At 35.4% G+C, this 144,179-nt stretch overlaps 8 protein-coding genes, 1 long non-coding RNA gene and 1 pseudogene across 19 annotated transcripts; 8 read left to right on the top strand and 2 right to left on the bottom strand.

Annotated features, from left to right (window-relative positions):
• The first annotated feature begins 9,581 nt into the window (after positions 1 to 9,581).
• PHP (PLANT HOMOLOGOUS TO PARAFIBROMIN) lies at positions 9,582 to 11,292 on the top strand. The gene is made up of 3 exons (XM_079005266.1): positions 9,582 to 10,661; positions 10,743 to 10,825; positions 10,906 to 11,292. Exons 1-3 carry the CDS (start codon positions 9,638 to 9,640, stop codon positions 10,996 to 10,998), a joined length of 1,200 nt encoding a protein of 399 aa, XP_078861392.1. The 5' UTR covers positions 9,582 to 9,637; the 3' UTR covers positions 10,999 to 11,292.
• A 1,473-nt stretch (positions 11,293 to 12,765) lies between these two features.
• LOC145057421 (uncharacterized protein At4g14342-like) lies at positions 12,766 to 14,426 on the top strand. Of its 3 annotated transcripts, none has more exons than XM_079005263.1 (5): positions 12,766 to 12,904; positions 13,548 to 13,581; positions 13,663 to 13,748; positions 13,858 to 13,981; positions 14,163 to 14,426. In XM_079005263.1, exons 2-5 carry the CDS (start codon positions 13,576 to 13,578, stop codon positions 14,208 to 14,210), a joined length of 264 nt encoding a protein of 87 aa, XP_078861389.1. In that variant the 5' UTR covers positions 12,766 to 12,904; positions 13,548 to 13,575; the 3' UTR covers positions 14,211 to 14,426. The 3 variants fall into 3 exon arrangements, with proteins under 3 accessions (XP_078861389.1, XP_078861390.1, XP_078861391.1); XM_079005264.1 differs by having other exon boundaries at positions 12,786 to 12,919; XM_079005265.1 differs by lacking the exon at positions 12,766 to 12,904 and adding an exon at positions 13,321 to 13,447.
• Positions 14,427 to 15,739: 1,313 nt separating this feature from the next.
• LOC145059140 (peptidase) lies at positions 15,740 to 16,466 on the top strand. The gene is made up of 2 exons (XM_079006999.1): positions 15,740 to 16,081; positions 16,315 to 16,466. The coding sequence occupies exons 1-2, from the start codon at positions 15,834 to 15,836 to the stop codon at positions 16,403 to 16,405; spliced, it is 339 nt and encodes a 112-aa protein (XP_078863125.1). The 5' UTR covers positions 15,740 to 15,833; the 3' UTR covers positions 16,406 to 16,466.
• A 5,057-nt stretch (positions 16,467 to 21,523) lies between these two features.
• On the bottom strand, positions 21,524 to 24,570 carry LOC145057420 (uncharacterized). Of its 2 annotated transcripts, XM_079005261.1 has the most exons (8): positions 24,057 to 24,570; positions 23,425 to 23,565; positions 23,113 to 23,340; positions 22,815 to 23,022; positions 22,608 to 22,744; positions 22,396 to 22,476; positions 22,249 to 22,315; positions 21,524 to 21,993 (listed from the first exon to the last, which is right to left on the bottom strand). In XM_079005261.1, the coding sequence occupies exons 1-8, from the start codon at positions 24,359 to 24,361 to the stop codon at positions 21,673 to 21,675; spliced, it is 1,488 nt and encodes a 495-aa protein (XP_078861387.1). In that variant the 5' UTR covers positions 24,362 to 24,570; the 3' UTR covers positions 21,524 to 21,672. The 2 variants fall into 2 exon arrangements, with proteins under 2 accessions (XP_078861387.1, XP_078861388.1); XM_079005262.1 differs by lacking the exon at positions 24,057 to 24,570 and having other exon boundaries at positions 23,113 to 23,335; positions 23,425 to 23,563.
• Positions 24,571 to 54,452: 29,882 nt separating this feature from the next.
• Positions 54,453 to 57,474, top strand: LOC145057419 (serine/arginine-rich splicing factor SC35-like). Of its 6 annotated transcripts, none has more exons than XR_013686071.1 (10): positions 54,453 to 54,639; positions 54,726 to 54,804; positions 55,569 to 55,648; positions 55,737 to 55,803; positions 55,919 to 55,990; positions 56,056 to 56,253; positions 56,463 to 56,586; positions 56,674 to 56,748; positions 56,937 to 57,018; positions 57,140 to 57,474. XR_013686071.1 is itself a non-coding variant. In XM_079005259.1 (8 exons), the coding sequence occupies exons 1-8, from the start codon at positions 54,564 to 54,566 to the stop codon at positions 56,677 to 56,679; spliced, it is 696 nt and encodes a 231-aa protein (XP_078861385.1). In that variant the 5' UTR covers positions 54,453 to 54,563; the 3' UTR covers positions 56,680 to 56,936. The 6 variants fall into 6 exon arrangements, 4 of the variants coding, with proteins under 4 accessions (XP_078861385.1, XP_078861386.1, XP_078861383.1 ...); XR_013686070.1 differs by having other exon boundaries at positions 56,925 to 57,018; XM_079005259.1 differs by lacking the exons at positions 56,937 to 57,018; positions 57,140 to 57,474 and having other exon boundaries at positions 56,469 to 56,586; positions 56,674 to 56,936.
• A 6,246-nt stretch (positions 57,475 to 63,720) lies between these two features.
• Positions 63,721 to 65,943, top strand: LOC145059139 (annexin Gh1-like; annotated as a pseudogene). Its single transcript, XR_013686659.1, has 5 exons — positions 63,721 to 63,913; positions 64,596 to 64,741; positions 64,831 to 65,049; positions 65,141 to 65,353; positions 65,448 to 65,943. The product of XR_013686659.1 is annotated as an annexin Gh1-like (transcript).
• A 6,535-nt stretch (positions 65,944 to 72,478) lies between these two features.
• Positions 72,479 to 81,370, top strand: HAF01 (HAC13 protein (HAC13)). 2 transcript variants are annotated; one of them, XM_079005256.1, is made up of 21 exons: positions 72,479 to 72,680; positions 73,381 to 73,456; positions 73,938 to 74,044; positions 74,157 to 74,219; positions 74,383 to 74,428; positions 74,545 to 74,900; positions 74,986 to 75,154; positions 75,287 to 76,283; positions 76,417 to 76,619; positions 76,712 to 76,949; positions 77,018 to 77,354; positions 77,439 to 77,648; positions 77,740 to 77,817; positions 77,890 to 78,093; positions 78,175 to 78,718; positions 78,788 to 78,886; positions 78,971 to 79,158; positions 79,239 to 79,370; positions 79,478 to 79,534; positions 79,649 to 80,719; positions 80,811 to 81,370. In XM_079005256.1, the coding sequence occupies exons 2-21, from the start codon at positions 73,396 to 73,398 to the stop codon at positions 81,159 to 81,161; spliced, it is 5,511 nt and encodes a 1,836-aa protein (XP_078861382.1). In that variant the 5' UTR covers positions 72,479 to 72,680; positions 73,381 to 73,395; the 3' UTR covers positions 81,162 to 81,370. The 2 variants fall into 2 exon arrangements, with proteins under 2 accessions (XP_078861382.1, XP_078861381.1); XM_079005255.1 differs by having other exon boundaries at positions 78,175 to 78,886.
• A 3,662-nt stretch (positions 81,371 to 85,032) lies between these two features.
• Positions 85,033 to 105,212, top strand: LOC145059138 (uncharacterized). The gene is made up of 6 exons (XM_079006998.1): positions 85,033 to 85,147; positions 85,222 to 85,378; positions 85,814 to 86,302; positions 86,873 to 86,995; positions 103,518 to 104,005; positions 104,400 to 105,212. The coding sequence occupies exons 2-6, from the start codon at positions 85,237 to 85,239 to the stop codon at positions 105,009 to 105,011; spliced, it is 1,854 nt and encodes a 617-aa protein (XP_078863124.1). The 5' UTR covers positions 85,033 to 85,147; positions 85,222 to 85,236; the 3' UTR covers positions 105,012 to 105,212.
• A 14,642-nt stretch (positions 105,213 to 119,854) lies between these two features.
• LOC145057417 (uncharacterized) lies at positions 119,855 to 121,760 on the bottom strand. The gene is made up of 5 exons (XM_079005254.1): positions 121,502 to 121,760; positions 121,323 to 121,396; positions 120,679 to 120,814; positions 120,308 to 120,583; positions 119,855 to 120,202 (listed from the first exon to the last, which is right to left on the bottom strand). The coding sequence occupies exons 1-5, from the start codon at positions 121,628 to 121,630 to the stop codon at positions 119,954 to 119,956; spliced, it is 864 nt and encodes a 287-aa protein (XP_078861380.1). The 5' UTR covers positions 121,631 to 121,760; the 3' UTR covers positions 119,855 to 119,953.
• Positions 121,761 to 139,362: 17,602 nt separating this feature from the next.
• On the top strand, positions 139,363 to 139,782 carry LOC145059200 (uncharacterized). Its single transcript, XR_013686676.1, has 2 exons — positions 139,363 to 139,506; positions 139,594 to 139,782. It is a non-coding gene; the product is annotated as an uncharacterized LOC145059200 (long non-coding RNA).
• The last annotated feature ends 4,397 nt before the right edge of the window (positions 139,783 to 144,179 follow it).

The following is a 144,179-nucleotide window of genomic DNA, read 5'->3' as shown; positions in this document are numbered from 1 at the left end:
AGTTGATAGGGACTAAAAGAGCAGTTCACATCCTAGTTTAGAGACCCATAAAGTCGGACAAAAACTTTAGGGACTCAACGGGTAAACCCTAGAAAGTTCATGTAATATCCGGATTCTCAGATACATTATTTATTCATTTTGGAGATTTTGGGAGGGACTCGGCGAGTTGATGCTTAGACTCATCGAGTAGTGTCGCGATTTTCCATCCGGGTTAATGACCGGACTCGGCGAATCTACTAGTGGACTCGGCGAGTCCACGATGTTTAATGAAACCCTAATTTCCGGGGTTTGAGACCTATTTAAAGGCCCTTATGACCTTTATTTGCGGCTACCAGTTGATAGAGAGAGACCCCAGAGTGTGTGAGCGTTTTGAGAGAGAAAGGAAGCCATTTTTGATCATTGTGTGGGTGATTTTGCAAGAAGAAGGTGACCAAGGCAAGAGGAAACTGAAGAGGGTACTAATCTGTGGATTTCAGAGCTTAGGGACTTCATCTTGAGGTATATATTCGATCCACTTTCAGTTTTGGTGTAAGTTTTGAGAGTTAGGGTTTCTAGCCCCTTTTTGAGTAAGATTTGTGAAGCAATTGGTCCCTTCTTGTGTTGAGGATTCGAATCTGGATCCAAAGAGGTCTAGAGACCTTAACTTCTTGATCTTTATGGGTGTCATGGAGAGTTATGAACTTAGGGTGGCATATTAAGGCCATTTCTCCAAATAGAGCCATTGGGTCGTTGCATGGGCATCAAGATCCAAACTTTGCGTGTTTATATTGCTTAAGGAGGCCAGATCTATGAGTTAGAGGAACGGATTTGACCTCAAGAGCTTATTTGAGCTCGAGCATGACATGAACTCGCCGAGTACCAAGAGCAGACTCAGCGAGTAGGGTTAGGGTTTCCCCATAGTTCACTCAGTGAGTGCTAGCCGAGTTGGGAGAATGACTCAGTGAGTCAGAAGAATTAGAGGACTGGAGTTCAAGGCGGAACTCGCCGAGTTCATAATGGGACTCGGCGAGTTGAGTCGGGGTGGCCCCGTGACTCACGCCCGGCGGGACCCGTCGAGCAGGGGAAAGACTCGATGTGTCATGCGGGACCAGAGGGATAGTGGACACGCGTAGACTCGCCGAGTTACCTAAGTGCACTCGGCGAGTCGGGTCAGAATCTGACCATTGACTTTGTTGACTTTGAGGATTGGTCAACAATGGAGTCTTCGTGTCAAGAGAGGGTTGAGTCTAGTCTCTAGAGTGGTATTTATGAGAGTATTTTACTTTATGTGATTAGGCGGAGGCTAGACCGTATTGCTACAAAGTTAGAGATTTACCGAGACATCTGAGGTGAGTCTTCTCACTATACTTTACCTTGAGTGGTAAGTAGGGTTATGTGACAGAGTATCTTGTATGTTATGTTTGTGATGTGTTGCACTGCATTATTTCTATGTGATTTATGCTGTGTGTATTCTAGAGTTCACAGAGTTAGGACCAGAGGGTCCACAGAGTTAGGGCCAGTGGGCCCACAGAGTTATAGCCTCGAGTGACTAATATGTGTTATATGTGGTATTTTGGGGAACTCACTAAGCTTTATGCTTACAGTGTTATGTGTTTCAGGTACCAGTGATGATCGCGGGAAGGCGCCGACATGATTCGTATACACGCATGGGATTTTATGTATTTTGATCTTGGGAAATGTTTTGTGAATCAAAGATATGATACAATGAGATTTTGTTAATAAATGTGTTTGGAAAATGTGTTTTGAAAATTAAAAATAGTTTTAATTTTTGCGGTGTTACAGTTCATAGGGATTTGTGTCATTTTCCCTTTAAAAAAATAGATCGTAACTATCAAAATGACCAAAATATGAACAACAAAGGACTAAAAACACAAAATGGAAATAGTCCCTAGGGTACTCAAAAACTTACAACTTACAATTTAAGTGCAAAATTTAAACTTTCGGCGTAGGCAGTCACCATGGTTTTATTTTTCTTGCATGGTTGATCATCGGTGGATCGTTAAATCTATCATTCAAATGTTAAGTTTTCAAATATAACAATTTCACACTTAAACTAAATTAGTAAGAACTCTAAACTAACAACTAAAACCCCTAATTAATCATTCCCTTATATCGTATTTAGGACCTTTAACATCCAAATTTGTCATCACTCACTGTTGCTCATCACATCTGCCACCATCTTTACCACCTCTTATTTGTCATAACCGTATCCATCTCCTTCTCACCCAATACCTTTTTATCAGTATCTTCTCATCATCGCTAAACATGCACCAATGATCACCTCCCTCATCGTATTCATGCACCTAGCTCCTCCTCCTACACTACCTTTGTGTAGGGCTTTCTTGTGAATATAACTCCTATATTGAAGAATGATTTTGTAAATCTAGATTTACATGTGGGTTTTTATTTATTTATTTATTATTTTGTGATTTCTACCCCTTCTTGTAGATTTATCTATCTAGGTTTGTATGGGGTTTCATATGTTCGAAAGTGAGAGTTTGTCTATAAATGACTTATAAGCCCAATGAAGTTTTCAAACCACTCAAAAAACCCAATTATGTTTTTTATGTTCAAGAAACCCAACGAACTCAACCTTTTGTGTAATAAAGCCCAACTAACTTACACTTTCGTTCACTTCTCATTTAGGGTCAACCGACTAATGAAAGTCAACGATTGACATGACTTATGACGTATTAAATATCAGAATATGACTTGTAAGACCAACGAAGTTTCAAAATTGTTCAAAAAACCCCAATCATGTTTTGTTTGTTGAAAAAAAACCCAACGAACTTACGATTTTGTTCAATTCTCATTAGAGGCAATCAGATTCATTACGTATACAACTAGTTGGCAAATGACATGCCATTATATTTAATAACATGGAATAAACATATTAGAATTGCCTAGGGCTTGGATAAGAGAAAAACGAACGACGTCTGTGTTCGATCTCTTGTAGTAGCTACTTCTTATTCTTCCTCTCAATCGTTGATGTCCAACTCAAAATCTACAAAGAAGATAATTGATGATGAAAACCCTTGTGGATGTGGACACCCTTCTTGGATTTAGACATCTAGAACGGAGGATCATCCGGAGAAAAAAGTTCATGGATTATTCAAAAAGATGGGTAAGTGTAATTGAAAGCGTTATCATGTCCATATTTTATCAATTTGTTTGTTTTCTTTCAAAACTAAAAACTTATTCAAATGGACATGATAAAGGTGTCAATTACACTTACCAATCTGTTCGAACAGCCCTAAACATTATCTCTGGATGATCATCCATTTTAGATGTTAAAATCCGAGAAGGGCGTCTACATCCACAAGAGTTTGCATCATCAAATATCTTCTTTGTAGATCTTGAGTTGAACATCAACGCTTGAGGGGAAGAAGAATAAGAAGTAGTAGCTATTACAAGAGATCGAACACAAACATTGTTCGTGTTTCTCTCCAACTCCTAAATCGATATATAAAGGGCAAATTCTAATCTGTTTATTCCATGTCATTAAATATAATGTCATATCATTTGCCAACTAGTTGTATATCTAATGAATTTGGTTGCATCTAATGAGAATTGAACAAAAGTGTAAGTTTGTTGGGTTTTTTCAACAAACAAAACATGATTTGGGGTTTTTTCGAACAGTTTTGAAACTTTGATGGTTTTACAAATCATTTTCCAATATTTAATTACACATCATAAGCTATATCATTCGTTGACTTTCATTAGTTGGTTGACCCTAAATGAAAAGTGTAAGTTAGTTGGGCTTTTTTAGACAAAAAATTAAGTTCGTTGGTTTTTCTTGAACAGACAAAACATAACTGAGGTTTTTTGAACGGTTTGGAGACTTTGTTAGGCTTATAATTCATTTTCTCTGTGTTTGTGGGGTTTTTGTGTCCGAACGTGCAATTGTGTATGTAATTTGTTTGTGGGCTTTTATATTTGAAAGTGCATGTTAATGTCTATGTATGTACTTATTTATAGGCTTCAGGTGTTTGAAAATACATGTTTTTGCTTGTGTATTTGTTTGTTCGTTTGTTTTAGATTCTATAGATCTAGGTTTGTGTGTGTTTGTTTTATGGGTTTCATGCGACTATTGTTTATTTTTTCTAGATATGGGTTTGTTTCTAGATTTCAAATAATATGAGTAAATGGATGAACAAAGATGGGTAGAAATGGCTAAAGACGAGGGTTGGGTTAAACTAGATGGTGTAGTGGTGGTGGTGGTGGGGCCTCAATTAAATAATTGTAGTAAATAATAAAACAATAGAAAACAAAGAATATAAAAAAAAAACATATAACATTAAATAGTTTATTTTAGGGTGTTGATATTACCGGTTGGTATTTCTATTTAATAAATTGATTCATCCGCATAAGATACAATATTATTCAACAATCATACAAATCCGTAAAACATATCTACCTCTTTTAATAAAAGAATCCTAAACATTCTACATGACATTTTTCTACAACTCCAATTTGCCAAATGGCTTATTCTGCTAAAGGATTTCCTCTATTTCCCATCTATACCATTCATCATTAAGGCGTTCTTATACCTCGATGATATCTTTTCCATGCTTTAAATTGAAATTGATAATGTTAGTAATTTGTGCCTAGGAAATAATGGATGTAATCAAATGAATTATGTGAAGTTTCCAAGATTCTAAAAAAAAGTTAATTGCATCCCATAAAATCATCAATAATTTCTTAACAAATCAACAAGCTATTCCCAAGAAATCATTCTTAGGCCATTTGGTATATTAAGGACAAACCCCTTTGTGGTCTACGTAGCCACTAACCACGAATGTGAACACCATCCTGGGTGTTTGTGGTGGTTAGTGGTCGTGGTCATTTGCGGTGGGGAGCACGGACCACCACACCCAATCAACTATTTTCTCTCTCTATTTCTTTGTATCTCTCTCTACCCTTTTCCATCTCTCTCTACATTTTAATTATATATATATATATATATATATATATATATATTATTTTAATAAAAAAAAGAGGAATATCTTGGTGGGTATCCCAAACTTATAGTGGTTGAATGTGGTGATGAATTGGCACCCACCACTATAGTGGTTAGTGGTGGGTATAACGGATAGTTTTAACAAATCAACAAGCTATTCCCAAGAAATAAGGAGGCGATTCATCTTTAAATTTGAATCAGATTGACTACTCCTCATATCAGCTTCATATTATATATACCTCAAACATACTTAAAAATTATCTGCAATCAAGCTAATCAACACCCTCATCTTCGACTTTCTCATGTTAGGTAAGAACCGTAAGAGTCACCTTCAGTTCTTTTGTTTTAGTATTTTTTTTTCTTGTCACCATCATCGACACTACATTTGTCTATTTTGCCGTAATTTTACTCCTTGAGTCTCTTTTCTTGATCAGACATTCATTCCTATCAATAAGCTTTTTCTCTGAGATTTTGTGTTTTTGGCAGATCGTGGTGTGTCTCTAGATGAAAGTTGAAAAAACGTGAGGAAGCTTTACATGGATTGAGGAAGTTATGTTGGGTGGTTAAGAATTGGAAACGAGAGTTAAAGGTCAAGCCAAAGAACTCATCATAGGATACAACAATAATGATGAGAGGCAAAATAAACTCAAAAGCTTCTACAGACTATTGGTAAACCTAATTTGATATAAGATATGGAAAGTATTATATTAAAAGTAATTAAAAAGATGATACAACCACAAGTTTTATACATAGAAGTCATCAATTGCACAAAGCATTTCTTGAAGGTGACGCCAATGAAGGAGAGAATAGAGATACATACTAAATTGGTTTCTTATAAAAAATGCAAATTAATGTGAAATTATCTAATTGTACAATTGCTACACCAAAACAACTTTGGAACTTTTCTTTCAAGTAAAGTTGTAGACAAAGAGTCTCAATAACTTTTTAGGTTTGATGAAATAAACTTAGAAATTCATTTACTATTCCGGTTGAATTAAGTCATTGACATTGTTGCAACTTGTAAAGGTCGATACAACACTTGACTATTGGGTTGCTAATTTCCAAATGCTTCTTAATATTATGACTAATCCAGAAAAAGGTGCACGTTTTTTTATATAGTATAAAGGGGGTATTTTGGTCTTTTTTAAAGAAATGAAGAATATAATTGAATTCCTTCCATGAGTTCCATTCACCCTAGGAATTGTGAAATCCATAAAACATGGAATTTGATGGAATCATATAATTTTGAATTTCATACATCTGCCAAAGAAACACACCATGGAATGAAATCAAGAATTCCAATTCCAATTTGTCTTATTTAAGAGGATCTATATGTTTATTTGTAATGGTTTAACTTTTTTGGTAGTAATGTAGTATAATTTCAGTGGATCTATATGTTAATTTGTAATTCTTAACTATGTGATAATTTTAAAATAGTTGCTCCATATTTGTTTTTTTATCTTACATTTTAGCTTTTTTGAAAACAAGTGATATGTTGGGTTTTAGGTGAATATGGAACAGCAAATGGTATATATTGTAACAGCCCAAAAATCCGAGGTAAAAATTTCATTTTTATTATAATCAAAACACTATTGTAACTTTGTTCAAAACATTGAAAAACATTTCAAATAATACAATTATCAGAGTCCAATCCCAAAGATCACATATTGCGGAAAACACAGGTGTAGGCGTTGTGATCATCCCGAGCTCTTTCATTTGAAAACTGGAATACCTGAAACATAAACTGAAAACCGTAAGCACAAAGCTTAGTGAGTCCACCTAAAACCCATCACATTGAAGCTTTCACTAATACCATTCTCAAAAGCCTCACATGCTATATGTTAAAAAATAAACATATCTGATTTTCATATTTATGTTTTTCAGATTTCAAAATTCTGTTTTCAGATTTCAGATTTTCAGATTGCTGTTTTTAGATTTTTAGATTGCTGTTTTCAGATTTTCATATTGATGTTTTCAGATTTATATTTCAGAATTATGTTTTTCAGATTTATGATTTTCAAATTTCTAATTTTCAGATTTTTGTTTTTAGAATTATGTTTTCAACTTTACTTAAATCACAACAACCTTATCCACTTTGATTTACAAATTCTTCCACTTTGGTTGCACTGGAATTGCTCATTCCTTTGTTTAATCTAGCACATCAACAAGGGCAAAAACGTCCAAACCACAAATGTTAAGTGCTATATTAAAGTATAAAGAACAAATTTAAGTAAAAAGGAAAATGTTATACTTACCTTGACAAAAGTAAGCACGGCTCCATGAGATCGGGTTATGGGACATTAAGTATTCATATGCACCCATATCTATAGCCTTCAATCTCTCCATCACAGATATGAATTCAGGTTCGATAGTGCAACCAGCAGCAACCCAAAACATATATGTGTACTCTTCTCCTTTATATGACTTCTTAAAGTTTGCGTATATATGGCGAGCACATTGTCTATGCTCCGTATTTGGCAAGACCTCCTTTACTGCTTCGAGTAGCCCCTAAAAGAATAACAATGTTATTTGACACCTTTTTTTTATGAAAAAATGGACAAGAAAAACTTTGAAATTTATGAAATAAGGGACAAGAATAGCAATATATCTTATGTTGGTCTGATATAACTGTAAGACCTCCACCTTCTTGTACTCCAACATCCTCACTAAGGGGGTGTTTGACTTAGCTTTTTAGAAGCCAAAAGATATTTTTGGAAAAGTTACAAAAAGTCAGGTTTTCCTGACTTTTCCAAAAAGTTGATTTTCCTTCTTTGCAAAATCCAAAAGTAGCTTTTAGAAGTCTTTTGCCAAACATCTTTTGCCTATGATCTTTTTCTAAAAGGACTTTTGGCCATTCAAAAGCTAAGCCAAATACCCCCTAAGAAGCTCCAAGAACCGTTTCCAGTTTTGCTTGTTCTCAATGTCTACCACAGCCCAACATATAGGATATACTTGGTTATTGGCATCCCTTCCTATAACTGTTAGGAGTTGACCCTTTACTCGCCCTTTCAAAAAGCACCCATCTAATCTTATCACTCTTCTACATCCAACAATCCATCTTGTTTTCAATGCATGAAAGCATACATAGAATCTATGGAAGTAATGTTTTCCATCAGGATTAAGGTTTACACCCACTTGCACAATACTACAAGGGTTGGATCTTTGTATTTCTGCAGTATAGTCCTAAATTGTAGCATAATGATCACCAGTCTTCCCTTTAATCATCACCATTGCCTTATGTTTAGCCCTGTTACGTTTACTGATGGATAGGGTGATCTTGAATTTTGTCCTAATAAGTTCCCTTAATTCTTTAAGTTTAATAGATGAGTTAAAAACAATCTCCTTCACAAGATGAGAAGCAATCCACTAAGGGGATAAAAGTAAACTTTCTTGAACGTGCGTGCTTCTTTTTCATTGACTTTACTTGGACTGTTCTTTCTGTGCTCATCCATTATGCATAGAAACCAAAATCACATTTTTTTTGTCTGTATCTCTACCACATCTAGCTACTAACCTAGTACTTTCAAGTTTCTCAAATCGTAGGGGTACCCATGGGCCACAACATAGTTAATAAGATAATTTTTCAATTGAGAAATTTTTTTATATTTCTCTCCAACCTTTGGTTCCATGAGATTCCATTCTATGGTGGGATCATGGACATAATTGGAACCACCAATGTCATTCTCGTCATCTTCTAGATGAACTAAATCATCTACATATTCATCTTTTTCACCAAAATACTCAGATTCATCTTTAGAAAGTTTGGTAAGAAAAGGATTGTTAACAATTTGGAATGAAACAACTATTACATTTTCCCTTTCATAGTCCATGGGCACGTCTGACACGAGAATTTCATCTTCGGGATCTTCATAATCAGCGTATTTTTTCTGGTGTTTCTTAGTTTTCTTCTTGGCATCGTTGTTGGATGTCATGGCTTTCTTGTTGTGCGATTTCAGAAAAAGCCCTAGCTTTGCATATCGACAAGTGTAGAAGAAAAGAAACGTAACGACAAGTGTAGAAGAAAAGAAACACAGGTATAATGGAAGGATACGTTCGTATACCGACTATTGACTTAGTCAACTGATTATCCCTTCTAAATAACAAGGATTCTCAAAAAATGTGGTCTTTTTAGGAAAAATGTAAAATTTTTGGTTTAAATAGAAAAAACTGTAAATATAAGGTCTATTTTGGAAAAAATCATTTTTAAAATATTTATTTAAAGTATTATTTCTGTAATTTACTATAACCAAAGAAAAAGGATGTCACCGGCGACTTTATATGGGTGTTTGACAAAACTTTTCAAAACAATTTATTTGCTTTTTAACTTTTCAAAAAGCTGATAAGTTAAAAAAGTGTTTGTGTATTTAAAAAAACATTTTTTAAACAACTTTTTGAATATGCAAAAATAAAGCTTTCAAAAAACTGAAAAATTCTAGCTTTTTAGCTTTTTAATTATTTTACTCTTAAAAAACAGTTTTTCCTATCTAAACACTTTTTAAAACCGTTTTTCCTAAAAATCATAAACAAATAACCAATTCTTTTAAAAATGTTTTACCACTAAAAGAAAAAAAAAAAAAAAAAAAAAAAAAAAAAAAAGCTAACCCAGATATCATTCAAACAAGAACACAAAACCGAATACTCAAAACACACAGCACAGAGCACATCAGCACACTGCAAATGGATCCTCTAACGGCTCTCCGGGAGATGACGATGAGAAACGAGCTCGACAAAATCGTCCGATTCGACAACGAGTACCGATTCGGCTCTTCCTACTCGTTCCCCTGCACAATCGAAACGGCCTACAGATCAAAACAAGGTAATCTCTACACTCTCGAAACCCTAGTTTACTTCATTAAGAATGTCAACATCAAGCACCACGATTACATCCGTTACGCCGGCACACAGAAGATCCCTGCAGTCACTCTCCTCGATCGCAAACCCTTAATTGAGTACCTGCAAGGTAGGATTTCATCCACTGACGCTATCGAGTTCCTCCCGCCTCCACCTCAACATCAAAACTTTGAGAATCATGATTACCGTATTGGCGATTACCCTAATTTAAACGTGGTACCTGGTGACGAATTGGATGTTGATAATCAGGAACCTAGGGTTGCGGCTATCGAAAACCCTATGGACATGCTTAGAGCAATCGAAAGACCATTAAAGGATCGTGAAACGATATTGGAGTGTAGACATAGGGATTTCTACAGCGTGCTTACAGCTGCAACAAAGAGAGACGAGGAAAGACAGAGATTAGAATCGCAACAGAGGAAAGATGGTTTGGTAGCTAAGAACAGGATCGATAGAGGGTTTGGAGAGGATTTAGGGTTAGGGTTAGATGGGACTCCGAGGCCAAAAATGAAGGGGAGCAAGATTGGTGATGGGGTCCCGATTATATTGGTTCCAAGTGCTTCACAGACACTGATCACAATCTATAATGTGAAAGAATTTTTAGAAGATGGAGTGTTTATACCTACTGATGTGAAGATGAAGCAGATGAAGGGTCCAAAACCAGAATGTGTAACAGTTTTGAAGAAGTTTAGTAGTAGGGATAGAGTGGTGACAGCTTATGAGGTGAGAGATAAACCTTCTGCATTGAAGGCTGAAGAATGGGGCCGAGTAGTGGCTGTTTTCGTGTTAGGGAAAGAGTGGCAGTTTAAAGATTGGCCATTTAAAGATCATGTTGAGATCTTCATCAAAAGTAAGTAAACTAACTTATCATTTCATTTTGATGTGAATTTGTGATCTATATGATTGATTGAATAAACATGATTTGGTGTAGTTCTTGGATTTTACATGCGTTTTGAGGATGATAGTGTTGAGTCTGCAAAGATTGTAAAGCAATGGAATGTGAAAATTATATCGGTGAGATTAGGTTTAAATAAACTTTGAGTTGTTGATTTACTTATTTATGTGTAATTAAAGTAGATGATGATGTTTTATAGATAAGCAAGAACAAGAGGCATCAGGATAGAGCTGCTGCACTTGATGTTTGGGACAGATTAGAAGAATTTGTGCGCTCAAGATCGCGTTCTTGAGGAGTATGATTATTGATGAATGATAAGATATTACCCATTAGCTATTTGAATTTAGAAAGATGGTGTCTCTATTACTTGTCTCACGCCTGTAGACGTTAAAAAACAAAAAAAAAAAAAACTTATCTTCTTCTGCAGATGTGGTTTGTAGACTGCATTTGTTTTTCCTCTTAAAAAACATACAATTATTTGTCCGACTGCAATGGTCTTGTTCAGTGCACTATCAAAAGATATAGACACTTCATTATTTGCCTAGTATCCACAATTTTAATTTTGAAGTGGACTCGTTTATTTTTATTTTTTTGAACAAAAATTCTATTAAAATACACTTCTAAGAATGAGTTAACAAAGAGTTAGAAGAAAGTTATAGAGATGTTTTTTTACCATTCAATCCAAATTACATTTTTAGAAAATCTATGCTTAAACCAAGAAAATGAGATTAGAACAATATTATCAAAAAAATGTGTTTTTCCATACTTTGCAAGAATCAAACACAACATTATTTCCACTCATTACCCGAACATCATCTAGCCAAAAGAGTCATTCCTGGATGTTAAACACGATGGGAAATTGAATATCGCACTTTAGTTGCACACTTCCCCAAATCACAGAAGCCACCCCATATGTAAATAAAATATGGTCTTCAGATTTCCACATCAGAGTTAGATTTTCAATCAGAGTTACAAAACGATATGAACTCAACATGACACAATAAATGCCAAAGATTTACCCAATGAACTGAGCGACAACACAAATGTATGAATTTGATGAACCATATGGAATTATCCAAACACCGCAAGTTAAAATTATTTTGGATTTTAATTTTTCACGACCTCTACTCATTTCATTTTTAACAATCTTCCACTTATTAATTCAGTTATGTAGCTTGCATAACAATAACATAATTGAGGAGCATCTTAAATGTGTTTCGTCTGTTGTCTGAATACAAATTTTTTCTTTAATAACAAACTTTACCACCCTTCCCCAAACCAAACTTTGATTGTAAAAACAATGATGCCTAGATTCAACATAGTTGTTTGATCATTGATATAAACCAAATTTCACCACTTTATAATATAAATATGGGTTTTCAAAGTCATGTTTTAATATTCCTTAAAGAAGAGACCACATTTATCACATAGAGCTTTAGACAGCCCAAAATTTGGTAGAAGTTGTCATGTTGCCAAATCCTCACGTTTCTTTTTTGTAGGGTTGACTGTAACAATTGTTAACAGTGATTGACCATATTCAGATGTCGTTACTTGCAATGATAAGTAAAGAAAGCTAGTGAGTAGTGAGCAAGATTGCACTTTAAGATATTAAAGAACGTTTTCGAACGACGCAATTAAACAAGCATTAATCATACTTATTTATGTCAGCAAATAAGGGGCAAAACGGTCATTGAGGCATAGAAAAAATCAGCTGCATCTTTTACCGTTTCCATAGAAAAAGCTCTTAAGTTTTTTTTAATTGACCGTAAGAAATTAATTTTTTTTTTAATTATCGAAAGATATTTTTACTTCTGGAACTATTAAGGGGTGTTTGGTTGGCTAATCGAAGAAAATTTGAATATAATTCCACCATATTTTAACAGTTAATTCAACTTTTTGAGATGAAATTAAATTAGTTAGTTCAATTTTTTGAGATGAAATTAAAATTTTAAATGAAATATTTTTTTTACCAAAATGAATGAAAATGAATTCATTCAAAAATTGGATTGACTATTTTAATTACATTCTTTTTCCTCAACAAAATTGAAAGGTTACCATTATTGCCCCTTTTACTTTTCACAAAACCTATCTAAAAACCAAACCTTCATATATCGTTCTCTATAATTTTTGCTGCTTACTTCGTATTCTCCATATCGATCTCACGACTGCTGCGTCTTCTCCATCTCTTGCGCCTATAAGTGAGTCTCTCTCTGGTATGTAGAATCGATTGCGTATTTACCATCGATTGAGCTGTCGTCTTTCATGAACCGATTTCCTGTGAGAATCGATTGATTCCTGAAAATCGATGTTCATTACAATCGATATTGTAATTGCTTGCTAAGTAAACGGAATCTATTGTAATTGGCATTGGTTGTTGAAAATCGAATTTCTGCTGAAAATCGATGCTTGCTAAGTTGCTATGTAGAACAGGAAATTGATTGCTTGCTATGTACGGATGTACCACGTTACAATTGCTTGCTGAAATTCGTTTTTCATACTTGCTATGCTCTATTGAAATTACATTACTTGCTGAAAAAACAGACTTGCTTCCTATGCACCACTTTATAATTGTTTACACTCTCAATCTCAATGTGATATGAATTTGTATGAACAGGAAAATGTCCCAGACTTAGTTTAACAACACAAAATCATAGATTGATGCAAACTTCATTGATTTTGCCATGGTGGAACGTGGTTTTGCACATTGTTGTAGTCCTTTTGCTAACGATGGAACCTCTACTGTAGCTTTCTCTAAATTCAATATTATATAACAAGTTAACAACTTATTTGATTATTTGATTTGATACTAATCCTACAAATCTGTTACAAATGACATTGCAGCATCTGAACTTATATCAACACAGGCAATATGCAGGTACATATAATTTCATTTGTTTTGATAATTTGTTTAAAATATATTTTTTCAAAATAACATTGTTTTTTGAGTGGTTTTTAGGCTAGTGACAGGTTTAATATCAATTCCCAACTTGAGCATCTGCAAGCTAAGTATGTGGGAACAGGGCATGCAGACATGAACAGATTGTGAGTGCTTTTTTTTTTGACACTATTTTACAAAATAACACTTAGAGTTGATATTAGTTTTGTTGAAAATCATTAAATTGTTTATGTATTTTTGTTTTTTTGGTTGAAGTGAATGGGCTGTTAATATCCAAAGAGACAGCTATGCATCATATGTAGGGCATTATCCAATGCTTGGATACTTTGCAATAGCAGAAAATGAATCAATTGGAAGAGAACGCTACAATTTTATGCAGGTATGCTATTATTCTTCATATAATCATAATATATCAAGTTTATAAAAAAGATAGGAGTTAAATGGAAGAAATATTATATAGTTGGGTAGATTTTTCAAAGTACAATGTTGTAATAACTAATAAGGAAGAAGTTAAAGAAGGTAGTAAGTAATTCCTCTTTTTTTTTTTCTTCATTTTGTAGAAAATGTTGTTGCCATGTGGTCTTCCACCAGAAAGAGAAGATGAATAAGTGCATCAAGTTCTTCATGGGAGATTTATAGTTGTTTATGAAAAACTTGTGTAGTATCTATCAACTATCAACTTGATGTATGTTCTATATGATTTAAGTCATGTATTTAGTGATGAACATTAATCTTTGTTTTTTTTAGTGTTTTATGTTGGGAATAAGCTGTAATTTTTCGTCTTATTCAAAAAGGTGGGACAATGATTTTTTGTTTGTGCAAAAGACTTGATTTATCTTCTTTATTCTTGTTGAAAAAGCCTACAGTGTTTCCAATCACGTCTTAATTTCTTGCACTCGTAAGGTATTTGACCTCCAAACCCTCTGGCTTAATGTACATTCTCTATTAAGGGGATGTTTGGATAGGAAAATAAGAGGTGCTTATTGCTTATTCTCACAATGAGTTAATTTTGAGTGTTTGGATAAAATTCAGCTTATTAAGCTATTAAGCATCTCTCCCCATGCTTATTGCTTATTGCTTATTGCTTATTCCCATTACAAATAAGCAATAAGCTAATAAGCTAATCCAAACACCCCCTAAGGGTGGATGTAATTGAGCAAATAGTAAATAGGGGCAATGCAAAAAGAACTAAATAAAGAATAACATTATTGAGGTTAACCTTTAAAAAAGTTATATTGTTATTGTTAGTCAACAATTCAATAGGATGCCACTACTACCAAGTTTAAAAAAAAAAAAATTTAAAAAAATCAACAATTCACCCGCCTTCCACTTAGTAGATCCTACAATCCCAAAAACAACCCTCCAATTCATATTACTCAACCTACCGGATATCCCAAAATCCTCCATATCGACCACAAACTCAACAACCTTTGATGCTTACCAATTTCTCTCAAACTGAAGCATTGAAGGTTGAGAAAACTGAAAATTTTCCCACCGCATAAGATGGGGGAGAAAATAGCATCATTTGTCATAAGTGCTACAAGGAAAATCATTTTGCTAGAGACAAAAGCTATTTGAGATATATATATATATATATATATATATATATATATATATATATATATATATATATATATATATATATATATATATATAATCTCATAATGGCTAAAGAGGTTGATGATATGGAAAAAGAAAAAAAAAAACATTTGTTGCTCATGTTAGGAGAGACCATTAGGTTTTGTCTTTTTGTGATGAGGATGAGGAAATGGATAATAAGAAAAAGCGAGAGAAATTATGTCCGATTGTTAGGATGGGAACCAGATGAAAAATGACAACATTAGGTTTGGTATTTTGTGTCCTGTTTTAATCTACTCGTTTTCGTATTAACAAAAATGATAAGGTGTCGTAGTATCTAAAATCTTGTCATGTCATATCGTGTATTGTCAAACAAAAACATGGTATGATTGTCTGATTTGACACCCTTAATATAAACTTATAATTTCCTTAATATAAATTTATAATTCTTGAACTTATATTTTGAAAATCTTTTTAAATAAAAATAAAAAATGTTTTCCATTAAATGATGGAAGTACAAGAATGCATTTATGGCACCAGCCAACTACTTCACATTCTCTCCCTCTTCCCTTCCCCATGGCCTCATCATCTCAATTCTCAATGTGACAATCACAATCTTGGCGTAAACCCTAAAACTTGAGAAACATCTATTGATGGCGGATGATGCAACTCTGCGAAGATCTCTGATATGTTTAGCTGCAATCATGGCGGTGATAGGACTGTACACGCATTCCTTGAAGAAGGTGATGGCGACGTATCTGTTCGGAATGTTAGCGATCGGAGGCGTCGTTCTTCCTGATTGGGAGTTTTTCGATCGTCCTGTTTCTCAATGGAATTCTCCATTGTCTGTTCCTCACTTGCCTCCTCTTCATCCCCCTCACTCACCTCCAACTCCCTCCAGGTCCATTTCTATTCCTTTTGTCGCACTTTTCATGGATTTTTTTTTTCAAATTCATAATTTTACTTGTGGTGTATGATTTATGATTAGATAAATATGATATAAATAACATTGGTACTAAATTAACCATTTATATTAATGTGTTTTATTAAAATTGTATAAAAACATTGTAGCCGATTAGAATCTATATATTAATGCGTTTTGTTATATTTGTGTATTTTTTTTTGTTTTGGCAGGTTTAGGTTCTACCCTATAAGAACAATGATTTACGCAATGGTTTATGGGTATGCATTCTATAAATGGTGGATGTACATATCATCAACCTAAGTTATGTATAGTTGACTTGAAACTGCCTACCACATATATATATATATATATATATATATATATATATATATATATATATATATATATATATATTCCTATTTTAAAACTTGTCTAATAAAATTTAGATAATATATTTATTAAATTGATATTATTCTATGTTTTTATTGGGTTTAATACTTGTCAAAAAGCTTTTGAATGAAACTGTTGTTTGAATTTTATTTTGTGTTAGCACTTGAGTATGTATTGAAATTGTGAATATCATCTGATCTCCTTCTCATTTACATAACTCATATATATACATACAAGATGCCGTACAAAAGCCAAACAAGATAATGCTTATCAAAAACTAATGACCAGCTACCCCAAAACAACCACACGATAAATACAAAGTGGATAAATACAAATTGAATAATTAATATGTGCTAACAGCCCCCCGCAGTTGGATTGTCCGTGCGAGACCGGACATTCTGGTCCTAAAGTCGAGAAATAAAATGGAGGGCAAACCTTTGGTGAAAATACCGGCATACTGAGAAGACGAAGGCACATGAAACACTTTGACCTGACCCATAGCAACTAGATCACGAACGAACTGGATGTCAATCTCGATATGTTTCGTGCGTTGATGTTGAACCGGATTACTGGTAAGGTAGACGGCACTTACATTATCACAATACACTAGTGTCGCTCGATCAGGTGGTCGATGAAGCTCTCGGAGTAGATTACGCAACCAACATGTCTCAACAATGACATTAGCAACACCGCGATATTCAGCCTCTGCACTGGACCGAGAAATAGTAACCTGTCGTTTAGAAGACCACGAAATGAGATTGTGTCCAAGAAAGACACAATAACCAGAAGTCGAACGTCTGGTGGTGGGACAACCAGCCCAATCGGCGTCTGAGTAAGCAGTAAGACTGGTGGAAGGCGAAGCAAACAATTGAAGCCCGAAGGAAACAGTGCCTCGAACATATCGTAAAACTCTCTTAAGAGCAGGTTTGACGACAGGGCTAAACGTCGATCACAATCAATACCAGGCCGTTGAGTTCTACCGTTTGCAACAAGTCGAGCCTTGTATCGAGAAAGAGAGCCATCTGCATTGTATTTCTTCTTGAACAACCAAATACAATTCACCACATTTGCATCCGGTGGTCGAGGGACAAGGGTCCATGTGTCGTTGGCAATAAGTGCATTGAACTCTTCTCGCATTGCATTAGACCAATTGGGGTCTGTAAAAGCCTGTGAGTATGAACGGGGAACCGGAGAGGTAGTATCGACATGGAGATTAAGCTTGTGTGTTGGTTTAAAAATGCCATGTCTTGAGCGGGTGACCATGTGATGTGTAGTAGTTACCGGTGTGGGAGAGCTGACCGGTGAAGTAGTCGGTGAACCCGTCGTTGATGATGGTTTTGGAGAGACAGTATTGATGTCAGCAGTGGTTGATGAGCTCGAGGCAGTGGCATATCCATTGCTATTATCAGCAGCGGATGAAGTGACCGGTGATGGTATATGAGGGGGATTGGAGGATTGTAGTAGTTGGGCTGAGTATGTATTTGGACCATCTAGAGAACTGTCAAGAAAGCATCGAACGAGAGCCATTTCTTCCTCCACGTCCGTTTCGACTACCACGACCTCCACCCCGATTATTGCGATGGTAATTTTGTGACTGAGAATTATCCGAAACGAGAGCGGTCTGTGATGAAGAGTGATCCGAATGCATCGACTGAACTTGGCGGTTTTGAACCTGATTCATCCGTTGTTCCTCGAGAAGAAGCATCGAACGGGTTTCCAAAAACGAAGGTAAAGGAGAACGATGACGAATCAAACTAGCAATGTAATCAAACTTTGGAGACAAACCGTTTATGGTGTAAGCAACAAGATTTTTCTCTGGAACGGTGGCATCGATGTTGTCAAGAAGATCGGCAATCGTTTTGATACGGGTACAGTAATCCGACATGTCACCGATGGTAAAGTTTCGCAGCTCGTTGTCCAACTGGATTGCCTTGGCATCTTTATTGTCACGAAACAATGTCTCAAGAGTCGTCCAAACTTGATGAGCCGTCGGGTTCTTCTTCAAGATCATCGTCAAAAGTGGTTGAGAGATCGTCCCGTAGATCCACATTTTGACAATGTTATCGAGTCGATCCCATTCTTTTCTATCGGAGGTTTCTGCAGCTTTCTCGTTCGTCGGGGCTTTCTCGTTTGGAGGCTCGAGATGATCAGCAACTCCGAACCCTAGACAATGGGTCAAAAAGAGTTCACGCCATGCATCATAATTCATACGATCGAGGTCAAGAATCAAAGGGATGTACGCTTTGATGTTGGTGATCCCGTAAGGTTTTTCAAATGCCATTGATGAAGGTAAGAGATGAAGAAAGAAGATAAAGGAGAGGCTGCCGGTAATGGAAGAACGACAGCAAGAAGAGAAGAATGAGACAGAATTGGGGTAGGTTTAGTTTGGCTCTGATACCATGAAATTGTGAATATCATCTGATCTCCTTCTCATTTACATAACTCATATATATACATACAAGATGTCGTACAAAAGCCAAACAAGATAATGCTTATCAAAAACTAATGACCAGCTACCCCAAAACAACCACACGATAAATACAAAGTGGATAAATACAAATTGAATAATTAATATGTGCTAACATGTATAATCATTTTTAATTATCATATGTTTGTATTCATTCAAGTTGCTACATCTTGTCAATAGCATCGATTAGCATTCAACATGTTCGAAATTTGAACGAACTCCCTTGAACGGTTTTTAAGAAATTCTATCTTATGTGAAACATTCAAAGCTCCCTTCTTAGTTTTATAAGGAAAGAAAATGAGGGGAAAGAAAGAGAATGAAATAGAAGTTTCATTTCTCTCCCTTTCCCTTCTTTTTTCTTCCTCTCATTTCCCAGCCAGCCACCCAAAAGTGGGAGGAAAGATTTGATGAAAAATAACAAGACAAAATTGCAAAAATGGTCCCTGTGGTATATATATATATTTTTTGGTTTTAGTCCAAACCTCGATTTTTTTGGATTTGTGGTCCTTATGAGGTAGTTTCGTTGTATTTTGGTCCCTTGGTAAATTGAAATGACTTTAATGCCCTTCTGATGTTTTTTTTATGTTTTTTCTATTTAATTTAAACGAAAAAGAAAATAAATAATTAAATTGGACCTACATTCTCTCTCTCTCTCTCTCTCTCTCTCTCTCTCTCTCTCTCTCTCTCTCTCTCTCTCTCCCCACAACCTTCCCCACAATTGGGAATCGAGCTCACCGGATCGATTTTGATCCCTAAATCGCCCTCGTTCATCTCCTTACTATCGACGTCAAATTTAATCTCATTTCGTTATATGATTCAAAAAAACTGAGGATGAAGAGGGTACGGCCAAAAACCCATTAAAGGATCTCTACATCCTAGGTAAAATTACTCTCTTAATTCACCCTTTTCACACTTAAAATTCATTACCCATCAAAAAGTTTGAATTGGAATCCGCCATTAATTCATCTCTAATTTCTTCTATTTCTTCCCCAAAATCCACAAAGGATACTACACGTGTAGTAGTATTAGTATGAGAGGATGCCCAACTTGAAAACATATCAAGAGAGCATTGGATGAACCAAGCATGTTGATTGTTACTTACGAAGGGGATCACAATCATGCTCTTTTTGTAGCAAAAACTTTTGGGTTGATCTTAGAATCATCTTAATTTCATCAAAATCGATCTCTTTTCTCAATTTTTTTCTCTTTATTTTTTGAGATGCCATGTTTTGATGATGATGATGAGAATTTGACTTAGTGAATAGACCAAACTGAAATGACTAGTGTTTCGATTGAAAGATTTTCAGATCGGAGGGTTCATAATTCCACCTCTATCGCTATAGATATGTTCTAGTGGATGGAGGAGGAGATTTCATATGCTGGAAAACACATTTGATTACCTATATGATTTCTTCCATCTTGATCAATCAGTCCATATTGATTTGAAATAGAAGTTTATATGTCGAAAAACACATTTGTTTACCGGAGGACCTCAGTAAAATGCAGGTACTTGTCTCCCTTCCCTTGCTCACCTCCTGCCCTCCGCTAGTGACCCATAAGAGATCGACAACTTGGGGAAATCCTTTAGCTTCGAATCTACACAGTGTTCTAGGAAAAAAGCCATTAAAGATTCATTGGGAAGGGGAAGAAGCCATTAAAGATTCATTGTGAAGGACTGAAAAAAGAAAAGGCTTTTACGAGAGAGAGAGAGAGAGAGAGAGAGAGAGAGAGAGATCCAATTAAATTATTTATTTTCTTTTTCATTACAGTCATTTTAGTTTACCGAGGGATCAAAAACGCAACGAAAATACCTCAAAATGACCACAAATCCAAAAAAGTCGAGGTTTTGACTAAAACCCCAAAAAAATACATACGACAGACCATTTTTGCAATTTTGTCAAATAACAATTTTCTTTCTCTCTCAATTCTTTCATTTACTTTTCTTTCCTTTAAATGAAACTCCATAATACATTTCCTTTCTATCCCTTCCCATTCTTATTAAAAAAAAAAAAAAAAAAAAAACACATACACACACTCCATATCAACCGTATCCTCCACATTTCCTTCCTTTCATCATTCTTCAACAAAAAAAAAAACAAAACAAAAAAAAGACCTCCATAACAACCTTATCATAGCATTTCCTTCCTTTCATCTTTCTTAAAAAATATTGCATAACACCCTTATCCTAGCATTTCTTTCCTTTCATATCTTTAAAAAAACTCAAACACCACATATTTTCTTCAATTTCCTCCCATTTCTTTCACTAAAAAAACTCAAGAACCAGGTGTAAAGAGTTTGTTTGATAATTGTTACTTGAATGTAAAGAGTTGTTTGATAGTTGTTACTTGAGTGGTCTGATTGAGTAAAGTCATACTCAACCTTTTATAAGACCAAATAACAAGTTTGATAATTACCAACTGAATCAGACTCAACCTGTTATCACCTAGTAAGAGGCATATCAGAAGCTATATGACTGAATTTGAGGCTTCCAATTATGATATCAAACCAATTACCCTCTTATCTGACCGAGTAAAAGGTATAGCAAACAACCTCAAATGGTTTAGTTTTATCAAACAACCACATAGTCATAAAACCTTTTAAACTTTCTATAACATGTTATAATGGTAACATTAAAAAAATAATTGAAGTTTATATTCTATTGAACACAACTAGAGCAAATACAAAAATGTGAAATAGTGTCATTAACCTTAACCCAAACATGTTCTTCAATTCACTCCATCTCCATGGTTTGATTCTTGTTTTTTCGTGGGGTGGTGTCATATGGAGGAAGAGGAACACCAAACACCCAATCAAGCACATTCAAGTACTTTGAGCGAAAAACATCTCTTTCAATCGCGTAACAATGCATTATGATTGATGTTGATAAGCTAAAAATCAACACATCAACTCTTTTTAAATTCTTTAAATGTGGCATGTATCCGATTTCAGACATTGTTGTGAAAAAACTCTCAATGGCTCGTGCTAGACAGTAGAGTGAGATTTCTATTCTTCTGCTCTTCTTCTCAATTGCCAATCCTAAACCCGTTGGGAACTATCCATTGTCCAATAACAAAATCTTTACTTTCACACATAAACCGATTTTTTACTTTTTACATAAAATACATAATTGTAATTACGTTCCATTTTAGAACCAAATGATGCAACATTTAATTAAGGTTTGCATAAAATGGTATAAATATCAAACATTGTTGTCAAAATTGGTGAAAAAAATTGTTCCATAAATTGGTAAAAAGGTGAAACATTGTTGGATAAATTAGTAAAAATTCAACGGGTGTTAGAATAATACCGTGCCCAATGCCAACATGGTGACATTACATCTCTTGAAAAGTCTGAAGAGGAAGCATGTCCAAACCCTAATAAAATCCAACCAAATTAATTAATTATTAATCAGAACCAAAAAAAAAACTGTTACTGTGACTGATGTGAAGCTTACCATGCTGAAGTACAGTATGTGGAGAGAAACAGGCTGGATCTTGCAGTACCAAAAAGACCTTTAGCCAATATTGTGAAAGGCCTGCATAAGTTTAAATGAAAACATTTTTTTTTATAGCAAACCTTTAATCATGACATAAACAAAAAAAGAAAGAAAAATATTAAATTAAGAACATGGGAATTAAAATATAATAATATATACATACAACATACCGATTTGCAAGTCCTTGACGATGTACTATAAGTGCAGGAATCAAATAAACTGGAAGATAAACAGGTATTGCTCTTTTATATGCTTGAATAAAGAACGAAATCGCATGCCAACTACACGATTGATTTTCATGTATAATCTGAAAAAAAAAATATTAAAGGAGCAAATTCAGATTTAAAAAATTAAATAAATTAAAAAGGGATACATACCGAACAAGGAACTTTCATTTGGGGATCAAGCACTACATCAACACCTGTGCTCTTGTAGTACTTCTGTATTTGATCTAGATTAGTAAAGGGCATACCACAAGCAATATCTCTAATACCCTGAAGGATAATTGGGTCTTTTCCACCATGTTTATTGAGAAAAGATTTGTATGATTGAGGTAAACTGTCTTGCTTTAAGATGTATGCACACCTGAGGAATTAGGAAAGGAAACCCAGGATCATTCATTCCCCCTTATTTGAGAAAAGAAAAAAATTGTGAGATTTTGAAGAAGATGCATACAGAATTTGGGTAGATGAGAGACACATTAGGAAAAGGTCTCCGTGGGCCCACGTGAGAGGTTTACAAATTCGCCCAAATCGTTTGCTTTTTATTCCACAACGTGAAGCAAGAACAGCTGCACGCATGAGAATATAAACAGCTAAACTTGTGTGTTGTGTGTTGAATCCTGTAAGGAGCATTGAAGGTCCAGCTATTGCTCCTGCTAATAAAGCCCTCCATCTTGCTGTTCTGAAGCATTATTATTGAAGAAAATTAGAAATGAAAAATGAACATTCAAAATATAAGAATAGAGAAAGGGGAAAATGGAAATGCCTTCGGTGTCCTCCTAAAGCAGCTATAAGTTCATCAACAGACACAAATGTCCCAGCAAAAGTGCCAAGGAAGAGACCATATCTCAGTGTTTCTTTTACTGCTAAAATTAAATCTTCACCACCTGAAGCCATGTGCACCTTCCTGGATCAAAAACATCAAACATCTAAAACTTGTATAAACAATCAAAATCCCCTAATCAATTTCGAAAAATATAACTAATCCACAAGAAAAAGGTTGTTAAAATACTGCTGTAGCTTTGATTAGACATATCATAAATCCTCAAAAATATTGAGGTTCAGATGTAGATGTTTGATCTACCAAGTCGTAGTATAGCTCTATTGACTTATTCATAAATCATAATGGACTTTCCATATGATGATATGAACAGTAAATTGTCACGCCAAAAATTACAAAAAAAATCATAATGAATATAATTCTATCAGTAGTATTCGTGATCGGATTCAAAATATTTGAGAGAGCTCATCGAAAAACTTGTATAAAATTTCAAAGTTCAAATTATTCCGATTGATAACTTACATCTAGTTTTCCAAAGGTTGTACGTAAGTAGAAATTGAAGAGATCCAATGATATATACACCGATAAAACTCAAAAGTGGAGTTCAAATCACTTACTTAGCAGAAGATAACGATCGTCGACGCCGCAATCGAGCAAGAATTGCGAAGAGCGATAAGCCGCCTTTAATACCAGCTCCAATGGCAAATCCTTTCACAGAGGCAGTGAAGATCCTCCACCGCTTATCATAATCTTCAACCGGAAACGAATCGAAGCTAAGCAAAGCATATGATGACGAAGACGATGTAAGACCACTCTTCTTTGACTTCCGTTCGCATTGTTGACACTTTTTCCGTCCATCGCCGCCGTCTTCGCACAAACAACCGTCGCCGGCAACAGTAGAATCGTCGCCGGACGGCGACATGGTAAATTTTACGGGGACTGAAGCTGTTGACGTGTATTCACGCAGTAGGTGTGGGTTTCTGGGGATTATCGACACAGAGATTCACGTTTTTGGTGTAAACGAGTAGCTATTCTTTTGGCTTCTTTGCTTCAGTTGTCACTCTGAGGGGAACTCCTTGACTGCATTTATTGTTTGTACAGTTTGGTACAACCAATGACCATATCATATTTTATTATTTTTCAATGTAATTTATAGAATTTTTTTTTTCAATATTTTAGCCCTAAACTCATTTTTTTCAATTTTATCGTTATATTCGCCTTTTATACCTTGTTCGAGTTGATATGCCTTTTATTTTTAAAACTTTTTTTTTTGTTTGCACTCTGTTTAATATATTTTTAATCAAATAGTGTAATATACTGATATCAACATAGTTAGTAGGAAAATATATGATGATTTTCCACTTTTAATATTTTTGTGATTACCTTTGGAATTAATATACAGCTTTAAGTACATGAGATATAAATTGATGATAACTGTTTTATTGGACCGCAAAGAGTTATAAATGGACCCGGTTTATCTATAGAAGTAAGTAGTTGGTGTGGTTCTCTCTATGATAAATTGATAATAGACATTCCTACAAATGGAAGCTTTAACAAAATATGTCGTTATCAAACTGAAAGCTATATATGTTGTGTTTGATCAAAGTTGATAAGGTTATGGACCACAAAATATTATGTCGTTTACAAAAATACTAATGATCATGAATTATTCATATAACACGATAAATGATGAAAACAATTTCAAAGGTAGTTAAGAGGTTTGCGTGGTCAAACCGTTAGAGTGTGTGAATGGTTTTCATATTTGATTGAAAGACATGTGTAGAAGTTGGAGATAATCAAAGGCCATATACTCGTTAATCATTATCGAGGTTAGATGTTACGGTTAGGGCTTAGGAACAAGTTTGGCCATGAGGTTTGGATCTATTCAAACTTATGTAATATGCGTATCACCATTTCAAGAGAGTTTCATATTGTAGTATAGTATCTAGAGCATGACCATACCAACAAAATTACGATCGTTGGAGCATGGCCTATGCCACAAAACCATGTTTGTAGGAGACAAAAGACAAACCTCATGCATATTATCCCATCATCTTTGGATATAGCCTAACATTCCATAAGGACAAATCTCATGCATCTTTTGTACGCGATCATTGATTGTGGATGAACTCCACCTTCTTGTCGTCTACCGACGACTGTAAATACTTATGAATGTTATGCATAAGGTATACAACAAGTTTCCTATACTCACCACTCTTAAGTCTTAACCACACTAAAACCCTTACCGACTTAGGCATTAGAGAATACTCCCAAAATACTCCCGCCCATTATTTTTAGGTGAAGTTCATGTTTCACCATCTATACTCAAGATTGGTCATGCCAAGCAAGAATATCCAACCCCCAAATAATTCAATGTATCATAAGTGATGCCATCTTTGGGGCCTTCAACACAAAGGCCCAACAATTCACAACTTGGGGCAAAACAATCACATTGATAAAACCTCATCATTATGAAGGTGGCATACTCCGGTCTACCTTTCAGGAAGGGATGAGTGGTTTTGACCAAGGGATCTCGAGAGGGAAAAAAGTAGGTATGGGGAGAATAGGGCGACGACATCAGGGACTTTTTGCTAAATATGGAGAAAAACACATAAAAATAGAAATGTGAGGGAGGAAGATCGAGGTAAGCGAGCATACAGTGTGATTTTGTCTTTCCCTTCCCATTTCCTTTTAAGAAGCATATTGTATGCACTAACTAAAATATAATGATTACATTTTAATAAATAATAAGTATGTGTAAAAGTATGTAAGTACTTTAATAATATAAGTAAAATTAATTCAAGATACATAGTTGTAACGACCAAAAATTTCAACCAATTTTAAACATTTTATTTCATTCAAAAACCATTACGTTCATACATCTTGTTTTCAAAATAGTTTAAACATCAGAGTATCCCCCAGAACCATATCACATAAAATCATAAAACATGAGGAGCGGTACGATCACGTCTTCGTCTTGCCATGATCTCCTGAAGCACCTGAAACAATAAGCCACAACTGTAAGCCCGAAAGCTTAGTGAGTTCCCCCATAGTACCCATACACACATAAACATACGCATACAACAAAGAACAACATACTACGGGTCCAATCAACCTTCCGGTTGGAACACCCTTGGCCCTCAACCATCGGGTTGGAATGCCTACATACTACGAGCCCAATCATCCTATCTTGATGGGATACTCTCGGCCCACAACCATCGGGTTGGTATGCCCATACACCTATACATACAACAATAACTATTATGGGTCCAATCATCCCTCAAGATGGAATACCCCAGGCCCCTCAACCATCGGGTTGGAATGCCAACATACTATGAGTCCAATCATCCTACTGGGATGGAATACTCCTAGCCCACAACCATCGGGTTGGAATGCCCCACCTCCTATACATACGGTAACTACTACTGCTATTATGGCTCCAATCATCCCTCGGGATGGAATACCCCGGGCCCCTCAACCATCGGGTTGGAATGCCGACATGCTATGAGTCCAATCATCCTATCTAGATGGAATACTCCTGGCCCACAACCACCGGGTTGGAATGCCAATTTATACTAGCAAACATGCACACATAACATGCAACCAAATAATACTTTACATAACCAACATACTAGGTCCCTATCATCCTACCGGGATGGAATACCCTTTGCTACTGCTCAACATATATAACCCGCAGGTAACCTCCTACTAGCATACATAAGGCAAGACCAACTACCGGTCTATAAATAACCACTACCCAACTACCATGGCGCTGATCCAACAGAACTAGCCATCATACAACTATCCATTTCTCTAGGATACTAAGCTAACAAGGCATATCCTCATGTCATTATCCTATATACTAGGATACTAGCAAGCATTTCATCACACAACATAATAAGCTCTAAACAACACATCAAAGGGCTGACCTTGGTGCCTTAGACCCTTGAGTACAGTGAGGATAACTCACCTTGCAACTGTCGAAATCCTGCAAATCTCTGACTGCTGACTCACCGGAAATCCCAACTATCACATGCAAATCATCACATTAGAATCCTTCATGACTTTCTAGGTCAAGGGCCCACAACAATCATTAAGTCCATTATCCTCTTATTGGGCCAAGACCCAAAACCAAATCCTCATGCAAAGCCCATTATTGGCCCAATTTACTAAATTGGGCCCACCTTTCCAAACGGGCCTAAATCCAAGGTCCATAATAATTATTGGGTCCAATTTACTCCATCCATACTGTTCAGTCACGGCCCAAACCTAGCTAGCCCATAAATAACCCAATTACTCAAGGCCCAAAATTGAAAACCCAACAGAGGGTGTACGCTGGGCGTACTCCTCTGGTACGCGGGGCGTACGCTCGTCTGTACCAAAGATCCTTCCAAGTGCTTAATGGCTTAAGCACTTAAGCCCATATGCTAGATCCAGTGACAAAAAGGGCCTAGGACTCATAAAGTCTCAATCTTTATCCTTTTGGACGTCCATAAAGGTCTTAACTCAAGGTCTTAACCCATTAAGACCTTCCTACTTCTCACATGGGACAACCAAAGCCATTGGGACCTCATTTTTCTCACTCAAGACCTCTCCAATGGTCTGAAAGGACAACTCGTCTTAACCAAAACACATCATGCATCAAGATGGGGCTTTTAGGACAAGAAATGGTGTCAAAACTCCATCACACTTAGATCTACCCAAAATAGATGTCAAGCAAGAAGCTTTATACCTTCAAGTGGTTGCAAAGGGTGATGTTATCACGAATCTACAAGCTCCAGCCACCAAGTTCCTTCTTTCCCAACCTCTTCTTTCTCATTCTAAGCTTTTCTTTGCCAAACTAAGCTTCACAAGGCCAATACACCCAACAATGGAGATGGAATGGCTATCTACGGTTTTCTGAGGATAAGGGAACAGATATGGAGGCTAGGGTTGATCCCTTATGTTCTTTAAATAGTGGTTGGCCCCAAAATTAGGGTTTTAAGACTCTGAGCGTACGTTGGGCATAACTCTAGTACGTTGGGCGTACGCGTCCTTGCACCCTTGGTCATTCCTTCTACTATGCTGGGCGTAACCCAGCCTACGATGGGCGTACCCACGCGTGTCCCAAACGCATGCATAGCCCTTCCTTGACAACTTCTTCCATTAAGTGCCATAAATGCCAATATCTTCAAAGTGTCATAACTCCTTTATTCTAAGGCCGTTTCTGACGAACTTTATATCCACGAAAAGGTGGCAAGAAGCCCTACGCTTCTAGCAACACACCCTGATCTGAAACCTTCTCGAATAAAACTCATTGCTCATAAAAGACCGAAACGCCCTTACTCCTGATCTCGGGGATCCATAAATAATTACTCTTAGAAAGGGGCGTTACAATAGTAATATTTAAGAAAAAGATAACTCCGTTGTCTGAATCGATAAAATATAGAATATACTTCGGTGTGTCCTTTAGAATATCATCCTCACTAATTTTAAAGAATTTTTCTTTTTGAATGACTAAATAATGGTTAGAAATTAGTATCACCAAATTAGTAAAATTTGCAAATGTCCATAAAGATCTCAAAAGGCAAAACGCACTAGGCGGGCTAGTCCCATATTAAGCTAAGTGATTAACAACTAAACAAATCATAAGTAAGGTAAGTAAAAAAGGTAACTAATCAATCTAATGTGTTCTGGGTAGTTATTAATCGGCTCTACCTTTCTCTTTTATTATGGAAGGGGTCTAAAATGGGAAAGAAACTTGGTAAAAAACTATAAATTGAAGACAAACATAATGCAAAACATGAACATACCCCACACCCCATATATTTCTTGTCGTTATTCACAATCTTGGGATGTACCCTAGGGATGGGCAAATTCAACAAACTAAATAGTAATAAGACCAAATCAAATTATAATATGTTAAATATGGTACAATTTTTGTCTACAGAATTTTTCACTTTAAGATTTTCAAGATTCAATACCAATTCGATTTTGATCGAGTTTCAAAGCATATGATGTTGATATAATCATGTACTATTTCACTTGTCAAAACAAGCATATGTATGTATTTGGTCGAGTTTCAAAGCCGATGGCGTTGATATAATTATATATTTCACTTACCAAAACAAACATATGTATTTATTTGATTCACAATCCACTTCTAAACTAAAACTAAGTTGATCATAAATTTTTTTCTAAACGACTCACTCATAGGTTATTTAATCTAATCTTAAAGTTTCAAACAAAACATGAACTTTCAAACTATTGGTAAACACATTTCCAACAAATTGTGCCATTGTCCCTATCTACACCAAAATCGGTCTAATTTTATTTTATTATTTATGTATTTTTATCAAAACCACCCATATCCCTTAGTGTTTATAGATTTTGTAACGCTTTATATTATATTTTTAGGGCCTTGTATAGGTGGTAACTTATTGCAACAAAAATGAGTGCCTTCAATTAAATGAAACTTCCGTCCTAAAAAAATAAAAAATAAAGGAAATCTAGAACTTTCAAAAAATCTCTCACAAACAGACAAACTTATCAAACTTATAGTCAATATGTATTTTGGGGCGTGTGTGAACGATTTGGTTATGTTATTAGACAAACTCAAGCCATATCCATTACAATTACATAATACATTTTGATGGTCATTAAGTTTGATTAGTATTAGTTATGGTTAACGGTTTTTGTCGGTCAATTATTTTGGTTAACGGTTAGTATTATTAACCATAATGTTTAATGTTTAAAAATGATATAAAAAACAAAAACACAATGATATAAAAAATGGTGTATATATATATATATATATGGAAAAGTGTATATATATAAGCTTAGGTACCCAAACCCACCATAATACGTCGTTTTCTTTGATATATTCATTATAGTGTTCTTAAACTTCAACCCCTAACTTGATTTACTTTCAACCTCTTCAAAATTTCACTATTATCTTCCTATTACACCACATCTTTTTGTCGAACACCTACTAGGCTATATATATGATAGTTGGAAATGAAAATCATGTAAGAGGCAGATGAATGTGAAATTTATAAAAATTTTGGAAGTAAATCAAGTTAGAGTTGAATTATAAGAACATTTGACAATTACAATGTATATATGATAACAAAACGACGTAATATATATATATATATATATATATATATATATATATATATATATATATATATATATATATAATTATTAGTCCACCGGTGTTTGTAAGATTTTGAAGTCTTAAATGGCTATCTTTGATTGTCTTGAAAAATAGGTTGTTATCTTAAAATAGGGAAAATGCGATGGTAGAACAACTAAGTTTGGTTATGTAAAATCCATTTTTTTTCCACAAAATTTTTCATTTTTAATATAGAAAAACCCTGAGTGTTATAAAAACCAAGACAATAAAATCTCAGGTATATCAAGTGCAATCATCCCAAATCAGAGTATCAAAACGTGAAATCATAAAATCTGCAAGCCGAAGTGTACAGTTAAGTTTTTGTCTTTCTGCGATCATGTAACTCCCAGTTTCTAGTATGTATTTTAAATTAAAAATATTCATTTTTGCAAAGGGACTCGACGAGTTGGAGGCCCCAGACTCGTCGAGTAGGAACAAATGATTGGACGCGGGACTTGAAGTTTACTCGACGATTCGAGAGCCTCGACTTGACGAGTAGGGCTGCAAGAGTGAAACCCTAATTTTCAGGGTTTGCACCCTATTTAAACACTTTATTTGGCCTCAACTTCAGCCTCCATCACATCCAAACCTCAGTCACAAAACCCTAGCCCATTCTGAGTGTTCTTAAGCCATTGTTGTGTGTTTTTAAAGCTTGAGAAGAAAGAGGAAGCTTGGGAGATCAAGAGGAAGCAAGTAGATCCAAAGTTTGTGCTCCATTTCCAATTCATCCGAGGTATAAAGTCTATACCTTGTCCATTCATTTACTAGATCCCTTCATGGTGTAGTTTAGGGCTTTTTGGAGCATAATATGGGACCATTCATGGATGCAAGCATGTTTGGGGTTAAGACTTTAGATATGTAATCTTTGAGGGACTCCAAGGCATAAAGGTGCCAACTTTATGGCCATGGGAGTCCCATTCAACTTGTGAACCTCATTTTAAGGTCTTTGGAGCTAGAAAGCACATGCATGAATGTAAAGTTTGTAACTTTACGTGTTATATCGACCCTAGGAGGCCAGATCTATGTTTTGGATGCATTAAGCCCAACTAAAAGCGTCTGGATAGACTTGGGTTTTGAGGGACTCGACGAGTCGTTCATATGAATCAGCAAGTTGGGTCGTGAATCCCCCAACCTTTTCTGTTACTGAACAAACTTGTTGATTCTAGAAGAGGACTCGAATATTTAGACGTGTTTATGGACTTAAAGACCAAGGAACTCGACGAGTCCAAGGATGAACTCGATGAGTAGAAAGCAAAAGTCTCGACTGTTATGAAGATGAACTCGACGAGTTCAATGGTGAACTCGGCGAGTTGGGAGTGAAATGTCCTGACACTGGATGAAGGAGAACTTGATGAGTCCAAGGAAGGACTCGACGAGTTCAAACGAAAAGTCTCGACTCTGTCATAAGGAAGAACTCGGCGAGTTAGAGGGTAACTCAACGAGTCAGATCGCGAATTCGAGATTCTATGAATCAGGGAACTCGGCGAGTTGAGTCAACCAGGATGTTGACTTTGACCAGAAGGGTGACTTTGACCAGAGTGTTGACCTTTGACTTTGACCATTGACCAAAGTTGACCCTTAAAGGGGTTATGAGTATGAAAGAGTAATTAAAACAGATTGTTATGTGTAGGAGTTTGAGAGAAGTCACTACTAGAAAAACAGCCTTTTACGACGCTCATTGCGCGTCGTAAAAGGCTCAGACGACGCGCAAATACGCGTCAAGGAAGGCCCTGTCATAAAGAGAGACGACGCGCATTTACTACGCTCATTTATGACGCGCAATTACGACACGCGTGTACGACACGCAATGCGTATCAAGGAAGGCCCTGTCATAAAGGAAGACGACATGCATTCGCGTGTCGTAACCTTACGACACGCATGTTAATGACACGCAATGCGTATCAAGAAAGCCCCTGTCAAGAAAGGCCATGTCATAAAAGAAGATGACACACATTTTTGCGTATCATAATTTTAAATGTTTAAAAAAAATATTATTTATAGATTTACTTATTTTCAAATTAAATTTGTATTTAATGTTTCATAATAGAAAATAAAATATCATATACAAAAAATAGAATCCATTGCATAAATTTAATGTCATACAAATAATCGTTCCATGGAATGATAAAACAAATCAATAAAAGTTGTAACAAAAATTTACAAACTAACTAGATACAAGAAATATAAAAAATATACCCTCAAATGTTTTTCAAAGTCTAATATCCATGTCAGCTCTTCAACTCACTTCTGCAACCATTGGTGGTTGTTGAGTTCACCCGACATCCTTGTTGGAAAAATCAGGGTTTCCTTCAACTTCTCTCAATTTGTCCACACCCTCAAGCCTCTTTACTGCAGCCTCATGAAACCTTAATCTCAATTCCAATCCCTGTATCTCATCTTCCCTTTGTTTTGCCCACAAATACCCCAAAATAAAGTAACAAACCTTCTAACTAAATCATAAAAATATACATTTTCTTGTAATAAAAGGATTAGAACCAACTATGTTAAGTTACATACCAATTTCATGGCAGCCTGGCTTTCAGTGGTTACTACCTGTAACTTCAGGTCTTTATCTTTTTCCCTCCTAAAAAATGAAAGTAGCATTTAGCCCAAAATATACATCAACAAATTACAAGATACACCTACCAGTGTGTTGCATGTAAACACAACATAGTCCTCTTCTTCTATAGTAGTGTTTAATAGTTGAAAACATTAAAAAAATGACTATTACTAATGTATCAGGATTCTATAATCTATAGTGGTGTTTAATAGCAATAAAGATACATTATCAAAATTAATTACCTGATGGAGACATACACTTGAGTTTGGACTTCAGCAGAGTTTGGACTTCAGCAACAGTTGCCTAAGAAAATAAAGAGAAATCAATAAAAAAAAAGATGTTTTTTAATATTATGTGAATAAATGAAATAAGGTGAATAACCAAATTTGTCCTTCTGGTGGCAACTGTTGAAGCAGTTAGCGAAAGCTCCAACATATTTTACATGAAAGACTTCACTTGCATTCAATAAAGTTATTTCAAACCTTCAAACATCAAGTTGACAAATCAAATATCTATATGATTGTTCACCATATCCACTATTATCACAATATATATCAAGAAGTTCTTTTCTTCGAAAAGAAGCCAAGAAAAGAAAAATACAATCCAAAATGTTGGAATCGTTCTTAGAAGAGTTAGGGAAGGAAAAAAAAAGCCTCATTCTGATACGATATAGCTGCCCTTGTACCTAAAATAACATCAAAATAAAAAGTTAGCGGGAGATGGTGGTGGAGGTATGATTACGGGTATGTTGAGAAACTTCTTCACTGAGGGTTTCTTTATTACTGAAATAAGAATAACATTAAAAAATCAGAAGTTAATTCAAACAACATGATCTAAGTTGGATGATTGGTGTAAATGTAACGATGTGCATATGGAAGGTCCCACGTTATTAATGAAGCTTTGAAACTACTGTCTGTTGGGCCATAGTATATTGCTTCACGTGTCACAACATGTAAAACCTGAGTGTGTGTGTGTGTGAGAGAGAGAGAGAGAGAGAGAAAGAGAAAGAGATTCCAGTATGTGTATGAGAGAGAAAGAGAGTAAGATGTACCTCAGAAAGCAAAGGGATTCCGGAATTCTGAAGTAAGACAGAAATCTTATCCCAAAGGATTTGTTTTTCTTCAAGATTAAGATCCCCAAAACATAGAAAATCAACATTGTTCAAGTTCTTGAATTCTTTTTTCAGATGTTCATCATCACACCGACATAAAAGACCAAAGGATTCATGTAAAGAAATCCATTTATCTTGTACAGTTGGAAGTATTGTCGTTTTCTTTTTGTGTATGCTCTTCTTCAAGTAGCCAATATCTTCAGAACTCAGAATCCCAGATTGCATTCCGTCATTCCACTGTTCAAAAACATCGAAAACCTAACAACACATGAAACAAAAAATGTTATTGCATTAAATGGACAAAATTAAAAAAATTCCAATTTGTGACACTCACTGTTTTAGCTGCTTGTGATGGCAAAATTGTGGATGATAATTGTAGCAAAGATTGAAGGTAGCCAAGGAGAGGAGGATTTTCAGCTACTCCAAATTCAGTAAAAAAGAAATAATAAAGGCCAGGGTAAACATTGCATAACATCTTGCTGAGAGGACTATTAGTCAAAGGTTGGTCAACTGTTGACTTTAATTGTTCCACTGACCCGATGGAATCATGCCAAAATACTTCTATTAACTTACTTAATCCATATACTAGGGAGAACAAGTTGGAGGTGATCCAATAATAGAAGAGGGCCTTCATGAAAGTGAAAATGGTATTTGAATTTGAGGGATGGGTAGTTTAGTAATTAAGAAAGAGAAACTGCAGTGAACTAGCCTTTGGGAAACTTGTAGTGAGGGGGACTATAAAACTATCTCAAATTACATGGATAACATGCTTGATGGATCCCACTTCTAACTATTTATTCATGTATATGTTTTCTCATATCTATATATGTATATGCATGTACACATCTATATTCACATGTATGCACATATATGTATCTGTATACTACTTTGTTTTGACCAAGAAGAATACGAAACAATTCTAAACAATTCATAGTTATACAGATAGATCACATATGATATAGTAGCCTGAATGGAAGGTACAGTACGTGGTTTCACGAGCAACTAAAGATATGCCAGGCATTCTTGTTAGACAATCCTGAATTGCAACCCCATACTTATCTGCACCTCTGTGGAGAAAGTCAGATTAAGCCTTTGCACACTTGCATTGAATATCCTAGTGAATTACTCATGTTTCAAGTGAATAATTGAATGGAATAAACGATCATTACATAATCTCTGCATGTGTTTCTTGTTGTTTGATATCACCAATTGTTTTGATGGCATAAAACAAAGTCACACGGTGTACCTGAAAGAAATTTAGTTCTAGTAAATTACTGAAGGTTTAGAAACAGAGCCTTCTTCTTCATGTACACTTGAACGTGCACTTTTTTTGTCATCTTCTACAAGGGAAAGTGCACTTCTCTCATCTTCTTCAACAAGGGAAAACGCAATAGCTCTGTCAATTTCTTCCTGATCAAAGTCTGACAATGCATCCTAAATTTAGGACAAAAAAGTACAGAAATTTAGTACAATTTTAGACCACATACATTAATATAGGTATATAGAGATAGATGTTATTTAACATGTAAGAAAAGTTTAACTACCTCTGTAGAAGGAGGCTCCTCCCAAATTTCTTCGTTTTCATATCTGTCATGATATCGACCTTCTGAGATTCTATGGTTGGAGCTGGACCCTTTTAAAATTTTAGTTAGCCAACCCATACCCCTAATCATATCAATCGATTAACGCTTTTTGTTAGAACAATTGCGAACCTGTATGTTGAGAAAAAAGGGCGATCTTTAGGATTGGTAATTTTATAATTGATCTCAACTTCCAACAACCCAATCAAATACTGAAAGGGTTCAACCACTAAAGTATCTAAAAAGTGAAATAAACGAGGAATCTTCCAGATAGACTTTGTTAATTTTGACGTCAGAGTGTAATAGACTATAGATAATGTTTCTGGGTGTGGAAGTCTGACCTTACGCAATTCAAAGAATCCGCAGAAACCAATGAAGCTGATGAATCCACAGAGAATCAAAGGAACCCAGCTCACTAGTGAGCATAATCATCAAAAGAGAATCGAAGTCCATGGTGACGATTGTATGCGAGTCGCCAATAAGAACCCCCAAACTGCATATGTTTACAATTTATGCGAGTGATGGGCCTATGTATAAGTGAAGACACAGGTGAGGGGTAGAGAAGCTGAAGGACAACCACCAGCAGCGCCACCACCTCTATAAGCGGAGCAAGAGCTTGATGGTGGAGTAGAAGTAACTGGCGAGGGCTCGTTCAGATGCTGGTGGAGGCTGTTTAGGGCTTAGGGCTTGAAAGAGAACGGAGAGAGAGAGGGGGGGAGACGAGCTGCTACAGACTATAATCGTGAAGAGGCGTGGCTGAAGCTGAAGGACAACCACCAGCAGCGCTACCGCCTCCATAGGCGGAGCAAGAGCTTGATGCTGGAGTAGAGGTAACTGGCGAGGGCTCGTTCAAATCTGGTGGAGGCTGTTTAGGGCTTAGGACTTGAGAGAGAGAGAGAGAGGGGGGGGGGGAGACGAGCTGTTTAAAGGATTATTAGGGTTTTTTGGTAGAGGATTTTAGAAGGAGATAATTTAGGCGGGCGTTTAATTTTTTGGGATTTCATTTCCCCCCACCCCTAAGAACGCGCGCCTTCCTAAAAAAATATAAAGCGACAAGATTAGACGACACGCTTTTTATGCTGAGTACCCTCCGTGTTTTTTTCTTTTTTGTTCTAACACTAATTTCAAGGGCACATAAAAATGCGCGTTCTAAATCCTTCAAATTTTAGAAGAGATGACATTATTTTTAGGGCACACGCTTTTGCGTATCGTAAATCACTGCGTGTCATGGTTTGTGCGTCATTAAAGGCTTATATTCTAGTAGTGAGTCGATCCCGGTACCAAGGACAGTTCAGCTGCTTTACGACATTGAGGTGAGTTACCTTCCACTAGGAGTGGGTCTAAGGCACCAATGTCAGCCCACTAGTATGTGATTTTATATGAGATGATTGTCTTTGTGATAATTGTCTGGTATGCCATTATCTGATATGCTTTCTATGCCGGTATGATATGTTATTATGTGGTAGAGGTAGGGGTGAAATAGTCTCGATTACCAGTTGAAAGAGATCGAAGGGGAGGCCAACACCCAGATATGCTAGGGAGTTACCGGTTGAAAGAGACCGAAGGGGAGGCCATCACCCAGATATGCTAGGCAATTACCAGTTGAAAGAGACTGAAGGGGAGGCCAACACCCAAATATGCTAGGCATTATGTGATTATATGGTATGTGGTATGATGGGGGAACTCACTAAGCTATGTGCTTATGATTTTTGGTTTTTGTTTCAGGTCCTTCTTCATCAAAGGGTAGGGAGCCGGCACGGTAGCAGTGCATCACACACATGATTTTCCACACACGGGATTCTTGGGATTTGTACTCTGACATTTTTACTATTTTATGATATGGTTTTGAGACATGTGATCTTTGGTTTTAATGAAATGAATTAACTTGATGATGTTTTCTTATAAATTGTTTTATGAATCGTTATATCAAAAATGAAATTGTTGATCTTAAATTTTAGGATGTTACAGATTATCAAAAGTACCTGAAACATATTCAATCTACAATTATAAACAATAAAGCTTAGTGAGTCATTCCCAAAATATTCATACAACACATCATAATAAACAACTATGGGTTATCAACAACCTTGAGGATTATCAACAATCTTAGTGGGTTAACAACACACCCTGTGGATTAACAACACATTTTAGGGGTAATCAACAGCCCTGAGGATTCTCAACAATCCCAAAGTTATCAATAATTCAATTAAAATATAACAATCAACAATTAAGACCTAGCTGGTCACATACATAAATACCACACATGTAAATGTAGTGAGAAGACTCACCTTACAGACAACAATTAAACACAACAAATCCCACATAATAGACAGGTACACCAAGTCACCTAACAGTAATAAAGAAAATACATCTTTTAGTCTATAATCTAAAACCTAATTTTGACAAAAATTTAACCAATGTCAAAGTCAATGAGTAACCCTCTCACGCCCTGCGTACAAGCAGTTATATGCATAACGTAGAGCTCTAGATTGAAACGGGCCAAAACCAAGCTACCCCTAACGTAGAGGAATTTACACCCCGCTTAGTCGACTGGTTGTCAAAATTTCCATTAAGCTCTTAATATATAAAGTTAGCTCCTCAAAACTTCTAGATATAAACCAAAGGAATATCCTAATGGATAAAGTCTATGACTTTATCCATTTGCATTCCATCAATGAGCAATAAAACCAAACCCTAATTCCATTAAGTACTCTAATGCTCAATATCTCATGCATGTGGTAGATGATAGTGATCAAGCTCTTATTTTTATGATTCAACAACCCTAAGAACATCAGGAAATGGTCTTCAAATGGTCTGGAGTAGTGCATACTCACAAGAACCAAAGTTTATGGGATAAAAAGCATATAAATCCATGACTAACTAGATCTAGCATGAAAGAATACCAAGATGGGAACTTTATACCTTTTAGAGGTGGATAACAAGATGAAGGATTTGGATCTACAAGGCTTGGAGCTCCGAAATGCTTCTCAAGTGGTCTTCTCATTCAAAGGTGCACACACGAACACTTTAAGACCTCAAATTCTCACAAAATGGTTAGGGTTTCAAAGAGACTGAATATGAGGATGGAGTTTGGGTATGAAGAGGCCTTTAAGGAGTTAGAGCCTTTAAATAGGCCCACAACCCCAAGAATTAGGGTTTTTGATCCTACACACTACGCATTGTGTAGTTCAACGTACACATAATATAAGTCTTTAAGTCCCCACATGAAGTCTTCCTCCTTTGCTCAACATATGAGGCTATCCTACGCCCCACGTAGGACATAAAAATGCAAATAAAGCCAATTTTATGCCTTTCCCATTCACATATGAACTACCTGAAAAACATTTAACTTAACAATGTAAGCATAAAGTATAGTGAGTTCCCCAATATACCACATATTCAAAAACACATACAGTATATATAAACAATGGTTTGTGAACTTGCGTTGTTCCGTTTGAATCATAGCGTATCATCGTTCCTTCATCGACAGTTGACCTGCAACATTGCGTCATTCCCTTATCACCAGTTGACTCATAGGCTGGCACTGTCTCGTCAACAACTCTAGGTATCTAGGCTAAAAAACCTAGCATCGTTCCGCGATCAACCCTTAAAAAATAATAGTGGACTCACAACCTTGCGTCGTTCCATTAATGACTTTGCGTATCTAGGCTCGCATTATGTCGTATCATCAACAACTCTAGGCATCAAGGCTCACAACCTAGCGTCGTTCCGCCATCAACCCCTCAAACATGACACATGATAGTCGACTCACATCAACTCTCTTGCTTTGATTTTTGGCAACGTTAAATCATAATCAAGAGTATTGAAATAAACAATGAATCAGTGACAATTGGCAAATTTTAGGTCAAGCAAGGTCTAAAATGTATCTATGTATAAGTAAAACCATATCATAACTTTTTTGCAATAAATCCTTGAAAACCATGGTCGTTATATACCTTTGAAAGTCAACAAGTTAGAACAAAAATCATAAATTAAACCTTGCTTTGGAGTTTTCGGTTTTGAGACCCCGAAAACATTGAGATTTTGGTTATTTCAGTAGAGAAGAACCGAAATTACATGCTAAGAACCACTAAACCGAAATCACCCTTTGTGGGTGGTGCCAAATCGAAATCACAAGCCTAGGCCGAAATCACACCTAGGCCGAAATCATCCAAGACCGAAAATCACCTAGGACCAAAATCACATGTGATTTCGGTGGTTTTTCTAAGGGATTTCGGTGGTAAGAAGGGGAAAAGAAAGTTGACCTTGTGACTTGATAGATACATCAATTCCCCATAAGATTTATTACCCAACATATAACGATGCTATTATCCCCCATATATCAAAATAACCATCATTTCACCCACCCTCCTTATCTATGGCCGAAATCACCCCATAAACCCCCCCCCCCCCCACCACCATTTCCATATTACTTCCCATTACTTCATTTTCTCTTAAAGAACCAAGTCTAAATCCTCCAAGTTCAAATTATCCAAGCTTGTTCTTAGAGTTTTGGTAAGTTATTCTTGTATATCTAGTGTTATTACACATTTTTACACTAGTTTCATCTTATTTACACACATTATTATGTGTTAAAACATTTAGGATAATATCATTTCCAAGGAAGTTCATCAACCCCATTCAAGTGTTTAGGCTTGGAGATCTTCAGATCATATCTTCAAACAACCCACAACCATACTCTAGGTGAGTTCATATTGGAATAGTGTCTAAGGCTGCAACTATATATGGCAAGTATTTGACCCGGTTGAGCATGGTCCTTTTGGGTTGCCTTCACCATAGCAACTTGACATGATGATTTATAATGAGAGAAGGAGTATTATTAATATATTATAAGAATAATATAAGGAATAATAATATTGTTATTTGATTAATATAAGTCATAAATTAATTTGGAATTAATTTGGCGACTTAAAGAGATTAATTAAATAAAGGGGTATAAACTGTCAATTGTTTGATAGTTGCACTTTGGGCTATATATCCTTTAAGGGTAAGGGGTGGACGATTTCTAGGGCTAAGGATAGCCATAAAATCATCCAAGGCTTATCATGGAAATGATTTGGATTGCTTAGGGCTTAAGTTATCCAATTAGGGTTTAAGGGTGAAACCCTAGGAGCCTTACTAGTATAAATAGACCCTATGGGTTGAGGGAATTCGACACACTTGTCTCTAAGGAAACCCTGGCCGAATTCTTCCTTCCCCCTCCTCTCTCCTAAATCATCTTCTTGCTAGTTGGTGTTTGTAAGCCATTAGAGGAGTGACAATTGTGACTCTAAAGCCTCAAGGACAACAAGATCAAGCAAGTGGTTTAAGGTAAACTTCTAATCTCTGATTTCATATTGTTATTATTGTATATTAGCCATTAGATATGATCAACTAGAGAAACCTAGATCCAAGCATTAGGGTTGCATGTGCACATAGGGATGTTCATATGGCTAAAGCCCATCAGTGGTATCAGAGCCTAGATTGGTTTCTATTGAATTCATACTTTGATTGCTTGTTTGTTGCTGAAAAAATCGTTTTTTTTGTCCTCTGGCTGATGAACTCGGCGAGTCCCATGGTGGTACTCGGCGAGTAGGCTCAACTCAGCGAGTCCATCTGGGTACTCGGCGAGTTCGAGCGTCAGAAGGAGGAAACTTCGGGATTTCTTGTTGTTTATCTTTGAGATACTTGTCTTAATCATATTAGATCAATATAAATCCAATTTTATGATATATATATATATATATATATATATATATATATATATATATATATATATATATATTCTTGACCTAATTGAAGATATTTATCAATTAATTAAATATTTGTTTCCTTATGTGATAATTGATTAATTAATTTAATTAAATTGGTAAATTGTTTTGCAAGAAATCATTAAATAAATCAAATATGGATAATTATGGAATTAATTGTTAATTAAGATTATTTGTTATTTGATCCTCTATGTTTTAAAAGTTTAAAACTTGCCCTCAAGTTTTGAAATTTATGTTTTGTGATTAAAAGTTTAATTTAGACAATTTAAATTTCAAACCCTAGAATTTTACAAGTTTAAAATCCAACCCTATACTAATATAATATTACAAGATTAATATATATATATATATATATATATATATATATATATATATATATATATATAAAACTAAAATGCTAGTCTTACCGTTAGTAGGCCTCATTCACGAAGCCGATCTATAAGGTGGGTATAAGGTTGCGGCCTATAAAATGGCGCTTAATGGGTGTACACTCACACCCACCGCTTGCTTGATCGGTGGAGGGTCGTTAGCCGAACGGGTAGGATAGGGCAACCTCATCCTCTCATTAAAAGTATAATATGAAATACAAAGTAACTACATTTTTTTTAAAATTTCCCAATCTTAGTTACTTTAGGAAAAGTGAATTGATGCAATCCCATGAAATTACACTTTGCACCCTTGCTAAGAAGTTAGAGGAGCGCGTGTGGTTTACCGGCACACTAATTGGTTCTAAGCAAAGGTGGCAAAGGGTGATTCATTGTTTATCATAGTTCGATGGAGCGTGTGTGGTTTACCGGCACATCGAATAGGTGATCGTTACAATGAAGGCACCATGTAAATTTGCATGGTAATTCACACCCACTTTGTGATCCTCAGTATCCCAGTCACAAACGAGAGGGGCATATCGAGATTTAAACATGCCATTGAAAAGTTTCAATGAATCTCAACTAAACCTAGGAATTCTCAATACATTTAGAACTTATAGTTATGTTTTGTGGTGGAGAATTAGTGAATCGTCATTCACTTACCTTCAAATTGTTTGCATGTTAGATTACGGCATCCCTTTTCTAATATGTAAATATTGTTGTTGGATCCTAGCCCTAATTTTCTTATTGGGTGATTATTAGGGATTCATATTCTAATCTATCTTTGTCCTTTCTATTTGTAGATGTCGAACGCAAACAACGTTGCTGCTAGTTCATTCACATTGATGAGCCTTTGTCAAAAGGTCACTTTCGATGGGACGAACTTTAGTGAATGGATAAGATACATTCGCACAATTGCTTGCTATGAGGACAAGGAGTATGTCCTCGATGAGAAGCTCGAGAAAATCAACCCTGAAATCGCTACTCTGGCTGAAATGACTGCTCACGAGCGTGATGCAACGAAGGTACATTGCATCATGATAGCCACCATGAATGTCGATTTCCAAAAGTCCTATGAGGACATGTATCCGTATGAAATGCACCAAGACTTGTTGGAGAGATACCACCAGAACGCGAGGCAAGAGCGTTGTGAGATTTTCACTAATATGATTTCCACTAAAATGGGTCATGGAGAGTCTCTTACCGTGCACCTGCAAAAGATGCAAAGGTATGTCGATCATCTTCGCAAGTTGAATGTTGACTTTGGGGAAGACTTGGCGATCGACATGGTGCTTCACTCTTTGCCTCCGTGTTACAACCAATTTAGGATGACCTACCACATGAACAAGGAAGAGGTCACCCTAAGCAAGCTCCAAGGTCTCCTTAGGGTTGCTGAAAGCAACCTCAAGGACAAGTCTATTGCACCCACTCCCAATCCACCCGTTGCTCCTGTTTTGGCCATTGGGCAAGGAAGAGGCAAGAAGAGGAAGGCTCCGTCTAAGGGCCACCGCAAGGGAAAGTCCCGAGATGGTTCCTCTTCTAGTGGGACCAAAGTTGATCCTGCTAAACCCTGTCCTAACCCTAAGGAGGCAGAGTGCCATCATTGCCATAAAATAGCGCATTGGAAGAGAAGCTGCCCAGACTACCTGCAAGCCATAATGTAACGACCGAAAAATACAACAAATTTTAAATTTTTCAAAAACAGCTCAATTCCATTAAATCTTTACAAAAAGGTTTTCAATACAAAACATTTAACGTATTCCCAGAATCACATTACTACAAAATCATGAGGAGCGGTACGATCACGCCTTCGCCTTGCCACGGTCTCCTGAAGAACCTGAAAAACATAAAACCACAACTGTAAGCCCGAAAGCTTAGTGAGATATCCCCAAAATACCAACCACATACACCATACGCATAACATGCCACAACATATCTGATCACAGAACAACCATGCACTTCGGGTCTACTGTGTGACTGGTCTGCCGCACCGGCCTACAGTCCACCTGGTCCACCCTCTGAGTCTAGCCATAAACCTCGAGTCTACAGTGTGATTGGTCCGCCCGCACCGGGCCTTCAATCCACCTGGTCCACTCTCCACATACATCGAGTCTGCAGTGTGATTGGTCCGCCCGCACCGGGCCTTCAATCCACCTGGTCCACTCTCTGAGTCTACAGTATGACTGGTCCGCCGACACCGGGCCTTCAGTCTGCCTGGTCCACTCTCCGAGCCTCGGCACGTCTGGTCCGTCCCCTTGGGGCCTACAGCCTATCTGGACCGCTCGCTGGGCCTTCGGAACAACCGGTCCGCCCTAGGTATCTTGGCCTACAGCACAAAGCAGGACCTGCCTCAACCCAACTCCAGTCCAAACAACCATGTGCACATATACATACAATCATATATCAATTCACATTCAACAAGCAGGTCAAACAGATCACATAACATATCATCATCCTAACCAGGATACCGACCTAACAGGTCACTAGCATAACATCTCCCTATCTCTCAGGATACCGATCTCAATCAGGTCTCTAACATATACCATCCTAGCTCTCAGGATGCAAACATATCACAGCAACAACATAACAACAACTACCCGGATTTCAATCCGATAAGGGCCGGCCTTGGTGCCTTAGACCCTGTTGATATAGTGAGGATAACTCACCTCGAAACTGTCGGCTGAAAGGATAAGATCCCGCTGCTCCAAGCTCCGACACGAACTCCTCCACTGAACACCAACACACTCAACTCAATAAATACCCCTTAATTACCAAAATACCCCTGAAAGACAACTGGTCAACCCTTGGACAAGGTCAAAGTCAACCCCTGACTGACTCTACTCGCCGAGTCAACCCGATGACTCGCCGAGTCCCCAAGCTCAGGACTTCCCTCAACCCGCGACCTAACTCGTCGAGTCACCCCGAGACTCGCCGAGTCCAACAACTCTGAGTCCTCTCGCCCACAACTCACCGAGTCATCCCTTGACTCGCCAAGTCTAAGGCTATCTTCAACCTACTCGCCAAGTTGTTCATACAACTCGCCGAGTTCCAGGCCATCTTCATCCAACTCGCTGAGTTGTTCTTCCAACTCGTCGAGTTCCAGCTCATCTTCAAGCAACTCGTCGAGTCCACCCATGTGACTCGCCGAGTACCACCGGTCTGAATCCATACAGAAGCACTCCAGGCCATGCAATTGATCCAAAACATAGATCTAGCCTCCTACAACCCATCCATCACGTAAAGTGGCAAACTTTACGTGAATCCAAAGAGATCTAGGCCTTTAACACTTTAGGGCTAGGGTTTGGGACATGATAGCTTCACTACACACGCAAACACAAGGACTTTCAGGCATTCCAACCCTTCTCCATTCCATATCTGAGGTAGCAACCTCAGATCTAACCTCTAAACTCCAAAACACAAAAAGATAAGCTCCCCATAAACCCTAAAATGATGAATCCATAAAAGTAACAACCCAAGGACAAGATATTACCTCCAAAAGAACGCCCCAACTGCAATGGAACTCGAATCCAAGCAAAGCCCCTTGCTCCAAGCCTCTTCTTCTTCAAGATCTCTTCAGCAACCACCTCACCAAGCTCCAATTCACTCAACAATAGGGTTCTCCACGAAATTAGGGTTTCTGGGACTCAAGGGGTGATAAGGAGGTTGGGTAGGAAACATAATGTTCCTTATATAGGGCTCAACTTCCGGATTTAGGGTTTTCTCCATTCAGCGCCTACTCGCCAAGTCCAACACACTGACTCGCCGAGTCGGCCACTTAACACGCGACCAAGTCGCGACTCTACTCGCCGAGTCCACCCATGGACTCACCGACTCTATCTTTCCCATATTACTCTTTTATCCCTTCAACTTTACTCTTGCTATTCCGGGATGTTACACATAAGGGAAGGAAAGATCAAGCCATTTTTCGCAGGTATTTATACAATTAAATCTAACGATTCATCTCATGCTATTTCTTGGGTCCTTGATATCGGTTGTGGTTACCATATTTGTTCTGAATTGCAGGGACTAAGAAGAAATAGGGATGTGGAGCATGGAAGAATAAATCTAATCATGGGGAACAGAAGATCGTCGCTTGTGACCAAGATTGGAGTGTATTCTTTAGTGCTTAGGAATGGTTTATCTTTAGATTTAAATAATTGTTGCTATTCGCCAGAAATGGCTAGAAACATCATTTCATTTCATGGTTTGTTTAGACAAGGTTTTAGATTTTCTTTTAATAATGAGAATGGTTCTATTCTTGCTTATCTAAATGGTGTCTTATATTTTGAAGCTATACCATGTAATGGAATTTATGAAACTGTTATGATTGTAGATAACTTAGGAATGATGTTTTATGCATGGATTCTTCCAATGGTATGGATAGAGCATCCTTGTGGCATTGTCGTCTTGGACATGTCAACAAGAAGCGCATAGCCCAACTCCAAAAGGATGGAGTGTTGGAGTCATTCGACCTTAGGGAAGATGACACATGCGAGTCTTGCTTGCTTGGAAAGATGACTAAGTCACCCTTCACAAGTACGTGTGAAAGGGTGGACCGTTTAGATTAACCACGAAGGATGGGAACTGATTCTATGTGACTTTTACCGATGACTATAGTAGATATGGGTATATCTACTTAATCAAGCAAAAGTCAGGAACATTTGAAAAGTTCAAAGAGTTCAAGAATGAAGTGGAGAATCAATTGAGCAGGAAAATCAAGATGCTTCGATCCGATCGAGGAGGAGAGTACCTAAGTCTTGAATTCCAGGATTATCTCAAGGAGTGTGGAATAGTTTCACAATTGACGCCACCTAGGACACCGCAGTTGAATGGTGTGGCAGAAAGGCGTAATCGAACCTTGTTAGACATGGTTCGCTCTATGATGAGTCGTGCTTCACTACCTATCTCTTTTTGGGGGTATGCCTTAGAGACTGCCACCCATATCCTTAACCGAGTCCCTACTAAGAAGGTTGCCAAAACACCTCACGAAATGTGGACGGGGAAAGCTCCCTCGTTGGCACATATCAAGGTTTGGGGTTGCGAGGCTTTCGTAAGACGAGATACTCACGACAAGCTCGAACCTCGTAGTGAGCGATGTATTTTCATCGGCTACTCGCAGAAATCCTTTGGATATCTCTTCTATAGACCGAAGGACAATGTTGTCTTCGTTGCGAGGAGAGGAGTTTTCCGAGAGCGAGAACTCATAAACCAAGGAGACAGTGGGAGGCAAATCGAGCTTGAAGAGATTCAAGAATCGATAGATGAAGGAACCTCTACCGCTGGCACTCAACCCGAGGAGGAAACTCCGGTTGAACCGATTGACGAGTCCTTACCTCTTAGACGTTCCGAAAGAGTTAGAGTTCAACCCCAGTTTTATGGTTTTCATATTATTACCGAAGGGGACACGTATATTAGTGATGGTACACTAATAAATCTAGATGAACCTAATAGCTATAAGGAAGCCATGGCAGGCCCGAAGTCTGTAAAATGGAAAGAGGCGATGGACAGCGAGATCCAGTCCATGTATGACAACCAAGTTTGGAATTTGGTTGATAATGTGCCCGGACGTAAGACCGTTGGGTGCAAATGGATCTTCAAGACGAAGACCGACGTGGATGGAAACGTACACACATAAAGCGCGATTGGTTGCGAAGGGCTTTACTCAAACTCCCGGAGTTGACTATGATGAGACCTTCTCACCAGTTGTGAAGATAAAATCTATTACAGTGATGCTAGCTATTGCCGCATTTCATGATTATGAGATTTAGCAAATGGATGTCAAAACCGCTTTCCTTAATGGAAAGTTGGCCGAGGATGTTTACATGGCTCAGCCAGAGGGTTTTGTCGATCCAAAGCATCCGAATAGAGTGTGTAAGCTTGAGAAGTCCATTTATGGACTTAATTAAGCGTCTCGCAGATGGAATCTTTGCTTCAATGAGAAAGTCAAAGAGTTTGGATTTGTACGAAGCGAAGATGAATCGTGTGTATATGTCAAAGCCAGTGGGAGTATAGTAAGCTTCCTCGTTCTGTATGCCGATGACATACTACTCATAGGAAACGACATCCCGACTCTGCAGGAGGTTAAGTCCTGGCTCGGGAAGTGCTTCGCTATGAAGGACCTCAGAGAGGCTTCCTATATTTTGGGAATAAGGATAGTAAGAGAACGAAGTAAGAGACTAATAGGACTTAGTAAGAACACTTACTTAGATAAGGTACTAAAACGTTTTAGTATGGAAAACTCGAAGAAGGGAGAATTACCGATACAAAGTAATGCCAAGTTGAGTTAGACTCAAAGTCCGAGTACCGAAGCTGAAATAGCATAAATGAGCCGAGTACCATACGCTTCCGCAGTTGGCTCAATCATGTATGCTATGACTTGTACTCGCCCTGATGTAGCCTTTGCTTTGAGCATGGTTAGCAGATATCAAGGGAACCCTGGCAGAGCCCGTTGGATTGCGGTTAAGAATATCCTTAAGTACCTTCGGAGGACGAAGGAATGGTTCTTAGTCCTCGGAGGGAGTGATGAATTGAAGGTGCGAGGGTATAGTGACGCCAACTTTCAGACCGACAGGGACAATTATCGTTCGCAGTCAGGCTGGGTCTTTACCCTGAATGGAGGAGCAGTGACTTGGAAAAGTTCCAAGCAGGAAACCGTAGCCGATTCAACGTGCGAATCAGAGTACATTGCAGCAAGCGAAGCGTCGAAGGAGGCAATATGGTTAAAGAACTTCATCGGTGGTCTTGGAGTTGTACCTGCCATAAAGGAGCCCATGGAGATTTTCTGTGATAATGAAGGAGCGGTTGCCTTGACCAAGGAACCGAGGGATCATGGTAGATCTCGGCATATCGATAGAAAATATCACTTTATTAGACATCGTGTAGAAGAAGGACAAATCATAGTGAAGAGGATATCATCAGAAGATAACCCAACAGATCCGCTTACGAAGGGACATAGTAGGGTTAAGCACTTGCAGCATGCTAGGAGTATTGGGCTGAAGGATGATATTAGTATAGATTAGATAGTAGTAGAAACGTGTAACGGATAAATGTAATTAACATTTGATGATTAAATAAAAGAGTATTATTTATGAGTAATGTTACTGTCTTATGTTAATTGTTTAACTATTGTTTCATTTTGCATGTTTTGACTTCCAGAATAATTGAGTTTATTAAGAATAATCGAATTATTCAAATTGTCCACAATCGTTCATATGTTGGAAGTAGATATGAATGAAGATTGTCATGAATTGGTGTGTAGATTGTCTAAATGGTATTAGACATAGCAAAAGTTTGCTGCAACATTCATGAGTGCTTATGAACTAGTTTTGAGCATTGGAACAAACCCGCACTTGCTGGAATCACCTTATGGAATGTGATAAAAAGGGTGGTCGCAAGACGATAATATCATATGGTCTTAAAACCAAGATATATGGTTTGTTATTTGTTAATTGGTTGTACATTGATAATGCGAGACCGCATCAGTAACTTGATGTTATAAAACGCATTGTTGTGTATGGTTGATTAATGAGTAAGTAAATGCATATAATTCGAAGTTTATCTGTTACTTTTATCCCAAGAGGGTAAAAGCGATATCTCGGCCACTCGATGATTTGATTTGACTTATGTGCCGGGCCCGGTCAGAACTGAATTGATGTGTTCGATTAAGTTCTATGTCGAATAAATCGGAGATCGAGAAACCAAATGTTGGACAAATTGTTCCATAGAATTGTCAGCATGATATCTAAACAGAGGACTATACGATCCCTTATTTGAAGGACAAGATTGATTAGATCAGAGTTTGACAGCGTCTTTGAGAGCTACGATTGCTAATCGGAATATACTTGTATATATAGTTACTAGACTTATCCAAGTGGGAGACTATTGGAATAGTGTCTAAGGCTGCAACTATATATGGCAAGTATTTGACCCGGTTGAGCATGGTCCTTTTGGGTTGCCTTCACCATAGCAACTTGACATGATGATTTATAATGAGAGAAGGAATATTATTAATATATTATAAGAATAATATAAGGAATAATAATATTGTTATTTGATTAATATAAGTCATAAATTAATTTGGAATTAATTTGGTGACTTAAAGAGATTAATTAAATAAAGGGGTATAAACTGTCAATTGTTTGATAGTTGCACTTTGGGCTATATATCCTTTAAGGGTAAGGGGTGGACGATTTCTAGGGCTAAGGATAGCCATAAAATCGTCCAAGGCTTATCATGGAAATGATTTGGATTGCTTAGGACTTAAGTTATCCAATTAGGGTTTAAAGGTGAAACCCTAGGAGCCTTACTAGTATAAATAGACCCTATGGGTTGAGGGAACTCGACACACTTGTCTCTAAGGAAACCCTGGCCGAATTCTTCCTTCCCCATCCTCTCTCCTAAATCATATTCTTGCTAGTTGGTGTTTGTAAGCCATTAGAGGAGTGACAATTGTGACTCTAAAGCCTCAAGGACAACAAGATCAAGCAAGTGGTTTAAGGTAAACTTCTAATCTCTGATTTCATATTGTTATTATTGTATATTAGCCATTAGAAGTCTTGGATTCAATGTATGATCAATTAGAGAAACCTAGATCCAAGCATTTGGGTTGCATGTGCACATAGGGATGTTCATATGGCTAAAACCCATCAGTTCATACCCCCATATTTTCGAGTTTTCCATGTTTTAGGGGGGGGGGGGATACAAGTAAAATCCGGTTTGACACACAAATGCTTGCATTTTTTATCTCTATGTTAAATATAAGACATTATTTGCATGAGATATGGTTATCACTAGCTTTTATACAAATATTTGTGATATATTAGTTTTGAAATGCAAAAGTAACAAAAAAAACATAATCTATGTTATAAAATCATAAGAATTATGGTTGCAAAACTACATGGTTTTTAAAGCTTTTTACCCAAAACATAATTTTCTAACAAGAAGGGGTACAGTATAGTTATTTCACCATTTTGTGGGTTATAACCCAAACATATGATGTCTTGACAATACATTTTGAAACTAGACAAGATAACTACTATGTATTTGTAACACCCGGAAAATCATGACCAAAAATTTCATTTTAAATTAAGTAGATTATAAAATTGTTTACTGAAAACATCATCCATGTCATATTAGCCCGAAATCTCATAAGTCAAATATCATAAAACATGTCGTGGAATAATAATAATAATAATAATAATAATAATAATAATAATAATAATAATAATAATAATAATAATATGTGTGTGTGATGCGCTGCTACCGTGCTAGCTCCTTCCCCTTCGACGAAGAGGTACCTGAAACCAAAACTGAAAATTATAAGCACAAAACTTAGTGAGTTCCCCAATCATACCACATACCATACAATAACATGTTATGCCAACCATATCTGGGTGCCGGCCTCCCCTTCGGTCTATTTCAACCGGATAACTGCCTAACATATCTAGGTGTTAGCCTCCCCTTCGGTCTATTTCAACTGGATAACTGCCTAGCATATTTTGGTGCTGGCTTCCCCTTCGGTCTATTTCAATCGGATATCGAGGACTATTTCACCCTACCACTACCACATAGAATCATAACATATTGACACATAAAACATAACAACCAATAGCATACCAAACAATTATCACACAAACAAATCGTCTAACTATAAATTCCTATTAGTGGGTCGTCATTGTGGCCTTAGACCTACTTCTACTAGAAGGCAGGCAACTCACCTCGTAAAACTGCATGTCGAATCTCACGGAAAGTAGTCTCTAACAGTTGCTCCGATGACTCTCGGCTATCATAATCATATTAACACTCAATCAAAGTATATAACATTATTTAGGGTAAAATGACCATTTTACCCCTTGGTCCAATTAGAACATTCATAAGTCCCAATTATGGCTTATCAAGCCCAACCCTCCTCTGGCCCATCAAAGGCTCCCTAAGGGCCCACTAATTACCCAATCTCTGAATTGGGCCTTATCCCCCAAATAGACCCAAAAGTTCCAAGTCCCAATATAATAATTCCAAAGGGTCCAATCATGGCCCATTAGGCCCGATACTCTAGTTCCAGATCTCTAAGTCCAAAATCATACTTCATAGTAGGCCACGGGGCCCAAAAGTCCAGGCATATTCTCTTAAGTCCCAGAAGCCCAAAACATCCACTCTGCATGCGTACGCGCGACGTACTTGGCATGTACGCCCAACGTACGCTGTCCTTGACCAAAACGGGGAGTTCACCCAGTTCGCGTGACGTACTAGGGAGTACGCCCAACGTATTGGCCAACTTCCTAGGGACTTCATTCATGACTTAATCCAGTAAGTCCTTTTGTCCAAACCGCAGATCCAGGTCCTTTAAGACCTCCTAAACCATAAATTCACAAACTTTATGTGCTTGCATGCATGGTTAGGGTCAAAACATAATTTTGGTCCATTTAACAAACTTCAAGACCAACTAGCACTTGCATGGTTGTGGCTTAACCATCAAGATTCGATTTTTATGACCATAGATGATTCTAAGAGTCCAAAAGGACAACTCTTATGCTCTGAAACCCTCAATACTCAAGCATTCAAAAAATGGGGTCAAAAGGTGACATAAAATACCCAAATGAACAAATCTAAACATACAATGGCCAAGTAAGGAACTTGATACCTCAAAAGGGTCAAAAGTGATGCCAATCTCCTGGATCTACAAGCTCTTGGTGGATCCTTGCTTCTTCTTCAAGTTCCTTTCTTCCATTCTCACTAACACAACACCCAAACACTCTCAGATGGCTTCCAAATCACAAAGGCACACAAATATGAGCTAGGGTTTTCTTGGTGGCTGGCTATGGGTGAAGGGAGGCTGAACAAACAGGGGTAATGTTCTTTATATAGGGAGTAAACCCCAAATTTTATGGTTTAAAGAGTTGCACACGTATGCTGGTCGTACTCTTTGTATGTTGGGCGTACTTGTATGGCCTTCGCGGTTCATTATCACGAGTACGTTGGGCGTACGTGGCAATGTACGCCCCGCGTACGCAGTTTCCTCAGCCCACTTGTAAGGCCCAAAGGTCAAAGCCCAACCAAACAATCCCATAATTTACTTAAGATAATTAATCGTAATACCTGGAAATATCGCGAATGTTATAGTATTTATATAAATGATTATATGAATAAGTCTTGACAAATAAACACGATAAACTATAATTGGTATAGTTTGGGAGTCACAAATACTACATTATTATTATGGAAGAAACGTATAATTATTTCATTTACAAGAAAAAAGGGTTTTTAGTTCACGTAAACCGGTTGATACAATTTTGTGAGACATTTGACTTCAGCGTGCCTACCAGAGTACACACTAAGTCCTGCATAATAACCAGAGTCTCTTGTAGGGAGAGCGTGCCACTTGTGTATAGATCTATACATGATTGACAACCTCGCACCTAAACTGTTAGCTACAGTTAGACCGACAAGTCTAGGGTGCCAAATGTCTAACAGTTCCGACGCTTGAAGAACGTCGTAGCAGGCCACTAGTCGCATCAGTATGGTTATAATAACTCACATGGGGTATTAACAAAACATTTGGTTTAGGGGGTTAACATACATTCAAGTAGTTATAAAGATAAAACTTCATAACATCATTTCTCAATACAACATTACTTACATTTTTAGTCTTGGTAAGACTTACAGTTCATTTTTACAGAAAAATATTGGATTTTTTGAAAGTATACACTATAATTTTTCACGAAACAGTTACAAATCTTTCTCATACAAAACGCTTATGAACTCACCGACTTAATTGTTGTCACTTTTCAAAATCACTTGTATTATCAGGAAATCAGTAAACAAGTAACCAAAGAGTTTTTGGAGGATGGGGCGTCGTCGCATCATGTTATTTACTTCTGACCATATGTATATGGTATCAAGAAATAAATGTTTTGGATACAATGTAAACTTATTAAATATTCAATATGATGATTGTAATGCTTTGATCACTACTATTCATTTGTTATGATACTGTACATAAAAATCATCCACCCCTAGACGTTTCCGCCGTTCTGGTTTGAGGGTCTGACAAAATCCAATCCTTTTCAAATTAGTTCTTAAAATCGATCACTTATCAAAGTCTTATCTTATTCAATAACAAATTCAATGACAAACCACTTTACATTTTTCTCCCTTATAATAAAAACCCTAGCAAAATCACTGATATTATATGTAGAGATCTCAAACAAAGAAGAGCCACCATTCTTCTTTTAAAAACTACTTCAATCAACTTTCTTAACCTTCTTGTAGATGAACATTTGAAGTTGAATTGGAATTTTTTGAATAGGGTATATGATAGTAAACGGATAAATATAAGAATTTAAAGGGATGTAAAACTTAAAAAAATGTTTAAGAAAAAGATATGGATAAATATGTTATTTTGAAGTTTACCAGGGGTAAATACAAAGTTTTGATTTTTTTTTAGTATTCTCTTTCAAGCACTCTTATTTATCGATTTTCTCACGGCTGGTACAAATTGGTTCGCTTCAGAGGTAGTAGATTGCAGTATCGCACACACAAACCCTAACAGGAAACCCTAGATCGTCCCGCGAGGAGAAACAAAAATGTCGCATTTTGGTAGAGCAGGCCCTCCAGATATCACAGATACCTATTCGCTTCTCGTGCTTAACATCACTTTCCGTAAGTTTATACTAATTTTGTCTTCTGATTTATACAAATCCGATATTCTGGTAAAATAAAATTATCTATCCTAATTTTGTTTTCAGGTACTACTGCTGATGATTTGTTCCCACTTTTTGATAAATATGGGAAAGTGGTTGATGTTTTCATCCCTAGAGATCGCAGGTACGAATTTCCCCTCAATTTGATTTACGATTTCACGAGCGATGTTAGGTGGCGTTTAATTGAATCGTTATGAATGTGTCATTGTTTAGAGATTTTGTTGTTTATAAATTATATACCCCGATCGTGGATAGGAAAATTGTTCCATTTCGAATTCTCTGTTAAAAAAGATAAATTAGATAAAGGAGTTATCAGCTCTTACCTCAAAACTTTGTGAAGCTTCAAGAAGATCTATTTTTTTACCCAAGTACCTGATGGCTAAAAGTATGATATAGAATATCGACATTGATTTCTTTGCAAGTTCAACACATAAATTTCTCTAGCACTATTTTTTGTGAAGTCTGTAGCTATCATTTGAACTTAAACTTAGGTTTTTAGGAGTGTTCAATCAAATGTCTAAAACTCTGTTCAACACCCAAAAACAGGGATTCTTATGGATCAAAATCATTGCTGTCAATAACTTGCATGAATCATGTGTAGCAAAGAAATCATTTTAGCTTGAAGATCAAGCAAAACACGCTATCAAGAACATAAGAAATTAAAACTTATTGCAAACTTCATACCATGGAGGAACTACTTTCTTTCTTACAACTCTACAATCCATATTATCCAAAGTCAAATAGATCATCTTTCAAGATACGAATTTGTAAAGTCAAAAGTATTCATTTGTCATCCATATATTTGCTCAAAACAGATAAAGTTGACAGATTTAAACTTAAATCACATTTGTTTTTTTTTTAAACTTGTAATTATTGTGGTGATTAAAGGACTGGAGATTCTCGTGGGTTTGCTTTTGTTCGATACAAGTATGCAGATGAAGCACAAAAGGCAGTCGAAAAGCTTGATGGTGAGTATTTGATCTTTCATTTTCTTGTAATGTATTTCCTTTTATGGATTGAAATAAATGCACTTGTCACTTGTGGAAATCCTTTCAGGAAGAGTTGTTGATGGAAGAGAGATGATGGTTCAATTTGCCAAATATGGGCCAAATGCTGAAAAAATGTGAGTCACATTCTTCACATATAATATAATATAATATATTTCCAAATTCCAAGAATCAGAGTTGAAAAAGTACACAGTTGTTTGGCTGATGTGGTTGTTTTCATTCTTGTTTTAGTCACAAGGGAAGGATACTTGAACCAGTAGAAAAGCTGAAGGGTAGATCAAGGAGCCGAAGTCCAAGACCAAGGTCTGATGAGGATGTAATTTTGACCATTCTACCCTTGTATTGGAGTTGATTTTTACTGAATGTAGTTCCAGGTATAGAGATGAATACAGCCACAGGGGCTACAGGAGGAGAAGTCGCAGCAGAAGCAGGGAGAGATATTATGGAAGGGACAGAGATCGTTACAGAAGTAAGAGTAGGAGCCCTGATTATCATAGAAGACACAGGAGGAACAGATATGATGATGATTATGATGATGAGAGAAGCCCAAGTAGGTCTCCTGTAAGGTAAAAAGACGTAAATGCCCTTATCATTGAAAATAGCCCTAGAAAGTTGATGTTTTGTTAAGAGCCTGATGGACTAATCACTATTCTATATGTGTTTGTTACTTACATAGAAGTAGAGAGTACTAGTCTCGAAAAGACTAGAATGCCCTTATCCTTAGAAAGTTTGTCTAGTATGGTGTCATGTTTCAATAAACTGATGGGTTACACAGAAGCAGGTCTCCTCCTCCACGTAGGACACCTTCTAGAAGCAGAAGCCCAGTTAGAGGAAGAAATGAGAAAGCATCATCACCTGGAGCTGATTCCAGAAGCCCTTTGCAGCGTTCTGATTCCGATGTAAGTTTTTTTTTTTACTTGTGGAATCATTGATTCCGGATGTTGATATATATTTTTTACTGATTACTTTTATCTTTTGTTTGACAGGAATGATCGACTGAAATAAGGTTTGAAAGATGGATTTTTGAACTAGTTTGCTGGTTGGTGCATCGTATTGTTAAGGTTAATATTTTTTCATCCCATGCATTTGCTCAGTATGTTTAATACTGATTTCGGTTTGTTTTTATGTTCCTTTTGGATTTGGATGTTTATGGGTGTTGGTTTTAAATTGTTTTATAAATTGGATATGTATAAAAATTTGGGAACTGAATGTATTTTTTTGGTGTGGTATCTGGAAGTGTTGATGTTGATGTTGATGTTGCTGTGGGGGAGAGATGAGATTGTTGATGCTGTTGGTGTCTTTTTGTTACCTGATTTCAGCTTGTGAGAGTGGTAAGAGAAACAAAACACTTTCTTGTTGCTCAAGTCAAGTAGGAAATATGATTTATAGATATGGATATCAATATATTATGAAATAGTTGCTGACTTGAGATATTTTGGGTAAAAAAAAAAGGAGTTTTAGTTGGTTGCTGAGAATGAGATGATCATGATCATGATACTGTAGTTGATGATGATGATGATGATGATGATGATGCAGAGCCTAAAAATCATTCTCGTTATTTTTCAAGGTTAGAAGTAAACACAATTTGATATGCTTCTCCTTTTTATAATAATTTTCCATCACTTTTTTTTTTCTTCTATCATGTTGCATGCATAGTCATTTTACATATGCATGTATCTTTAAGGAAAATTGCAGTAAATGACTTATCATACAATAGGAGTTGGTTGCTAATCTATGATATTAATATTAACCTTAAATAGAAAAATGAGGTGGTAATTTGTGTGCCATTATTGGTATTTTTCATCAGTTTTAAGTAAATTGGTTTAGGATGTTAGAATTTAACTCTTTTCATTTTTAGCTTAATTTTCTCCATCTCTTGAAACAAATATATGTCATATTAATAGAAGAAATTAGAATAGTATCATATCTTTTGAGTTTGTATAAAACAAGAGGCGATTGCTATTAATGTAATATTGATGAGATTATATGAATTTTTACATATTGTTTGATATCTTTTGTTAGTTAAATATTTGTATATTTTTTCTTTATGAAAACGAATATGAGCTGAGCTATCCTTTTTAAAGTTGTATTGTTGGTCTTTAAAATTATTAAAACGTTGAGAGTTTTACTTGGTAGTTTAAAATATGTTATGGTAAGTTATAACTGCACGACAATTCATTAGAGACATTTTGTGTTCTTAGGCACAAGAAACCAAAGCAACATACTAAGGTTTGCTCATAAGATAAAAAAAAAGATATTGAGCAAATTTATAGTTTTTTTTTTTTCTTCCGAGTTTTTAACAATTTGTGTTGATTCTTAATCTAAGAAACTCTCCACTTCAAAGCCTTCAAACCATTTGGAATGGCAACCATATCTTATACCTATTAAATGTGCGTATTGTGGAGACGTGGTTATAAAAATATAATGGCTTTGAATACAAATATCACGTCAAACACTATATAAACAACCAAGTTATGCAAACAATACTACTAAAATTTAGATTTTAAACAACCAAACAAATATGAAGGTAAGTGTTAGGGAAATAAAATGAAAAGTGAACGACAATGATGTAAAGTGATTGGGCTTAATTCAAGTCGATGGTTGATCTACTCACACTCTAACACTTTTAATGGTAATCTAACATTCAATCATATATTACAATTTGAAGTATATTAGTGGGGACATAAACCGAAGTTTTTGTGCGGGGAAATATAGAAATTTTGATCTTGTTGTTGGTTGCTTTGAGTATGGAACTGAGAGAGAAAAGTAATAGAAATTCATCAAAAGTATTCGGAGTTTTCACCTCTTAATTTTTATAAAGCAAGCATTTTTGTAAATTAATGTGAGGCGATGCCTAAACACCAATGTTTTAAAATCCGGGTTTTTAGTTGATCTGGTCTGATTACCGGTTCACGGGTCAATCGGTTGAACCGCCGGGCCAACCCGATTTATGATCTTTCTTTATTTTTATATATTTTACTTTCCTGCAAAATGCATAAACATATAAAACAAATAATTTGATGTCCATAAAGTTTAAACATTGAAAACATTAAAGAAACCGCAAACGGCTTGTTGTATCCAACTATCCAAACCTTATTAAAACGGGTCAATCCAGTTTTAACCGGCTCAACATAAGCGGTCGAACCGCAGTTTAGGGGAAACCCGGCCGGTTCGATCCGTTCCGTATTTTAACAAAAAATCGCTCTCAATTGACCCGCCTTCTACCTCGGGTCACGGTCCAACCGGTTGAACCGGTCGGGTGAACCCGGGTTTTAAAACATTGCTAAACACCACTTAAATATTTCAACAATATTTAGTTGAGTTTTAATATACTAGATTTTGACTCACCCTCCACTTCCTGTAATGTAATGTAGCATCATTTTCTCGAATTAAGGCAACACTTTTATGAGATTAAGGCATCCTTTCTAGAGCTAATCCACCACTTGATACATTTTTACCATCTTGATAATTTCCCCAAGTAGCATAGGATGATGATTTTCTCTTCTACAAATCACTCCATTAAATATTTAATCTCAAAAAAAAAAAATTACAATGATATTATTAAACAAAGATGAAATTCGAGTTTTGATTTTACCATCATTAAAACCAAGTGAGAATATGGGCAAGTGTCCTAACAATACTTAATTGGTTAATTTAAATTGTTACTGGTTTTGGTGATGACACTTGTTAATCTCATTAACTACCACTAATGTTACACCCTATCTTACCATATTGACTTTATTATACCAACCGCTTCAACATTAACATGACATATGTTTTAGTCCATTAAAATATGATTGAGTTGTCATATTGAGATTGTATATAATGTATGATGCATATAATCTTACCATACTGACTTTATTATACCAACTGCTTCAACATTAACATGACATATGTTTTAGTCCATTAAAATATGATTGATTTGTCATATTGAGATTGTATATAATGTATGATGCATATAATCTTAAGAATGACAACGATGTGATAGGGTTGGGATGATATTTGTGAATGTGATAGGGTTGGGATGATATTTGTTGATGAATAAGTTTGTGTGTGTGTGTTTAATTGCAAACAAATGTATGGTTTGAAGCACATTAATGTAACCTCAAAAATACATAATATATTGTACTAAAATATTCATAATACCTTTGTTTTTGTTTGCTACTTAATATTACATGCTAGATGTAACTTAGGGCTATCCCATTTTACATGACTGATGAATCTCTAAAGAGAGAGAAGAAAGAAGATACAATGGAATGAATAATTTTTTTTTTTTTTGAAACGGTGAGCATATTATTAAAGCTTAAAAGCAAACAAACAACAACATCATAAACAAGGAGCTCGAGCCAAATTACAAAAAACAGTCCAAAATAGTCGAGGAGTTCCAAGCATGCCAATCAATAGAATTACAATTAGACCTATGTTTGATCCAATTGAAAGTGTTTAAATTAATATCATCAGCTGTAATCATGATCGGCCAGGACGGACGCAGACATACATGGTAGGTGTTGCCGATACATAAAAAATAGGTAGAAAAAACTGAAAAATCGAAAAAATTTCATTGCGGCCAGAAAAGTTAGGGGTTGCCGGTGCCACACCGGGAACCCCTTAGAACTGTCCTTGATGTAACGCCCGTAGATCAAGGCTAATCAATTTAGAGACGATAAGCGTCAAAAATGACTTTTTGATGGAAGATTATTTAGAAGGATTAATCTTAACCAAGTTGTATTATATGTCACAAGATTTCCGTGTATATAAAGAACGCCAAAATCCGAGTTATAACGAAGAAGTTATGACCTGTCGAAGTTTCGCGACAGAACTGGCACGACCCAGCGCGACGTAAATAGTGAATTTAAGGTAGATAGATATCTATCCTTAGTGATCTAAACAAGAGTCGAAGATGTCTTCGATAGTAGTCCAACGATAAAAAGATAGACGAAAACGGAGTTCAGATGAAGGAGTTATGAATTTCGAACGGAGTTTTCCTGTCTCGGCCTACTAAAGATAATATATAAGTAATATATTTATAATATATTAAAAGTAAAGTCAAAATTAGCCAATGGAGTCTAAACGAGAGTTGTAGAGCATAATCTCACCTTCGTGTCGATATAAAGAACGTCGAAAACGGAGTTTGTATGCGAAAGTTATGAATTTCTGAAGTTCGGGGAGCGAAACCCCAAAACTGTCAGATACCACGACGTGGCAAGCAGTGTCACGACGTGGCCAGTCTTCTGACACCTCCGGGAGTCCCCTAGATGCAACTTGCAATGACGCATGCAGTGACGACCAAGCCCACGACGTGGAAAAAGGTGCCACGACGTGGCAATGACCAATTTTGCCCTATGAATAGATTTGAAGGGCCAGCCGAGTTTGGTTGCTCATTCTCTCATCTCTCACCCATATTACCTCGATTTACGTGCAAAGAAGTACCCCCGAAGCTCCGATATCATCTCGAGACCCGAAGCGAGTCCTGAAGCCCGAAGATCCCGAGAAGTGCAATTCCCGAGCCGAAGCTCTGCCCGCGAGGAGCCCGATTTTTGTGAAGATCTTCCAGATCTACCGAAGAATACTACTTCTGCAAGTCGTAGTGCTGTTCGATCATCTTCTGATCAAGTGAGTGTGTGGTCACTTTCTTCTAACACATAAATATTAAGTATTTACTATGAAATACATGCTATGTGTATAATATAAAGTTGTTTATATATGTGGGTGTATAGTCCCTTTCATAAACACGATTTTAATACAAGTATTGTTTGAATGTATTAAGTATATGTTTTGTGTGAGTGTGTAGTTACTTTCTTCTAACACATACATATATGAAGTGTTTGCCATGAAATACGTGCTATGTGTTATATATTGTTTGTCTATTTGAGATGGGCATGGAATTGATGTTTTATACATGTGTTAAATGATTTAAACCGTGTAAGTATTCATATCTATGAAAATGTTGGGTAGAACATGGGTAGATAGGATAGTTGGTGACTATGGAGTTAGCACCTATTGTATAAACTTTGGTGACTATGGAGTTAGCGCCTATTGTATAAACCTTGGTGACTATGGAGTTAGCGTCTATTGTATAAACCTTGGTGACTATGGAGTTAGCACCTATTGTATAAACCTTGGTGACTATGGAGTTAGCGCCTATTGAGTAAACCTTGGTGACGATGTGACTTCGTGCCTGTAAAGTGAACCTTGGTGACTATGGAGTTAGCGCCACTTGAGTAAACCCCAACGACTATGGAGTTAGCGTCGCTTGAGTAAACCCCGACGACTATGGAGTTAGCGTTTGATAGCTATGGATTTAATACCTGATAGATAAACTTTGGTAGCAATGGACTTCGTGCCAATTCCTTAGATCAATCCTTAGGAATGAATGAATGAAGAATAGTTGATTCTTAGGGTAAAACCTTAAGAGTAAATAAGATAATGGGGATGGGTAATTGGGTTGTTTGTTTAATGATTGAATATAATAATTGTATTATTGTGGGTTGAAAACCCTATATGCTCACCATGCTCCCAAGCCTGACCCACTCAGTTTTCTTTGTATCACAAGTATCGATACGAATGCTGCTTTGCACTGAGAGATTAAAGGAGATGTAAATAAATAATGTAAATGAATGTATGTTCTGTTTATGCTTATGTGTCTGTATCGGAACATTACATCCTGATGTTTTATTATTAAATGAAAATACATTCTCTTTCAGAAATGTTTTGATAAGTTATTATCATATCTTGTTTTATGAACAAATTCCGCAACCGTTTTCTTTAAAAGATTACTCTGATTTTATAAAACAAAACATAAACAAATCGGTCTTTTCTGGCCGTGAAATTGGGGATGTCACACTTGATGATCGCCCGCCTTTCGTTTCTGAAAACAATTGCATTCCTGGCTTTCCATAACATCCAGAGAGGTGTATACTAGAGACAAACACACAATTTTGATTTTTTTGCTCCTCACAGTAGAATTAAGCATATCCAATAAGTCATCACATGAATTAGGAAGACTCGTAAGAAGGGAAAACCAGTTCACCAACCATCTCCACAGAACCACAACGAAAGAAGATCAGGAGAAAAAAACATGATCAATGCTCTCATCAGTTTCTTTACAAAAAGGACATAAGGTAGACGAGACATTAATTCCACGCCTAACTAAGCTCAAGAAAGTAGGAATTTTGTTTTTAATCAATCTCCAAACAAAACAGTTGATTTTTAGAGGGACCCATTTTACCCAATTGAAATAATCCAAAGTCCCATTGTTAGACTGCATAACCATCACATCTCTTAAAGCTTTCATCGAAAACACATCTCCACCGTCGCCTCCCAAATCCACCTGTCACAGTCGTCATCAAACCTAAAAACAACAACATGATCTGATAATGCCTGAAACCGACTTGTTTCCCTCCCACCTCTAAGCCGCCTCTCGCCCAGTCCCATGAAAAAGATGAAATTTGCCCATTAATATCCAAATGACTTTATATAGATTCTTATAAAGATTCCTAATCATACTCCAAAACCCTAAAAAAACATTCATTATAAAATGGGAGCCGTAATAGCCATTTAATAATCACACAATTAATGGTATTTTTGGATTCCACGTACAATGCTTAACATGTAACAATTATAAATAGAGAGCCGCATAAAAGAAAAGTATTATGCTGATGGAACACCTGTCACACTTCTAGAAATGTTGCATATTTGATAACATATTGTCATGTATAATTAGGGTTTCGGAGCACCTTCAACAACAAAATTAAATTTATGAGTATAATTGTAAGATGATGTTGAGAATATCAAACATGGACAATAGATCATGGTATAACTTATTCAACCAAACATCACCACACACACCATGCATCAATGTTAGAAATGTTTAATATCATATTTTCAGTTTAGCATAAGAAATTTATTTTATAAGTAATGTCAATTACTTTAATGGTATATGTTTTTTTATCTTTATTATCGGTAAATAAATAATAAGTTGTTATCGTAACAAGAGCATTTGTATCTCGTAGGATTTAATCTTTTAATAACTCAACCTTCCAAAATCTATTTTTAGACCAATTTAATTGTAAAAATCAAAGAATAGCAATTATAGTAATCTTTACGTCTATAAAGCCAAGTTGGAAAAGAGCGAACGCCTGACATTGTTGCACAGAGGATGTCGACGATTACCGTTCCGGCAGACCGTCTCCGACGACGTTGAGCAGCTTCATAAAGCTTTTGAAGGTTTTTCTATAAATTCATCCATTTTAATTAGACTAATTGATTATTTTCATTAGATTGTCAATGCTGTACACTTCAATTTGATCATGTACGAATCTCGACTGATATCTCTCGTTAATATCCCCATACGTGTTAACCAATTGTTTACCCTTGTTGTTTATCTTCTTAGTTATCTACAAATCTATTCTTAAATTTCTATCTAATTTGATCAGTTTTTGAAAATTATTGTTATCATCGGATTGCCAATGCTGTTGTATGAATGAATGTTCTGATCTCGTAATTTGGATATACAAATTGATTATCATGTAACCTGTTCTGTATATGCAATAATCTGTAAAAAGATATTAATCATTTCGCGAATTTGATGATTTTGAATTCACTTCTATCCTATAATGGCGCATTAACGATCCAATCCAACCTTTATTTGTGCCTGTTTTGAGTTATTTTTGGAGGATAGATCAATCATCAATTATATGATATGATTAATTTCATGTCGATTGATTATGATGTTTTAATCAAAAGAAATGCTAGGAAAACGAAGAAGATCATGCATGAAAGTTATAAATCGCTTTGGATTTGTGAAGAAGATGATTGGTGCATTATTTACCTATTAATCCTCTTCCGAATCAATTATCACATCTTTTCCTGATGAATTTCCTTTCCAATTTTTTTGATTCTGTTGAAGGATGGGGAACAAACGAGGGTTTGATCATCGAGATTTTAGCTCACAGAAACGCAGACCAACGTAAGCTTATCCGCCATACTTATGCTGAAACTTACAAAGAAGATCTCCTTAAAGCTCTTGAAAAGGAACTCACAAGCGACTTCGAGGTACATTCAAACCTAATTTAATTACTTCTCCATTCATAAATCTATTCAAAACCAGGTTTAATCTGATCCATTTTTGTTAATTAATTTAGAGGATTATTCTTCTCTGGACACTCGATCCACCTGAAAGAGATGCATTTTTGGCAAACGAAGCAACAAAGAAAGGAGCTAAAAGCAACCATGTTCTTGCTGAAATAGCTTCTACAAGATCCTCACAAGATCTTCTTCTTGCAAAGAAAGCTTATCATCTTCGTTATCAGAAATCCATGGAAGAAGATGTTGCACATACCACAACTGGGGACTTCCGAAAGGTAGTACAAATTACAAAACTACAAACTCTTGTTTTCATTTCAAGGGCATTTTTGTAGTTTCATTGTTCTTTTTTTTTATTTGGTTCTATAGTTGTTATGGCCTTTGGTGACGAGTTACAGATACGAAGGGGATGAAGTGGACATGTCGCTTGCAAAAACAGAAGCAAAGTTACTCCATGATAAAATTACAGAGAAATGTTATAACGATGATGATTTTATAAGAATTATCACCACAAGAAGCAAACCACAAATCAATGCAACTTTGAATCATTACAAGAATGAGTTTGGACAAGATATTAACAAGGTATGATTATGAACATTGACTTATTGACTTTGAATCATTACAAGAATGAGTTTATATTAAATTTTATTTATGTCAAATTAAAAAATGTTTATAGGATTTAAAAGCTGATCCAAAAGACGAGTTTTTAGCAATTTTAAGGGCAACAATAAAGGGATTAACGTATCCTGTGAAATACTTTGAGAAAAGGTTAAGGCTATCAATTGAGAAGACAGGGACTGATGAAAGTGCACTCTCAAGAATTGTGGCTACACGAGCTGAATTTGACATGAAAATTATTAAAGAAGAATATAAAAAGAGAAGCAGTGTTTCATTAGATCAAGCTATTGCTAAAGATACTAGAGGAGATTATGAAGACATGCTTCTAGCTCTTGTTGGTACTACTGAATCTTAAAATCTAAATTTATTTTAGATTGTTTGTTTGCAGTTTTATTATGATTTTTAAAATTGTTGGCTTAATTTTTCTTTGCTTATGTGTTGTGACATTGCACATATGTGTGTATACATCTAAATAAAGCATTTTACATTTTAATGTAACCACTAGAAGGAAGTGATAGTGATGTGTTATCAAAATCTACTAATTCAATTTTATAGTAAGCATTTTATATTTTCTATATAACCTTAGCATCATCTTATTTTCCCTCATTCTTCTTTCAGCAAAATCCAGAAAATAATCACATTAACTTCCCTTTTTTTTTTTGTTAAAATAAAATTACTACAATTTCATTTTCTTTAATAAATAATTAAAATCAATTAAGGAAAATGGTTAATAAAAACAAAATTTATAAAAATGCAAATACTTCGTTACTTACAAATATAAAAGTAAATACTTGAAAAAAAAACATGAATTAGAAAAAAACGAAACTAAAACAAACTACGAGATCAGGCCGATATATTTTTTCTTGATGACCAGGTTGTCCCCCGAAAGATGGTCGGTGTTTTGCATAAAAAATTTCATATCTTTCAAGCGTTGTTTTTCCTCACAAACCTTTACTTTTTTGGCCACTTTATCTTTTTCAAATGTTGAATGTTCAGTGAAATTCAAGTTATATTGTTCGAAACTCGTTGTCATTTTCTACATTTCTTCTGATTTGGTGAATCCAATGCACTTGAAGATCCATCCCCCTTCCTTGTTGTTGAACGTGTCATCTTTATTCAAATCTAACCCGCCACGAACATTGGAAGAAGTTGTGTAATTCCTCAACAATGTTTTTGTTCTTTTTTCTTACATCGACTTCGACCTCTTTCTTTTGCATGTCTCTCCATTTTGAGCTTTGTGCTAAAATTTTCCAAATGTCATTATATTTGAATGACCTTCCATTGTTGCCATCACGAAATAATTGATATGCCTCTTAGAGAATTTTATCACTATGTTCGCTTCTCCTTTAGTTTTTAGGTTGTTGTACAACTCGTTCATCTTTGAAATATGCTTACAAATATCTCGAAACTTTGTATTCAATTGGTGTTTACTACAGTAGTCACCACACCCTATTTGTCAGAGAAATCTTTCGGTAATGAATAGCAAAACATGATCAATCAGTTGTGCATTTCCTTCCTTTGCATCATAGGATATGTCATGCTTTTTTTAGCATCGATTCTTCCATTGGAATCCACCATTGAGAGATTGCCTTTGTTTTACTGGTCGTCGCTTATTTTCCTTTGCCGCGTAGAGGGAGTTGGTTGTTAAAGATCTATTCGGGTGAGAGGGGTTGAGTTCCCCATACAAAGTTGCCATCCGACTTGTCGAGGGTTTCAATTTTTGGGTTGGGGGGTGGTTTTGGGGTGCAAGGTGTGTTAGGTCGGTGAAACTTGATCGTGAAAAGTCACAAAGTTATCGATCATGTTGTGGATAGTATTTGGCATAGGCATAGGATAATATTGTTGAACATTTTGAAATTGTAATAGTAAGAAGGAGAAAGGGGGGGGGGGGGGGGGAGGGGAATAGGGAAATAAGTTGATGAATTTTTTGACCGGATTTTGGGACGATGTTGTTGGCATCCATTTTGTTGTAAAAATGAATGAAAGTGAAAAAAAGGTATGAGATTCAAGGTTACAATTGGTTGGTTTTTATAGAGTGGTAAATACCGTTAGTTTTTAACAACAACAACAACAATAATAATAAGAGAAAATTACGCGAATGGTCCCTGTGGTTTGGGGTAATCTGCACGCTTGGTCCCTAATTCTTTTTCTTAACTCGGACGGTCCCTAAAATGTAATTTTGTTGCGCGTTTGGTCCCTGGCAGACTTCAAAAGACTATTTTGCCCTTAATGATATATTTTTATTTTGTTAATTCTTTTTTATTACTTCACCTAATATTAAATAAATAAATTATTAATAATTGTTTGAATGGATCCACCCAACTTAATCTTCTTTCCTCCCCCCCAATGAAGGAAGATTATCCTGTTTCCCGACACCGGCTCCGGTCACTATCTCCGACCACATATCAGGTATCAAAGAAATCACCATAAGATCAACACAAATTACCTAATACTCAACCATAAATATGAAATACATCTGAAATCAAAGCAACAACTCAAATTCCAAACAAAAATCCGATATACAACTCACATCCAAAACTAAAATCCCCAGGAAAAACTCGCTGATACAATCTAGATGAAACCCACAAATTGAGTTTTTCCATATGAACCTAGAAATCAAAATCGAAATTAAAATCAAAAGCCCACAATGACCACATAAATCAAAATGTTTGAAATCTAATCCATGATGAATCCAAGAAATCAACCCTGGTCTTGAAGACAAAGATCGATGTTTGTGAAGATGAAGAGCATCGGTGATGGGTGTACATTCTAATACCTAAAATTTGAGTTTTCAAGTTGAATAACCAACCTGATGAAAAAAGGAATCACAAATCATTAACCAAATGCTTCATATCCTAATATACCCAAATAACCAAGAGAGTTAGGAGACATATATGTAATCCTGTGATTTTAGGGCTCCGTTTGTCCATAGGTCGACGGTGGTCCAAGCAGCACTAGTAGGTCGCTGACACAGCCTCCGCTGTAGGGATTGAGCAGCAGTGTGGAGCCCTAAGCTTCGTCATCACCCCTTCTTCTCGATCGAGGGTGAAGAAAGTGATGGTGTTGATGGAGGAGAGGTTGTTAGGTTGAAATTGATGTCCGACGTGAAATGGTAAGAAGGTGACTGAGAGCTTTCCGACAAAGGTAAAGGAAGATGGGAGCTTTCCATGCTAGAACAATAATTGGGAGCCGCTAAAGATGGAGGATAGTGAAGAGGACGAAGGAGTGGAGGAGCAGTTGACCATACTAGAACAATAATTGGGTCGGTGGGACCCACATGGGCTTTTTGTAAAATGTTTTTCTAATTAACAAAATCTGAAAATAAATTTGATAAGGGTAAAACTGTCTTTTTATGTTTAGTGAGGACCAAATACGCAACAAAATAAAGTTTAAGGGACTAAGCGGGTAATAAATTTAAATCTTGGGGATGGTCCGAGTTAAAAAATCTTTTTAGGGACCAAACATGCAAGTTACCCCTAACCACAGGGACCATCCATGTAATTTACTCTAATAATAATAATAATAATAATAATAATAATAATAATAATAATAATAATACTATTTTCAATTATCATAGCCGATTGAAGTTTAAAAAGAGGAGAGAGTGTGGTGTCTCATACCGGTGTGGTGTTTTTGGTGCGGTGAAAGGTCCATGTCATCACCACCACAATGAACCCAACGATGGTTGTATAAGGTGCAACCTTAACGGGTTTTGTTTTTCCCCACGTTCAATTTGCTATTTATTTTGGAATATAACATAAATTTTCGAAAAAAACAAATTGCAAAATTATACATTTATATTTCATGAAAATTCTTCATACTTTCACAAAATAATATAAAGTAATGTAATGTTGCAAAAACTATTTCGTCCCATTTTGGTCACATTACAAAAATGTATGTAACTTTGATCTACAATTGAAATGCAAATTACTTTACCAAAAACCAGAAAATGATAATAAAAATTAAATGTATGTGATCTAAATCTTCTTGTTGGTGTTCAAGACAAGAAAAATACTCAAAACATGCAGATCTAAGATTTGTTGTTAAACCAATAGTGTATGTAAATAAGATAAGATGTAAAATTTTGATGAAATTACCCACCCTCATGTCCAAAGCCTTATATCAAGTTTTCTTTTTCTTAATCCATTTTCAATCACAGTGCCTTTGTAACATCCCGAAATATCAAGAGTAGAGTGGAAGGGCTAAAAGAGTAAATTGGGAAGGAGTGACTCGACGAGTCCATGGATGGACTCGGCGAGTAGAGTCGCGATTTGGTCGCGTGTTAAGTAGCCGACTCGGCGAGTCAATGAGGTGGACTCGGCGAGTAGGCGCTGAGTGGAGAAAACCCTAATTCTCGGGGTTGAGCCCTATATAAGGAACATTATGTTTTCCTACCAGCCTCTTTATCACTCCCTTGAGTCCCAGAAACCCTAAAACCGTGGAGAAGCACCATTGTTGAGCAAATTAAAGCTTGGAGAGGTGATTATTGAAGAGATCTTAGAGAAGGAGAGGCTTGGAGCAAGGGGCTTTGCTTGGATTCAAGTTTCATTGCAGTTGGGGCGTTCTTTTGAGGTAATATCTCGTTTTTGAGCTGCTATTTCTTAGATGCATCATTTTGGGGATATTAGAGATCACATCTTTGGATGTATTGGAGTTTAGAGGTTAGATCTGAGGTTGCTACCTCAGATCTGGAATGGAGAAGAATTGGAATGCATGAAAGTCCCTGTGTTGAGTGTTGGATGAAGCTATCATGTCCCAAACCTTAGCCCTAATGTGCAAAATGCATAGATCTCTTTGGATTCACGTAAAGTTTGCCACTTTACGTGATGGATGAGTTGTAGGAGGCTAGATCTATGTTTTGGATCAATTGCATGGTCTGGAATGCTTCTGTATGGATTCAGACCGGTGGTACTCGGCGAGTCACATGGGTGTACTCGACGAGTTGCTTGAAGATGAGCTGGAACTCGACGAGTTGGAAGAACAACTCGGCGAGTTGGATGAAGATGGCCTGGAACTCGGCGAGTTGTATGAACAACTCGGCGAGTAGGTTGAAGATAGCCTTAGACTCGGCGAGTCTGTTCTTGGACTCGGCGAGTCTTGTCGAAGAGTCCCAATATTTTCTGGTCGAGTCGAGAATCGATGAGTCAAGGGATGACTCGGTGAGTTGTGTGCGAGTGGACTCAGAGTTGTTGAACTCGACGAGTCTCGGGGTGACTCGGCGAGTTAGGTCGCGGATCGAGGGAAGTTCTGAGTATGGGGACTCGGCGAGTCATCGGGTTGACTCGGCGAGTAGAGTCAGTCATGGGTTGACTTTGACCTTGTCTTTGACCAAGGGTTGACCAGTGGTTTCCAGGGGCATTTTGGTAATTGTTGATTATTGTTTTGAGTTCAGTGCATTGGTGGTTGTCCGGTGGTGGAGATCGTATCAGTGATCGGAACAGCTTGGGTTATCTGTTCAGTCGGCAATTTCGAGGTGAGTTATCCTCACTATATCAATAGGGTTTAAGGCACGAAGGCCGACCCTCTATCGGATGGAAATCCGGGTAGTTGTCTGTTGTTATGATATTGCGGGATATGGGCCGGAAGGCATTATTATGTTACGGGCCGGAAGGCATTATGTTATGGGCCGGAAGGCATTACATGTTGTGGGCCGGAAGGAATTGTGATGTGGACCGGAAGGTCATGGCCTGGAAAGGCGTATGTGCGTAACTAGTACGTTGGATGAGTCGTAGGGGGATGTTATGCTAGTGATCGGCTAGGCCGATATCTTGGTTAGGGTGATGATATGTTATGTGATCTGTTTGACCGATTTGTTGACTGTGAACTGTTATATGATTATATGTTATGTGCACACGGTTGCTTGGACTGGAGTGTGACTCGGTATGCATGGTTGTTCTATGTTATGTTATGTTTTGTTATGGGCCGGAAGACAATATGTTATGGGCCGGAAGGCAATATGTTATGGGCCGGAAGGCAATATGTTTTGGGCCGGAAGGTCGTGGCCTGGAAGGGCGGATATGTGGTTGGTATTTTGGGGGTATCTCACTAAGCTTTCGGGCTTACAGTTGTGGTTTTATGTTTTCAGGTTCTTCAGGAGATCGTGGCTAGGCGAAGACGTGATCGTACCGTTCCTCATGATTTTATAGTGATGTGATTTTGGGAACACGTTAAATGTTTTGTATTGAAAACCTTTTTGTAAAGATTTTAATGAAATCGAGCTGTTTTGAAAAAAATTAAAATTGGTTGTATTTTTCGGTCGTTACAACCTTCTTTATAAACAGTTTATAAGCCATTTCTACTTTCTTTGAAGCAATTAGTTTGTTACTCAACTTAGCACACATAACCCTACTAGGACAAAACCCTTTCTTCAAACACTCCTCCATAACTATCACAACATTTTCAAGTTCATCATTGTTGCAAAATCCATTGATGATGTACTCATAAACTTCCACATCACAAAAACAACCACTTTCTTCTTCCATCTCATCCCATATCTTCAAAAGCATACCACATTTCCCAAATCTTGAAAATCTCATAACCAGAATCTACACATCTTCTCTTCTCTTTCAATTTCATGAACATGTCAATGGCATCATTGATTCTACCAGATCTCCCTAAGCCCTCAAGAAGGTAGCTAAAAGTCAAACTAACAGGATCAAATCCATCTTCCACCATTTCCTTCAAAACCCTTTTGATTTCATCCACCTTACCAAAGAACTTGCAATGGCTACTTATCCCACATCGGTCATATACATTTTACTTTTAACCTATGCTTTTGATTTACATCAATATCATAATTCTAGAAATTAAAAAAAATATTTAAACATCTCCCCCCTGCGGCCGTTGGTGGCCCACACTCGCCGTTCACCGACGTATCTCTTCCTCTCCACCACCGTCTTCCCCCTCTCACCACCCTTCACAATCATCTTTTCCGGCCATCCTCAACACGTCTGTACTTTTACTTTTACTTTTACCCTAAAATTAAACCGTTTTGTACTTAACTAAAAATGCATAAAGTCGGCTAATGTTTGATTTGACGAAATTGCCCCTGAAATAACATTATAATTTCTCGCCTTTTACAGAGACTCTGTTGGTCTTTCTTCCTTCCCTGCCTTCGATCCTCCTCCTCCTGCTTCTCACTGCTCCTGTGTTCGATTATCCTACCGGCGAAGTTGAATTACGTAATGCGTTTTAGAGCATGAGTGTTCTGAATTCAGCATCGGAATTACGCAATCATTAATCGATCTGACATTTTCATCGATCTATTTCGACACCCAGTTTGGTGGCTCAGGTGCTTTGCAATTTTCTACTATCAATCAAGTATTGTTGTGATTGTTTTTCACACGGTTAGGTATTTATATCGATTCATATTCGTTTTGTCGGACAATTGCACTCGTTGTTGAACAATTTCTTCGTATGTAAGCGAATTAGGGTTTCAGTTTGCTTTATTTTCTACCTCTTCGATATTTCCGGCTCTTTTAATTCTTTCTACCTATTTTCGCTGATAAGTTAGGGTTTTGGTCTCTTTGTTATGGACTATGAATGGTGAATGATTCCAGTACACCGGTAAAGAGAATTTAACTTATACTTGTAGTTGCTACTCCTATTCCTACAAAAAATGAGCTCACATTGGTCTTTGAATTCAATTCAGATAGTTTTCGAATTCCAAGTTATGTGTCTTTTCTTTTTGGGGTTTTCATATCTCCTGCATATATTTCTTAAAATTTTGCTGGAAAATAGAAAAGTTATCTCTTTGACTGGTAATACTTTGGAATTAGCATATTTTGGTTGCTTCTCATTGATGCTTCAAGTGAATTCCTGTCAATGATTTGTTTCAGAAGTGATAGGTTTCACCAGAAAAATTCTTTTTTGAACCTAATCCTTTGAGGGCGGATGATTTATTCCCTCATGGCTTTGGTTAAGAAGACATTTTGCTCTTCCAAGACAAACCATATTCATATTGTGCTAAATACATCTTTCTCATGTGGCAGACTTCATTACATATAATGGATTCTGATGCTGGGAATACTTCTCAAGATGGTAGGGGCACTGATGACCGTGATGAAGGTATTTAATATTGAAACTCAACTCTTCAGCATCAATGCCTATCACAAATTTATTCAAACAATTTTGGAAAGAACATGTGTTAGTTTGCTTTGAAAGGCATAATAAGCATAAATTACCACTATTGATTACAATCAAGTGTTGTGAATAACAATATAACATTGTAAATATGTAACACGCGACAAATGTAGACAATTAAAGAGACTATCATAAGCATGACATTTTGGATAGTGGATAACCTTTAATTGTTGCACTGTTTAGCAACTTCATATGAGTTCAATTGTCAGCCCATCTAAACAAGTGCAGTAAAAACAGTAGTTTTTTAGAATTTAGAATATAAAATTGTTTTTGATGATACACATGTGCTTTTGAATCCTGATTCTGATTGCCATCCTTGTATGCTAATTTGGATTCCACATTTAACCCCTTGAATTCAGTGACTTGCCTTGTATGCTATTTAGAATTCTAAAATTTTAATTGGCAGATGATGATGATGAATATGAAGATGCTCGTGATGGCAATCGTCTTTTGGAATTCATGTTTGGAAATATCGATGGGGCTGGTGATCTTGATATTGATTACCTTGATGAGGTATCTATTCTTCTTCTTCTTCTTCTTCTTCTTCTTCTTTTTTTATAGGTGTTTATATCTTTAAATATATTTATATCAACTTGGATACTAAAACCATGGTTTTGTTTCTCAGGATGCAAAGGAGCATCTTGCTGCACTAGCTGACAAGCTTGGTTCATCACTAACAGATATCCATGTATACAACTGCTTTCTTCTTCCTTCAACTTGTGTTTATTATTAGTTTATTACTCATTACACATTTCCATGTACTCTGTTTTGGTATGATAACTGATAAGAACTTTTTCACAATTTTAGTATCTAGATCTAACTCTTTGTTCTTTTACTATCTCATTACTCAGCTGTCAGTAAAAACTTCACAAACATCTGCTGATGTTGCTGAACAAGGTATCATTGTTTTTGTCAATGAATTTATGACTTTGGAGTTATAGGATAATGGTTGATTACGTGGACATTATAGCTGATAATTTTCTAATCCCACCTCTTGTGCTACATCCAAACAGATTATGATCTGAAGGCTGAAAATGCAGTTGATTATGAAGATATTGATGAACAGTATGAGGGACCAGAAGTCCAAGCATTGACTGAGGAGGACTATCTATTACCAAAATCTGATTATGTTTCTACAACTGTGCCACCTGTTGCCTCATCTTCATTGTTTGATGATGAAAATTATGATGAAGATGAAGAAGAGGAAGAATTACAGAAAGAACTTGATCGTGTGGATAATGTTGACCAAGTTGACCAAGTTCAAAGCCCTTCATTACCAGTGGTTCCTCAAGAAAAATGCTCTCCAGAGGATGGTAGTCCTGCAGTTGAAATAGAAAACTCAGATCCTGATGTTATGGAGCCTCAAAAGGTTATTACATTTATTGTGTTCATTATTTAAAGACATCATTTATATAAAGAATTAAAGATACATTTGATATAACTTCTGTTTTCAGGAGGACACAGATATGTTGGAAGAGCCAGTTGAAGCTAAAAGTTCAACACCACTTCCTGTTCTCTGTGTAGAAGATGGAAATGTGATCTTACGATTTTCAGAAATATTTGCTATTCATGAGCCTTTAAAGAAAGCTGTAAAGAGGGAACAATGGTTTTCTGTTCCAAAAGGTATTCATTTCATTATATCAAAAATTTAAAGAAATCATTTGTACCTAAAACACAAGTATGCTTTACTATGTGAGATATTTTGTATGTTGTTAACCTGTTGCTATGTTAACATTTTGTGTAAATATATTGCAGAAAAATACAAGTCCATGGATGTATCTGATATTGTGGAGGAAGATGAAGAGGCGTTTTTAAAGGGCTCTTTAAAAGGTTTTCCTTACATGAGACACACACATGTATTTCAAGATGATTTATCAACATCACATGAGGATAAATTAGACCTTCCAAAATCTGGGATTGTTGATGAAGATACAACAGTGGCTTCAGAAGTTGATGATCAAAGGAAAGACTATTGTCATGATGTTATCCCATCCAGTAACAAACTCTTCAGTGATGATTATTTCCCTCTTGATCAACAAGACTGGGAAAATAGAATAATTTTTGATAATTCTCCAGCTGTAAGTGAAACTTCTGGTGGAAGTGAGATTTCTGGACCTGAATCCGACTCATTATTGAAGTCCAAGACACGGGTTGAGTCGAAATCAGACGAGGAAGATCAAGGGTATTTTTGTCATTCTGTAGAGCCATTCGGTTCAAGAAAATCTCCAAAATCCTACAGTTCATCTGAAGAAACCATATATCATCCCCAACTTTTGAGATTAGAATCACGATTGGAAACAAATGATGCTAAAAAAGATACAACAGTTGAAAGCGACACCATTAAACGATTCAACAAACTCACTTTACGCAATAAAGATGTTCTTGATGGATCTTGGATGGATCGAATAGTGTGGGACCCGAATCAATCTGTTACAAAGCCAAAATTACTTCTTGATCTTCAAGATGAACAGATGCTTTTTGAAATTTTGGATAACAAAGATGGAGATGATCTTCAGCTTCATGCTGGAGCCATGATCACAACTCGGTCTGCTGAGTCAGCACCAGACTCATTGGAGCTATTACATGGTTATGGAGGTGGGAGATTTAATATAGCTAATGACAAATTCTATTCCAACAGGAAATCTTCCCAACAGTTGAAATCACATTCCAAGAAACGCACATCACATGGTGTTAAAGTCTTGCATTCAATACCTGCTCTCAAGCTACAGACAATGAAAGCCAAACTTAGCAAGTAACCACAAAAATCTCTAGTCTCATTTTTCTTTTACTCTGTATATATATATATATATATATATATATATATATATATATATATATATATATATGTTGTCAACTCACTCATTTTTCTTTTAATGTATTTGCAGTAAAGATATAGCCTATTTTCATAGGCCAAAAGCTTTATGGTATCCTCATGAAAATGTGGTGGCACTTAAAGAACAAGGAAAGCTTCTTACAAAAGGGTCAATGAAAATTGTATTGAAAAGCTTGGGAGGGAAAGGGAGCAAGCTTCATGTAGATGCTGAGGAGACTATTTCATCTCTCAAAGGAAAAGCTACCAAGAAGCTTGGTTGGTCTTTTTTTTTTTGGACTAATAATAATATTACCACAGTTTCTGTTGAAGTTAAATTTTTTTACAGAATTCTCCTTTGTTTTTGGTAGATTTTAAACCAAGTGAAGCTGTGAAAATTATATACTCTGGAAAGGAGCTTGAAGATGAAAAATCTCTTGCTGAACAAGATGTTAGACCAAATTCTTTGCTGCATCTTGTTCGTACAAGAATACATTTATTACCAAGGGCTCAAAAACTTCCTAGTGACAACAAGTCCTTACGCCCTCCTGGATCTTTTAAAAAGAAATCAGATCTTTCAGCTAGAGATGGTCATTCTTTTCTAATGGAGTAAGTATTCTTTCAAGATCATATGCATTATTTTTAGTTTCAGACATTTCTAATGTTTTTTGTATCAGGTATTGTGAGGAAAGGCCTTTACTCCTTGGGAATCCTGGAATGGGTGCTCGATTATGCACTTATTACCAAAAATCAAGTCCTGGTGATCAAACAGCCACCCAATTGCGTAGTGTTCCCAACAATTTTGGGAACATTCTTACACTCGATCCAGCTGATAAATCCCCTTTTTTAGGAGATATAAAACCTGGTTCAACTCAATCATGTCTTGAAACAAATATGTACAGAGCTCCAATTTATCCACATAAACTCTCATCCACTGACTATTTACTCATTCGCTCTCCAAAGGGAAAGCTCTCGTTAAGACGCATTGACCGGATTTACGTTGTTGGTCAACAGGTTTGACCTATATCTTTCCTTTGTTTTTTTTTTTCCATCTTTATCTTTATCTTTATTAATTTAAAATATGTGTAATGTAAATAGGAGCCTCACATGGAGGTGATGTCCCCTGTATCAAAAGGTGTTCAGATGTATAATATGAATAGGCTTCTGGTGTTCATGTATCGTGAGTTTCGTGCTCTTCAAAAACGTGGCTTGACACCTGCCATTCGTGCCAATGAGTTATCTGCACAGTTTGCAAATGTAGCTGAAGTTTCTTTAAGAAAGAGGTTAAAGTTATTCTGTGATTTTCAGGTAAATTTTTACACTCTTACTTTACTTTTTTATTACCCATAATACCAATATTTTAACAGTTTGTTTTTATATTTATTGAACCAATCACCAGAGGGGCTCATGGGTTATGAAGCGAAATTTCCGTATTCCATTAGAGGAAGAGCTTAGAAGAATGGTGACACCAGAAAATGTATGTTTTTACTTTTTACTTTTCTTTAATCTTTATCTTCCTTTTTGTCTTATTTTTTTTTTTGTGTGTTAGGTGTGTGCTTTTGAAAGCATGTTAGCTGGAATGTACAGACTGAAACGTTTAGGAATCAGCATGACTCATCCATCTGGTCTCTCCTCTGCAATGAATCAGCTCCCTGATGAAGCAATTGCTTTAGCTGCTGCTTCCCACATCGAGAGAGAATTACAAATAACCCCCTGGAATTTAAGCAGCAACTTTGTTGCTTGTACAAATCAGGTAATATAATAAAAACTAAAAACAAACATGGACTTATCTTAATACTTACCTGGATATGAAGTCTTAAATATTGTTGTTCAGGATAGAGGAAACATCGAGAGATTGGAGATTACTGGTGTTGGTGATCCATCTGGTAGAGGATTAGGATTTAGTTATGTTCGAACTGCTCCCAAGGCTCCAGTTTCAAATGCCATTGCAAAGAAAAAAGTTGCTATAAACAGAGGAGGATCTACAGTCACTGGAACTGATGCTGATCTTCGTAGATTAAGCATGGATGCTGCACGCGAGGTGCTTATTAAATTCAATGTTCCAGAAGAACAGATTGCAAAACTTACAAGATGGCATCGGATTGCAATGATCCGGAAGCTTTCTAGTGAACAAGCTGCATCAGGAGTAAAAGTGGACCCCACAACCATAAGCAAATATGCACGTGGTCAAAGGATGTCTTTCTTGCAGCTTCAACAACAAACACGAGAAAAATGCCAGGAGATTTGGGATAGACAAGTTCAAAACCTTTCTGCTGTTGATGGTGAAGAAAACGAAAGCGACATTGAAGCACATAGTGACCTTGATTCGTTTGCAGGGGATCTTGAGAACCTTCTAGATGCTGAAGAATGTGATGATGGTGAAGATGATAATAATAATAATAATAATAATAATTATGATTCTAATAACTTGGTGGCTGGTGTTAAAGGTCTTAAAATGAGACGCATGCCTTCGCAAGCTCAAGCTGATGTGGAAAATGAAGATGAAGCTGCTGAAGCTGCTGAGTTATGTAGAATGCTCATGGATGGTATCAACTATCAACTGTCAATTTTATTGTTATGTTGATTTTTACTTTTTATCTTTAAAATTTCCATTTTTATTTATGATTTAGGAGATGACGAGGCGGATCGGAAGAAGAAAAAAGTGAAAGATACAGGAGCAACTCCTATGTCGAATCATAATTTGAAAAATAAGGAGAGGTTGAAGGGACTCAACACACCTGTGAAAACTATGTCTGGTGTTACACGACCTGATGGATCCTTTTCTATAAATGATAATGCTGTCAAGTCATTAAAAGATGTATGTCTGTATTCATCATGTGGGACCCTTATTTTATATAGTTTTATTGATTGATTGATGTTCATGTGGTGGGGTGGCAGGATGAAATGTTTCCTTACAGGAAGAACTTTTCTGGAAAGATGAAACCCAAAAAGAAGGATGATCTTGAACAAGTTGGTGGTTTGCTGAATAAGAAGCTTAGAATTTTGAATGATGGAATGAATATTATGAAGGTTAGTAAGTTGGTTGCTTTTTTCTCTTTATTGACACAAAAAACAAGATGAGGTTTTAACATAATTTCATTCAATAAATCATTGCTTGATCTATTATTCTTTTGTAGGTTGGAAATACAAAGAAAAATGCAAGAGAGAGTTTTGCATGTGGAGCTTGTGGTCAGGTATGATCTTACAAATGTTATCCCTTTTTCTTTTTTTGACATAAATACAAAAAGGTCGAATATGCTCTACATATGTGTTTTCTGATGTGATGATTTTATGATTTGATTCGTCAGTTTGGTCACATGAAAACCAACAAACACTGCCCCAAGTACAGAGAAAACTCCAACATTCAAATCGAAAGCAAAGATCCCGAAAAAGGGCCCACAAAATCCACGGGTTTAGGTTTAGACTCAATCACCAAATCCCAACCAAAAAACACCATAAAAAAGATGATACAAAAAAGCGGGTCAAAACTTGCAGTCATCGAACCTCAACCTCCACAAGAGGAGGAAAAAACCTCTTTAAAAGCCAAAGTCCTCAAAGTCAAATGCGGGCCCGCAAACAGCAACAAAATCCCCGAAAAACCCACTCCCAGCACCTCACAAATCTCCGACAAACCCGTAACCTCAGACACCGAAACAGTCAACAAATCTTCAATCAAAGTCAACAAAATCATATTCTCCAACAAAACAAAAAGCGAAGACATCCAACCGGAATCCCATAAACCTGCTGCCTCCCTCGTAATCCGGCCACCGGAAAGTCACCGGAATCCTCCACCACCACCGCAACCCCGGAAAACAATCGTCATCAAACGCCCGAAAGAAGTCTTTGACTTTGACCAGGTCAGTCAAAGTCAAGAAGTCAGCCCGGTAACCGAGCCTCGAAAAACCAAAAGAATCACCGAATTATCCGGTTTCCAAAAACAACCTCGATCAAATAAATCAAAAGATCATCATCATCATAATCACAATCATAATTCCCAAATTTGGGAAGAAGACCAACACGCGTTAAGAATCGCAGAGAGACAAAGGCTATTATATGAACAACAACAGCAACAAGCACAACAAGCGAGAAAGCTAGAAGAACAAGAGAGAGTGGCGGAGATTAGGCGGTTCGAGGAGGACATAAAACGCGAAAGGGAGGAGGAGAGGCGGCAACGTGAGAAAAAAAAGAAAAAAAAGAACATATTTTTCGAACCAAGGAACAACGAGTATCTCGAGGAGACTCCTCGACCCAGGCGAGACGACCGCCGGGTCCCGGAGCGCGACCACCACCGAACCGCAAAACGTAAACCCGTCGTCGAATTAGGCGGGCGGTTCGGAGCGGAGTATGCCCCGACCGTGAAGCGGCGTAGGGGCGGAGAGGTAATTTCACCTACCCAGTTAGTTATACTTTAATTTCAAAAACCGTGATCATTATTTATTTATTTTTTTATTTTGTGATATGACATAATAGGTTGGTTTGGCGAATATACTGGAGAAGATAATTGACACGCTAAAAGCAAACAATGTGTCGTTTCTTTTCTTGAAACCCGTGACTAAAAAGGAAGCGCCGGATTACCTTCGGATAATAGATCGGCCAATGGACTTGTCAACAATGCGGGAGAAAGTGAGAAGATTGGAGTATAAAAGCCGGGATGCGTTCAGACATGACATGTGGCAGATAACATTCAATGCTCATAAATATAACATTGGAAGAAATCCGGGTATTCCTCCCCTTGCTGATCAGCTCTTGGAGCTTTGTGATTTTTTGTTATCGGAATATGATGCGGTTTTGAGTGAAGCGGAAGCGGATATAGACGAATGAATGATTTTATGTTTTCATTATTTATGTTTAGGGTTTTATTTTATGTATGTAGAAAATTTGTATATTTTTACCCTGTTATGTAGTTTAGGTTTATGGGTAAAACAGGAATTTTTTAACTTCCTTTTTTTGGTGGTGGGTTGGTTTGTTTAGTGGTGAATTTTGTATATATGGTAGGATATATATGATATATAATTTTTACATGTTTTGTACTTTATGTAGTTGCTAATTTATTTGGGAGGAGGCAGTTTAGGATTTTAAGTTATTAGTTATTACAATAAACTTATACTAATCACCATTTTTAAAAAAGTTTATTTTGATTGATCCATAATAATTTGTCAGTTATAATAAATATATCATTTATCTTTGTAACCCCTTGAATTTATGTATACATAGCAGTAAAGTAAATTCTTTGTTTTTTTGCACACCAGATCATATTTACCAGGTTTGGGTTGAACCCCAAATCCGAAATTGGTGATTAATTTGTTGATAGATGTTAGATTCATGGATGATTTGATGTTATAACTCCCACTCTTTATTGAATCAATTCCAATTTGGTTTTGATGAAGGCTTGGTTGAGATGTTAAGCTTCAAGCTCCATTAATGGTGGAATTTTCAATCCATCAACTAATGATGAAAGTGGGTGATTCAAACTTCAGGTTCATGTATTAGTTGTACCTTGTCAACTTGAAATTGATTTCAGTTTGCTCTCTTTCACTAATTTAAAGATGGTTTTGTACCGAGCCGAAATAAATTATTCTCAGAACTCTTAACTGATATGACATGCTATTTTTTCCATTCATTCCCTTTCAGGATCAATCGTGGTCTTCCAAACTTTATCGATGGTATGGATGAATCCCTTGCTTCATCTAATGTGTAAACGATCCTAGCTGCACTTAAAAGCCGAGTACTCTACATTTGTTGGTATAATGATGTTCACATAAACATCCCTAAAGCTTATGTGACCTCTAAAGGTCTCAATGATTAAGTCATCATAAGGAAATGACTTAATTGAGTCCATATGTTGTTAATAACCCTTGTTTAGTCCATATGAGTCATTTGGTAGCCACCAGAGGCCATTTATGCAAAGTACATTGCCTAAATTAGAGAAAATGCACAATATGAAAACCTGCAAATTCCACACGCCCCGTGTGGAATCCCAAGGCAATTTCAGACGCTATGTGTGAAATCTTCTATGAATATTTTGCAACATTTCGAGAAATGATGCATTCAACCTCCGATTGCTTCTAATTTTAAATATAAGCTTATAAGATCGACAATAGGTAGTGATTAAGAGGTGTAAATAACGTGGATTTCATTAACAGTGAGTAATATCAAATAAATGTTCCATAACAACAAGATTTTGATGTTTTTATAATGAGATTAAGTTAAAGAGTTTTCACAATTACTTGCTAGGTGTTACCTATATTCTCATTCACTTGTGCATTGCATGCAAATGATTTTTATGGAGTTTGATAAAGAGAAAAGACTTAATTTGTTTTAGGAAGAGTTTTGGCATCAATACTTATGCATTCATGTATGATTGGGAAATGACTTGTATGTCCCTCCAAAGTCAATGGAAAACAAGATTAAGATATTCCCCAAGATGGTAGTGTGATATTGTAGACACGCCCCACTTGTGCGTTGAACGGGACCGATAATTTGATAGCTTACCCATACCCATTACGAGACTAAGAGAAATGAGAGAAGTCGTGACATAGGGTGCTATGTACTAAGTATGTCATAGTATTCAATGATATCAAAACGAGAAACTATGAATGAGATTATGTGATGAACGTGAAGGGTGTAGTTGCATATTGCATTGTATTCTCTTTATTTTTGATGCATAAATGTTTAAGACTTTTAAATGAATTGAAGAACTATGAGTTATGAGTTTCAAAGATTTTGGAGGATATTATTGAAAACGTTTTTAAAATGATTTATGAGTTAAAATCAATGTTGTAAAAGCACTCGACGTTAGTTAGTCGGTGGACTGGGGTTAATAGATTAATCGGGTAGACGGTGATTAATCGGAGAACATAAATTATTATTTTGTTGAATTTTAAAAAATTAAACATGACTACTATCATAACAATGTTCGTAAATACCACTAATATCATAACAAAATAGGTTAATATGATTAATACAACACTTCTCATTCCTCAAATAGTTTCTATTAAGATAAAACTTCTTCAAAGTGTTAAAATTTCATCGTTTTCTACTAGTTCACTCATTAAGTCATTATGTAGGCAGGGATTAATCGCCAGACACCCTCTAGTCGGATGGGTAACGCATGGTTGGGATTTTTGCAACATCGGTTAAAATAGATTTTGGGGAATTCACCATAGGTCAAGATTGAATTATTTTTTTGACAAAATTGCAAAAATGGTCTCTGTGGTATGCATTTTTTGGGGGTTTTAGTCCAAACCACGACTTTTTTAGATTAGTGGTCCTTTTGAGCTAGTTTAGTTGCGGATTTGGTCCCTCCGAAAATTGAAATGACTATAATACCCTTGGGGTATTTATTTTTCATTTTTCTTTCATTTTTTTAAAAATTTAATATTAATTTATTTATTTTAAAAATTTAAAAATAACAGAGTACCTCTCTCTCTCTCTCTCTCTCTCTCTCTCATTTTCTGGGACCAAATCCACAACGAAACTAGCTTAAAAAGACCACTAATCCAAAAAAGTCGGGGTTTGGACTAAAACCTCAAAAAAATGCATACCAAAGGGACCATTTTTGCAATTTTGTCTTATTTCTTTTACTACATGTGTGATGAAGTCCCCATATTACACAACTTTTGAAATATTAGGACCGAACTTAATTCGTTGCTAACTTTGTACTCATTGGTTCCTTCTGTCGGTTTTGTGATGGTTCCATCCATGAAGCCGACCTTATTTTTAGCTAGGAGAATGTCTTTCATCTTTGTGGACTAGTCGGCATTATTATTGTCACCAAGATTTTCATTGGCATGTATTTGTCGTGGATAATCAGGGTGGATGTAGAAATGTGACTTCGGATCAAATGAAGGATTCGTATATGTGCCGTAGCCACGACTGTAGTATCACCCGCCATTGTTTTAGTAGGATACCCATCATTGTTTTAGTAGGATATGATATCCTTCTTTGATACCATATAAACTTTGAAGAATAAAAACTAAATTCAAAAATTATGTTTCTATCACTCGAGGTTTATATAGGAACCCAATTAGAATTGGAAGCAAAGTTGTCAAAATCGAGATTTTAGTTAAAATCGTTTTACATTTTGCAAGATCGTGATCGTAAGATCCTACCAAAATGAACTTGTATTCAAATTTTCTCGCAAGACAATATAATCAACTTTAACTTTTTAAGCATCACCCATACTTTTTGTTGCTACAAACCAAAATGAACTCATATATAAAGGGATTATTATGGATGTGCAATGCTTAACTCAAGATGAATCGATAAAATGGTGACGTTGGATTTCAAGTTGAATAAACAGATTTTTGATACTCGACTATATAATAAAACTAAAGGTGTGAGATCGTTTTTCACTTATAGGATTTTAAAACTGTAATATTGTAAAATCAAAATCGAAATTTGAACAACCTTGAGTGGAAACAAAAACGATTCTAGATATGCTAAAAGAATAACACCTAAGAATAAGAAAGGATAAGGATAAACATAACTTAAATACTAATTATCTAATTAACGCGATATTTCCTTTAAATAAAATATATTCTGATCTTGGTAAATGACTATTTGCATCTCGAAAATCTAAAATATATTTTTAAAATACTAGCTAGTCTTTGTATATTAGTTTTTGACAACTCATATATCTCGATTAAAGAACAGATCTGGATGTACTACCTTTTAGTGTCTTCCTCACAAAATCTTTTAATAGATCAATAGATTCTTAGATTCAGTTCACTCATAGATACATGCATACATACAAACAAAGCTATACAACCTCGGTAAAAACCACTCTTCAGTCTATTTAATGTCAGGTAATTTTCAAATCCTCTTTCTAAATGGTTTTGAGGTTCCATTTTGATTCTAATGTTGTGCCTTCGCATTGTAGTAAGAAACTAAAGAAATGAGCTCATCAAGTGGGATCTTAGGTTCAGTTCAGCTGAATTCCATCAGCCAGCATCATCAAATTCACATTCCTAATGCTTCACACAGTAACTCACCACAACCGCGATCATTAAACCTACCTCGTCAAGATCTACTCGATGGTAAGTCCTTCTCGGCATCATGCATGTGATCTTGAGATTCACATGAAGCTTTAAATTACATCATTGGTTGAATAATTCTCTAAATCATCATTCTAACTTTATTATGCAGAAGATCAAGCTTAACTTAATTAGTCTCATGGTGTTTCTTAAATAACCTCAAAAAAAGGCTATCACAATTTCCTTACCTTCCTTAGATCATCAAAAAAACCAATATCATGAATTAACATATGCAAAATGCTGTCAATATGCACTAGTGCGCCGCCACATTGCATGCACATGGCCACTCTAGTAGAGCATTGACCGATCTTTTTTCGTTGCATTATAGTAAAATATTTATTATGGAGAGACTAGCTAGAGTTTAGATGGTTGCATCTTGAAAATAAAACTACTTATTGTTGTAAAAATTGAGTATAGCTTCATTTTATGATTAAACAGATGGAAGAAGAGAAGAATTCCTTGAAATCTGTTTTCCCCTCTACAAAGCATCAATGGCGGGTGATTGGGAAAACGCTAAAGACATTTTAGACAAACGTCAAGAGCTGGTAAGGTTTAGCATCAATAGAAACAATGAAACAGCACTTCACGTTGCAGCGTATAGAGGAAACACCTTTTTTGTGGAAAATCTGGTGAGGTTGATGGAAAACGAGGACTTGGAGCTTCGGAATAGCAGTTCCAACACTGCTTTATGTTTAGCAGCTGTAGCTGGACATGTTAAAGTGGCTAAGATTCTGGTTAACAAGAACAAGGCCTTGCTCGATATCACTGGTAGTCAAGAAAAGATGCCACTTTACATGGCAGCTTTATCGGGAAAGAAAGCTATGGTGAAGTATCTGTATAAAAATTCAGAAAGAATGACTAGCGGTTTTTGGACAGATGAGAGTCGGGGATGTGTTCTCTTGGCATGTGTTGAGGCTGAGCTATTTGGTAAGTAAATAATAATTACATTTATCATAATCTAAAAATGGTAGGAGAATGAGTGGGAAAAATAAATAGGAGGAAATTTTAATTTCTCTAAACGCTTTCTCTATGGCCTCTTCTTTCTCCCAAACCATTAGAAAGATTTTATTTCCAGTTTATGGATGATTTCACATTGTGCTACCCATAATTAGTACCGAAGAGAATCCAACTATTATTATCATGATCAAGCGTATTTGGTTGCCAATAATTCATGTGTTGCTTTTATTTGCTATTGAACATTTCAATCATTATCAAAAGTTTCTACTTTCTACATATGTTTTATTTGGATCTTTACTAGATAAATAAGTTGATACAGTTCTTTTAATTACCTTTTTTATATGTAGCTTCCAGATTATGGTATTAGAGTGAGTTCAACGTATTTGTAGTACTACGTATTCTATTGGTCAATATTGACTTTTGTTATTGTTTTTGCCAAGGTTCTCAATGTGAAATCAGATGCAAAAAGTTCCATTATTATTCGCTTTTCTTCCAATAGTCATCATGTTACCGTATTAACCAAATATCAACTACTTGTAGATGTCGCGCTACAAATAGTGAAAGATCGTCCAGAACTTGCTGTGAGCGAAAGAAGTCTACTTGGAGTTCTAGCACGTAACTCTGGTGCATTTAGGAAACAATATAATTTGATCCAAAGAATTGGTAAGAATCTCTACTCCCCGATTGGATTTTCTTGGTAATCATCTCCTTCTTGGAATGAATATCTATTTTTGTGTATGTTTTAGGAAGAAAATAATTGGTATTTATACAATACATATAAAGGCATTCACAATACATTGAAATCTATAAAATTTAATAGATTGTCACATTATCACTCTACATTCCATACAATCCTATCATTTTTTTCTTATAATACATTGAACTCTCCAAAGTTCAATGAAACATTACAAGCTAATTTATAATATTTATTTAAGAATCAGAAAACTTTTTTTTTTCTCACTGAAAAATCCAATGATCATTGAATTCCAAATCCGTTGAATGCTAAGATGACATCGTATAAATGTACATTCTATGCATTGAATGATAACTAAACTTGTCATCTTATTCAACTCTCTCATTGAAATCACAATTGCAGATGCTCTTAGGACTTTTAGTTGCGACCTCATTCCTTCGCTAGTCACTTACATGTTTGCCATAAACTTAGAAACCGATCAAATACCCACATCTTTGTCATAGAGTGATATTGCCAAGGTTTATCAATTTAGCGACGGGTAGCTAATTTATGTGATTAGAGAATTGTGATATCCCCTATTTTCCAGAACAATTTTTTTATTCTTTCAATACCATGTTGTCTTTGTTGCGGAAAATCTCAGTTTAATAAAATATTTATTAGTAACAAATGTTATATCAAAATTACAAAACACTACAGATGTCATAATTAATACAGAACATAGGTTACAACGTAAAGACGTACTAGTCCTAAATATTATTACATGTTGTCTCGTTATTTACTCAACATTCCTATTCAAGTTCCACTAGCTTTAGCACAACTACATAGGGCTGTTAATCGGATTAACCTGATCGGGTTTCGGGTTAAACGGGTCGGGTTAGTCGGGTTTTTCAAGAAAAACTATTCACCTGAAACCTGACCCTAATAAGGTACGGGTTAGTCGGGTTCGGGTTAATCGGGTTTTGGGTTTGTAGGGTCGGGTTAATCGGGTTAGTCGGGTTGAAGTTGAAATGCAAGTTGAATTTATGTTGTGCCATTTTAATACATAATCCACATGTATAGGGACTTAAAATGTAAAGTTGTTATTGGATATGAATTTTTGGAGTTTCTTTTACCATATTAGTAATGTAAACAGTGAATAAAATTCGTAAAATTGTTACAGCACAACCATTTTAAACATATCTATACATAGTAATTTTACTATTTGGTTTGTTTAGTTAAGAAATATGTATTAGTTGTAAAATCTCATGGGATCTTGAATTCATGTCATTCAACGCAGTAAAAAAATTTTGGTAATAAATTCTTAATCGGGTTATTCGGGTTGACCCGAAACCCGAATTGTTTTGAAAAAATCAACCCTAAACCCGACCCTAATAATAATTCGGGTTAGTCGGGTTTCGGGTTATTCGGGTTGACCCGAAACCCAAATTGTTTTGAAAAAATCAACCCTAAACCCGACCCTAATAATAATTCGGGTTAGTCGGGTTAACCCAGATAACCCGATTAAGAGTTCTGACCCTATTAAACCCGACCCTAATTACCTTATTCGGGTTTGGGTCGAGTCGGGTTAATCGGGTTCGGGTTTTTTTGACACCCCTACAACTACATGTGATGCATATAATTTGAGTGTGCCAGGTTTAAGAACCTAGTGAGACACATAGATTTTTCAATCCCATAATATTATAATGATAATAAATCATATTATTAATCCTGCAAAAGAAACATTACTAAAAAAATGTAGATATATAATACAACATACATATCTATAAGACAATGTACCAATAGTTACCCAATCCAATTGATTCTTACAAACCGAATCAACGATCACCAGGAAGAATCACCTTACCCGATGAATCATTGTGAGCAACGGTGTGACTACACAGCTAGGGTATTCCTTGTCACAACTAGGGTACTCCTTGTCCGGTGTTAAGTCATAAGGCAACCAAGATTTGTTTAGAGTATTTGATGAATATGGTATCCCACGATTCTTCTACATCTATGGGTTATAAATCCACACTAACAACGTAATTCACAAGACCGTATAGAATAATCAAGTGTTGTCATCTTATTCTGGTAGATGACTCAGACATACCTATTCATTTTTTGATTTAAGCACACCCATTTATTGTTTGAAGGAGGTGGAATACTACACTCCGTTTCCTATCTCACATGTTACCCTAGAATGAGACTACTCGTTATTCAACTTAATTTAAACTAAGCATATAGATAACTAAGTCTTAGTTTATAACTAGATAAAATTACAATACATTTAATTAACTTCAAATACAAATTTTCTGTTCATGTAATACTATCACAATACATGGCATACATTAAGCACATAATAAAAATAGCAAGCATTCAATATACATTTAATCTTTTAAGTAACAAATACTTTTATTGAGATTGTGCGTCAAGAAAGTAACTACGCACTCACCTTATTAAAGGTGAAAGATTTGCGTGTAAGATAACTCTTCGTCTAACACTTTTGCTTTCCCTTTTAAATGAGTTAAATACAAATATTACTATATTTTAGTTTTCGTTTATATTTATATTATTCAAGTATATTAACTATTTCCCAGATTCTTCATTAATCCCAAAAATTATCAAGTTCTTTCAAATCATGAATGACCAGGTAAGATGATATTGGATGTAGGATCCATTTGGTAAATAAATATATTTTTTTGAAAAATCCATTTTAAACACCTCACTAAGATCTTGCCTCGACACCATGCCCGTAAGTAGATCAATCAGTATTACTGATAAATTTTATTTATAGGTTCATCACAACAATAATGAACACAATATAAGTTACAGTTTAACGTCCCAAAAATTCCAATAAAAAATTTTCATTTTAAAACCATTAAGTCATACAACCATATATTCCAAAACCAACAATGTAACATCAGAGTAAATCAAAAGTAATCAATGTGGAAAAAGCCATCAGGGGATGCTGTGCAGTCAAGCCAGACCATTTCTTTTGGCACTGGAAGTACCTGAAAATGTTTAAACCACAAAACCGTAAGCACAAAGCTTAACGAGTTCCCTAAAATACCACATACCATACATATAATATGTAATGTCCCAAATTAACAAATATATTTTTTTTTTTATTTTTAAGTAAACCAAAATAACAATTCTTTCATTCCATAAGTCCATCAAGGTATAGAGTTGTATCAAATAGTTATCAGAGTACAAAAACAAGTCATAAAATGTAGAACACCGGCAGTGCAATGGAGTCACGTTGAGCTTTTTCCTCTGGAACCGGAAGCACCTGAAACATAAACATAAACTGTAAGCACAAAGCTTAGTGAGTTCTCCAAAATACCACATACCATACATACATCGGGCCCGCCCATCAGGCCCTTCCCGACATCTGGCCCCGCCCGGTTAATAAGCCCGTCCGTAACATGTGATGGGCCCCACCCAAACATACATACAAACATATGCAAGAGTCACAAAGACAACTAGCATCCTATAAACATAATGCAATGGGCCAACACTGGTGCCTTCGATCCACAGGTACTATGAGAATACTCACCCGCCCAATACTCATGGTGCCTTTGCTAATCGATAAATCTCAGACCCGAGCTGTTGGTACGAGAACCTCCTCACACTATACATATCCAAAATAACCTTAATTAATAATTAAGTTGATAATCCGTAATCAAGGGTCCATTACATAATTTCTCTCTCTAGGGTAAAAGACCATTTTACCCTTCCAAACATGGCCTAAATCCCTTAAGATGACCATTTCCTCTTCCGGGGTTATGCCTTGCGTACTTCTTCTCTACGTTGTGCGTAGAGCTTTTCCTTAGAAAACATGGCCAAACCAGGCTACACACTACATAGCTAGGTTTACCCTATGCGTAGCTACGTGGTTTGCCAACCTCCTTATTAATCCCTTAATAGCTTAAGACCAAATGTACAACACTCAGATTTGAATCTAGTGGATGTCTAAAAGGATAAAGCCTTTGCATGGCTTAATGGAACCCAAAACCAAACCCTAGATTTATATCACTCTTTAATGACCTCAAAACCCTTGCATGGGTGAAAGATAACAACAAAGGTTTCATTTTATGACATTTGATCCTTAGAAACAACAAGAAATGACAACCTTAAGCTATGGAGTAGCTTTTACTCACAAGAACCAAAACTATGGGACCAAAAGCATGCAAATCAATAATGTAACCTAGATCTAAGCCATAGAACCATAAAGGTGAGAACTTTATACTTCCAGAAGATAGAAAAAGAGATGAAAGCTATGGATATTCAATCTTGAGCCACATCAATCCAATATGGTAGATTTTCCGTTCTTCAAAATGCACCAAAACACCCAAAAGGACCAGAACAGGATTATAAAGAATTAGGGTTTTGAAATAACTGTTTGGGGAGAGTGGAGGCTGAGCATGAAGAGGCCTCAAGGGAATTAAGGTGTTTAAATAGGGTCTCAACCTTAAAAAATTAGGGTTTGGAAACTGTTCATGTACGCCCTGCGCAGATGGAGTTACGCATCGCGTAGAGCATGCAACCCTCGCATGCATTTAATGAACTACACGCTGCATACTCATTACTTACGCCCAACGCAAGGATCATTTTTGCAAGAAATTTATGTTTAATATATGAATGAAAAGTACCTGAGAAATGAGAGTTACACATCTGCCCCACTTGAGTCAGATTTGTCCTCGAAGTCTACCGCTGCAAATAACTCTGGGTAATGCTCCCTCATTTCTTCCTCAGGCTCCCACATCCACCCTGAGCCTTTTCGGTGCTGCCATTGCACCTTCACCAAACACACCACTTTCTTTTGCAAAGTTTTCATTTTCTCTTCGAGGATCGCAACTGGTCTCTCTATATAGTTCATGTGCTTGTCTACCTGAATATCATCCAAAGGTACCACTGTGGAGTCATCAACCAAACACTTTTGCAGCTGAGAGACGTGAAAAGTTTTGTGAAGTTGAAATAGCTCCTCTGGTAGATCTAGAAGGTATGCAACTCTGCCCACCCGGACAATAACCCTAAAAGGACCATTATATCTTGGCCCAACTTGCCTTTCTTCCTAAATCGAATGACACCTTTCCAAGGTGACACCTTCAGGAGTACCATATCCATAACCTAAAACTCCAAATATGATCGATGTCTATCAGCATAACTCTTCTGTCGACTTTACACGGTCTGAAGCCTGCTGTGTACATGCTGAATCAGCTCCATAGTCATCAGTACCACCTTCGTACTCCCCATGAATTGTTGGCTGACCTCTCCCCAACAAATTGGCGTCTGACACTTCCTCCCATAGAGCATCTCAAAGGGAGGTCGATCAATACTAGCGTAGTAGTTGTTGTTGTATGAGAACTCAACCAATGACAGATACGAATCCCAACTACCATCAAATTCCAAAAACACATGCCCGAAGCATATCCTCTAGAGTCTGAATAGTCCGCTCACTCTGACCGTCAGTCTATGGGTGAAAAGCCTTGCTGAAGTGCAGTCAAGTACCCAACTCCTCGTGAAATCTCTTCCAGAATTTGGAAGTGAAACGCACATCCGAGTTCGAAACCATTGATACCGGAACCCCATGCCATGCCACAACCTCACAAATATAAATATCTACCAATTTCTCTACATAGATGCTCTCCTCAATGGGGATAAAATGCACTCTTGGTCAATCGATCTACGATAACAAAAATTGAATCCATCCCCTGTGCTATTCTCGGTAACTTTGTGATGAAATCTATCGTGATCTCTTCCTATTATAAATAAGGATACCCAACGAATCCAACTTTTCATGCGGTCGGTGATGAACAACCTTGAATTTCCTGCATGTTAAGCACCTCTCCACATACTAAGCCACATCTCACTTCATTTAGGGCCACCAGTAATCAAGTCGGAGGTCTCTATACATTTTTGTCGCACCCGAATGAATATAGAACTTCGATTTGTGCGCCTATTCCATCAAAATTGGACGATTACCTCCTAAATATGGAACCAAAACTCTCTGATGTAAGGTCAACAATCCTCGAATTTCATAATCAGAAGAGCACACCTGACCCACAATACGATCAATCTTCCGATGCTCCTCTTTCATAGCCTCAACCCGAGCCTCACGAATATGCTCTATATATGGGGTAACCACCGTCATTCTCAAACATAGATCTCGAATAGGTGTGCTAGTCACCTTGCGACTCAACGCATCGGCCACCACCTTAGCCTTCCCGCTATGGTATAAAAACTCGCAGTTGTAATCTTTCACTACATATAGCTATCTATGTTGCATTATATTCAGATTTAGCTAATCCATCAAGTACATCAAACTCTTGTGATCCGTGTAAATGGTACAATAAAACCCATAGAGGTATTGTCGCCAAATCTTGAGGGGGGAAAATCACAACTCCCAGCCCCAAATCATGCGTAGGATGATTCACCTCAGGAGGCTTCAACTGCCTCGGTGCATATGTGACCCCACTGTATAAGCACTGTATCCAATCTGGTGATGGAAGCATCACAATAAACCATGAAATTATCAAAACCCTCAGGCAGAGTCAAAATCGAAGCCTTGCACAGTCTCTGCCTCAAATTCTCAAAATGCTGCCTGCTGCTCAGGCCCCCAACAGAAAGTAACTATCTTCTTCGTCAACCTGGTCAATGGAACGACGATCTTGGAAAAATTCTCATTGAACCTCCAATAGTACCATGCTAAGCCAAGGAAACTCTGAACCTCAGAACCTCACACTGCATCACATCCTCGATCTTGGTCGGATCGACCAATATACCTTTTTGACTGACGAGGTGTCCCAAGAACTGCACCTAGCGCAACTAGAACTCATACTTGGAGAATTTGGCATAAAGCCTCTCCCTCCTCAAAGTCTCCAAAACCTCTCGCAAGTGATCCTTATGCTGATCCTTGGTCTTAGAAATTAGAATAGACCAAGATATCATCAATGAAAATGATCACTGACTGATCCAACATCGGCCTACAAACCCTATTCATGAGGTCCATGAATACTTCCGGTGCATTGTTGAGCCCAAAAGGCATCACCATGAACTCATAATGACCATAACGAGTTCTAAAGGATGTCTTATGAGAATCCTCATCCCGAACCCTCATCTGATGGTAGCCTGAACGCAAATCAATCTTGGAGAACCAAGACGCACCATGTAACTGGTCGAATAAATCATCAATCCTCGAAAGCGGATAACGGTTCTTCACCGTTAACTTGTTCTGGTCTTGGTAGTATATGCACATCATGTGGTAATCATCTTTCTTCTTCACCAAAAATATTGGTACTCCCCAGGGTGAACTATTCGGCTTGATAAACCCCTCGTCTAACAGCTCCTATAGCCAGCTATCAGATCCGCACTAGGAACCAAATCAGTACGAAACTCAACCTGTCTCTCCGGAGGTACTCCAAGCAAGTCCTTCGGGAACACACCGGGATACTCTCTTATGATCGACACATCACCAATCGTCCTCTTCCCCTATTCTCTTGTATCCAATACATAAGCCACAAAACTAGAACAAACCCTGCTTAAGATACAAACTAGCTCTCGTGGCTAAACAGAGAGCTGGTCCCCACTGAGCACCCTCAACATGGATAACTAGCTCTCCTCTACTTAGGGTTCGAACCCGAACTAACTGGTGCTCGCAATCAATCATTTCCCCATTAGGGCACAACCAATCCATCCCTATGATAACCTTGCTCTCACGCAAAGGGATAGGAACCAAATAAATCGGATACTGCTCGCTAAATAACTCCAACACACAACCCCGATGAACCCTCGATAATCGTACTGGATGATCGTTGTTGATCTCTACCTCTAACGGATAATCAAGCTCCCTAGGAGCGTCACCGAATCTCTTGCTGAGCACAAGATATACGAACAATCGGGTGGCTCCCGAATAAAAAAGAACTAAAGCTGGAACACTATTCACTAGGAACGTCCCTATACAACAACATATATAAAATAAGCAAAAACATCAAAGCAATAAATGAGATAAGGAGAAGATACATACTAGTAACCACATATGGTGCTGCATGAGCCTCCTCGACTGTCAACTGGAAAGCTCGACTCCTTATAACTGGTACCTCCACCTTGCTTTGGTGGCTGTGAGTGATCCTCAATGTGGCCGGAGCAGGTGCTACCATCGCTCCCACTGTCAAAATCGTGCAATTGGGCTTCTTGTAGACCCTCTGATTGCAATGGAAGCAAATCAAACTCGATCCTTGGGTGGTGGTGGCGGTGTAATCCCTGCTGTAGTGACGAATCTTGCCGTACCTGAAGCAACCAAAACCACCCACCTGTAAGCCCCCTCGTGCGTCTTTCCGCACTTGCTACAACGGATTTGACCCTGTTATCCCCTCGATTGAGAATCAAAAACCTTGGGATTCTTTGTTAAGTCCTCTAATACCTGAGCCCAAACCGAATTCCTCTTCCTCACAGTCTCCAGATTAATCTCCTATTCTTGGGCCCTCGCTATCATGTCCTCTAAGGTCCTTCAGCTGGGCATGCTCACAAATTCCTGTATCTCATCCTTCAACATATCATGGTACCTTGCCTTCTACATCTCCTTGTCCGCCACATACTGTGGAACCAGTAAATCCTTCTCACGGAACATGGCAGTGATCTTCGCCATAGTCTTAGTAGTCAGGAAAAGGTCCTAGAACTCCCTCGCTAGCTATCGAACCTCAATCACTGGTGAAAACTCAGAACTGAATATTATTACAAAATCATCCCAAGTCATCGCCTCGACAGCCTTGCCTCCCAAGGCATGACCTACCTCCTCCTACTAATCACGGGCTCTGTCTTTCAGAAGACAGAATGCGAGTTTGACCTTTGACCCTTCGGGACAAAAGCTAGTACGGAAAGTGTTCGTTATGTCTTCCAACCATCGCCTGCTAACAATTGGGTCCTTCTTCCGGAAGAACTTAGGAGCCCCACATGCACGAAACTCTCGAAAGGTGAGAGTGTGCGCTCCTGCTATAGATACTTTCTCAGTACGAAATGCACCCAATGAGCACCAAAACTGTAAAAATGGGCCAAAACCACCAAGAGGGATTAGGGTTAGGGTTCTATGAGGTTCGAGGGTGATGCAGGCTGATAATGAACCCTAAATTCAAGTTAATGAGGTTTAAATACAAAGGAAACCCTAAAAGATCATGGGCTTGGGCTGCAGCCTTCCTCACAATGTGACCATACACTTGTCACGTCGTGACATGCTTCCCGGATATGCACTTCGCCTTTGACTTGTCATGTCGTGACATCCGGTTTTCCCAAAAAACCACGATTTTGATTCCTTAATACCCTAAACCGATCCATTTTGGAAAACGGGTGTTACATACACCTAATAGGCATAGTACATGCAACCCACCTTACATGATCGTCTAGCGAAAAATTGGAATTTCGTAAGCATGACTTTGAAGTTGGATCCTTCTTTTGTTGGGTGTTTTTCTACGTTGCAGCACCTCACTAAGATATTGTAGGTCAAGAAATCGAATCACGAGAGTAAGAGAGAAAGCCGAGAGAAAGGTATGAATTGAGAAATGGAATTTCGAAGCTATTTATATCCTTTTTTGAAAAGAACCTCGTCCTACATGGCTGACTTATATGATGCCACATCATTGGTGGTTGTTGTGGTACCTGTTCCCTCCTGCTACCATGTGGCGGCTTGGCAACCAAGTGCTACAAACTAATGTATTACTTTCTTCGGATAATTATAAGTTTCGCATACGAGTTCCGTTTTCGATGTTATTTATATACATAGTTTCATAATTTCATATACAACAACTTTCATCAAGACTAATTTGGCTAAAAATTAATCTATTTTCACTTTGATATTTATAAAGAATATCCAGTGAAATGATCTTATGAAATTCATAACTTCTTCATACGACGTCAGATTTTGGCGGTCTTTATACTCACGAGTTCGTATTCATGACTACTACAAATTTCATATAGATTATTTTTTCTTTTGTAAAAGTAACTCAAATATTATTTATATATAAATAATATTTATTTTACACTATCATCTTATCCTTATAATCTTTTCATTATTATATTACTTAACACAATTTGTTAAGTTTATAAAAAGATTTTTATACAAATATTGTATAACCATAATATTTGACCGTATAGCATGTACACCATATATATATATATATATATATATATATATATATATATATATATATATATATATATATATATATATATATATGTTGAGAATAAATCTTGAATGATCGAATAGATTCAACAGGTAAAAGAATAGAGAACACTGAATGAATATCAAATATGTCGAATGATTAGTGATCACAGCCTTAGAAGAGATCGATAAAGAATTGCTACTGTAAAGGCGTGTAGGGTTTACAAAAGACGATTTGACGATTATAAGATACGGTGCATGCGTGCACCTTAAATAGCTAAACCCTAATAATAAATAGCGGGTGAACAGGCCCAACCCAAATACAAAACAGACTAAACTGTTATAACCACAAGGACACAACATTTAAGGCCCATCAATATATATATATATATATATATATATATATATATATATATATATATATATATATATATATACACCAATAAAATTTATATGAACACATATCGTGTATGAAGAATTCTTATTTATTTTCTTAGAAGAAAATTTACATTGTTAACTAATGTAAATAAAGATTTTCCCCCGAATTGCTTAACGAAAAACACAGGCGTTACACGAATGATAGTTGTTGATAGTTGATAGTTAAAGGAACATTTAAAAATTCCATAAAATCAAGAAATTTTATGGTAGTTGATACATAAAATCTTATATGACAAATATCTAATATGACAAACGAGAAATAGAACTAGTAAATGGTAAACAGATGTGTGGAACAAGTTGACAAACATGACACCCAAATAAACTAGTCTTTATTACAAAAAAGTTAAACGACTTGAGAAATGGGATTTAAGGACACGGTCGCCCACATGGCTAAGGCGTTAATTCGATAAGGATGGACTACATGAAAGGAGAGCATGTGAATACTAGAATGATTGAGGACCGTAGTACAAATCACCCGAGCTATAAACAAGTTCTATTGAGTGCGAAAATCCTTCATAGAAAACGCAATATCATCAGCGGCAAAAAATTTATTATCACGAGTAAATTTCCGAACACATATGAGATTATTAAGAATATGAAGTGTGACAAGAACATTATGTAGGTGTAAAGGCCGATGACAACTTGGTTTATAAGTGTGTTTGGTATAGGTTATGGGTATGGTTGAAACATTTCCTATAAGGAAGGATTTAATATTGCTTTTAGAGGGAACACTATTTAGTATACCTGAGTCGGATGCCAAATGATTTGTTGCCCAGTATCCATGTACCAGTTGTTGTTGTTGTTGCATTGAGAATATAGTGAACAATCATGGAATTGAAAGCTTAAGATACGTATGTGGGTTAAATATGATATTTGATATGTGGGCGTTGGAGAGAACCACTGCCATAGTGGAGTGAGGCCTGATGTTAACGAGACACCATAGAACACCATCAGATTGGGGGTTATGGGTTGACATAGGGCAACACCGAGGATACTCGTTTGTTTAGAGGTTGGGGCGGTCTATCATGGAAATTGTGAGGTAATGATATTGGGCTAGAAGAAGCTCAACGATGATGGTACATGGCCGGTTGAAGGGATGCCAAGGAATGACATAAAGCTGCCAAGGCAACGACGCATGTTGTCGAAGTCATTGTTACGACGAGGTTGAGATAAATGGAGCCAAAAGATTGACATGATAGACTAGTTTAAAAACAATAGGATAAGAAGGGTGGTCTGTATGGATATGTTGTTGAGATCGGCTGTGAGAAAGCCTTTATTCTTCCAGTATAATGATAGAAAGTGCCTTTAGGAAGCTTATAAGTAGGACACAGTGACATCAGATTTATAACGATGTTTTAAATCTTAGGGTCAAATTAATCGTTGTTGAGATAAGTGACATAGGTCTTATCGGGGATGAGAACATCAATATTTTCAATATATCAGAGATGAGCTTTGGAAAATTTGGGAAATTGTATTATCGCCATAGTGGCGAATCTAGAAAAACAAACCACGTGGTTTCTTTTGTAAATAAAACTAAAACAATATGAAAGAGAAACAAATACTAATAGTGGCAGGTCGGGTTGTATGCCTTAAAATATTTAAACATCATTTCAATAGTTATAAACTCTATGAGGTTTTATATCTTGAAACATATTCATAATTGTGTCGTTATCAATACCTTTTAAGACATTTTTTCAATATACGACATTAAACTATACTCGAATTTCATTTTTCTCAATATATGATACTAAACTATCATTGAAATATACAACACTAAACTATCACTAAAAAATAAAATACAGAGACATTCTTGATTCTGAAATTGAAATATGAAATTGAATGCTACAAAGCAGCAAACTAATAACTATTATCAATATTTTGTTATAATTCTATTTCCTAATTTTTTTTAATATTAAATGGAGTGAACTATTGATTAATGAGAGTGTATTAAGATATTGGGTTATCGTAGGTCCTTTGACAATATTAATGTGGTTTCTTATTTTTTAATTAATACCTTGCTTTATTAAAAAAAATAAAAACGGTAGGTCCTAGGACCCACCTTCCTTGTTACTAGCTACACCCTTTTTGCCATTAACGTGTACGGAGTTCATTATCTAACTCGATGACACATACATCTTTTTGTTGGAAAAATGGTTTTCAAGACTTTTCCAAATTGATTGAGCGCTTCCATTTTTTCAAGGATCATTGTGAGTAACGATCGGGTGATGGTGTCATAGATCCACACTTTGACAATATAATCAAGTTTGTGCCATTTGGGGTTGTTAGCTGTGGGGGTGGAAGAGCCATCAATGTTTATGAGGTCACCAAAATCATTGTAGTCTGTCTCGAAGAGCCTGCATCAAGTTACATAGTTTAACTCGTTAAGAACTAGGGTTAATGGAACATATGCCTTGATGTTGGTTATATCTTAGGGTTTTTGGTTTGTGACGAATGAGTTTTTAGCCACGGTGAGCCAAGAAAGAGGGTCGAGAAGGTAGAAAGGAGAGGAGAGGAAGAGTAGCAGCGATGTTAAGGAGGTCGAATGCTAGGGTTCGCCAGAGAGAGAGAGAGAGGGAATGAGGGAGGGAGAGAGAGAGAGAAAGGATACCATATTAAAGAATGATATTTATCATAACTGGAGATTAGATTGATCGATAACATATTACAACAATAGGCTACAATGTAGACTAATAACCATGGCGGTTTTGCAAGTCTCATACCTACATAATGTTGACACTGAGAATATGATTAGTAGAGTATATACCGACAAAAATTTCAACGTACTTAATCATTTTACAAAAAAATATGAATCAAACCACATATATATGGGTATCAACTCTATATTCTAGTGATTGGAGCGGTTTTACAGTATGCTATATAATGTACACTAATATGTTGGTTAAGGTTCTATTGTTGGACATGCTCTCTATTCTAGTGATTGGAGCGGTCGACAATTAAGGGGATCAACTCTTAAACATCAAATGGCAGGACTCTTAAGAGAGTCTTCCGTCGAGACTTTAGTATCTCAAAAATCTAATCATAATAATGATAATTAATAAAAACCTCCTAATAAAGGTCTTAACTTGATATAAATTATTACTTATAACAAGTCAACAATAATTTACAGAAGAATAAAATGTTGACACAAAGAATATGATTAGTAAAATATATATATACGGACAACAATCTCAACGTACTTACTATTTTACCAAAAAATATGAATCAAACCATATATGTAAGGGGATCAACTCTATATTCTAGTGATTGGAGCGGTTTTACAGTAGGCTATATAATGTACACTAATATGTTGGTTATGGTTCTATCGGTGAACATGCTCTCTATTCTAGTGATCGGTATAAACTCTTAAACATCAAAGGGTAGGACTCTTATGCCTCGTTTGTTTTTCTACAAAAGTACTTTTTGAGCACTTTTCCCTTCTAGCGGGTAGACGTTTCGCAAGTGCACGTCTTCTTCCGCAAACTTGGAAAAAGACAAAAGATATTTAACCACTTCCAAAACAAACAACACCTTAGTCTCTTAAGAGAGTCTTCCGTCAAGACTTTAACATCTCAAGCGTCTAATCCTAATCATAATGATAATTAATCAAAACCTCCTAATAAAGGTCTTAACTTATATAAATTATTACTTATAACAAGTCAACAATAATATACAAAAGAATAATGAATAAATTGGTTAGACCATCTTTTAGGTTAAAATGTATTATAAATACCAGCATAAAAAAGGAAAGTTGTGCCACATTATTCAATAAAATTGATAACATATCATTAGTTAGTCTATTGGCACTAGACATTTTTCTTGTAAGTGTTATTGAGAATTATCACTCATTTACTAACTTGATCTCTCTGTCTCTCTGTCTCTCTCTCTCTCTCTCTCTCTCTCTCTCTCTCTCTCTCTATATATATATATATATATATATATATATATATATATATATATATAATAGGCGAATGCCCGCGCGTTGCGCAGAAGCATCTATATAGCTAAAATATTTACCAATATATGTTTTTTTAAATATAACAATAATGTGGTTATTAAATTTGATATAATAATTCGTATACTAAGTTGATATAATATATTGATTAATTTGAATTATATGATAATATATACATCTATTAAAACCACATAATCTCAATCTTTGGAATGGCCTCCACTCATGGATTATTCATGAATAAAATTAAATATAATATATGGTTTAATGTTATTTATAGTTTTTGTTATTGTTAATTCATTTTTTTTTTAAATTTATTTGCTTAACGTTTTAATTTCCATCATTGTAATTATTTAAAACATCAAACAATTTTTTATTTATTTTAAAGGTAACAATATAATCATTTATATAGAGTTATTTTTAACTATTATTATTGTAAGTTATTTTGAACTACTTATTTGAAAACTTTTAACGATTATAAGAATACATTTAAGAAATATTTTAGTTAAATTGATACTGCATTTTAGTTTTTGTATTTAGCACTATAATTTTTCATTTTTAACTATTCACAAAATATTCTTTGAGTTTTAAGTAGAACTGAAATTTATATTGAAGTTGACTTTGTAATGTTATATTTAAATTAACAATTTAAGTATTTTGTCAAAATTGTTCAAAGATTGTAGCTTTAAATTGAGAATGGTTTACATACAACAACATATTAAATCTAATAAATTAAGTATAATATGTTAAAAGTTAAAGACAAAACTTGCTAAGTAGAAGTAGAAATATTATTTTAATATTGAAATTTAGTTTATTTATGATTACACTTTAGGTTTGATACTTATACAACCTTATTAACCGACTTATAATCATTATTAGAAAGACACTACAATTTATCACTTTTAACTATTTACAAAATATTCTTTAGGTTATTTAAATTTAACTAAAATTTATATTTAAGTTGATCTTGTAAGGTTATATTTAAAATAACAATTTAAGTGTTTTACACAAATTGTTCAAAAGTTGTAGCTTTAAAATGATAATGGTTTACATACAACAACATATTGGACCTAATAAATTAAGTATAATATGTTAAATGTTAAAAACATAACTTTATAAGTAGAAGACAATATATTCTTTTAATATTGAAATTTAGTTTATATATGATTACACTTTAGGTTTCATATTTATTTAAGCTTATTAACCAACTTATAATCATTATTAGAAAGAAATTGAAAAGTAATGAGAGTTTTAAATGAATGTGGTTAAAGGAAAAATGAATGAGAGTTTCAATGCATGAGATTCAAGAAAAAATATTAGCTTTATAAGTATATAATGATAATGATAATGATATATATATATATATATATATATATATATATATATATATATATATATATATATATACTAGTTTATAACCCGTGGGAACCACGATTACAAAATTAATTAAATTTTTAAGTAAGAACTCAAAACTTTTTTTTTTTAAATAACTTATTGATTAAGAGATATTTTTTTTACTTATATATAAAATTATAATCGTTGATTCAAATAAATAAATAAAATTATATCATCTTATACTTTGTGTAAATTTTATTTTATTTTTTATTCTAATGTTATTAATTTAATGTAATTAAATGAAAATTTTAAAATTTGAAATGGAGAATCAATATATTGACAAGTGTCATGATATTAATTATAATGTTTAACTTGGTGACACATGACAAAAGAACTACTCTTTTATATATATATATATATATATATATATATATATATATATATATATATATATATATATATATATATATATATATATATATAATGGTCATATTGTTATCTTCTAACGTGAATATTCCCTCATGCATGCATGTATTCACACATTTTATTTCTCATTTAAGCACTTTCATTCAAAATTAACTCATAGCTAACTAACTATTCAAAGTAAATAATATCATCCACTTAATTGGTTTCTCAGTTTTCCTACGCGATGGATATGACGGACTTGTTAACGAGGGAAATCAAGCCATGGAATTGCTTAGAATCATTTGGGGACATATTATGAAATTGCCCAAAACTAAAATTGATGACATGGTAAGAGGGTCTCCTGACCAGATTACGGATGATAAGTACTATTCCTCCAGTGTACTATTTGTAGCTGCAGAAATGGGCAACACAGCATTTGTAGTCGAGCTAATTCGTCAATATCCAGAGCAAGTACTAGCACTAAATGATAACAAGCAAAGTATTTTTCATGTTGCTGTAACACATCGATATAGGGGTATCTACTCCCTATTGCATGTTCTAGGCTCAATGAAGGAATCAATAGTTGATCTTGAAGACGAACATGGTAATAATATGTTGCATTTAGTCGGGATCCTCAGCAAGACAACAAGGAGTGATTATCTATTGAAGGACATTCCAGGGCCAGCTGCACAACTGCTAACAGATCTAGCATGGTTCCAGGTGCGTATTTCATTATATTTGGCTTTGATCTTTCACTCCAACTTAATTTATAACAAAGATTCTTACGCAAACTGCTTTAGATGTTGCATGAGACAAACTAAGAATATTGATACAAGACACAGAGCATACTAAGACCTTAATTAAATATAAAACTATTTTTTCTAATCAGTGTTTTCTCATAATCGTCATTCTCATGAAATGCAATACATAATAAATATATGATGGAGAGAGAGGTAAATGCATGCATACGTACAAATTAATTACCGAATTAAGTAAAACTGGATTTTTTCCCCTTACGTTTTCTTCAGCTAGCCCAAGGTTGAAGAACTTGTGTTGATACAATGTCTTTTATAAATTGATCCTGATTATGTAATAACTATATATGCATTCACAGAGTGTGTGTGCTATACTCCCTCCTTCCCTTCGAGAAAAGAAGAACAAAGCTGGCATACGACCACGTGAATTATTTAACGAGAATCATAAAGAGCTAGTTGCAAGAGGCGTGGAGTGGACCAAAAAGATATCGTCTGAATTAATGGTGGTTGCCGCACTTATAGCAACCATAAGTTTTGCAGCTTGTATTACATTTGTAGGTGGATACAACCAAGACACAGGTAAGCCTGTGTTCACTGAAAACAAGCACCTTAATAGCATTCTTCTATCGAATGGTGTGTCTTTTATATTGGCTTCCACTTCAATTTTCTGTTTCTTATCCATCATTAGCTCTCACTATACAGAAACTGCTTTATTTAGAGTATTATTCATTAAGCTCGCATTTGCTATGACATTTCTTGCCGAGTCGATCATATTTGTGATAGCTGCTTTCTCATACAACTTCATTCTACTCTTCCCAAAAAAGTATATACAGTCACAATATCTTTTGACTACACTCTCGTACATGGTAAGTTTTCTATTTTTGTACTGGTTGATTGGACGCCAGTATTGGTTTCTTGCGACTATCATATTGGATGATAAGTTTCTTCCTCCTAAACAAATATTGTTTTAGATTTATCACTGCGTGCTCCTTCCAACCATAAATCTCACTTTAATTATGAGGTAAGTTCCGAAGACTATCAATTTAGATTTGGTGATTTTTATATGGATGGTTAATTATGTAGCTTTTCGAAGACGTACGTAATTATATATTTTTTTTCTGTATTACTACCATGAGGTGAAATATTGTAATAATTCGATTCGATTTGATACATTTTGATACATGTCATTAATGTTTTTTCTGTCTCGTTATTTATTATAGACTAGGATCTAAAGAACTTCAAAATTAAAATAAAAACACTTGAAATAGACATTAATACATGAACTCAAGCTCCGACGACATTAACAGCTCTGGGCTAGCCATACGAATAACGTTAGGTGTTGTTTGTTTCTTAAGAGTTAAAACGTGTGCAGTCTACAGACCACATCGGTGGACTAAACGTCTACAATCTACAAGAAACATAATTATTTTTAAATTCAAACGGCTAAATAAATAGAAATCTAAATAAAGTGATTTTTTAAATAACCAATAAAAAATTACAATATCATTGGACAAAAAAGACTTGTTTTATATATTTTGAATTTTTTTAGCAACAACACAAAGACTATATGTTTGGAGCTATATATTATTGTTAGATAAATAACCAATAAAAAATACAATGATCTTTTCGACAAAAATTGTGATAAATAACCAATAAAAATTACAAAGTATGTTACCTATTTTGGTAAAAGTAGTAAAGTTCATTCTTATTTGATGTAGTGGGCATAATTGTTGTCATCAAGGTTTTCATTGACATGTATTTGTCATGGATAATCTAGATGGATGTAGAAAGGTGAATTCAGATCAAATGAAGGGTTAGTATATGCGTTGGAGCCACGCAGTATCTTGATAGTATATAAAATTTGAAGAATAAAAATGAACTTCAAGATTATGTTTCTATCACTCGAGGGTTATATAGAACCCTATTAGAATTGGAAGCAAAAATGAATTCTAGATATGCTAAAAGAATAACACCTAAACCAAAGGGCTTCTAGCCCAGTGGTATCAGGTGGTGTCTTCCCTCTTTAAGGTTAAGGGTTCAAGTCCCGTCGTGGACATAGGTGAAATTAGGTGATATTAGTTTAGGAGTTTAGATTAGATTTTCCGGTTCAAAAAAAAAGGGGGAAAATGACTTGTAAGGTAATAAAGTATTAGACTTGTACAAAAAATACCATTGAACTTTTTTTTTGTACACAAATCACCAATCAACTATAGCTTTTGTACACATATGACCATTAAACTTCACATTTGTTCAAAAAATATCATTATATTACCGATAATAATAGGTCATTAGCCACGTAGCATGCCACGTGACATGCCATGTGGCTGCTGACGTGGATTTTACTGTTTATTATGTACACATTATACCATTAAAGTATTTTTTGTACACATTATACCATTAAACTTTTTTTTTGTACATATTTTACCATTAAACTTTTTTTGTACACATTTTACCATTAATGTTATATAATTGATTGAAAAAAATATCATTTCAAAAAATATATATCATTACATAAAAGTAGGTTTCCCATCACCTGATGTGGATTTTACTGATTTTCTAAATCTTAGCAAACTTATCATTATAAGTCATTTTCCTATCGGTAAACATCGACATAATATGTTTACTAAACATTAGCTAAAATAATGAACAATTGAGTATTTCTTCGCCACTCCAGATAAAAGTCTCAAGTTCAAACCTTGTGGGTTTCAATTGATGTATGACCAACATAAATTCACAATGTAGTTGTAAAAGAAAGTCCTTAGTATCATTGTAAAAAAACAAAACGTTTCCCCCAAACCTTACAAAATCAGGAAGTCACAATAGGTGATGGAAAACCCATTTTATGCAAAAATATGTATTTTTTTAAATGATATTTTTTGAATAAATTATATAAGATTAATGGTAAAATGTGTACAAAAAGTTTAATGGCAAAATGTACACAAAAAAAGTTTAATGGTATAATGTGTACAAAAAATAGTTTAATGGTATAACATGTACATAATATACAATAAAATCCATGTCAGCAGCCACATGGCATGCCACGTGGCATGTTACGTGACTGGTGACCTACTATTACCAGTAACATAATGGTATTTTTTGAACAAAAGTGAAGTTTAATGGTCATATGTGTACAAAAGCTATAGTTGATTGGTGATATGTGTACAAAAAAAAAGTTCAATGGTATTTTTTGTACAAGTCTAGTATTTCGTTACCCTTACAAGTCATTTTCCTAAAAAAAATAACACCTAAGGATAAGAAAGGATAAGGATAAACATAACTTAAATACTAATTATCTAATTGACGCGTTATTTCCTTTAAATAATCTTGGTAAATGACTATTTTCATCCCCAAAATCTAAAATATATTTTTAAAATACTACCTAGTCTTTGTATATTAGTTTTTTGACAACTCATATATCTCGATTAAAGAACAGATCTGGATGTACTACCTTTTAGGGGGTGTTTGGCTTAGCTTTTCACAGCCAAAAATCCTTTTTGGAAAAGAAAAAAAGCAAAAGATGTTTGGTAAACTAGTTTTAAAAAGCTACTTTTGGAATTTTTATACAAAGAAAATCAACTTTTTGGAAAAGTCAGGAAATCCTAACTTTTTGTAACTTTTCCAAAAAGGACTTTTGGACTTTAAGAAGCTAAGCCAAACACCCCCTTAGTGTCTTCCTCACAAAATCTTTTAATAGATCAATAGATTCTTAGATTCAGTTCATTCATAGAACCTCAGTAAAAACTACTCTTCTGTGTATTTAATGTCAAGTAATTTTCAAATCCTTTCTAAATGGTTTTGAGGTTCCATTTTGATTCTATTGTTGTGCCTTCGCATTGTAGTAAGCATCTAAAGAAATGAGCTCATCAAGTGGGATCTTAGGTTCAGTTCAGTTAAATTCCATCAGGCAACATCTGTTGGTTCAGCCCTACAACTTCTGATCAAATAAGAAAGAAAACAAAACAACTATTCTCCTTTTGCTGTTGTACACAACAGGAAAGAAGAAAAGAGAAAGAGATGTGAAACTATTCTACTGTTATTTCACACACTAAGATAGATTACAAAAGAGCTATATATAGCCAAAAAAAACAAACGGAAATACTAAAAACCTACAGGCATGTGCTTCCTATCAAAGTGGCAACTAAGGTCATCCACATCACTGCAATGCCACTAATCTTTCAATTGTGCCACGTCAGTTTTGCAATGACTACTCACATCAGTGCAATAACACTCATTTTTTAAATATGGTCCCCACTACTGTATCAACAATTATATATATATATATATATATATATATATATATATATATATATATATATATATATATATATATATATATATATATATATAAAGTTAATTTATTAAAGAAAATTAAGTATCATCGACATATGAATTGCTATAACATAAATATAATAAGTTAAAAGATATCATAATATTAAAAGTTAATAATAATGAGTAATAAATTAACATGAGAATAAGTATTTATAATTCAAATAAAAATTGCTAACATTATAAAACCTGAAAATCAAAATATTACATATTGATCATACAATATTTTCAAATTGGTTTTATTATTTAAGACTTTTAAGATTATAAAACATGAGATCCAATAAATTACAATATTGATCATACGTATATCTTTAAAGTGATTTTAATATTTAATTAATGCATTTTGATTAAAAAAACAATATAAGTCAAGTTGCAAGCCTTGCAGATGGTGAAAGATCAAATCATATGTGGCATTTTAAAGTGATGAAGTGGCATTGCAAGTATGTTTGCAAGTCCTTGATGTGGAAGCTCTAAGCCCCATTATTCTCCTTCAAACTTGGTCAACATATGACCAATTCAGCAACTAAATGGATCTGACTAAAACCAGCCCATAACCTATCACAAAAACCCAATTAACCTGAATTGAACCATCAAGATTATATCCAACAATCACCCCCTAATCTTGATGATCTTGATCTTGCTTCACCCTCCTACTTCTTGCTAAATTCACTTGTTCACAACAGCCATTAATCACCAACTCGATTCTTGACTTTTCCCGGACACCCGACCTCCACCTCGGCCACGTCCAAAGTCATCACCAAATCCCGACTTTTCCGGACACCCGACCTTCACCTCGGTCACGTCCAAAGTCCTCCATACCCGGCTGTTGTTTGTCACCACACATAATCCGTTTTCTCCTAACACTTCTGTGAAACGAGAGCTGTCTTCCACCGATCAAGAAAACAAAGCAACTCGCTTTTCCCGTCTTCTTTCACCTGCAAAAACGAAACAAACCCAAAGCCACCTGCTTGACGGATATTTTATGTTCGTTTTCTCATGCATCTCCGGTAACTTTCTCCATTTTCCTGTGACATACCCACAACCTACCGCCGGAAGAACTACCATTCTCGCCTTCACAACCAAGAGCACAACCATTGGATTCTACACCAGTGAAAATCATGAGCAACACCACCTCGAAGCACCCTCACAATCGCCTTCATCTTTATTAACACCCATTGTATGCTATACAGAGAAGCACAACGACCCTCTGCGACCTACTTCACCATCATCGCTTCTTGTTTCAACTGGAAAATCACCACAATAAACTGTAGCCACCTGCTGCACACAATAGTTTCTGCCAGGACTAGAACCTCGAAGAAGCCATTGCCAAACACCAGTCATTGCCAAACACCCGGATTTCGCTGTGATGGCAGCCCCGCACCCGAAGGCTCCTTCCTTTCGAAAGTCGACTCTCAAACCGGCCCTCTTCAACCTTCGCTATGATACCAAATGTTGGTTCAAGCCCTACAACTTCTGATCAAATAAGAAAGAAAACAAAACAACTATTCTCCTTTTGTTGTTGTACACAACAGGAAAGAAGAAAAGAGAAAGAGATGTGAAACTATTCTACTGTTATTTCACACACTAAGATAGATTACAAAAGAGCTATATATAGCAAAAAAAAAACAAACGGAAATACTAAAAACCTATAGGCATGTGCTTCCTATCAAAGTGGCAACTAAGCCCCATTATTCTCCTTCAAACTTGGTCAACATATGACCAATTCAGCAACTAAATGGATCTGACTAAAACCAACCCATGACCCATCGCAAAAACCCAATTAACCTACTTGAACCATCAAGATTATATCCAACAACATCATCAAATTCACATTCCTAGTGCTTCACACAGTAACTCACCACAACCATGACCATTAAACTTACCTCGTCAAGATCTACTCGATGGTAACTCCTTCTCGGCATCATGCATGTGATCTTGAGATTCATATGAAGCTTTAAATTACATCATTGGTTGAATAATTCTCTAAATCATCATTCTAACTTTATTATGCAGAAGATCAAGCTTAACTTAATTAGTCTCATGGTGTTTCTTAAATAACCTCAAAAAAGGCTATCACAATTTCCTTACCTTCCTTAGATCATCAAAAAAACCAATATCATGAATTTACATATGCAAAATGTTGTCAATATGCACTAGTATGCCGCCACATTGCATGCACATTGCCACTCTAGAGCATTGACCGATCTTTTTTCGTTGCATTATAGTAATATATTTATTATGGAGAGACTAGCTAGAGTTTAGATAGTTGCATTTTGAAAATAAAACTACTTATTGTTCTAAAAATTGAGTATAGCATCATTTTGTGATTAAATAGATGGAAGAAGAGAAGATTTCCTTGAAATCTGTTTTCCCCTCTACAAAGCATCAATGGCGGGTGATTGGGAAAATGCTAAAGACATTTTGAAGTCTACGTTCAAGAAAATGTTGGCCAAGTGGGGAACTATTGAACAACTTGATGACGGGTTAGGTGAAGATGTTTATAAAAATCGAGTGTGCATTTTAACAACTTTTCTTGTTATCATTTGGGAGTCGATGTATGTTAGAGTAGATGGTGTGACATTCCTAATAAGAATCAAAGAATTAGCTCCTGGGTGGAATCCGACCTTCTCGTCTTGTCGCTCCATAAATGAGGATGATGGCGATAATGGCTATGCTCATTTTGAAGAGGGTGAAAGTAATTCTCATTACATGAAAAAGAAGATTTATCTTCTAATATGTTTGCTGTTTATGAAACAATAGAAAGAATGGAAAATGAAGAACTAAATGCTGGAAAATTAGACAAACCAAGAAAAATTAATTCTCAGGGGCATTTTCGGAATCTACTACAGGAGTGAATGGTATTCCTGTTCAGCAACATGTTAATTCAACCCACATTCATGAAAAAATGCCCCAGGAAGTTAATGATGAACTTCAGTTTGTGTATCTAACTGTTTCTTTTTCGAAGCCTGCTGATCCAGAACCGACAGAAATAGTAACGCCGGTTGTTGATGCAGTTCTGGCTGTTGCTCAATATTTTACATGCTTCGTGGTCACATTCGGTGGATGAGACAAGAAATTTGAATTCATGGGTTATTTTTAAGAAGAAACTTCAGACTCTTAAATCTAACCTGAGAGTGAGGAAATTTATTACTCGTACCCAGATGTCTAATAAGAGAAAGGAGCTACTGGAAAATGTTGAGGCTTTAGATATAATTCTTATGAATGATGATGGTTCAGCTTCAAATAGAGAATAACAATTACTTCCTTAAAGGAGATGGCAGAGATCGATCATATTTCCCAAATTGAAGTGGCTCAAAAAGCCAAGGTTGATTGGAGCATCGAGGGTGATGAGAATTCAAGTTTCTTTAATGCACTCTTACTCATAAGTGAAGTCAGTTAGCTATACGAGGTTTTTTCATTGATGGGGTGTGGGTGGATGAGCCATATAGAGTGAAGGAGGATTTCCATAGTTATTATGAGTGTCTCTTATCCCGAAAGATTCGGTAGCAGCCTAATAAAGAGTATCGTCTTTTTAGTAGTCTTTCTGAGGCTCAAGTTCATCTTATAGAGGCTTATTTCGCTCATTAGGAAATCAAAAGAGCTATTTGGGATTGTGGTTCGTCGAAGGCCCCAGGACCTGATAGTTTTACTTTTCGTTTCCTTAAGAGATATTGGGACCTAGTTGTAGATGATGTGGTGGCTTTTGTTTTCGCATCTTTATCAACAATCCTCCATTCCTAAGGGTTCACCGTGATCCCGAAAGTTAAAGACCCGAAGACTCCCTTGGAATTTTGACCTATTAGTCACATTGGATGCCAATATAAAATTATTTGAAAACTTTTGGCTAATAGGTTAGTGGGGATTATTGATAGTCTTGTTAGCTCGGAGCAATCGACCTTTATTAAAGGAAGACATATTTTGGATGGTCCTTTTCTCCTTAATGAGGTGGTGGCTTGGAGTAAGGCTTTGGAAATCTACTAATGATATTTGAGGTGGATTTTGAGAAATCCTATGATTCTTTATCTTGAGATTATCTTCTTAAGATTATGTAGATGATGGGATATGTTTCTTTATGGCACGTTTGGATTTTGGAGCTTTTGAGATATTCTAGAGCTTCAATGTTGGTCAATGGTTCTCCTACTGCCAAGTTTCAAATTCAGAGAGGTCTGATTTCTCTTTTGTTATTTATCCTCACAATGTAGGGTCTTCATGTTTTTTTTTGAGTAGATCTCATGAGCTCAATAGTTTCACGGGGAGTTATGTTTCTAGGATTGAGATATCACACCTTCTTTACGTTGATGATGTCATGATTTTAGTTGACTAGGATGCAGAGAATGCAAATCATATTCTACGTATCCTTAGAAGTTTTTATATGGATTTGGGTCTAAGAATCAATGTACATATAAGTTAATTGATTGGAGTTGGGGTTTCGTATAACCAAGTTGAGGAAGTTGCTGAAAGGATTGGGTGTGCTCCATCTATTCCCCCTTTCTTACATCTTGGTATTTCGGTTGATTAAAGTATGTCACGAATTACAGCTTGGAATCCGATGGTCGATCGTTTCTGGAGTAGGTTGTCGGGGTGGAAGGCCAAGAGTCTATCTATTAGAGGTCTTCTAACTCTCGGTAAGTCCGTTTTAGGCTCTATCGAGAGTTACTTCACGTCTATGTTCGTGACCCGACTTTCTATTATTTCTTCCTTGGAGACCTTAAGGGTGAACTTCTTTTGGGATGCAGATTTAGATGAGAGACATATGCATTGGGTTAGATGGTGTTGGAGCATGAAAATGCTCTAAATATTATGAGTGATAAGTTAGGTTATTTTATAACCCTTTATTGTTTATAAGGCACATCTCTCTATAAATAGATAGAGTGGTCATTTTATTCCTGGTGCACCAAATATGTAGTCTTTTGTATTCGTCAGAGAAAAATTCTAGGTTGGGATCTCTCCTACCGAGGTGTTCTTCGTTCTTCATATCGTAACCTCTCTTTCTAGTAATATCATTCGATTACTCATCTTATGTTCTTCATTTATATTTTTTTTTATCGTTAAATATCAAGATCTTATTATTCCGCAACTAGTCGATCATAAAAATGGGCTCCTACAGTTGGTATCAGAGCCGTACATTGAATATCTAAGCGATTATTTCAATGGAATGAATCCAGATCGACTACTTTCATCTTGTAATTTTCGATTTTCATACAAGAATTTTAGGGTTTGCAACCGGAAATTTTTTATGATGAATTTTCAATTTTTGAAGTGTTGATTCAAAGCTTTTTCAAGCTTTCAAGAATAAATGTTGTTGCTGTTTTGTTCATATTTCTGTTGAAAATCCAATTTTACAAATCTTTTATCTTGTTGTTGAAGAAAAAGAAGAAGGAAGAAGTTATTTGTGGTCTAAAACGTGTGAAGATTCTGCTTTAGGCACTTTTTTGCTTTGGAATGAAGACAAAATATTATGGATATTTGAAGAAGACTTGATTTCTTGAAGAAGGTATCTGCAAATATTTTGAGGATCATACATTCGTTCACTTGAGGTATGCTTCATTTGCTATATTAAAAGATTGATAGATGGATGTCCTTTACTCCTCCATAAAGCATTACCCATACTTCCTTGACAAATCCCATGAGACAAGCCATCTTCACCCATACTCTTACTTGAGCTCCTCACCTTATCCTTATATTTTTCCTTTCTCTCTCATACTTTTTGTCACTTTTTTCTCTTCCCAACACCCCACCTTATCCCCATATGCTTTAGAAATCATTTCCATTAATTAACATGAAGTTATAGCCTCTACGGTATCAATTTTCATGAAAAATGGCCTTTTTCGTCCTCAGCATGCTCATCCTTGGAGCTCAGTACCAAGGACCAAGGCCTGACCGAAGATACTACCCATACCGAGAAGTTTTCTACTATCTGAAGTCTGTTGGACTCTCCTATGTGTAGCCACTGCTCCCGACGCATACCGCATGCTACAAACTTCATGTACATAAGACTGAAGCATACCACAGACTCCATCCTCTGCTCCTCGCTACCAAACCTTCAACCTTCAGCGAAGACCTGCTCAACCTCCCGCTTTAACTCCCCCCAAATCACCTCAGCCTCCTCGCAACTCCCTCACTTCACTCGCTACTTCCTACTCCTCGCCACTTTCCTCAAACCCACATTACCCTTCACTGCAGACCCTCTCACCGGAGACCTCACGTCTTTGGTAGCCATTCCCTTCTTTCCATCAACCCCTCTCACCACAGACCTCCTTCCCTCCTTAGCCTTCTCTCCTCTTCTCAACCCTCCTCTCATTTAAGCCCCTCCCTATAATACCGAAGCCTGTTTTTTTACCACAATTTTTTTCAGCTTTTTATTTTGCACCCATTATTTTTTTCACCAATTTTTATTTTAACACTATTTTTTTTTAAAAAACCAACTTTTTTTATTAACACCAATTTTTACCACTGCAACTCAAGATCGGAAGCACTTTTGTGAAGAATGGTTTTTACAAGACTCGATTTATTGTCTTCACAAAAGAGTTCATTATTGGATATTTATTTAAGCTTCGATCGTCACGATGGATTACTTCTTGCTGATTATATTGGATGAATTGTATTCTTTCCATGAGGATTGCCCTTTAATCTAGGTTCATCGACCATCATTCCTTGGATCAATGTATTAGAACCAATGATCCTCCATACCTCAGTCAGACATCATATTCCTCTTTGCGAAGTTGGCACCGCAGTTGCGTCTGATCAACAAAATTGTTTTGCAATCTTCGCTCTACGAAGACCTTTTATGACTTGTCACTCTTGATCTTCGGTTGACGAACCATGTGTCTTGATCAAGTGGACTTTGTTTATTAAAGACCGCTTCAGAAGTTCTGGCACCGCAGTTTGAGTACATCAGTATTTCTCAACAGAGTAGATATTTTTCACGCATAGTTCTTATTTGTTACTACGGTACTTGTTCGAACAGTTTTTAGCAACAGAATCAACCGGCTACTTATGACCTTGGAGGTATTAATATACTTTATGTCTTGTGTTTTATCGGGACCCTTCATACATCTAGGGAGAACATGCAAAGCTCTTAGTATCCGACACTCTCCATCCTGATTTATTTATTTATTTATTTCTGATATACGGACATTGGTTATCAAAAATAGGGATGGAATATTATGAGCATCCAGATTATTGATTATGTTTTACAGAGTATGGATTTTGAAGATATCTGGGAAAAGGATATCATTTAGTAGTTTGAGGTGCTAATTGATCTTGACTTATCATCTACTTGTTTAGTCAAACCGACGTCGTGATGATAGTTCTGATTGAAGTTTGAAGTCCAATCCTTAGGAGGGTCACTTCAGCTTCTATTCCTCGATCCAGACATGTTTATTATTCCAACTCTATCACAGGATGTTTTCATGTTTTAGTAGGTTATTCTTTTGAAGAATTTTGGGTATATTATGATTCGAGAACAAGAGATGTTTCAGACTTTTAAAGCCAAAGTGTGACTTGATTACGGGACGTTCAGTTCAAGAGTTATTGGCACACTTTTGAAGTTGATCAGCTTGGTTTACTGATCACATCTGTAGATTGGAATCTCACTCTTCAACACTGGAGACGATGGACTTCGTTGCTTAGCAGAATTTGACTACAGAGATTTCATCGCCTTGTTTCAAACATCACAAACACTTCAGAGTTTCAGAGACATTTCAACATTTGGTTCTCATTATGTATCATTTTATGACCGCACTTGCTAGTTGGTTACTATGTATTTTAGCCTTTTATCATTGTATTTGTATCCCTCATCATTTGCGAACATTTAGGGAGAGATTGTTGGAGCATGGAAATGCTCTACAAATTATGAGTGATAAGTTAGGTTATTTTATTACCCTTTATTGTTTGTAAGGTACCTCTCTTTATAAATAGAGAGAGTGTGGTCATTTTATTCCTGGTGCACCAAATATGTAGTCTTTTGTATTAATCAGAGAGAAACTCTAGGTTGGGATCTCTCCCACCGAGATGTTCTTCGTTCTTCATATTGTAACCTCTTTTTCTAGTAATATCATTCGATTACTCATCTTATGTTCTTCATTTATATTTTTGTTATCGTTAAATATCAAGATCTTATTATCCTGCAACTAGTCGATTGTAAAAACGACTCCTACAGATGGGATGGAGTTCTCGCTAGAGATGGGGAGTTTGTTCTCTTTTAACAAGGCCATGCTTTTTGTTGGTGGTGGAGATGCTATCATTTTCCTAATCTATTGTGGGTTCAATTGATCAAAGTTATTTATGGTACAAATGGTGGTGTTAGGTCTCTTACTCCTAAGAGGTCTTATACTAGTCCTTGGAATGGAATTATTCGTATGCTTGTTCATCTTTGGGACAGAGGTTTGGACCTTCAGTCAGTGTGCCCTATTAGACTAGTAGATGGGAGATTTACTTGTGGATAGGTGATTCGACCCTTGTAGCTCTTTTTCAAAGAGTTTATGCTCTTGATAATCATAGATTTTCTACAGTTAGTGAGCGAGTGTCCATTGGTTGGGATCTGGAGAACCTCAAACACATTCCTATAGGTGGTGTTAAGCAGATGCAGTGGGATAATTTATCTTCCATGTTGTAGGTACTTCAGTTGGAGTCTCGTCCAAATAGATTGAGATGGATTCCTGAGGTGATGGATATTTTTTTAGTTTCTTCAGCCAGATCATATCTAGACGATGGTATGTTGTTTTCAGGAGGTACAGAGACTTGGCCGAGTAATTGGGTTCCCATCAAACTCAATATTCTTGTTCGTAGAATTCATATTCAATGTACCCCACTAATGAGAGACTGTCTCATAGAGGTATCATGATGAACTCGATCTTATGCTCGGTTTTCTCCCTTACTGTCGATTTGGTGGATCATTTATTTGCTAGATGTAACGAGTTGGTTGATATTTGGACGCGTATTGCTATTTGGTGGGATATACAGACTTCAGTTTAGATTTCAGTGCATTCTCTTCTTTCTTGGCCAAACTCGACTCGCCTGAGGGATGACCAATGAAAGACTTTAGAAACAGTGATTTTTACTACATTTTGGTATTTGTGGAATTTTCACAATTCCACCATTTTCGACATAGTTATTCCTAGAAAATCCAGTATTTTTTATGATATTGTCCATAAAGCATTTTTTTTTCAATTTTGAATATATGTAACATAATAAAGTTATGATGGTCTGTTTGGTTTCATAATCATAGTTCTCCTGCTTTTTGATGTAATTGTTTTTTTCTAGCTCATTGCTAGTTTTTTGTTAGTTTTTAATAAAATCTCTGCTGTTAAAAAAAATAATGAAAAAAATAATGGAAATTTTATGTAAGTGTTACCACCGAAATTACTGTAAAAGTCAATTTAGTTATTAGCCCAAGCCATAATAGAAAAAAGACTCATCAACAACAAACACATCTATCCTAATAAATGAAAGTTTTTTTTGCCATTTGTCACACTCTTATTTAATTTGTCAAACGTCATTGTATGGTTATTTTAAATTATTATTTTTTTTCCATATGTCATTTTATAAGTTTTTTCTATTTTTTAAATTTCAAATAATATTTTAATGTAATAATTGCAAAAAATATTATTAATGAACTTATCTTTTAATTTTCAAATTCTCAAAATTAAAGGTCATTACTTTTTTGTTTATTTCTTAAAATTCAAAGATAAAATACATTGCCATTATAATAATTTATTATATTTCTTGTTTTTTTTATAAATTCAAAGTTTTCAAATATTTAGACCTTTATATTTATTTATTTTTTTAAATTAATCAACGTAATACATAAGTCTTACAACTACTAATTATTAAACATGAGTTTGCATTTCTTTTGTTATATTTATAACAAATCCCCTTCCCCTTTTTATTGTTCAAGTCAGTTTAGCTATTAGCAACAAACACATAATTTAAAAAAGTTTGATTTTTAGCTATTAAACATGAGTTGCATTTCTTTTCTTATCTTTATAACATATCCCCCCTTTATCGTACAATTTGCTTTTAGTTTACAACTAAAAGTTTGATTTTCTCATTGAACATGAGTTTGTATTTCTTTCCTTATCTTTATAAAATATAATAATAACAAAAAAAAATCATCAAACTTATCCAGCTAACATTTGTCGATAAAGTAAGAATGTGAAAGTAGAATATCATCTAATATTCTACTTTACATAAAATATTACAATATCATCTTATCTACTTTACATAAAGTATTCTAGGATCGGCCCATCTTTTGTCTATCACGTTTTTTATGTTGACATAATTCATGGCATTTTAAGAAAACTCCGGTTTTAAAAAATCCTTTGTTGCATATTTGCAATTGCTAAGGTAATATAAGACATTATGATAAGCCCGCAGCTAGGTACCAATTTGCAATTATGCATTTATGCCTTCATCGATAAATAAGCATATCAAATGTATCAATTATATAGAGAAAGCCCCTAATATTTCTAAAATTGCATCATAAATAAATCTACATCCAAAATGTTTTTGTGATAAAATACCATGTAATTATTGTTGATGACATAAATGTAGTCGGTGTTGCAAGACGTTGTCCCAAAAGCAACCTATTTGAACAAACCCATCAACAACAAACACATAATTATTAATTATGGGTTGTAGCTATCATAACCACCCTCCAATAACATCATACCCCCACCTCACCACACGTGTATTCATTTCATTTCATCAAAATAAAATAAAAAAAAAACAAAAAATTTATATATAATCCAACTTCACAATAAATTGATAAAAATTTTGTGCTAATAGCATATAATGCAATTTATTTTATTATTGACTTTATTCAATCTTTGTTCTATTATTAAACTTGTTATATTAAATGTTGCCGGCAAATTCAATAACAGTTTATTATACAACAACTAGGTGTTAGACCCGTGTATTACATAGGTTTATAATAAAAAGATTTAATATATAAAATTATAAGCATTAACTATATTTAAAGTAATAATTTTACATAATTACAAAGAATATAATAAATAAAGTAAATAATTTAATATATAATTTAAGATTTTGAAAGTCGTAAAGCATTTATTATGAAATTTAATAAAATGATCTACTTTACATATATAAATTTTATTAAAATGTGGATTTTAAATTTAAGAAAATAACAAATGGAAAAAAAATAATTCAAAAATCTTAGAAAATTACATGTGTCAAATTTAATAAGAATTTGACATTTGTCAAAATTTATTTTCATTTATTATGTTAGATTTATATGTTAGATTTATACTTTAATGGTATATTATATAACCTTACAAAAGGTAAATTGGTTTGTGATTTTTAAAAATTAATGTATAAGAATCACTTCCCTTATCTAAATATAATGAATACCAAAAAAAAAAAGGTTAAAGATCTAATGAATATGATTAAAGATAACTTAGGTGGAGATTAAAGTACTTACCAATTTATGACATTAACCCCAAAAATATATACCAAACTAAAACATAACTAAGTAAAAACACATAACTTGATTGCATAAAGAAGTCATTAACCCTTAAATAAAATAAATAAAAACCAGATAGTCAAATCCAAATTCAAAACCTAACAATTACACCAACGCGATACTGCTCTCACCGCCAGGTGGCTTCCTAACACCGCCTAAATAGTCTCTCGACTCCGCTTTCCCGTCCGCAAAAATATTACTCCCACTCATTTCCCGTAGCTTCGCGGAACTCAACGGCTTCTCCACCAATGCTGACGTGTCATCTCCTTTAAATATATTGTTTCCAGAAAGTTCCGTCAGTTTCTGATTCGGAATCTTCTTCGCTGTCTTCACCACACATTCTCCCCCGTTACTCTGACAAACATAACAACCAAATCACAGATAATTTTTAAACATCATTTATCCAGACAGACAGATACACAGATAGACAAAAATTATATTATATTATATAATGTGTACATTATGTGGAGTGGATTCGCCGATGGTTATGGATTCTCGGAGAGCTAAAGCTCGGGCAGCTAACGGGCGGGGTTGGATTTCGGGCGGGGGTGCGAATATATTATGTCCACTAAGCTCTTTGTTTTTTAGATCTGAAATTTGTTTCTTCAACCTTGCTTCTGATTCACTCTCTAATGTTCCACTTAGTTCTCGTTGTTTAGCTTCGGATATTGATTTTTTAGGAGATGCTGTTTCTTCTTCTCCAAATGAAATGTGACTCATTCCAACAACCGCTTGCTGATCAATAGATATATTATATAAATTAGAACAAAATTTGTGTAATTTCAAAAATGGTGAAAATTAAATCGATGGTTTGCTTAAAAAGTTACTACCTGATACATGCGTATGCTAGTTGGATTAGATGGGGTGTGAGTTGCAGAATCGGTTTCTTCTACACCATTCTCTCCGTTACTTGCAAATATACCACTTCCGGTGATCTCTTTTAATTTGTAGCCGGAAACTGGTTTCCTGTAAATCATTACACAGATTCCGATTAACAACAAATATCTTGATTTAGATCGGTTAATTGGTATACAAAAAAAGTATGATTCGTTACTGTTTTTGAAGAAACTCGCATTTCGAAAATCACTGTATGATTTGGGGAAAAGGATTAGAGAAAAAGTTTCGCTTTCTGATCATACAATTGTTAATTAAAAATTCAAACCTCGTATTTCAAATTTCAAACTTTAGTTAGCTCAAAAAAAAAAAATCTATAGAATATCTACTTTTTAATAATTTTGCGCCTTAAATCCATGATTATTTGTTAGTCGATTTGACTTCTGGATCTTTAGTTTGAAGTTAAGATTAAATAAATGGACTCCGATAATGATATGTGGTAAGCAATTTTCAAAGGAAACATCAGTAATTTGTTTTTAACAACGATTAGAAAAAAGAAAAAAAAAAAAAGATATATGTAGAAATTGAACATCATATTGCATACAAATTTATTTATGAATAGAGTGGATAGATCTCAAACCTTTTGTTCAAGCTCTCAACTTCTTCATCGGTAACCTGACCTCCGAACACAACCTTACTGATCCCATCCGACGGCTGCGATTCATTTCATCAAACAAACAAAACTTCAAAAACAAATAAGAAAAATTGAAAATTAACGAAAAGTAAAAACATTGTTATTAGACTTCTCTCTGTCGTTACCTGGTGAGAACGGGCGGAGGATCGAGCGGCGGAGCCGGTCATCGGTGAATCAGCTGGAGGATTTTCCGACCAGGTCAACAGATCTGCCGTCGAAGTGTGAGGCTTCCTGACCGGCGTGTTCCTCTCCATTTTTCCGATTTCGAGAATGTTCGAACGGGAAGATCTATCTACTCCCTTGAAACGACGGCGTTTTATCAGCTACGATTTCAAATGGCTACTGAGCTGCCCTGCTTTTAAAAACCGTACCAGTAGCATAAACGCTTTCTCTCTCTAAACTTCACCTGTTCTTATACTTATATACTCGGATAATTACATTATTGGTCCCTCGAGTAATATGACAAGTCTTAAATTTCAAAAACAAATAATTAAATTTGATACTATTCTTTAAAATTTGATTTTTTTTAGAGTATGGAATTATATATATCATTATTTCTTAACTCATGCCGTTGAAAATAAAAAAAAATGACAAAAATAGTCATTTACACTAATTACATTACAAAAATAGTCAAAAAAAAAATCGAAATTACAAAAATAACCTACAATTTCGCAGATGAAAATGTCCCATCTGCGAAATGACCATTTCATCTGCGTATATACAAGCACCTAAATTTTTTTTTGCAGGTGCTTTTAATTTTTTTTTTTAATTTTTTTTCTCTATATATAGAGGTAAAATCGCAGATGGAATAGCTCCATCTGCGATTTACTCTCATTCTATCCGCGAATTTGTGGTTCTTTTTTGTTTTTTTTTTTTTGTTTTTTTTTTAGTTTGACTATGAAATGAATTGGTTTGACTACGAAATCATGTTGCTATATAAAAAGTTTTGTAGAAAATTATCATTTTGGTTGTTATTTGTTTAGGAACTTTCTCTAAAATTTGCTCAAAAAATGATTGAATATTTGGTTTGTCTTGTTACCGGTGGGAGATGGTAAGTTAATGGAACTAATCTGGAATACATATGTCCACAAGGAGGTATTTCTGAATTTGCTTTGATATTTTATGAGTATATTAGTTATACTGATTTTGTATCTTTGGTAAGAAGCAAAATTGGTTTGTTAGACAAATATAGAATTAGTCTTCGTTTCCACCATTCTGAATTAAATTATTATATAACTATAGTTGAAGACATGGATGTTAGAATATTGATAAACGTAATCAAATGTAGTGGAGAAAGGGCTGTGAAAGTGTTTGTGGTGGTTGATGAAGTTGAGGAGGTTAATGGGGGTGGTGAAATTGGAAACCAGCTTGTTGGTAATTTATGCAGTTATAAAGGGAGCAACGATCCGATAGGTACTTTCAATACTCCTAGTGTACCTCAGTTTCACACTGTTGCTGAAAATGTTAATGTTAGTTATTCACCTATTCACTATGTGGATCCCGAAAATTACAAGTCTGTTGGTGATGATGATGTTGGTACATATCTTAATCATGTGGGTGGTCGTTGTGATGATGTTGTCGAACAAAAAGTTAAAGTTATGAATAGGCGTGTGATAGATAAAACTAAAAAGAAAAAAAAATTCAAGTCAAAAAAATAAAAAAAAAATCATGTTTACGGGCATTATGTTGATGTTGGTGATGTACGTTTAGATATAACCGAGCTACAAAGCAATTCCGATAGAGATGAGTTGGGTGATGAAGTTAAAGCTAAGTTTCCCGATAACCTATTTCACGGTATGCCCCCTGTACCAGCATGCCCAGTTGATATTAATGAAGATATCCCAACACAGATGGTAGGCATGAATCTTCAAAAGATTCAATGTGAGAGTATATTTAAGAACAAAGAACTTTTAAAGCGGTGTATTGGTAAAAACTGTCTTCGAGAAGGTTTCCAGACGAGGACAAGTAGATCCACCAAATCAAGGTATGAAGCTGTGTGTGTTTCGAAAAATTGTTCTTGGTTACTAAGAGCAAAAGCAATTAAAATTTCTGATGGACTTTTCCAAGTGAATAAATTTGTTGATGTACACACATGTTCTTCAACATTGTTGCAACCTAATCATCGACAAGCAAACAAATATGTTTTGGGTGAATATTTTGCTGATGTTTTGGCTGAAGACTATAGTAGAGCTTATCGGGGAAAAGAAATTGTTAATGATATGAATGCTCAATTGAATATCAATATCTCATATCATCAGGCATGGCGTGCGAAGCAATATGCATTGTTGTCGTTAAGGGGTACGAAAGAGGATTCTTTTACCAAACTTCCGACGTATTGTCACAACTTGGCCAAACATAATCCGAGTACTGTCACACATATTAAAACAGATGCTGATGGTCGCTTTGAGTTTTTGTACGTCGCACTCGGTTGCTCGGTTAGTATTATCATATTATATTAATTTTTTAATATTTATTTTGGTGTATTTGAATAGATATACAATGTATTGTAGGTACGCGCTTTTGTCAATTTTTGTAAACCGACCCTAGTAGTAGATGGAGCTCACCTAAAGGGCGAGTTCAAAGGTACCATGTTACTTGCAGTTACTAAGGACGGACAAAACCAAATATTACCGGTTGCATATGGTATATCCAAAAATGAGTGTACCGATTCTTGGACATGGTTTTTTCAAAAACTACGTGATTGCATAGGAAATATGCAGGAGCTTACAATTATATCTGATAGGTCTCCATCTATAGCAACATCCGTTGCCAACATTTTTCCTCACGCTCATCATGAAATAGGTGGTGTCCATTTGTATTTCAACATAGTATCTAGATTCGGCAACATAGTATCAAAAAATAAAATTATGTTTCTTAAATCAAAATACAAAAACATAACAAAAATAACGATATTATTTTCAATATAAACAATTAAGTTTACCGTATCAACATCCCACCAAGCAACCATGAAGTTGGGGTACGTAGCAATACCAGCCATAAACACCCTCCAGTCCTGCCCTTCTTCCAAAGCATGAGAAACAAAAAAATTTGGAGGCATTATTGTATGTCGGTCGCCCTCAAACCGTCTCTCCATCAATAGTCGGTACCAAATGGTTATATGCTGCACACATGATACTTTTGTTATTCACTAAAAAACAATTAACTTTTAAAATAATAAATTAACAATTAATTTACCGATGACTCCAACCATCCGTCGTGTGTATGCCCAAACAATGAGCTCCAAAAATCTCTATCTAACACGAAATTAAACAAACGATGTTGGACATCATATGAATGAAATAAATAATTTTGGATGACAACCTCACCGCCTGCTACGTAAGGTTGCAGGCGCAACATGGAGAAGTCGTGAGCAACACCAAAAGCTGGAGGAGGAGATTTGATATCAACCTTCTTTTTTGCTCTTCTTTTTTTGCTTCGGTGTCGTGTGCAGCTAAAAACAATATTCAAATGTTTAAATCTCTATCTTTTAGATAATTCACATAAACATAAAATTATGAATTTATAAATAAAACGAATACCTCGGTGTAAGGAGGGCACAAATATTGTGATGGTTTTCGAGTCCTCGGTTTATTGGGTGTAACTTCTTTGCCATCAACACCATACTCATCAAAATAATCTACAATTCCCGTAATTATTATTTAATCTTCGTCCGACACCTAATTTAATAAGCAATAATCTCTAATTAAAAAAATGTTTCAATATACTAAAAACAAAATATAAATTAATGTAAGTATAAGAACCTCTTTAGCTTCATTATAATCATTTACGTCAAACACATCATCATCAAATTTGTTCCATGCATTGTCATTCCTCTCCTCCGACTCCTACATTAAAAATAAAACTTTATACTTAATAACGAAAGACACATAATTTAATAAGCAATAATATCTAATTAAATAAATGATTCAATCTACTAAAAACAAAATATAAATTAATGTAAGTATAAGAACCTCTTTAACTTCACTATAATCATTTACATCAAACACATCATCATCAAATTTGTTTCCCGCATAGTCATTCCTCTCCTCCAACACCTACATTAAAAATAAAACTTTTTACTTAATAACGAAAGACACATTAAAAAGTAATTATTAAAATCGTAAAGGTAATATCTATAACAACCTTGTCGTCTTGAATATCACCAAAAACATTTTCAGTTGTATTGTTTTTATTCATCACTTCATCTTGCACAACCTATATTTTCAAATATAAAATATGAACACAGGTATTCATATATGTTAATAAAATTTAAAAAATAATGTAGCGTGTAACTAACCTGTTTATCATATTTTCTTTGTGACACTATCGGATCATCAAAAGTAATGTCGTTCCAAAATTGTTCAGTATTCACTTCTTCAACAAAAACCTTTGTAGGTTGTCGGTTCAGAAACACATGTTGCTCTAGTGCATGTAGCCGTTTCAACACCTCGTCTAGGTTGTGTTTCCCACTGCCCCTACCTCTACCATGAGAGCGACCACTGGACGACATACTAGACGAAGATTCGTCTTGTCTCCTAAAATGGTCCCGTACTGGGGATGGAACTGCTTTCCCTTCACCATATACATACTCTTGAAATGACATATAATAACAAGATGTCATCTCACCATCACTCAGTAACATGTTTTGTCTTGGTGGTTGCCCCTCCTAAAAAATCAAACATATTAAAAATGGACATAAAAGTATAATAATCAAGTTTATTAATAATAAACGAAAAATTTATAAATCTGTAGCTTTGAAAAAATCTTGTTCACGTCAACCCATTTCAAATTTTTTTGTTCCACTCCATCGTTTCATCCGAGGCATGTCTTTATTTTTTCTCAATACGAATCCACATGCACAAACAGCCGGAATCATCTCATATATCCATATCTACAATTTTTTACAATTACAGTAATAAAAGTTAAAATTAAAATAAAAAACATAACAATAAAACAATTCAAATATAAGAAATTTTTTATACCCTTATTGGAGCCGTAAATCCTGAGACGGTGTACTTTAAAGTTTGTCAACGCTCATGAAGTGATAAATAATTATCTATTTTGTTCCATGTATCCTCAAGGTCAACATAAGTGAAATCCCAAAGATAGCTACCCCAAGCGAAACTAACAAAACAAAAAAACAAAATTGGTTTTTATATAAATTATAACTTTAATAAAATAAAACTTTTAACATAAACAAAATATACATGTTCCAGAGATCCAAATTCCCAGCAAAAAAAAACCAATCTTGTGGCACCCGATCATTAATTTCTTTTTCCAAAAAACCTTCACACAAAATGTATATCAAACATACTCTAACTGCATCAACGTCGTCAAGTTCTATGAATGTCCGATTTAAAATTAAACGTTTCAGGTCGCCGATTTTCACCGAACTATTGGTATGGTCCGGAAATAGCCGCTCACGCAATAAACATCTTTTTTTACTAGTTAATAATTTTTCCGACGCTTTTTTCACAATGTTTTTTGGATACTCCCCAAAATTGAAGCTGGTTATCAAACAAAACTCTTCCGGCCCATAAACCATTTTCGTATTGCCTACTCGAAAATATAATCGTTTTATTCAATCTGGAGATAAAACAGGGTCCGGCCGGATCTGATCAAGGAACATTTTATGAAACAACAGTGTGTCCCCTTGTAAACGAGGGACATCAATAAAATAACCAAATACAGTATCTCTAAAAATGGAACGCCTGACACCATCTAAAACTTCAAATACTTCCCATATATTACCGCCCGAACCTTTTATGTTCACAATTGCTTTCATATTGATAAAACTAAAATCATGCTGCAAAAAAAACACAAAAACAAATTAGCGAACTAAAAAATATTTTGTTTTTAAAATATATGATTATGAACTGCAATAAGTACATAAACAATTAGTAATGCAAATAAAATTCTTAATTAATAATTTATATATTTACGATAAAAAAACAATAACATACACATATATAAACAATTTTCCAAGTTATACAACAAATATATTTACGATAAAAAACAATATCATACATAATTATATAAACATTTTATTAAACAAATTTTCAACTTAAACGACAAATATATAAACAATTTTTGTCTTTCTAATTATATAAACTAACATTTTATAACCATATAAACAAACAATTTTTCAAATAAAACGACAACCAAATTAACAATTTTGCAAGTTATACGACAATTGTATACAAATTTTCAACTTATACGACAAACACAAACAATTTCTAACAATATATATACGACAAATTTTCAACTTATACAAATGTTATACTTATACGACAAATATATATACAAACGACTATTTTGCACATACTATAATTTAACTATTTTTCACTTTATATAAACAATTATACGATAAGAATATACAAGTTTTCAGGTTATACAACAACTAAACAAACAACAAAAATAACAAATTATAAACATTATCTACGCAGTCTCTACTTGTACATTCAAACAACCACTAACAAAATAGCATTTAAACTTCAAGTATACTAAAGAAATATTAAAACTATCAAACACAACAAAATTACCCTTTCAAAAACTTTATAATTACTATTTTTTAACACTAAATAATACAATAAATGATAAAATAATAAAAAAAAAGTTTAAACATTAAAAGAGTTAAAATCTAACCATATTTGCGGGATTGTTGACATAATCCTCTATTTTCTTCAAAAACTAGTCAAAATCCCGAGAGAAGCCCAAAAATAGAGAGAGTTTTTGTGTAGAGAATGGTGAAAATGGAGAAAAAAACGTTTATATAGTGAAACATAGGGGATTTCGTAGATGGGATGCTTATTTCGCAGATGGACCATTCCATCTGCGAATGTACAAGCAGCTAAAGCACAGCTGTGCTTTAGCTGCTTGTACATTTGCAGATGGAAGGGTGATTTCGCAGATGGGGCATTTCCATCTGCGAAATTTTGGGCTATTTTTGTAATTTCGATTTTTTTTGGCTATTTTTGTAATGTAATTAGTATAAATGACTATTTTTGTCATTTTCTCAAAATAAAAACCTTTTTTTCTCCTCCATTTCTTTAATTTTAATTAAGCACAACAGCTAAGGCCATGTCATCCCAAAAATTCTTTAATTTTAATTAAGCACAATAGCTACACCATGTCATCGAGAAATACCTAATCAACGTCCACATGGCACGTGATGTGTGGATGCAACCGGGTTGGCAACCGGCTTACCTCTTAAAAGGGTAAAAATGGCAAAATCTACCAAAATGTGAGGGCACTAACCGACATAAAATCTAACTTTGGATAAAACCCATAAAAACCACCAAACTTAAAGGTTTTTATGGTATTAACCCTCCAAAACAAACTACATAAAATTATTGACATGAAATGGTAAAGTGGTTTGTTTTAAGACAATAATCTATAGATACTTATAACCAACTTTTCCTTATTATAATACATTTAGGGATTTCTTAGGATTAGATATGAAATGGTTAGATCAGTTTTGCAAAATCTAGTTTTCATATGAACTGTTATGGATCGTATCTTGTTAGTATGAGATATTTGGTTTCGTTGGGCACCTCCAATAGGCCGTTATAGTGATCATGCTAAATACTTTTAGACAAAATTACATAAATGGTCAAAAATAGATCAACTTTAGTCTTTATAATGAATTGTTTACATAGATATTGTTTACATAGATGGTATTTGTGGTTTTAAAATGTTGCAAAAACAGTCCTTTTAGCTATAGATGTTAAACTTTTCAGTTAAGTCCTTTATAAAATAACACATTTACCCTTCGTGTCATACATACCGTTTATGTGATTTGTTCAAGCCATAGGGACCATTTATGTAATTTTTTCTATTATTTAATATCTTTATATTTTATTTATTTATATTTTTTATGAATTATTTTTTTTGAGGTTTTTTAATATAATGTTTAATTTTTTATTTTTTTCGCTTATATTTTTTTTTTGATTTTTTTTATTCGACTAAATTTCTTAAATTTTTTGACTCTTTATTCGAATACATGTATTAGTATTTTTTTTTATGTTTTATTTGAATAATTTTTTTTTTTGATGTTTTGTTCGAATACATTTTTAGTATATAGTTTTTTACGTTTTGTTTTTTTAGGGATATTGAGTAATCTAACCATTTTTGTATTGTAATTATTTTTAAAATAACTACTTCTTTTTTTGAAAAATAATCATTTCGTCCGAAATTCATACATTTTAGGTCATGTTATTAAACATGTCAGATCTGACCCCATATTATGGTCTACTGTCAAAAAACCTCATTATGTACTATGTTTGGATTTCACTATTCCGGACTACTATAATTTCAAAAAATGTTTTCTACTGGTGAAAAGCTCCAACATTTGTAGGTATGTATCAATTTTTATATGATTATATGTTCAAAATAAAGTTGAAGTGTTTTTTGTATGATTATATGTGATTAATTGGAAATAATTCGTTTTTATTCGGTTTCAGAAGTTAATTTTGATTAATTGGAATTATCTTTTTATAGTAGTGCGGATTGGAAATAATTCATTTTGCTTCGATTTTTATAATTATATGTGATTATTTCCAAATAATCACAGTTAACCACCGAAATCGAAGCAAAACGAATAATTTTTAAATAATCATATATAATCATACAAAAAACAGTTCAACTTTATTTTGAACATATAATCATACAAACAGTCTGTTAGAAATATGGTTTAGTAGCACTTGAAAATCTGAGAATCGTGATAATCACTTTCAAATCGAAGTATTTGGGTGGTACTCCCAAATCCTCAATTGGATAAGACTCGGATAAAATCAGAGAGAAAAGAAAGAGAGAATGAGATGGTGTAATTTCGTGAGTACCAGAAAAGTGACTAAAATTGGTTATAAACCTTCCTTATCTAAAAAACTGTCAAAAATGTCATATAACAGTTTTTTTTTTCAACAGTAAAAACTGTTATAAATCCGGGTTTTGTATAAGGATTAATGCAAAGTCAAAACCGGGTCAAATATTCAAAATTTGGATTTTCGACCCCATCCAGGGGCTCTGCCCCTTAGACCCCGTCAGGGGCTGTCGCCCCTTGGACCCCGCTCCCAGGGGCGCTGCCCCCAGACCCCCATTCGTTTAGGGGCTTCGCCCCTAAATGACAGTATACTTTAATACTTGATCAAACTTAAACAAGTGTGTACTCCACACCTTCCTTACTTGTTTAATATTTATCAAGATCATTTTTAGTCAACAAAGTAATCCTATTACACTTAAATAACATTGATCATAACAAATCAACAACACAGTCGACACATATCCATAAATGTTTGAGATCTTCACCGGTAGAAAATATTTTTCAAAGTTGGAGTAGTCTGGAATAGAGAAGTCCAAAACATAATACGAAATGAATGTTTTGAATTGGGGGACTAAAGTACCGAGCCGGATTTGACATATTTAATAACATGGCCTGAAATGTATACAATGTTATCTAAGTGGTTATTTAAAAAAAATGTGGTAATTTTTTTTATAAAATACAATAAAAAAATGGTTAGACTATTCAATTTCCCTATAAGAAACAAAAAGTAAAAAAAAAAAATATTGAAAATGTATTCGAACAAAACCTCAAAAAAAGTATTCGAACAAAACATAAAAAAAAAACATTAATAAATGTACTCGAATAAAACGTCAAAAAATTTAAGAAATTTATTTGATCAAAAACATCAACAAATATAAGCGAAAACATATTAAAAAAAAAATAAACCGTATATTTGAACAAAATGTCAAACAAAAATTAATTCATAAAAAATAAATAAATAAATAAAATAAGAGATAACAATTAATAGACAAAATTACACAAATGGTCCCTGTAGCATGAACAAATTACGTAAACTGTCCATATGACAGGAAGGGTATATATGTCATTTCACGAAGCGCTTCACTGGAAAAGAGAACATTGTTAGTTAAAATGACCATTTTGCAATATTTTGAAACCACAATGACCATCTATGCAGACAATTCAGCATAATGACTAAAGTATATCTATTTTGTAAGTCACAACGACATTGTAATTTTGTCAAGACTTTATAATTAATAATAATTACATTTTATTGGAAACCCTAATCTATATCTTTCTATATGTTTATATACTATATTATAAAAAGAAACATTTTTTTCATATATATTTGAAGTTCTCATGACTTTTCAATTTCTTTATAATAAAATTATATTGATTAATTAATGTTAAATAAATGCAAATAAAAGTATAACATCTGCCTAAATATAAAATTAAATACTTAAATTTGCTTAACAATATTATATAATTATAATAATTGGTTTTATAATGAATAAATTTAGCGATTTCAAAACATTATATATAAATGTTAATCCTATAATTTTTTACTAATAATATATAGTTTATCCAGTGTTCTAAAAGATGTGCCATGGCGCGCGCCAAGGTATGTCATGTAACAACCATAAAATTCATGAAAAATTTAAACTTTTATAACAACCCATAAAGCATCATTGTTTACAAAGTAGTTTTCAAAACATGTTTAATATCAGAGTTTTCCCAAATCATAGAACAAAACACGATGAGGTGCACGATCATGCCTTCGCCTTCTCGCGATCATTTGAGGTACCTGAAACATAACCCAAAACTATAAGTCCAATGCTTAGTGAGTTCCGCCAAAATACCAACACACAACAAATAACATATATACAATAACATCATACTATGGGTCCAATCAACCATCGGGTTGGAATACCCCAGGCCCTCAACCATCGGGTTGGTATGCCAACATACCATGGGTCCAATCAACCATCGGGTTGGAAAACCCTATGCCCTCAACCATCAGGTTGGAATGCCAACATACTATGGGTCTAATCAACCATTGGGTTGGAATACCCCGACCTGTTGGCTTACGTACAAAGCAGTGAAGCCTCAACCACCGACCAAACATGTGCACATGTAATAGATAAGCATACAAATAACCAACCAATAAACAAACATACAGATCATACATATCACTAATCATAGCATCATCCTATCTACCAGGATGCAGATCTAACAGATCACTACAACATACAATCATACAATAAATCAGGATAACAATCCAAAGGGCCGACCTTGGTGCCTTAGACCCGTAAGTACAGTGAGGAAAACTCACCTCACAAACTGAACAGAACTAATGAGGTCTGACTCCGAATCTCAGCTGCCTACACAATACCTACATCCACCAAGTGATTAATTCCATTAAGATCCCAAAATACCCAAAATAACCTCAAGGTCCAACTTGGTCAAAGTCAACGGTCAAGGTCAACAGTCCATGTTGACCCAACACGTTGTGTTTTCCTTGGCCACGTCGTGTTCCGAGTATCTAAACAGTCGGGAAAACCTCAACCAACACGCCGTGTTGACTTGCAAACATGTCGTGTTCGACTGAGTTCCAACAACTTAATACATTCAGCTGTCTTTTCGACTTCAAGTGCTCCAAAGCTCATATCTAGACCAAAATGTGATTACGAAGGGTAAAGCTTCCAAATTTATTCATTGGGACTACCAAAAGGTCCAAAAACCCAAATCACAAGCTTGATAATGCAAGGGATTAACCAACATACCCTTAATCCTTAAGATATGAAGTCCATCCTTTCCAGAAGTGATTATAACACCTAAACCATCCCAAAGGTCGGTGCTTTTTAGACATACATGTCCAATGTATGTCTTAAACCCATATTAGGTCAAAATAAGGATTTATAACCTAATCTCTATGCATAGAATCAAAACTTGATTATAGATCAGATCCAAGACACTACTAGGTCACCTTGACTTGGAGATTCATAAAATTGCAAACTTTATGAGATCTAACCATTGCAACATTCAAGAACAAGGAGCAAAAGGGACAAAACTCAAGATCTAACAACTTTGAATGATAAAAATCGGGTCTTGGAAACTTACAAAGGTCTAGAAGAGTGCCAAACTAAAGAATGGGGCTTGTTTGTTGGATCCTTGCTTCCTTCTTCCACCTTCTTCCTTATTTAGCTTCAAAACACCAAACTAGCTTCACAAATTTGATAGAAAATGGTTAGGGTTTCTTTCAGGGCTTGAGGGGATGATAGGGGTTGAGGGTGAACAAACTCTAGCCTCCACATTCTTTAAATAAGGAGAAAAACCTGGAAGATTAGGGTTTCTTTCTAGCTGTCAATGCGCCATTTTCCAAGATGGAACACGCCGTGTTGCCCAAGATGAAACCCGCACCTCCTCAAATCTGGACATGCTGTGTTGGTGCCTCAAACACGCCGTGTTTAGACCTCAATTATACCCACGGGTGCTACCGCTTGACCAACTGACATGAAATAGAATTATAGGCATGACTTTAGAAGTACCTGAACATCACGATGTTATATGTCATGGCGTGAGGCGTGACTTCGCCGTTACGGAAAGCCTAATAACATTGTCTTTTAGCGTTGCGCGTAGCAAGGCGTGATATTGCATGTCATGGCGCGTTATGGCATGTTATGATGCATTTTTTTTCGTTTGAGACATGTTTTTTTGCTCTTGGTTATGTCTTTTCTAATCAGAGATACAACTATCATGTTTTTTGTTAACTTTTTGTTACTAGTTATTGATATAACACTTCTAAAAACTAGTTATATTTGATATAAATCTATATTTATGTTGTTACACCCTGTTTCAAGCCATTTCACAATTGGGGCCCATGACCTGAAGATCAAGTATCATTAAGCTTCGGGCTTTGGTAACGAGAGGTTTTGACCCATTTGTATATGGGCAATGTAGATTGTGTGATTCAAGAGTTCGGTTTGTGCTTTAGAGTCAAAGGCTAAAATGGGAAAGTAGTGTTTTGTACTTCTTTTATAATTTATGGATTTTAGTTCGATGTGTTTTAAGTCAAAAGGAATTAAATAAGGTTGTAGAGCTTCTCAATACCTTTTCGTGGATATAAAGATCATCGAAATCGAAGTGGAAACAAAAAAGTTATGACCATTCGAAGTTTGGACGTTTTTGGGTTAAGTTGAGTATGATGGGCGTATAAGAGGGAGTATATTGAGCGTACTAGTGCATCCTGAGTACGGTGGGCATACCAGGAGTATGTTGGGCATACCAGGAGTATGTTGGGCGTACGCAATCAGTGCCCAAACCCTATTTTCGTGGTTTGAGCCATATTTAAGTTCCTTAACTCCCCTAAAACCATTCCATTCTCAGCCTCCACCTCTCCAGCCCCCTCCCATGAAAACCTAACCTTAGTTTGAGCCTTATGAGCTAAAAGATAGTGTTTTTTAGTGCTTTGGAGTGTGCATGGTGCACCTTGGAGAAGAAGGAACTCTTTGGAGAAGTGTTGGTTGCTTTGGAGCTTGTAGATACAGACTTTGTTCGCCTTGATCTCTCTTCTAGAGGTATAAAGTTTAAATCTTGATGATACATTCGTTAGATCTAGCTAGTTTCGGATGTTATGAGCTTTTGATCATTTTAGTGCATAAAGTTTAGATCTTGAAAGTTTGTGACTTTCTTATGGATAAAGTTGGAAACTTTATCCATCTAAACATCATTATGATTCAGATATGAAGGTTTGGAGACTTGGACTTAATGGATTAAGTTGAAAAAGATTCACTTTTTGGTCCCTTTGATACTTAAAGTCTAGATCTTGGTGGTTTGAACCATTCTAATGGATAAAGCTGGAAACTTTATCCATTATGGAGCTATTAGGATCCATAAAAATGTGATCTTGATCCTTCTATTCCTTCCATGAAAGTGTTATGATGTCTTAATGGATTAATAAGTTAAGGTTTTGGCTTTTGGACCTTTTCTAGACATGAAAAGTCATAATGGTGGAAACTTTATGAATTAGAATGATGTTGTGGGACTAGATCTAAGGCCCCGTTTGATAGATATCTTTCCGAGTCCAAACAGATCTTTCTAGATGAGTGGATCGGAAAGACTGTTTGATGTCCACAAAAAATGGGTCTTTCCTGGTAAGATATGTCTTTCCCAGAAAACTCCAAAACAATATCTTTATGGTTGAATAGGTTGGGAAGACAATTGTGTCCTAAACTCCGCCTCTTTCTTTCTTAGATTATTAATTTCTTTTAAATAATTTTTTAATTTTTTTTATTGGATTATTATATTAATAAATATTATTTTTAATATATAGTATATATGTATTAATTAATATTAATTTATTAGATTATTAATTTCTTTTAAATAATTCTTTTTTATTTCCTTTTTATGGATTAATTCTTTTTTATTTGATTATTATATATTAATAAATATTATTTATAAATATATAATATTTATATATTTATAAATATTACTTTTTTGGATTATTAATTTATTTTAGCTAATTTTTTAATTCGTTTCTATTGGATTAATTCTTTTTTTTTTGGACATAATCCGGGTCAAAAATCACATGTTGAGTTATAAAAAAAATTCAAATGGCTAGAAAGAACAATGTAAAATCAACTTGAAAAAAAAAACTAAAAACAACTTAATCGACATTATATTTGAAATTTTAAATGATTATTGTGTAATTTTGATTTTGTATGCAATTTGTATGCTTTTATAATTGTTCAGCAACTTCATCCATCATAGTATGGAACATCAGGGTAATATTATTATTCTTCATCATTCAACATAGTTAATCAGATATACAATCAGACAACATGGTTTCTTACTCAGTTAGAAAACTTTCGCATACAACACTTTCCCAGACAGCACTTTTTCGGACAGAACCTATCAAACGGGACCTAAGTGTTGGATGAAAAGGACTTAAGAGATTAAGAAATTAATGGAAAAGTGCCATTTGGCCGAGTACGTTTGGGCGTACCTTTGAGTACATTGCACGTACTCGTATGGGGTCCCGATTCTGGATGGCGAGTACGCCAGCCTGAAGTTGACTTGTTGAATTTGACTTTCGTTGACTTTTTGACCAAGTTTGAACATGGGTCAAACTTGAGGATATTGGGCTATTAATTAAGATTTTATCTGGTTCTGGTATAAGTGGATTTGCGGGTGCAAGCGGTGCATAGAAAGGTATCGTGTCGTAGTGTTTCAAAGTTCTTCAATTTAGGTGACTCTTCTCCCAGTGCTCGTGAATTGAAGACACCAATGCGGGCTCACTAAATTATGTATGTAGGATACTAATTGTCTTTGTGACTCTTGTGTGTTTGTATGAGCTTGTGTGGTTGATGTGTGTAAAAATATAACCTTATCTAACTTTAAATTTATAACCTAATTTCTTATATATTGTTGCACCTATAGGCAGTGCACCTAGTCAGTGTATAGCATAGTAAAGTAAGTTGGGGTCGAACACAGGGAACATATTTAATTAATTAACATAATCATTAAAATTTTACCTAAAACAAGCAAAAGTTAAAGTGGTTTTTTTTATCTGATTTGCAAGTTCAGACAAACTTAAATTCTTTAACTAACGATTTCAATCAATTACCAAAAACACTTCCATTTAGTTCGAATTCACTTCTCCTCTATGGTTAGCTACTGATTATGGATTATTAATGTTGCTTATAAAATATTATGTTATTAGAAATTCAAGTCCAAATTTACTATTGTTTTCATTTATTCATGTAAAACTACATTTGATCATACACTAGCAAACACATAATCAATTATAAGATGTAGACAAGCTATGTAAGATTGATCAAAATAAACACGATTGTGGTCACAATTTATGTTCTCCACCACAACTAAATTGGCTACTTTTAACACTTATCTAAGATTGGGTCGATCCTAGATCTAGCAATTTAATGGACACTAAACTACTAGGTAACAAGTTCATGTAATTTAATGGTCACTAAGCTACATAGAACCTGAATTCAAGCAATTAAAGTATCAAATATTAACATGTTAGGTAAAGATAATCAAACACAAGCTCATAACCAATAATTAAAATCCATAATTCAATAAACTAAACCATAGAATTAAAGCTTCATCTAGCTAAACAGAAGCAACTAAATTCAACTACTCATGGCTAAAATCATAAACAAATTCTCAATAATAAAAGACATAATCAAAATGTACCAAACTAATGTGTGAATATGTTCTTCAATCTTCCAAGTTTCAAGCAATTCTCCTTTAATGGATGCTTTTTCGCACTTTTTCTGACCTTTAACTTAGTTATCTCTCCAGAATATATCGCTTTCCAACCTCCTAAGTTGTGAGAACGAAGGTTAATTTATAGATTTTGAAAATTGCTTCTCACGGCGTGAGTTTGAAGTCTTGCGTCGTGAGTTAGGTTGCAATTTGTATTCGACAAGGATTCAGACTTCCCGTATGTTTATCTTCTAGAATCTGATATTCACGTCGTGAGCTCGACCCATCACGTCGTGAGATTGGCTTTTCAGTAGGAATTTCCTTCTTTTAATCTTCAATCCTCCAAAGTTCCAATTCTCATCAATTTTGGTCCTTATTCTTCAAGATTGTTTCTTTTGGCTGCAAAATACAATTTAATCTCATAAGTATCATATATTTTTGCAAATAACCAAAATATTAATAAAAATGTATTAAAATATTGCCCAAAATGTGTATAAATATGGCAATATCAAATAGCCCACACTTATCCTTTGCTTGTCCTCAAGCAAAACTAATTTATTTTAAGGCAAACTTTCATCACCAACATCACATAAAACAATCCATTTTGAGCTCAACCATTATACCAAGACTTCAATGCGTATATTTATGTCTAAATCCTAATAATTTCCCAATCCTAAATACTCACAATCCATATGAACCTTCACCCCTTAGCTTATATGACACTCATTCCTGCAACCCTTCGAATCCATCCTCAAAAATCTTTCTTAACCTCAAGGTATTTTTGGTTAAGCTACCCAAGCATACATAATCTAAAAATTACAAATTTTGATATCACAATGGAACTCTTTAGAATTCTTCACTTATTTAAGTAATTGATCTTTGATTCTTTGAATTCACCACCTTTATTGTTTAATTTTTGGTATCTTCACTTTTGATTCTTCAGAATTTTGATCTTTTAATCTTCATACTTTGATAGCTCCAGAATTCTTTCAACTTTTCGGTAATTTCTTTTTTTTATAACTCACTTTTTTCGCTCAATACCTACATGATTAAGCAAGGGAGCTTAACTTCAACCTTTATTGTTTAGAGGTATTAGTCTAAGTGCAATGACTACTTAAGCTTTCCTTGATAGATTTCAAGTACATGCTGCAAAACTTTTTATGCCATAAAACTAGGGGTGAGCATTTGGACCGGTGGACCGGACCGGACTGGACCGGACCATTTTTTGGACCCCGGGCCGGTTCTCGGTTCTAAGATTTCTCGCCGGTCCGGTCCGGTCCGGTTTTTACCGGGTTTAGAACCGGTTGGACATGATTAAGATTTTTGTGACGTTTTTTAAACGCACATAACTCATTCTTTTTAAGTTGGATTGACCTGCGGTTTTTTCGAACATTTAGTTTATAGTTTGTAGATGAATTTAGACTATAATTTTGTTTATTTTGGTATTATATTCACCATGTTACAATCCTTCAAGGTAGAGCTATCAAAGCTGAAAAAATTCAGCTTTTCAGCAACATTTTGTAAGCTGTGACGTTTTTTAAACACCCATAACTCATTCGTTTTAAGTCGGATTGACCTCCGATTTTTTCCAACATTTAGTTTACAGTTTGTAGATGAGTTTAGACTATAATTTTGTTTATTTTGGTATTATATTCACTGAGCTACAATCCTTTAAAGTAGAGCTATCAAAGTTGAAAAAATTCAGCTTTTTAGCAAGATTTTATAATCTGTGACGTTTTTTAAACACCCATAACTCATTCGTTTTAAGTCGGATTGACTTACGGTTTTTTCCAACATTTAGTTTACAATTTGTAGATGAATTTAGACTATAATTTTGTTTATTTTGGTATTATATTCATTGAGTTACAATCCTTCAAAGTAGAGCTATCAAAGCTGAAATATTTCAGCTTTTTAGTATTATTTTATATTATAATTCCGAGTCCACGTTTAGCACTTGTGGTAGAGTTGTAAGTGAGTATCAAACTAGTTTATCGACATTGATAGTTGAAGCTTTGTTATGCACCCAAGATTGGGTGATAAAGTTTACAAATCTGATAGTTGACAACGTTGGTGACATCTTGAACGATGATGATATAGCTTTGGGTAAAAAAATTACAATCTTTATTCTTTTTTTATACAATTATTACTTTTTATTAAATACTAACAACATTTTCATTTGTGTTTATGTAGAGATTGCACAAGCTTTAAATATGTTACATATGGATGACAATGATATGGGGAAGAGGCCAATGGAAGATTAGATTATGAGTTTATGAAATTTGTTAGTTTGATTGATTTTAAAGTTTAAACTATGATTTTTGTTGTTACGGTAATACTTTTGTATGTTTGTCTTAAAATTGTTTAACTTTTGTTGGTGAACTTGATTTATATGTTAGTTGCTTTTATTTGGAAAATTAATTTTTGCAAATTGCAAGTTATGATATTATACATCAATGTAGATTAGTTAGGCATGAAACGGAAACATATTAATTTTGAAAGTTATAATATTATACATCAATGTAGATTACTTATTATACTCTATGCAATTAAAGTTGTACCGGTCCAAACGAGTCCAAAAACCGGAAAACCCGGACCTGGACCCGGACACGAACACGGACACGGACACGACTCATCCGGTCCGGTCCATGGTCCACAAAATTCTCCATAACCGGTCCGGTCCAAGAGCCGGTCCGGTCCGGTTCGGTCCGGGCCGGTCCAAATGCTCACCCCTACATAAAACTACCATATTACCTTTCATATCTCATGGCTTTTCACTAAAACTTGAGAAGCCACAAATATACTATAACATATGTTGGCTCAATTAAACATTTGAGCTCGCATTGGATCATCCTACACAAGACTAGCAACTTAAGTTTAAACTATTACTAGATTTAAGTTTTAGATTATTATTTCAAATCTATTTCTAAATTTTCAAAATTTTAAATTTTAAAATTTTCTAGCAATTCACTTTTTTGACCCCTACCTCACACTTATTAATGCCCTCATTGTATGCATAAAATAATTTAAAAGCGATAAAAAGGAGAAAAAGGAGAAAAAGGAACAGACTCCCATGGGGCAGTAGTGGTGAGATCGATACTGAACGTATGTAAAAACTTGAACATCTTGAATATGCGACTGGAACTTGGATCTTCTATGATATGTGAATGTGTAGAAAAATGTGAATCAGAAACCTAGATCTTCATCAAATGTGGTGCATAGGATCTTCAAATCATAACATCTCAATGTGGGGAAGCATACCCACATTGCAAAGTTGGAAGAGTAAATAAATGCCATTTTTAATCCTCACGACGTGGTAAAAGAAATCACATCGTGGTGTCGTATCACATCGTATTCTGTAAATTGATAGATTCGAGCTCACAACGTGAGGAATGAAGGCTCACGTCATGAGAACTGGGTCTTCACAGATTGCAGGTTTGCAATAATTCTTTTTTTTTTTTAAATGTCACAATAATTCTTCTATCCAAGTGAAATGCAGTTGGATGTCTTAATGTATTTAAACCCTTCTAAGACTCTATTTTTTCTTGACTCTTGCCTCATCTCTAGTCTCGTTTCTCTTAAAAAATTAACCCCACACTTATTAAAAATTATGGGTCTCGACTCATAACACTAAATAACACGACTTTTCTTGTTCGCTCTTATCTCTTTTATCTCTATTTTCTCTCACGATATTCTACCAATTCTGCAATAAAGCAACAAAAGTGTGGAAAGAAGAAACACAACCATCACATAGTTGGTTACAAGTTTTTAAAAAAACAAAATAAAAACCAAAACACACTAAAAATAACAAAGACTAAAAATAACAAAAACTAAAAATGCAATAAAAAGGATAGTTTCTTCATTCATCATCTTCCTCATCATCAGCTGCTCCGCTCGTGTCCGCTCCAAAGTGTTGACCCGACCACATCTCATCCCATGAAGGGCAAAGCGGATATTGGTACCCCAAATTCGATGGTTGGGTGATATTAAAATTTTGTACCATGTTTTCCATAGTACCACCAATCCAGTTCATACTAACATGCATCCGGTCCAAATATCCTGATAACATCTCATCCCGAGATGGTCCTCTTCCTATGGGATCATGTTGTTGTAGCGGCTGATCTCTCTCTCTCTCTCTCTCTCTCTCTCTCTCTCTTTCCTATTCCTCTCACATTCCTCCTACCTTATTGTTGCGGTGGCTCGTCCTCCTCATCATCGGTCGGTATACTCCAATGTGTCCCCATATTAATTAACACACGCATTGTTTCCAAATAGATCAAGGAAAACTCATTCCCCTCTTTCCATGTAAAAGTGTTGGTCATCTCGGGAATGATAACTCCATATGAACGTGCTAAATGGGTCACAAAATGCCGACCCGAGAACTAACCGTATGATCCGCCAAATACCTCGCCAGAAAGTAAGGTATGTTGCAACATACATCGGGTGTCAGAATTGTCCATAAGAAGAACAAATTAAGTTTTGTGACCTTATCCCTTTGTTTCTTGTGGTGAATGGAAAAGGTAATGAGGCGATAGATAAGGTGGTGAATCGGGGATATAATGTTGCTTTCGGGAGAAAAATAGGAATTGATGTTCCCCGTAACAATTGTACTCTAGAATTCATACCCGGATACACCCTCTGAATATTCCCTCACCGCAGCCCGTGAAAAGGTAGAAAACACCGGTGTCATCGCCTCGTGTGCCTCGTACAACCCCATTCTCCATGCAAATTTGGAGAGGCTACACTCCCAGTATTCGCCTCCCAACCAGAAAACTAGAGCCTATGGAAATTGCGGCTCTTCCACATGATCATGAAACGCCGTTGTAGAGAAAAATTCAACACAAAGCTCCTTATAACCCGTTCCTAAATAGCAAACATGTTGCTCCATCCTCTGCATGTGAAAGTTATCCCATCCCCCAAAAATGTTTTGGTGAGGAATGGGTTCAACCAATCAAGTATTCTGAACTCTTGCATTCTGTTTCAATTTATTATTGGAGATATAGCAAACTTGCGGCTATGTAACCAACCCAATCTGTTGGTATACCTATTATATACCTCTCTTAAGATGTTGGTTGCAAATGTGTAGAAAGGATGGATGTAACAACCCAAAATCTCAACAAATTTTTTCATTTTTAATTAAAAAAATTCATTTCAATAAGTTATAAAACTCCAATCACAATTTTTTTCAAAATCCATAACATCATATACATTATTCATAAAATCAGAGTATCCTAAAAAAAAGCCAGATAGTGCATGTCGTGCCATCATGCCGGGCCTTTGCCCTTAGATCCTGAAGTACCTGAAACAACCAAAAAATTGTAAGTGGTGGTTGTCGAGGCCAACAAAAATAAATAACCCTAAATATTTTACACTAAAATAGTGTATAGTGGTAAAGGGGTCGATCCACGGAGATTGGTTCAATTTATAACTCTATGGAAAATCTCTTTGCAAGAGTACTTGTAAAATGACAATAAAATAAAAATGGGGGGTTTTGATGTTTTTGAAATACTTAACTTGAAACTAGAATTAAACTAGAACTTAAACGAACAATTTGGCAAAAATAAGAATTTGATGTGAAATCAATAAGAGACAGATGGTTGACTTAAGATTTCCTCACTTTGACTTTTGATGAACATATCATTAGAATCCAATGGTGCAATACTTGATTTAAACCCTTAATTTGGCTATAGTAATCCAAGGAGCTTGAGATTACCTAGACTTTTCTTAGTTGTTGAAATGGTTAGAGAAGCTCATAACAATTTCCTTAGTCAAAGTCACTAATTCCAATAAGCATGTAATTAGTGAAAGTCAACTAGCATTAAGAACCAAAAAGTCACCAAATCCTAGAGGAGTCAAAAGCTTCCACTACCATGTTGGAGAAAATGTTTTTATGATTGTGTGAAGTAAAACTAACACAAGAATCACTTGTTGCTTGCTAATTTGAAGATCTTTTACTTAATTAAGAAATTAGCCAACTAATCACCACAAACACATTTAAACTCATGAATAAAAACATACAAGCAATGATAAGATGTTAAAACACAAAACATTTTCATAAAGATTCAAACACAAATTCATAAATTCTTCAATATTCAACAAAAGTTCAAAGGATTCAACAAAAGTCAACCAAGTTTTTGTTTAGCCAAGCATGGCTAAACTCAAAGAAATAAAGTTAGAGAAGATTGTACCAAACATTTAACAAGAAATAAAGGGTGAAATGATGAAGTTCTTCAAGGTTTTTGGCCTTCAAATTGCTCCAAAACTCCAGAGAGAATGCCTCTAAATCGGATGTAAAAGATAGGGCTGAAGAGGCACACCAACCTTCCCAATATAGAGCTCTAGACAAAATCTCGAAATTGCCACTTTCAGGAATCCATGTGGGCTGCAGGCTTTCTTACGCGGGCCACGTAACTTTGACGGGTTTTTGGGCTCCTTCATGTCTTGGTCCCCCCACAGCTAGTCCATTGGCCCAGTTCGAGCCCAATCGGCTTCTAGCCCAATTTTATGCAAGATTTCCTAATTTTAAGCTCAATTAGCATTTTCTAAATGATCCAAAGCTCTCATAAACGCCCGATCATCAATCTCCGCACACTCGAAAATTCTCCCGCATCTTGCAAATTTAAAGTTTAATTCTACCAAGCCTTCAAGTAATTGACAAGCCCACTTCATGCATCATCTCCATAGCTATCAAGCCTAAAATCCTCATTGTCCTCCAAGTCCAATTGCTTTCCAAAAGATCCCGCTCTGCTAGTCTCCTTAAAATCTACAATTATACTCAC

Source organism: Lactuca serriola, chromosome 6 (assembly GCF_051521515.1).
Source record: "Lactuca serriola cultivar US96UC23 chromosome 6, Lser_US96UC23_V15, whole genome shotgun sequence".
In the NCBI taxonomy this organism is placed as follows: domain Eukaryota; kingdom Viridiplantae; phylum Streptophyta; class Magnoliopsida; order Asterales; family Asteraceae; genus Lactuca; species Lactuca serriola.
Note: the sequence above shows the minus strand (reverse complement) of the source record. Positions and strands in the feature narration are given on the sequence as shown.

Coding starts and splice junctions, on each gene's coding strand:
- LOC145059140 (XM_079006999.1), top strand. CDS start 15,834: ATGGCGGATGATGCAACTCTGCGAAGATCTCTGATATGTTTAGCTGCA. Junction 16,082..16,314: donor TCACCTCCAACTCCCTCCAG/GTCCATTTCTAT, acceptor TTGTTTTGGCAG/GTTTAGGTTCTACCCTATAA.
- LOC145057417 (XM_079005254.1), bottom strand. CDS start 121,630: ATGGAGAGGAACACGCCGGTCAGGAAGCCTCACACTTCGACGGCAGAT. Junction 121,397..121,501: donor CCTCCGCCCGTTCTCACCAG/GTAACGACAGAG, acceptor AATGAATCGCAG/CCGTCGGATGGGATCAGTAA. Junction 120,203..120,307: donor GCGAATCCACTCCACATAAT/GTACACATTATA, acceptor TATGTTTGTCAG/AGTAACGGGGGAGAATGTGT.
- PHP (XM_079005266.1), top strand. CDS start 9,638: ATGGATCCTCTAACGGCTCTCCGGGAGATGACGATGAGAAACGAGCTC. Junction 10,662..10,742: donor TGTTGAGATCTTCATCAAAA/GTAAGTAAACTA, acceptor GATTTGGTGTAG/TTCTTGGATTTTACATGCGT. Junction 10,826..10,905: donor GGAATGTGAAAATTATATCG/GTGAGATTAGGT, acceptor GATGTTTTATAG/ATAAGCAAGAACAAGAGGCA.
- LOC145057419 (XM_079005257.1), top strand. CDS start 54,564: ATGTCGCATTTTGGTAGAGCAGGCCCTCCAGATATCACAGATACCTAT. Junction 54,805..55,568: donor TTCATCCCTAGAGATCGCAG/GTACGAATTTCC, acceptor TGGTGATTAAAG/GACTGGAGATTCTCGTGGGT. Junction 56,254..56,462: donor CCAAGTAGGTCTCCTGTAAG/GTAAAAAGACGT, acceptor TGGGTTACACAG/AAGCAGGTCTCCTCCTCCAC.
- HAF01 (XM_079005255.1), top strand. CDS start 73,396: ATGGATTCTGATGCTGGGAATACTTCTCAAGATGGTAGGGGCACTGAT. Junction 75,155..75,286: donor ATGGTTTTCTGTTCCAAAAG/GTATTCATTTCA, acceptor AATATATTGCAG/AAAAATACAAGTCCATGGAT. Junction 76,620..76,711: donor AAAAGCTACCAAGAAGCTTG/GTTGGTCTTTTT, acceptor TGTTTTTGGTAG/ATTTTAAACCAAGTGAAGCT.
- LOC145057421 (XM_079005263.1), top strand. Junction 13,749..13,857: donor CATGCAGACATGAACAGATT/GTGAGTGCTTTT, acceptor TTTTGGTTGAAG/TGAATGGGCTGTTAATATCC. Junction 13,982..14,162: donor AACGCTACAATTTTATGCAG/GTATGCTATTAT, acceptor TTCATTTTGTAG/AAAATGTTGTTGCCATGTGG.
- LOC145059138 (XM_079006998.1), top strand. CDS start 85,237: ATGAGCTCATCAAGTGGGATCTTAGGTTCAGTTCAGCTGAATTCCATC. Junction 85,379..85,813: donor TCGTCAAGATCTACTCGATG/GTAAGTCCTTCT, acceptor ATGATTAAACAG/ATGGAAGAAGAGAAGAATTC. Junction 86,996..103,517: donor TAATTTGATCCAAAGAATTG/GTAAGAATCTCT, acceptor TTGGTTTCTCAG/TTTTCCTACGCGATGGATAT.
- LOC145057420 (XM_079005261.1), bottom strand. CDS start 24,361: ATGTCGCCGTCCGGCGACGATTCTACTGTTGCCGGCGACGGTTGTTTG. Junction 23,023..23,112: donor CTCTCATCTACCCAAATTCT/GTATGCATCTTC, acceptor CTAATTCCTCAG/GTGTGCATACATCTTAAAGC. Junction 21,994..22,248: donor CCATGTTGGCATTGGGCACG/GTATTATTCTAA, acceptor GACAATGGATAG/TTCCCAACGGGTTTAGGATT.